The sequence below is a fragment of the Squalius cephalus genome, assembly GCF_949319135.1.
Source record: "Squalius cephalus genome assembly, chromosome: 14".
Classification (NCBI taxonomy): Eukaryota; Metazoa; Chordata; class Actinopteri; order Cypriniformes; family Leuciscidae; genus Squalius; species Squalius cephalus.
In genome coordinates, this window is record NC_137135.1 from 16,310,841 (window position 1) to 16,416,756 (window position 105,916).

The 105,916-nt window shown below is 37.4% G+C and overlaps 3 protein-coding genes across 6 annotated transcripts; 1 reads left to right on the forward strand and 2 right to left on the reverse strand.

Moving 5' to 3' along the window:
- The first annotated feature begins 5,114 nt into the window (after positions 1 to 5,114).
- glra1 (glycine receptor, alpha 1) lies at positions 5,115 to 62,260 on the forward strand. Of its 2 annotated transcripts, XM_079891944.1 has the most exons (10): positions 5,115 to 5,900; positions 12,498 to 12,622; positions 23,112 to 23,150; positions 31,687 to 31,754; positions 34,421 to 34,644; positions 37,021 to 37,103; positions 38,188 to 38,325; positions 44,094 to 44,308; positions 46,917 to 47,063; positions 58,382 to 62,260. In XM_079891944.1, the coding sequence occupies exons 1-10, from the start codon at positions 5,854 to 5,856 to the stop codon at positions 58,670 to 58,672; spliced, it is 1,377 nt and encodes a 458-aa protein (XP_079748070.1). In that variant the 5' UTR covers positions 5,115 to 5,853; the 3' UTR covers positions 58,673 to 62,260. The 2 variants fall into 2 exon arrangements, with proteins under 2 accessions (XP_079748070.1, XP_079748071.1); XM_079891945.1 differs by lacking the exon at positions 23,112 to 23,150.
- Positions 62,261 to 70,498: 8,238 nt separating this feature from the next.
- g3bp1 (GTPase activating protein (SH3 domain) binding protein 1) lies at positions 70,499 to 77,713 on the reverse strand. Of its 2 annotated transcripts, none has more exons than XM_079891942.1 (12): positions 77,327 to 77,713; positions 76,143 to 76,259; positions 75,915 to 75,996; positions 75,658 to 75,831; positions 73,272 to 73,362; positions 73,074 to 73,164; positions 72,614 to 72,824; positions 72,389 to 72,490; positions 71,843 to 71,984; positions 71,491 to 71,619; positions 71,304 to 71,413; positions 70,499 to 71,216 (listed from the first exon to the last, which is right to left on the reverse strand). In XM_079891942.1, exons 2-12 carry the CDS (start codon positions 76,235 to 76,237, stop codon positions 70,986 to 70,988), a joined length of 1,458 nt encoding a protein of 485 aa, XP_079748068.1. In that variant the 5' UTR covers positions 76,238 to 76,259; positions 77,327 to 77,713; the 3' UTR covers positions 70,499 to 70,985. The 2 variants fall into 2 exon arrangements, with proteins under 2 accessions (XP_079748068.1, XP_079748069.1); XM_079891943.1 differs by having other exon boundaries at positions 71,867 to 71,984; positions 77,327 to 77,469.
- Positions 77,714 to 86,639: 8,926 nt separating this feature from the next.
- Positions 86,640 to 96,562, reverse strand: sparc (secreted protein, acidic, cysteine-rich (osteonectin)). 2 transcript variants are annotated; one of them, XM_079891956.1, is made up of 10 exons: positions 96,425 to 96,562; positions 91,451 to 91,520; positions 91,212 to 91,238; positions 90,671 to 90,758; positions 89,700 to 89,821; positions 89,354 to 89,474; positions 88,684 to 88,817; positions 87,342 to 87,490; positions 86,798 to 86,946; positions 86,640 to 86,710 (listed from the first exon to the last, which is right to left on the reverse strand). In XM_079891956.1, the coding sequence occupies exons 2-10, from the start codon at positions 91,505 to 91,507 to the stop codon at positions 86,682 to 86,684; spliced, it is 876 nt and encodes a 291-aa protein (XP_079748082.1). In that variant the 5' UTR covers positions 91,508 to 91,520; positions 96,425 to 96,562; the 3' UTR covers positions 86,640 to 86,681. The 2 variants fall into 2 exon arrangements, with proteins under 2 accessions (XP_079748082.1, XP_079748083.1); XM_079891957.1 differs by having other exon boundaries at positions 91,451 to 91,541; positions 96,425 to 96,525.
- Between the last annotated feature and the right edge of the window lie 9,354 nt (positions 96,563 to 105,916).

Here is a 105,916-nt window from a genome sequence, read left to right on the forward strand (position 1 = left end):
GGCTAGTTGTCACATGGGATACTTCTCAGTAACTGTACGGTTTTGACTCATAAGTCAAATTACACCAATGTGTGTTTTCTCTAGCAAAGGGTTTGTGATTTATTTACAATTGCCAAGTCCGAAACAATTTGAAATTAGACAGATTTTTTTTTTTTTTTAAATCTGTCTTATAAACAACTTATAATAACATCATACTGATTTTTAGCTTTAGCTGTTGAGTTAACAAGTGAACAATAAAAACACAAGTAGCATACATTCAGATAACAGTATGGTAACACTTTATTTCAATAGTCCACTTTAGACATTCTACTCACTATAAGTAACTTTGCAGCTACATGTCAACTAACTGTCATTAGACTATTAGTAGACTTAATATCTGCTACCACTTTATTTTGTTGGTCCCCCAAAAGACATTCTACTGACTATAAGTAACTTGGCAACCACAAGTCAACTTGTTCTCCTAACCCGAACCCTAACACCTAACCCTAACCTAACAGTCTACTGACAGTCTACTAGCCTAATACCTAATAATCTAACGAGAGTTAGTTGACATGTAGTTGAAAAGTTACTTATAGTTAGTAGAATGTCTAAAGTAGACTATCGAAATAATTCGATAAAGGTCAATTTGAACATAAAAAGGTTCAGTGCATTCAGGGCAAGTTGTGTTTAAAATACTTTTAAAGGGGTGGTTCGGGATTTTTGACATCGGACCTCATTTTTAAGTCAGCCTGGTTGTTATTCATCAGTGGAGACATTTTTTTTTTTTAATTATCCAGTCCTTATATTTGGATAGTTAGCTGATGCTAGGCTAGCGCGAGTCAATGGTAGATGTTAGCCCACCATTAAAAACCGTTTTACCCACTCCACAGTGCACCAAACGCAAATCAATTATAACACTAGACTATCGATGCAAATGTCCGTTGAGAGAATAATGTTAGAAATCAAACTTACCTTTCATCACATTGCATTAGTTATAATTTGTTCCCTGTAATCATAAGCCTTGTCTACAGCAGCAGCGGAGTGATATTGATTACCTAGGCAACCGAGTGAGCCGGTACACACATGTACTACACACACTGTAGAGCGCTTCTGTTCTGTTTACTTTTTGCCGCATTACTAACCGGAGCAAAGTAAAATTCCGCAGCTGCTGAGAAACTAGTTCCTTTGGGATCATTGAGATGAAAGGTAAGTTTGATTTCTAACATTATTCTCTCAACGGACATTTGCATCGATAGTCTAGTGTTATAATTGATTTGCGTTTGGTGCACTGTGGAGTGGGTAAAACGGTTTTTAATGGCAGGCTAACGCATCTACCGTTGACTCGCGCTAGCCTAGCATCGGCTAACTATCCAAATATAAGGACTGGATCATTTTTTTTAAAAAATGTCTCCACTGATGAATAACAACCAGGCTGACTTAAAAATGAGGTCCGATGTCAAAAATCCCGAACCACCCCTTTAAGTTGGTCAAAACTATATTTTTGTGTATTCATAGGCTGCCACATTTCTTCACATTTTTTTTATTTTTCTGAAAAATCTATAATATGCTATTTAATTGATGATTTCATAGTGACAACTTATATTGTCTGACAAAATGCCATACACAAGGTGAATTAACTACATCTTTTTTTATGGGTAACAATGGTTAAAGCTGCAGTCTGTAGTTTTTCCTCTTTGTCGCCATCTCTGTTCGAAATCTGCAATTGCAGTTATTCGCGGAATTATCAGCTTTACGTGGGTTGTGCCTCGGCATGGCACAGCGCGGATGAATCCAATGTTTTGAGGAGAATGTGTGGCTGTCAGTCGCCGCGCCGGTGTGGAAACTGTCATTCGGAATCACAGATTCTACTTTTTGGAAGTATGTCCAACATAAGAATTTTCACCGGAAAATGTCATCTGAACAAGTAACCTCCACTTTTGTTCTGACCAAAAAAATTATCGTGATTTTAACGGTAAAAAACGGTAAAAATTCTACAGTGAAAAACTGTTAATTGGTTAACAGAAAGTTTCCGTACTATATACTGTAAATAACTGTGATAGATCTAATGGTTTTATTTACAGTTTTTGAAAGTGAAAAAGAACAACTCATTGTATAATTTACAGTGAAAAAACGTAAATTGACATTCCCACAATTCCCTGCGTGACACTTCACATTTGATCTATTTTTGTTAAAATAACTATGTTTCTTCATAGTTTTCTTAGTTTGTTCTAATCAGTTATGTACATTAGGGTTTTATGTTACATTTAATGTTGTTAAATTAATGTTTATTGCATTTTTAAAATTTCATGTGTGTTACCATGATGGTGTTTAATGTTTGTGTGAATGACACTGTGCAGCTTCTATTATATTAGTATTACATTTCTTGTGTAAGAGTTGCTTGTGTTGTGATGAGCTTTGATTGATCATGTGACTCTCATCACTGCTGTGATTGTTGGTTATCAGTGTATTGCAATGGTACAAAACAGATATTAATACTTCAATTGGATGTTAAATTCACAATATATCAGATAATGAATTACAGTTTATTACTGTAAATTTTAAGTTAAGTCTGTAAAACCAATAACGTTGCTACCGTATTTTTGACGGTAAAGTACTGGCAACCACAGCTGCCGTTTTTTTACCGTAAAAATCACGGTTTAATTTTTTACAGTGTAAGGGGAAAAAAAGCATTGCAGTACATTGCGCTGATTAAATCTGATCGCTAATCATATCACGTGAAACCGTGCTAATTATACTTTCTCAAATTGTTAAAGGGGACATATCATGCTAAATCCACTTTTTTAGCCCTTAAATGCATTTTGTTGTATATTTGGAGTGTTTAGAAGTACAGAAAAGTTGAAATTATTTTCTTCAGGTGCTTCGTTGATATCTTTGTATTCTGGTTTGGTCCTATTTTTCAACCTGTTCCGATTTTTCTGTTTTCTATGACGTTTTTTGAACTATTACGTCACAGTATTTGCAGCGGAACTGCCAAATAAGGACATCGACTACCGGCTCAACACTTCGAGCAATCCGCCATTTTTATTTCTCGCTGCAATTTTGTAGTCCAAGCTAAAGGATGAAGAAGTTACGAGAGGGTAAGTTAAAATGTTCGGTTGTTGGATGTAGTAACCCACACGCTTGTGACAGGGCGCATGTTTAACTGAAAGAACGAGCAGAGAGAGAGACCCGGTCGCGCGCACTCTCTCTCTCTCTTCGGAGCCAGGCGAAAGTGTAAACAAGACATCACCGTCTCCAAACTAGGCGCTGTCTTGCTCTCTCTCCCTCGCACATATTAATCAAAATAAATCGACACGGTGGTAAAAGGTCGGAAGACCAAAGTTTCATGTGTAAATACAGTAACACACCATTGCGATACATCCATATGAAGACGTTGTTCTGCAGGTTCGTCGTCTTCATTTTCATCTCGCTCCGGCTCCAACTCTGGCTCGAACATGTAAGGCTGGCTGGACAAGTCTTCCGTTGTTGACATTTTGTTAATAACGTGTGAATAAAAAGTTTCTGTGCCGCTAGATAATCGTATCTCTGCTATCAAACTACAAAAATGGCCGAACGGGGTGGAGTTGAACCTCTGCAAGCTGGAGAGGGGGCGGGGTATGAAGTGTCTCAATTGTATTTAAAGAGACCGCACCAAAACGAGTTGCTCTCAGACGCACATCAGAAAAGGGGTAGAAAAGGGGCCTGTGGAGCTATAATAATGAGGAATTCAGACCCAAGCATTGCAGTTCCGCTTTATATAGACTACAAATGTATGATTTATATGTAAAAAGGAACGATTTAAAAGCATGATATGTCTCCTTTAATGTTTACAACATCAGCATTGCGTGACTACATTTAATGTGTATTAGGGATACCTGTAGTTCAGTCTCTGTGCAGTTTAATTTCGAATTGTCATACCAACAAATTAATGTTCCATAGAATGTTCCACAAGTGATTGTCGTTTGAACCTTTCTGGATACGCCATCGAATTGATAAGTTTAATTATATCAAGTGCTGTGAGAAAAGGCTATAAATCTCCACCTCCAACATCCTCACACACAACATAGCCTACTAGCCGAGACATCTTCTTCATGTGTACAGATGTGACGTAATGACGCAAAGACATGCTCGAATGTCCCGCGGAAATCCACCAGTACCACTGGAATGAAAAACATTATTATAAGCTTACCGTTTTGAATCGAGCTAAGGCAAGCAGATAGTTTTGAACACTGGCTGGTTATGCACTTGCTAAAAAAAATATTTTGGATAATTTTTAACCCAAAAAAGTTACGGACTGCAGCTTTAAGGAATGAATAATGATGTTAATAATGTTGTAAAAGTATTGCTTGTTCATGTTAAAGGGATGGTTCATAAAATTGTCATTTACTCACCCTCAAGTTGTTCCAAACCTGTACAGTATACGTTTTCTTTCTTTTTCTGCTGAGCACAAAAGAAGATATTTTTAAGAATGTTTGTAACCAAACGGTTGTGGGGCACCATTGACTTCCATTTTTTTTTTTCTATACCATGGAAGTCAGTGGGGGTGCCCCACAACTGTTTGGTTACAAACATTCTTCAAAATATCTTCTTTTGAGTTCAGCAGAAGAAAAAAGAAAAAAACGTGTACTGTACAGGTTTGAAACAACTTGAGAGTGAGTAAATGATGACAAAATCACATTTATTGGTGAGCTATCCCTTTAACTAGAGTCAATGTTAACAAATGAAAACCTATTGCAAAGTGTTACCTTTTAGGACAAAGTAGCAACTGTGTAAAAAAAAAAAAAAATTTATTTCTTTTTTGGATACAGTAGGCTATCTCCTCGACAATCTAATAAACAGTTATCAAAGCTGGTTGGTCGAAATACCCCAGTGGCTTGAACGGAGTTATAGGCACTGCAGCTCTCTGCCATATAATGTCTTTTTGTTGCATGTTTCTGAAAACTATGCCATACATTAAAAAAAAAATTAAAAAAAATGGCCCAAAACAGCGTAGCCCTCGAAGTCCAACATATGGCAATAGATGCCCATCTCCAATCCGTGGAGGAGGCATTTGTCTGTAGTGCCATTCAGACCAATGACAGCAGCATGTGGGCGTGTGTTGAGAGTGTGTGAGGTGCTTTTTGAGTTTAGTAAATGACTGCAGCAAGAAATACTGTGGGGCTGGGGGGCTTCTGAGCGATGGAACAGACCCTGTGTGCTGAAATATCAGCGTTTGGGCTTTTCTGACGAGGATTCAAGAAAAACACTGAAACAAAAAAAATGAGCAGCGTCTCCTAACTGGACCAGACAATGGAAGTAGCTTCATGCAGCACTAACAATTCACCCAAGGGAAACAAGTACGTACTAAATCAGACTACCTCAGCCAGAGGTAGCAGAAACTAACGTGTGGCTCGAAAGCGACACATTTCTTCACTGGGATGCATGCAAAAAGAAGCGTGGAGGAAAAGAGCAGACGCGTATGTATATTTTCCCAATGACTTTGGTGGCATTCCAGCACTGTGAGGAGATTTAGTGTGTAGTTTATTTTGTTTTAAATGTTTGCGATGGAGCGTCTTTAGATATCCTCGGCGACTACGCATCTAATGCTGCTATGGATCGTCCGGAATGAACATCTGAATTTATCTCATCGAGTTTTTTCCACAGCGCTGCTTCCACCTGAAATTCCGCAACCCGTATGAAACAGGAGCTCCGCTTCACCTACACAGCCGCTGTCGGGAAAATGACCAGCTCGTCTGTATGCTCTTGAGATTTGTTTGGCCTTTCTGGGAATCTGAAACAAGCAAAGGACGAATCGTGCACCTCAGAAGTGAGAGAAGAAGGAATTGTATGGTGCTCTGAGCTGTAACTACATCTACTCATCTCCAACCTGACACAATGTTCGCACTCGGGATTTATTTGTGGGAAACTATTGTATTTTTCAGGTACGTATCGCGCTGTTTTGATGCGAGAGTGCTTTTTGCTCAAACAGGCTATTTTCTTGTTTTCTATCGAGGTGGTTTCTTTACTTTTGCTGAGAATTGTGGTACCCTATAAAAATACAAAAAAAAAAAAAATACAAAATCGTCGTATCAATGATTGAGTCGTTGGCCTGTTAGTTCATCTGTTGTAATATTATGTCTGCTAATTTAAAAAAATAAATAAACTAAGTCATAATTCCGTGTCATTCAGTCATCCAAGTCAGAGATGGCAAGGATTCATTTTAAACCAGGCTAAATAGCGAACACTAGTGGTCATTCGATGAATAGAAAGTTATCAACAGGCACATATGAAGGCAACAAACTACCTAAAATCATTCAGTGTGTGAGTGTGAGATATATTTAGTAACTTTCTGGAGTGTTTTTATATGTATGTGTATATATATATATATATATATATATATATATATATATATATATATATATATATATATATATATATATATATATATATATATATATATATATATATATATTAGCAGTGTCATAATCCCTAAAGCTAATAATTCCCAAACTAGGGATATATCATGGCAGATGTGTTGTGATTGACAATGTAATTACATTATCCATCCATCTATCCATCCATCCATCCATCCATCCATCAGGTCTGTTGTTATACAGTGCAGTTCTATGACAAAGTATAGGCCTGTAAAAACTTACACCACCCTTATGCTGTCATGTTTATGCACATTTATTCAGTTTACTTTTTAATTACAAAATGAATATTTAATTTTACAGATGCAATCTATTTCAATCATAATCATATTTAATTTATATCATAACACTGATTATCTCAAACGTAAGAATCCTCTATTACAATATCATGAACATACTCACCTTATCTGGCTGGTGGTTTGCAGTAATTATTTTGCATTCTATGGGCAGTGTTTAGTTAATGAACTAGAATCAGGATATTGCAGTCTCAGCTCTTGCTGTTGAACTTTTGCAGAGGCTGTTAATTGATATCTTTCTCCTAGTTTCAGCCTACACTCCAACCTCGTTTCACATGCAGACTTATTACTAAACATTGATCGCTCTATCGATGCTAATGCCACTGACGAATACAAATTGTACACAAACATAATTCGCTCTATGAATTGCATCTCTCTAATTGATTTCCATATTAGCTTGCACATTTTCCAAGCTAGGATTGTCACGTGAGAGACTGCTGTGTGCATGTCACTGGAGAAGCAGAGGCATGGCTATTAAAATACATGTGTAAAGCAGTTATGATGTTATGTCATCACAATAAAATATGCAGGTAATGCTGTGTTAAGCCAGTCCAATTATTGCAGCTGTGTGCATCTCTACACTGTAAAAGATATGGCAACATCTAAATGAACAGAAACATTATTTATTACGACTGAATAAACAGTAATTTAGCCCAACGAAGCAACATATTACAAAATTAAATTTGACAAGATATTGGACATTTGAGGAAACGAACATTCTAATAATATGACTAAAATATAACCAATATTCTAAAATGACTTAAGAAACAATTGACAAAATAAACTTTTTGTTTTGGATTAAATAACTTTATTTTTGCATTACTTTTCTGTGTTGTTACTCATCAAAGATGTACTTCATGTCATCAAAACCCATTAATATTAAAAATAAACGCTTTCTTTGTAGGATTTGTTCAAGAAGAGTCAGAAAAAATCAAATGAAACAAAGCAAGGACTTATTTTTTGTAGTGCTGTGTCAATGTCAGTGTCCCTCTGTTCCATCAGCCCATTTTTTTTAATAGGCCTATATATATTTTTATTTTAAACAATGTAATCTCTGTGCTGGTTTGCATGAAGATCCTCTTTAAAGGTGTAGTTGCATTGCTGTTTGATATTAATGCATATCCCTATTTCTGTTAAATTGCTGCTTGGCTCAATGATGAAAACTATGAAAAAAAATTGCACTTGCCTCAATGCCTCAAGGGTTAATATCTACTAATAGAGATTTAGTTTCGGTCTCTCTGGTAATTGTATATGCACAGGTAGTGACTGCAGCGCCGGATACATATATGATCTCAATTTTGTGCTCTTAGAGCTTTTCAAATCTAATTTTTCCACTCAAAGTGGAGGAAAATGAGGGGAAGGACAGCTTGTTCATCATCTAAAGAAAAAAAAAGCTATAAATAGTATTCATTGTAACCATTATTTTTAGGAAGGATCATTCCTAACTCCTAATGCATCATTAATAATCAAAGACAGGATTGTACCACAAATAGCACTGACCCATCACTAGCAATACTCATTTTGATTTTGGATCCACCACCTTTCTTTCTATCTGAGAGGTTATTATTTATTGAGGTCTGTGCTAAAATGAAGATTTGAAGATCAAGTAATTTGGGGTTTATTCTGACATGTTCTCATCTGTCCTTCAGTAACCGCATTGACAAATTGAGAGCAGCTTGAAGAAATGCCATCTTGGTGCCAGAGAGGCCTTTGATTTCTTGAGTGTTACAAGATCAATAAGGATTGTGTTCATCAGTGGTCCTAAGAACATAATGAGCTACACTTAGGGCTAATGATTGGATCCTCACATTAAAGTATGCAGGTCTCTGGGTTGTTTGCATATATTTTCTGGCAGGAGGCTCTGGTTTGGTTCCTGCTGCATCAGCAGAAGGATCAGGCCCTCTCCACTGCCATGACCAGCATCAAGGTTCATTTGTTCAGTGCTGCCTTCATCAGTGAAACCATTAATTACTAAAGATGCAGTTTAAAGGTAGGGTAGGCAATTTCGGAGAGGCTAGCAATAGCAAGCTAGCTTTCCTTCAAACCTCCTTCAAAACACTGGAACGAACACAGCAACAGCAAAGTATGCAAAGCGTCGTGAGAGACGGCGTTAATTTACCTCATGTCTCAAAGCACATAACATTACAATAATAATCAATGTAAACAACTTCCAGAGCTCTTATTTGTACCACATGACTGCTGCAGATTTATTTCAGCGTTGATAGTGATGTCAGAGAAACGCATACATTTGAGTCTGAGGACGTGAACCGCTCTGAGTAGAACGTCACGGGGTTGCCATCTTGTAATTACAGTTGTGACATGGCGTGACCGCAGCATAAGCTCTTTGATTTGGTTCAGGAGGAACTGTAAAAGGCGACTGCTGTTTTGTTTTTGGCGCTCGGTGACTCTGCATAGCCTCATGAAACCCTCTAATGACGTGTGATGTTTGTGTGTGCGGAGGTATGGAAATACACACACTGATAGGCAGGTAGGACATCCTATTATTGCATTCGGACCGAGTGCAATGATTGGACGAATATTTTTCTGTCCTGAGACTTCCACAGAAGATATATGTAGATAAGTACATACCACTTCTATTATTGATTGCTATCAGGATGTGAAGAGAATTTCAACCAGTATAACAAAAAGAAAATTGCCTACCCTACTTTTAACTCACATTACGTTTCCAGTTTACTCCATCTTTTGTCAGCTACTGGTTACAATGAGATGGATATGCAGGGAACCAAAACTAATAGCGACTGTATCCTCAGATTTCACACTGTCACCAAGATTTTTTCGATGGTGTGTTCATGTAAAGAGCCTATAGTCACAGAGAATAGCTCTGGAAGAGACTCAATAATCTGGCATGCCATGACTAATCTCATTATGCTTGCATTGCAAAATTTTACATTAAACACAAATGAATGTGTTTCTCACAATGGGATGATTCACTCACACAGTCACACACACACACAGACTATATATATAATTAATTCCTGGGATTCTGTATTATTTCAGATTTCAGTCCCTTAGACTTTTTAATGTGGTGTTCACCAAAATAACAAAATAAAAAACTTTTCACAATATTTTGGTATGTCCATTATAATAAATAAAAATAATGATTGCATTTAAATCATTTTTATCTTAATATCTTATTTCTATCTTACTGTAAGCATTTTGTCATGTCCCTAAGGCACTTCACTGAATTTGTACTTATTTAACAAATATTTCCCTAAATATTTGATAAAATGCGCATATTATTTTCTTGTGAAAAAAAGAAAGAAAGCTATTTTATAAGAAAAACGATTATAGAGCCATGTCCCTGAACTCAACCCCGTCATGCCACCCATTCTCCACCACTCATCATTGAAATGACATCATTCAGGTCTCTTTAACAGTGGTGCAGAAGATGGTAAGTAGTTTCAGCATTTTTATTCATATTTTTGAGGCGTATTATAGGCAGGGAGGGTACTGTCAAGCTTAACAACTCAACCCCATCACATAAAATTAAGATGGATGTATTATTTCTCAATTTTATTTAATGACATGAGTAAATACAATGTACTTATTTCATTGCTGCCATGTATGGTCTACTTTAATTTTTTGGATCAATATTAGTTTAGGTACACTTCAGTGTCGCTGAATATTGATGGGGACGTGTCCCTAGCGTCCCTGCTAAATTCTGTGCCCTTGATACACACACGCATGTTGTTTTCATGTTGTATGGGGACTTTCAATTGGCATAATGATTTCTATACTGTACAAACTGTCTCTTCTCTCCCCATACACTAAACCTAGCCATCACAGAAATCTTTCTGCGTTTGTACATTAACATCAGTTTGAATGATTGATAAGCTGTTTTCCCATGAGGACCAAAAAATGTCCCCATAAGGACAATGATTTTGGATATTGCCGTCTTTGTGGAGATATTTTTTCCCCATAATATAGGGTTTACCAGGCCACACACACACGCACTAAGTCTGCATTTATTTGATCATAAATACAGTAATATTGTGAAATGTTACAACTTACAATTTTGTTTTCTGGTTTTATCATTTATTCCTGTAATGGTAAAGCTGAATTTTCAGCATCATTGCTGAAGAAACATTTATTATTTTCATCAATGTTGAAAACAGTTGTGCTAGCCACTTAATATTTTTCTGGAAACCATTATACCTTTTTTAAGGATTTTTTTCTCTAATGAAAAGAAAGTTCAAAAGAACAGCACTTATTTAAAATAGAAATCTTTAGTAACAATGTAAAAGTCTTTACTATCAATTTCTTTTTTATCTGAATTTATTCATTTATTTTCTACACCTGTATCTACAAAGTTGAGCTTTTGGGTCTTTACTGACACTTTTTTCTTATGCTGTTCATTTTGAACCATTCAGCGTGTGTTAAAATGAAAGAGTTTAATTAAAATGGATTAACAGTCTTTTGTTACGATGACCGATCACACATTATGTTTAGATTTAAAAGAGATATGTTGAGCTGCATTTCCCAGAATATTCTCTATGACGCATTCACATTTAAATGCCATACACTTCTCCAATTTAATAGTTGCCCAACACCAGTAAATGTTAATGAGCAGAAAGAATAATGATGTGCGGAATGGAAAAAGCCTGACTATTGCTTATTTCGAAAATAAAAAGGATAAGTGGTGACGCAAGAAAGTCAATGGACATGAAAGAATAATGGATATGCTGCCGAAATAGTTAGACAGGATTCAGTGGCTGGTTAAGAAAATAGAGCAATTCCCTTCAAAGAAAGACCCATGAAATTGGCAAGAACAGGACCATGTCTCAAGGACTTAGGTGAAATCAATATACCAAAGGCTCTTTTATGATTATCATCCTCCATTTTTGTCAGACACACTGGTGCTGTATATGAAAAAAAAAAAGTCCATTGTTCCTGTGAGTTTTCAGTAATCAGGTATGTGAGAGGACTTATATAAGTCAATAGATATTAAAGTCCATCATGTTGCACAGAGACGTGGTAATTAAATGTAGGGCAGATAAAGAGCCCTATGGAAGCAGTTAAAATGTGACTAATCAGCACTAAAAGTGGTCTTAGGCTAAAAATCCCGTGGGATAAGTTATCATGTGACTCGCAGGCCAGTTAGTGACCTGACTTTTAGTGTGAATTCAGCGGGCGGGTTACACTGAGGTTTCAAAGGGATGGACATGCACCCTGTTATCACTTATTAAGCTCTAATGGCTTTCAATGCTAATGAAGACACAGATACTCCTGTATGACGAGGTCTCGATTCATTACCATGTTCATTTAGCTTTTTCATAGATTCTCTTTTGGTCTAAAGTGAATAAGCTTCAGCTCTGGAGATTTAAACCCAAAGCTTGTCAATTGTTTAATATCACTTTTTGAAAACGACAGCATTTAATGTTATAGACATAGACCTTTGTAACGAGAATGAAAGCGAGGCCGTGAGGGATAGACGTGCATCTCCTCAGTGGGTTGTACTGATATTTAATGCGTTTTTGGATTGTTCGGCTGATGAAACGCTGCAAACATATATTTCCAAGAAATTTCAGTAGACAAAAAAACTCTGGGCAACGTGAGCTGTGGAAAATTATGTGATTTAAGAGTTTTATACTGCTTTTTACAGCAGATGCCATTGAAAACACGGGTAAGTCTATCCCTCACAGCCTCGCTTTCATGTTATGGCGCTGCTCCGAATAAGGTCTATTGGTTTGCCAAAGGGTAAAAAGTGTAATTGTAATTGAATATATATATCATAATGCAGTGCCTGTCCTCCTCTGTTCTTTAACGCACATGTCTTTCTCCCATTCCACAGCTTGGCAGCGTCCCAACAAGCAGCGGCTCGGAAAGCTGCCTCCCCCATGCCCCCGTCAGAATTCCTGGACAAGCTTATGGGAAAAGTGTCCGGTTATGATGCAAGAATCAGACCTAATTTCAAAGGTAGGTGTATCCACCAAGACACTGCTGGATATCGCAGGAATGTAGCCAAGCGGTACTTTAAAATGTTTAAATAGTTGGAACTATAATGCAAGAATATATGATAAATGTATATTGACTATTTGTCAGTAAATGGAAACAAGGGATGTATTGTTATAATAATCCAACATTTTTCCACAAACACGCATAGTTTTCCTGTACAAATTATTTTCAGATTCTGATTTCAAAGCATATTGCATCCAAACCTGATACCTAAAATTTAAATGATTCTCTTAAGATTTTTTAATAATAATAGAATAGCAGCCTGCTATATACCTCAGTGCATGACAGATATTGTTTAGGATATATTATATAGAGTGGATACTTTCTGAATGACCTGTACAGTAGTTATATTAAGAAAGCTTTTGGCTACATTGCTGTTCCTTTTCCATGATCTCGTATCATTATCCTGAGTGAATGTCTGTGGTGGGACTCGGTATCCTCTATATTATATTGTGACGTGTGCTGGCAATGTTAGTAATAGCCACTGCAAGATACATGTCAGAGGTTTCCTTATATTCAACAATATATTAATGTCAATCCCTGCAAATTACAGTCTGCCTGTTTCTTAGCTATTCTTGGAAATATACTTTTAAAAAAAATTTTTTTTTAGCTGTGTTAAAAGCAATACCTTGTCTTTTAATACATATATGAATTACAAAATACAAACTAAATAATATATTTGAAATATTTGTGACAATGTACACATAAACACAGATGCAAGATTAAAAGCTATGTTTCTTTCCCTTACAATTTTTTTCTGCATTTCTAGTGACTACTGCACTATTATGTAGTGTATATAATGTGCAGCAGTTGATTAAAGAAAGTGTATATATTCACTTCTTATGTATTGTGTTTGTGTGCATATATTTGGTATATATTCAATTCATTTCGAATATTGACCTGTTTGAATGCATATTATTTATAGAGCCAAATGTATCAGTTGTTTGACCAGTAACACTTTATAATAAATTTAGTAAACTATTAAATTATATAATGCTTAACAAATCATTATTGTACATTGGAATATGATCTGCTGATCTGTTAAGCTTTATGTAAAGTTTAATTATTGATTAATGAAAGATATTATAAAGTGTTCTCTTTTGACCAAGATATGTTTAATATAATGCAGGTTCTATGCTAAATGATATTTTAAAGAGTAAAAAATCTGTATATGTGCAATCTCACTCTTCCTTTGAAAATATAGGTAGGTAAAACCATTACTGAATGATAGGAACATTGCAGTAATGTATGCTGGGACTTTGTCCAGACTGTTAAACCTGCTTGAACGCTTAAATGGCAGAGGGTTACCATCTGATTTTGAGTGGCCTTGCATCTTAACCTTGCTTGTGGCAACGAATTTCTCTCTTTTATTTTTTTATTTATTTATTTTTGTTGACAGTCAGTGCTGTGATATGGTGAATGAAGTCTGACGTCTTCAATTTTTTGCTGTTTGCTGAGTTTTGCTGCAACCTGAATGGCGTCGGTTGATTGTTTTCTCACTTAAATTTACCCAGAAGAAGCAAATATTCTCAACATCATAAACTCTGCATTGCCTTTATGGTTTCAATGTGTAATTTAAACCCTATAATTGTCAGAAATTCTATATAATATAACAAAAGTTACAATGGCAGTTGATATACGCTGTCTGAATAAACACTGGCCCTCATTCGTGATTTCATTATGTAATTCATTCACTTCATTTTATAAGGGCACATGGGTCCCATGGTCACATGACCAGACCAGACATTATGAAATACAAAGGTTCGTCACAGCTGTCAGGTCAAGCATGTAACTACACTCTGAGCCGGAAGCTCGTGCGTCCTCAGACAGTTTTCTGTGCTCCACTGTAGAACGCATTCCCTAAAATTCATATAGCAGGCAGCCTGACAGCATATCCTGATACATTTCTGAAGGAAAAACCGAGAGAGAACGTTTCAAGGGTCCTAGGCTCCTACGTAAACAGCATCTGATGTGTGAAGACATTTTTTCCAGCTCATGGTGAGGAGGAGGAGTTCACCTCCTCTGATTACTGCCTCTCCTGCAAATTTGGTCGTACAGCAGTAGTGAAAAAGGGAGTGAAAAAGATAAGAATTGCCTGAAGCAACGAATGTGCTGGCATGAGAAGAAATTACACTGATCATGACTGGGACTCACAGTGGGAAATCCTTCCAACTGATTTAGCCGGGACCATTTGAAATGGAAAGATCATAGTCTGGCACATTTGGGGCACCCCATGCAGCTAGGACCAGGATTTATATATTTCCAGATCATAATCTTTCACATGTACCTTTTCAGTCAATGAATAATGTAAGATTTTATTTTAATAAGGCTGAAGTGTGTAATTTTTTGGTAACCCTTTCCAACAAGGTTCAGTTCATTATTAATGCATTAAATGTCATTAACTATCAATGCATTTATTAATTCAGGTACTTTTGTATTTTAACATAAAATTAAATATATAACTTAAAATTAACATATTACGACTGAATACGAATTTACAATGAATGAGTCCATTTACACTACTGTACAAAAAACAGAAAGGGGAAGAAAAATAAGTTATAAATTTATTATGACATCTTTAAGGAAGCGCTAAAAAATGTACTTTTATTTAACTATGTTTAAAAAATAGACTGTAATATCAGCCAAATCAAAGTATTTCGTTGAGCTAATAGAAAAAAACGCTAACAATCCTAGGTCGTTATTTAATATTATAAATACGGTTATAAACCCTCCTATATTAAATCTAGATCCGACCCCATTGATATGCGAGAACTTAATTAATTCATTTAAAACTAAGATTGAGAATCTTAGAGGAATTATCCCACAAATGAGCAGTGACTTTTTAGGCCTTGTTACACAGACTGCAGCTTTTAATCAATTTGAACTCATTACATGTCAGCGGCTGCGGGAAATTGTAAGCAGGCTGAAACCTACCGGGTCAGTTATGGATATGGTTCCTCCATGGTTTTTAAAAGAAAACATTGAGGTTATTGGACCTAGTATTCTTCAAATTGTGAATAAAAGCTTAGATACAGGTATTTTTCCTAGGCCTTTGTGCTACTAAAAAAACAATTTAGATTCAACTGACTTGTCTCATTTCAGACCGGTCTCTCATCTCTCATTTATGTCAAAATTTTGAGAAAAAGTGATGTTTAATCAACTACATGTTTACTTAGAACAGAATAAGATTGGTGAAGTTTACCAGTCTGGTTTTAAGAAGCATCATTTCACAGAGACTGCCCTTGTAAAAGTGTTCAATGATTTACTGATGACAGTGGATGCTGGTGATTCAGTAGTGTTAGTTTTATTAGACCTAACTGCAGCTTTTGATACAATAGATCACACGGTGCTGCTTTCGCGGCTAGAAGAGTATGTTGGGATTCAGGGGAAGGCCCTAAATTGGTTTAAGTCATACCTGACTGCATGGCTGTAAGATTTGGCTCATATACATCGAGATCGACATCACTAATATGTGGTGTGCCACAAGGCTCTATCCTGGCCCCAATGCTCTTTTCGCTTTATATGCTCCCGACTTATTTATCACATCTGTTAATGGAGTATCAGACAGGAAGAACTTTGATATCAACTCAAAATTTGCTGAAAATTCCAAGGACCAAGTTAAGCCAGAAAGGGGATCGTGCATTTGGGGTAGTAGCGCCAAGACTTTGGAATAGCTTACCATTACATGTTAGGGACGCTGACTCTGTACATGTTTTTAAAGTACAACTTAAGACATTTGTTTGCCATGGCCTATTCATCCTTTTGATGATGATTTTTATTCTTTTTATTCTATTACTATTGTACTATTTTGTCTATCTTACTGAGATGATGTAAAGCACATTGGTCAACATGTGTTGTTTTAATAGTGCTATACAAATAAAAGTGACATTAACATTGTGATAGACAAAAGTTTCGTTTTTTTAATGTTTTTGAAAGAAGTCTCTTATGCTCACCAAGGCTGCATTATCAATATTTCACAATATTACTGTTTTATATATTTAGTATTTTATTACAACTTAAAGTAACTGTCTACTATGTTAATGCATTTTAAAATGTAATTTGTTCCTGCGATGGCAAAAGCTGAATTTTCAGCATCATTATTCCAGTCTTCAGTGTCACATGATCCTTCAGAAATCGTTTCTTATTATCTTGAAAACAGTTGTGCTGCTTATTATTATTATTATTATTATTATTATTATTATTTAAACAAAATTTGGTGGAAACCATGAAACATTTTTCCGGATTCTTTGATTAATAGAACATTCAAAAGAACAGCATTTATTTGAAATAGAAAGATTTTACTGTCACTCAATTTAATGCATTACTTACTTTGAAAAAAAATCTTACTGAACCAAACTTTTGAACGGTTGGGTATTGTACAATAATTATTAGTTCGGCCTATTTTTTTCATATATATATATATATATATATATATATATATATATATATATATATATGTATATGTATATATATTAGTTCATGACACCTAATGTATTAACTGATGTTAACTAGTTTACCTTATTGGTACAGTGAGGAAAATAAGTATTTGAACACCCTGCTATTTTGCAAGTTCTCCCACTTGGAAATCATGGAGGGGTCTGAAATTGTCATCGTAGGTGCATGTCCACTGTGAGAGACATCATCTAAAAAAAAAAATCTAGAAATCACAATATATGATTTTTTTAACTATTTATTTGTATGATACAGCTGCAAATAAGTATTTGAACACCTGTCTATCAGCTAGAATTCTGACCCTCAAAGACCTGTTAGTCTGCCTTTAAAATGTCCACCTCCACTCCATTTATTATCCTAAATTAGATGCACCTGTTTGAGGTCGTTAGCTGCATAAAGACACCTGTCCACCCCATACAGTCAGTAAGAATCCAACTACTAACATGGCCAAGACCAAAGAGCTGTCCAAAGACACTAGAGACAAAATTGTACACCTCCACAAGGCTGGAAAGGGCTACGGGGAAATTGCCAAGCAGCTTGGTGAAAAAAGGTCCACTGTTGGAGCAATCATTAGAAAATGGAAGAAGCTAAACATGATTGTCGATCTCCCTCGGACTGGGGCTCCATGCAAGATCTCACCTCGTGGGGTCTCAATGATCCTAAGAAAGGTGAGAAATCAGCCCAGAACTACACGGGAGGAGCTGGTCAATGACCTGAAAAGAGCTGGGACCACCGTTTCCAAGGTTACTGTTGGTAATACACTAAGACGTCATGGTTTGAAATCATGCATGGCACGGAAGGTTCCCCTGCTTAAACCAGCACATGTCAAGGCCCGTCTTAAGTTTGCCAATGACCATTTGGATAATCCAGAGGAGTCATGGGAGAAAGTCATGTGGTCAGATGAGACCAAAATAGAACTTTTTGGTCATAATTGCACTAAACGTGTTTGGAGGAAGAAGAATGATGAGTACCATCCCAAGAACACCATCCCTACTGTGAACCATGGGGGTGGTAGCATCATGCTTTGGGGGTGTTTTTCTGCACATGGGACAGGGCGACTGCACTGTATTAAGGAGAGGATGACCGGGGCCATGTATTGCGAGATTTTGGGGAACAACCTCCTTCCCTCAGTTAGAGCATTGAAGATGGGTCGAGGCTGGGTCTTCCAACATGACAATGACTTGAAGCACACAGCCAGGATAACCAAGGAGTGGCTCTGTAAGAAGCATATCAAGGTTCTGGCGTGGCCTAGCCAGTCTCCAGACCTAAACCCAATAGAGAATCTTTGGAGGGAGCTCAAACTCCGTGTTTCTCAGCGACAGCCCAGAAACCTGACTGATCTAGAGAAGATCTGTGTGGAGGAGTGGGCCAAAATCCCTCCTGCAGTGTGTGCAAACCTGGTGAAAAACTACAGGAAACGTTTGACCTCTGTAATTGCAAACAAAGGCTACTGTACCAAATATTAACATTGATTTTCTCAGGTGTTCAAATACTTATTTGCAGCTGTATCATACAAATAAATAGTTAAAAAATCATACATTGTGATTTCTGGATTTTTTTTTTAGATTATGTCTCTCACAGTGGACATGCACCTACGATGATAATTTCAGACCCCTCCATGATTTCTTAGTGGGAGAACTTGCAAAATAGCAGGGTGTTCAAATACTTTCCTCACTGTAAGTGTTTCTTTGCCATTGCCATTGCCTATGCATTTTCATATGCATTTCCCCAAAATGTGTATCAAAAAGAGCATCCTGACCAGCTCAGCACAGCGGCATTGACTCAACCTTGAGGCGGTACTATCTGTCTAACTGACCAACAGTGAACAGGGGTGAAACCCGTTTGAAAACTACAAAAAAAAGAAAAAAAAAGAAAAATGTATTCTGTTTGGTACCACAGATATTACACACTTTAGCCTCAGTTTTTCTGGAATAGACAATATCTTAGCGCTCGCTGACAGATCAAAGTGCTGCGTTAAACAAATTGGGGACGTGTGAACCTGAGAGGAGCGGGGACAGTTGGTCCGCTAGCTTGAGCTGTAATCTGCGGCCGCTAGTGATGAATGCTTTGGAATGCAGCTGCGCCTCCCGTACCCACGTTAACCTTGTCCCTTCTCATCAGTCACAGCGAGGAGCTACGAGGCCGACAGCCACGAGGTGCTACAGATTCCGCCCAAATAGCACAATCATCGGCTGCTTGCGCCATGCCGTACACCAACAGTCTCCCTCCCGTCCCGTTTCAAACCAGCTGCCACGATGCATTATAGTCATGATCAGTGCAATACTTTCTGATTACTATTTCGCTTTGCTTCTGAATGGGTTCGATGAGACAAGTGTACATTTTGTAAATATACAGTCTGCTGCGGTATATTTACTGATTGCTTTTTTGTTTTTCTTTTTGGATGTCCTGTATTGTGTCTGTTACCTCTTTGCATCTCCTCCTCATTCATGTAAAGTGCAGAACTGAAGCTTTAGTAGCTGGTGGAGCTTGATGTTAATTTGGTGCTATCAGCACATGCTTAATGGGACTTTAATAGGATTAATGGGAATTCTCTAATGAGTCGGGGTGCAGCGTTCACATACAAACGGCAATGGTGAACCTACAGATGCTTTTCACTCGGTTTAAATGATGACAAATGAGTGAAATCCTGATCAAGACTGTTTCTTATGTGATGTTTGAAGCTAGCGGATAAGTTATCTGCAGAGAGCAGCAGCATCCCCAGCAGAATGTGTGTATCTGCTTTAAGAGGTGGCTATAAATGATTTTGTAACATCAAGCAAGCTTTCAGAGATGCTATGAACTGTATTTCCACCATGGGGGTAACGAAGCGTCTCAGGATCGCGCTAGATAATTGCGTTTTTATTTTGCGGGTAGAGAGAGAAGGCAATGCGTCTGTGAAGGGGGGCTGCGGGCCTCAAGAAACATCACAACAGAACAATCAAATGACACCGAGACAGAGCAAGGTTAGATGTGATTTTAATTTTTCATACACGTTTTAGCTCATCGCCTACAAATTGTTCCAGTTCTCACAGGGCTGCAGAGACAATCATCCATGGAAATGTAATTTTAAAACTTCTGTTACTCGCATTTGAGCTTGATCGTGCAACTCTAGAGCGATTTATCACTGTCTGCGGACTGGGGAAAAAAAATGGGTGTAGGGTTTACGTTGAAACAATTTTCACTCCGAAATTGCTAGTACTTTTCACAAATAATTGAAAACAGAGAAACGGCAAGTAACATTGACATTCAGAAATTTTGAAGTAGACATTTGCTTGTAGAACATACTCAATATCAATAAAAATCATTTTTACTGTGCAAGATGGTTAGATTGAGATTGGCCTTTGCAAAAGACCGTTTGGGTGTTTGCAAACAGAGATGACATGTTTTGTGGGGGGAGACTACACCAAAAATGTAAGCTTTTTTTAAGATTTATGCAATTTAATTAATAGTAAAATTCCATCAAATTGAATTTAATAATCCTTACGTAATTTTAATTGAATAATTGTTCAATTAATTGTTCAATTGCTGCTTGTTCTTTGATTAACATTAATGACAGGCAGCTTTAAGATCTGACGCTGCTGCACATGACGCGGATCTCACACGCGTCCCAGTTTCTCACAAGTCTTTACGTTCATTTAAGACTTTATTCAACTTATTTAAGACTGCTCTTATGAGAACACTAGTCAAAACGAAAATTTTTGCATAATTGTGTGTTATTGTTCATTCAAAGCAAAAGAGAACTCGATTATGGCTCGCCGTCTGTGCGCACGATACTGACGCGCGTCTTTCGCGTTCTCTTTTGTCTTGTTGCCCTTGAATTGTTGAGTTAAAAAAAATTTACACGTTAAAGGGATAGTTCACTTTGAAATTAAATTTTGGTATGTTTTAGCTTACCTCAAGGGCATCCAAGATGTAGGTGTCTTTGTTTCCGCAGTAGTTTCAATTTTAATATTTTCAGGTCAAACCGTTCTTGTCTGTCAGTTATATAATGCAGGTATATGGTCACTGTCTCAAAGAGCATGCACAGAGAAGTCCAAATTAAACAATTCCCCATCGTAAGTACACATTGATGGCCTAAGACACGAAACAAGCGGTTTGTGTGAGAAAACGAACAGTATTTATATAGTTTTTACCTCTTGTACACAACCACGTCCAATTGATATGAGGGCGCGCGCGCTTCCTGGTGTGTGACGTGTGCGCGCGTTCTGGTTTAGTCTGCGCCAGCGCCGGAAAGTGTACAAGAGGTAAAAACGATATAAATACTGTTCGTTTTCTCACACAAACCGCTCGTTTCGTGTCTTAGGCCATCAATGTGTACTTACAATGGGGAATTGTTTAATTTGGACTTCTCTGTGCATGCTCTTTGAGACAGTGACCATAGACCAGCATTATATGACTGACAGACAAGAACGGTTTGACCTAAAAATATCAAAATTGAAACTACTGAGGAAAAAAAGACACCTACATCTTGGATGCCCTTGAGGTAAGCTAAAACATACCAAAATTTAATTTCAAAGTGAACTATCCCTTTAAACTGTAAAAAATGTATCGCATGCTTTAACGTTAACAGCAATAGTTTAAATATTATCACATGCTTTAACTTTAGGGCTAATACGTCATGTCTGCTAAGAACTGCATATGCGATTATTATGTAGATCTATTGTTTTGTATCAAATTCATGCCCTAATAGTAGGTTAATCGTCGCTGGGTTCATTTTCAGAACTGTTTTCAATTAAAAGTATGAATAGAACATTTCTTCTTTTAATATACTTTTGTCTTCTCTGACCTCCTTAATATTAGCTCTGTACGATTGGTGATGGAAATGCACAGGGATCAGCTGTTCTCCACCCGATAAAGAAGTGGGCGTCTCTAAAAAATTTTGTCGCTAATATCATTTATCTAAGAGCTTTAGATGGGATAATCAATGCTAGGTCATGGGGACTGGGAATTGAATGGTTAACGTAGCTCTTTCACAAAGGATAAGCCTCTTGGGAAGTCCTGGATTATGTCGGCATCTGCGTTATTGGCGAACATGCTGTTGGGCTGAAGAAGTAAGGAAGGACATTGAAGTCCTTAAATCACCCGTCTACATTTCATGTTTTTGTATGTTAATTAGGATCCAGCGGATGAGTGATTTGTGTTTAGGGTAACGCACAAATGACGGCCACCCACGGTGCTGTTGCCTCAACTGAATAGATTGAACTGCATTCGCTGTGGCGCATTACTGTACACGATAACTGTGCATGGTAGTGTTTTATAAGGAGCATCTTTATCCTTGTGATTACCATACAGAACTGTACAAGAAAAAACACTATTGTAGTAGTTTCTGTATGGTTTTGAGGAAACTGACTGGAATACTGTGACCTGACGTATGTTTTCTAGGGTAAACATTTAGGGAAAATGCCCCAAATTGGTTCTCTTTGCAAAACAACAAAAAAGGGGGAGCTGTTTTGTGGTCCCAAAGTAAGTTCCCATTCCTTTTGTATTGCACAGCCCTGCAACCCAATGCCAGGCAAATCAATTTGATCTACCGGTCAAGACAAAATCTTGAAAACAATTATCCTTTTTTACAGTTTGTGTAAAACTCAAAGTGAAGCCAGTTTGACATGTAGTCTTTGCATTTTCCCTCCTAGTGTATTGCATCTATTCGTGCATTTTGCTAACCTCTGCCTCCCGTGACCAGATATGCATTGCAACCCCCATCCTTTCTTTCATTTCAGTGCTTTGCCTCTTGTCCTGCCCGCTCTGAAGTTTTGGACGAATAAGTGCATCCCTCCTTACCTGCTCTTGCCTTTAGTATGCCCTTAGCACCCAATATTCCCTGCCACACACTTCAACGCTCAAAGTGTTGGCGAGTGTAAAGTAGAATACGTGAGCCATGCTGCTTATGTTTTTTTTTTTTTTTTTTCTATTGTTGGTTCCGCAAAGAAAAAAAAAAAAAGAAAAAAATCTTGCTGTTAGAATATCATGTTATTAATCCTGATCTTTTTTTCATTAGACCCACAAGGCTCCAAATCGGATGGTACTCACAAAAAAGGTACTTCCTTTTTATTTATCCAGGATTATACAAGCTTATTGATTCATGCAATGAGCGGGCGATATCTCATCTGAGAAACAGCTAAATGATATAATGAGTTCAAGATATCTGTGTGTTTTGTTAATGGTTGAGAGTAACATAACTAAAGCATTTGCCCGCAATGCAACTGACATCAGACGGGCGTCTGATCTTTTTATAAATGGCTTGCTTACTGATAACACCAAATGACACATGGAGATATTAGTTTATATTTTCTGGTATAATTGGATATCATTTCTTGACCTTTATTCACTGGTAGGAGGATCAGAGTAATTGGGCTTCAGGCAAGACATTTGAAAATAGCTTACGTTTATTTATTAATTAGCTTCCTTTTACTCATGCTGTGGAAATGACTACTTATTTAATTCTGTGTGTAGCCTCCAGTTGTTGGTTTAGCATTGGAACTTTGTGACTGCCACTGTTTAGTACCGGTTTACCCCTAAGATAAGCTTTGTGTTGCCGGGCACGATTTTAATCTGTGCACCATGATTTTCCCTCTGATCTTGGCTTAAATTATAATTAAATTGGGAGAACAAATGCATTTCTAAATATGACTGAACAAAAAAAAACAACAACTGTTGACGCTCAGTTATTCGTCTAATCAAATTTTGTTGCTTTAGGTAACAAGCCATGGTTTCAGATATTGTATTCAAATAATATATTTGATTCTGATGTACGGTTGTCCCGGTGGTGCATGTAATATTGTTTTTGTGACTATTGAGGTTGCAGAGATGCAGCTCTAGTCCTGTGGGCCGAACGCTGCCGGTAGATTCTTATTAGAGCCCTGTTATTTAGCTTTATTACGGGCATTATATACACAGCTCACTCCCTTTATGTAGACTAATGTGAAGCCTTCTGGATGTTTGTCACGGCTCCAGTGTTCTCGAATGAATGATCATAGGAGGAGTATCCACAAATCACATTAGAGTATTATTCTGCATTTATCGCACAACGTTTAATCATCATTTATCCCAGCTGAGATTACTGCTAGCTATTGGTGTTTGCTCTAAAATATGTCTGCAGTACGTTTAATGTGTATCGTATGCATATATTAGCAGTGTGTTAAGAACTATAATGGTCGTTTGTATGTTAATTTATAGTTCTAGTTAGTTATTAGTCATGTTGTTTGAGTTTTTCATGCCTTGGTACCTTAAACGAAATTAATCATGACCATGTAAGGTTTCTACTTGAAGTAGCTGGTTTTAGATGTGTTTGAAAATTATATTTAATTTGTCAGGGATGCAGCGTTTTTTTTTTATCAGATGATGAATATTCAGTGTGTTTGTTTTTATATTGCACACATTTTATTTCTAAGAGTCCTTTACGCATCCAATATACAGCTCATTGTAGTGAAGAACGAGTTCATTAGGAAGTCACGAGGAAATTTCGTTTCCATGCAATATTTCCATTACTCATTTTTAAGTAATAACTCTGTTGGAGAAGTTATTTTAAAATTGTGTTTCTACAAGCTAATCAGAATTGGAAGTAGTTAAACTCTTACTTTATTCTAGCTATTCTTTAGAAAAAGTACTTAGATACACCACAAGTTGCTAACAAAAAAGCTGTATATATTAAGTTAAAAGGAGCAATATTAGCAAATGCCCTGACAGCTTCAAACTATATAATATAATAATAATAATAATAATAATAATAATAATAATAATAATATATAATATAAAAGCAACATATAACTGAAAACAGTTAAAAATGCATTGAGTATTTAAACCAGTATTTAGATAAATATTTAATTTGCTACAGAAAACAGGACATAAAATGACTGAAAACTGAATGATGATTCAAATAAATTGAGGAATTTTTTATAATGGGTTAATTAAAATGAATCATCCAAACAGACAGATTCGCTAAAATGTTTTAACACTATTTGAAAGCAAAAGACATTCTAGTAGAGCATTTTGATTATTACCTTTGATTTGCTCAACAGGATATGTAGAATTTTAAACACAGTTTAAAAAGTGCTTGTTAATGTAAAAGCAACTGAATTATTTTCACACTATTAAAAAAAAAAAGTGCTCAAGTTAGTAGCGTTAACGTAATACTTTTACCTAGTTTCTCCCCAACACTGGTAGGACTGTATGTTACTGAAATATGTAGATAACTCTAACAGCATTTCAATATAATGGCCAGTGAAATCTGGATTGGACGGTAAGGAAGCTCAGTGCCATCGCTAGTCCAGCCGAGATGTCGGCCAGTTTGATAGAGATTCATCATATTAATCTAATTTCCTTCTCATCTCTATTCTCTAATCTAATTATTTCATACGCATAGCCACAGAGTACAAGGAAACACAGTCTCTCATATCATTAAAACCATCAGTTAACCTCGGTGTGAATCAATTTCGCTGTAATATTGACCATTTTATCTCATGAGTTCTGTAGCTGAAGCTACCCATGCAATCCAGTGTAATCAAACTGTAGTCGACTCATTCTCCATTCCGGACTCAGTGCCACAGCCCTCCTATTGATTTATGTCTCTCTCCAGCCTCCCTCCTCCAAGGCTGTCATGTTTCCCCTATCAGTGATGCTAGCCTCAGGGGCAGGAAGAGATCCTGGTAATTTAGCAGTGTGTCATTACTTATAGGCATGTGACAATGCTAACTCAGACACTCTCTCTGAAACTAGCTGTCACTGCACAGGCATCTTTCCCCGTCCGAGCCGTCGCTGTCCGTCTCTTATGAATTTTAATACAATCCCCTTAATGGTTTGGGTCGCCTCTAGCTGAACCGAACCTGGAGTGATGGATGGCTGTGACTTCTGCCCAATCTGGATTTGGTTTTGTTGGAGTGGGTTGTTTCAAGTAGAAAATGCATAGAATGCAAAATGATGTTTGAGTCAGGGATCCACATAGCTGCTTTTTATGTGCATAAACCAGGTTGTTAATTGTCAAACGTTTTGTCGTAGTAATTTGCTAAGACATTGCAGGGCATGTTGTGCTAAATTGTATTTTTATGCTTAAAATGTTTTGTTGTTTTTGTGCTAATCTAGTATATAATGTTCTCTTTTTTTTAACCACTCTATATTCAGTTTTTTTTTATAGAATTCAAAGAAAAAATATTTGATTTTTGTACTATTTTATGCTATTATGTTTTAGTAGTATTCTAGTATAGTATTTTGTTTTTTACTACTCTATATTCTGTTTTTTTGTGGAACTCTAAAAAGTATTTTTTTTGTTCTATTGTGCTATTCTAGTATACTATTTTGTTGTTTTTTGTGTACTATTCTATACTATATTTTGTACTATACTAAATTCTGTTTGTGTATTCTTTTTTTATTCTATATTATGCTCTGTGTTTGTAGTACTCTAAAGAGTGTTTTGTTTTTTTGTAATTTTCTATATGTATGGGATAATCCACGGCTAGCTGTGCATTAAGCGCGACGTGGAGGCAAATAACCACCCGACGCGAAGCAGAGGTGCATTAAAATAGTTTAATGCACAGCTAGCCATGGATTATCACGCTTATACCATGGTCATTTGCCAGCATTGTCAACTTCAAGCTGTTATCGTCATTTACGGCTCGTTAGATCTAGCAATCTTTGAATCAGACACCGTGATCCACGGAGAGAGCAGTTGCTAATAATAATAATTATTCGTTACATTTATATAGCGCTTTTCTAGGTACTCAAAGCGCTTTACATATGGAAGGGGGGATCTCCTCAACCACCACCAATGTGCAGCATCCACCTGGATGATGCGACGGCAGCCATATTGCACCAGAACGGCCACCACACGCCATCTTATTGGTGGACAAAATTATGAAGTCAATCATTATATATGGGGGTGATTAGTAGGCCGTGATGGACAGAGGCCACTGGGCAAATTTGGCCAGGATGCCGGGGTTATACCACTACTCTTTTTCCGAAGGACATCCTGGGGTTTTTAATGACCACAGAGAGTCAGGACCTCGGTTTAACGTCTCATCCGAAGGACGGGACTAGCAAGCGACAAGTTCCAACTAGACGGACATTTAAGGGATACGGTACAGTCATACCACTTATTACACAGCATTTCGCCACATTAATAATTATGGGGATAAGTGATATTGATCTGAGATGAAACCATTTTAAAATCATACCTGTTTGTTATCTAATAATCCATTACAGCAGGGATGGGCAACTTCGGTCCTGGAGGGCCAATGTCCTACAGAGTTTAGCTCCAACCCTGAAAAATTCACCTGCCTGTAACTTTCTAGTAATCCTGAGGACCTTGATTAGCTTGTTCAGGTGTGTTTGATTAGGGTTGGAGCTAAACTCTGTAGGACATTGGCCCTCCTGGACCGAAGTTGCCCATCCCTGCATTACAGTATACAAAACATTTGTCGCAAAATGGCAGCAGCTGCGTTTGTATGAAATGAGAAAGCGAGTCTGCGATACCGGATGACAGAATTAAAAAAAAACTGTACACAAAATATTGATTTTTAAGTAGCCTAATATAGTTTTCTGTTTGTGTATTATTCTTTACCATATTCTTTTTGTAGCCTATTTTTGTACTATTCTGTACCGCAGTGTGTTTTTATATAATATTCTAGTGTATATAATAATTCTAGTGTAAAATAATTTTTGTAATTGTTTTATACTTTGTTTTATAATCTTAGATTGTATGTAAAGCACTTTGGCCAACGTGTGTTGTTTTTAAATGTGCTATATAATTAAATGTGATTGATTGATTGATTGATAGTATTATTTTTTTCGTACTATTCTATACTGTTTTTTTGTAGTATTCTATTAGTATTGGTCCATAATATAGTATGGTTTTTGTACTATTTTCTACTATATTCTGTAGTATGGTAATACAGCATTCTGTTTTTTGATATTCAAAAACTTTTATTTGAGGTACTTCTATAGTCGTTTTTGTTGTCATCTGTACTATATTCTTTTTTGTAGTATTCTATACTTTATTTTATATGTTTCTATACTATATTTTTTTGTATTATTTTGATTTTGTTGTACTCTAAATCTCTTCACATCAGAAGAAATCACATTAAACAACAAAATCTCAACAGAAATGGATTTTGGATTATGTAGCTACATGATTTATTTGTTTTTTTTTTCCCCATTTCACTCTTCATAAAGAAGCTCAGCTCCTTCGCTGGTGCTTAACACCTTTTTTTTTTTTTTACCCTATCATCGTAACTAGAGCAGCGCAAATTGAAAATTGCCCCATGCCAATAGATTTACTCAGCATCAGCCCATATGTCAGTGTACGAGGAGTAAGAGGAAGCCCTTGACATTTGCCCCGGTGTTGATTCAGCGAGGTGTGCTAACATGGAAAGGCTGGTAGGGCACGTTGCTGTCCCTTTGTTACCAGTGGATCTCACTTCAGTTGAAAACTGCCTTGCCAAAACCTTATCGGTATAGCCATAGCCATATAAATATTTAATGTCTCTGTGCCATTGTATTTCTGCTGAGAGCAGCTCGATTTTTAACATGAGCAATATCATTAAGCTTTCTTTATTTATATCAGACACTTTCATTTGTGGTGGTCCACTTCCCTGGGAGGCATCTTAAGTGCCCGTTGTTTGTAATAAATCTGTTTTGCTCCCTTATTGAGAGTGTCCTCTGGGGGATAACATCTTGTGCGCCATTTTCCCTCCAGCTGACCAGTGTAAAACAGAATAATGGCTTTTGAGGCTGTATCATTCTCCGGTTGCTGCTAGGTAAAGAGATGGACTCACTCTGGTATTGATCAGTTTAGACATGAACCTTGTTAATGAATGACTATAAACTGCTAACTGTAAAGATGAGTAGTGGTTGTTGGTTTATGAAGAAGTAATTGGTCCCTTGGATAACTGATTTTTTTTTCTTCTTCTGGTTCGGTGGCAAGCACGTAATTTATGGACTTTCTAAGGAGGTTATACTTGCCCAAGGGACATTTGATTAATGATTGTTCTGTTTATGCATGAAATTAATCACAGTAATGACTTTCTGAATGTCTTGATTTTTCTTCGTAAATACTTAACTGTGCAACGTCAATACAGTACGGGAAAACGCTCTTCCCTCACTTTCTCCTTCTCTGTCTCTGATGAGCTCATTTCTAGGAAAGACGAGGCTGATCTTTGCGACTCGCTTGTCCTGTTTGTGTCTGTGTAATAAAGAGAAGCGCAGTGAAACGTGTGAGGCTTCTAAACTACCGTTACCTCTACGAGATGAGAGTGGAGGCACGGCTCAGAAATTAAGGTTTGATTTGCTGGGAAGGACAGCTGAGTGAAAAATGTATAAATAACCTGAACGTCCCTTCGCTGGTGGTGGCTTCCCTCTGCAGTGAGCTTCTCTAAGGAGAGCAGGGCGCAGATTGTTTGGGCAAAAACATGGCAAAGCAAATCATTCTTCACGATGACTCACCCTTTCCTGACAGTTAATGAGCTCTGTCTTTCTCTTTCTCCTCTCCTTATTGGAGGCTGGGCTCACAAATGAACTGCAGTGGGGGTTGAGGACATTAGATTTCCTCTGCGCTGCGTCACATACGGCAAGGAAAGCCAAGAACAGACAAATGATTACAGCCAGTATAATACCCAGTGGAAGGAATAAGCCAATAGCAACTATGGGGCTTGACACTGTATAGAGGCTCAAACAGGAACTGCCTGATAATATGATACAATTTGAGCCAGTTCCAAAACTAGTGAACCGCATACGAAGGCCAAGTCTGGTTCAAAAGGTTGGCAAGTGAATTCTGCTAAGATACTTGTTTAAGCCAAATTCTGAGGCAACATTGCGTGGCCTTCACAAAGAACGATAATGTACTACAACGAATGAAAAACAAGATGGCGGACAAAGCTATGCTGACTTATACATAATGCTATATTTCGATTAAAATTAAATATTACGTTGCGCACAAAAATGAATTGCGCTCAACTACTTATTGTTATGCTTGTTAGAGAATTGTGCTGTTAGCTTAGCAACATGCTAATGTCAAACTATTGAAATCAATTGTGAGTTGAGTCTTTCATGCAGAATGCTTACTATTGCGTCTGGAATGTTACAAATCCGTTTGATTATGGTTAGGATGCTGCCTTTGTAGGCAGGCAGTGAGGCTGCTCACTAGGTTTTGAAACACAGGTGTTGTGCACATTTAAGATATAGACTAGGGCTGGAACAACGTTTCGCCGTAACGATTACGTCGATTACGCACGGTTTATGTTCATCCATATTAATCCCCTGTCATGTTTCACACAAAATAAAACTCTAGAGCAGATGCTAATGGCTAGTTAGAATGAGTTTTGTGTGAAGCGTGACAGGGGATTAGGGATGAGCATAAACAGTGCGTAATGAACATAATCGATTACATTGACATGTTGTTCCTGCCCTAATATAGGCCTTAGTCAGGTTTGACGCCATATTGCATTTAACACGGATGAAAATGAGGCTGTGACTTAGTCTTCTCTACAATGGCACATACAGTATTGTAAAGATACCAGATCCAGTAATATTTCCAGTAACTTTTTGTCTACAGAAAGTTTTTTGTTGTTAAAAAGTACAATAAATGCACTGTATTTCTATTCCTCACAGCTTCGTATTAATTTCTGTCTAAAATGAAATATGGCACTACCCTGACCATCTAAGATCTGTTCGTCAATTAAGACATTTCTGATGGCGCAACACTATACAATCGTGTGTAAAATGTTGTCAAATCATACATGAGGTAATTTATTTCCAGGTAATAGTTTTCTTGGGGATTGCACTTCGCAGCCTTATAGAATGCCTAATAAATTGTGCAAGACTGTGCAGATTGCAATATGTTTCTTTCCAGTAATCTACTCATTCAGCACCTTAGGATGCTGCGTGTGGCTCGTCAGCAGGCAGAGAAATTGGGTTCAGGGTTTCTCCATTCTGTTCAGCAGCTCTGTATCTAACCGAATCAGAAGTCTGGAGCCGCCTGACAGGGTCTTTACGAGGCCATGAGCGCCGTGTCACTCCAAATATCCCCCTCTCTGTGTTTACAGAGCCATATGTGATGGATCGCTTGTTTTTTGTTCGTTTTTTAACAGCAGAAGTATGGTTTCTGTTCAGACGTATACATCTGTCTCTTTGACTGCAGGTTTTCAGTTGTGCACCAGCATAAGATATTTACTTCCAATATTTCTAAAACAGAAATGGGAGGAACCATGGCTTCCCTTTGAGGGTTTGTTCTGTCCTAATAATAATACTGTTGGCTCTTGTCTTCACAGAAGACTCACCTCAACATCCTTTCTCTTTGAGATGATTAGTCTAATAACCATATCACTCCTTATTTTAAGAGCATCTTTGTTTTGTAAGCTAAGGCAATGTATGTATCTTAAAAAGATTTACATGCTTGAAGTCAATTAAAATGTGCTAATTTAGCAGTTAGCAGGTAAGTTTTGGTTTTTGTAGTTGATTCTTAATAAGGAATAGGTTTCAATTTTGGTAAGATTAAAATTTGGAGGATAACCTGTTTTTTTATCAGTATCATTTGACTTATTTGTTGTTGTTGTTTTGTTGTTTTTCTCTTTTCTTTTTTTCCACAGGTCCACCTGTGAACGTAACATGCAACATTTTTATTAACAGTTTTGGATCTATTGCTGAAACAACAATGGTGAGTATATTGATAAAACTTCCGAACATGTGTAACCTTATAACGGTTTGGTGAAGAAAAAAATTCAGATGAGCGGTCTCCAAAACTTTGCATTTTTCTAATTTAATACATTTTTGTTAGTACTTATGATTAACATAAAAAAAGTGAAAGAGAAGCTGAACTGAAAAATTAACATAAATTTAAATATGCTTCTTTAGCTTATTTTTTTTTCTGTTTATTTCAAGGTTTTAATTAAAATCCAGAGTTTGGATGTGGTCTAAGACGTTTGGACCCCGCTACAAAGGCCCATTCACACCAAGGATGATCACGATAACTATTAAGTATATAATAATAATAATAATAATAATTGAATGATAATCTTTCTAATTCTGTAAGAATAGTGGGTCACACTTTTATTTCAATGGTCCACTTCAGACATTCTACTAACCATAAGTAACTTTGCAACTGCCAGTCATTAGAGTTTAAGTAGACTGTTAGTAGTCTGTTACTTATAGTCAATAGAGTCTCTGTTGTGGACCATCAAAATAAAGCGTTTTTAAGATATTAAGCAGAAAGTCTACCAATAATCCAATGACTAGTAGTTGACATATAGCTGCAAATTTACTTAGAATGTCTAAAGTGGACCATTAAAATCAAGTGTGACCGAATAGTAAAGTCCACACCACAACTATAACAAAAACGATTCAGAAAACACTTTCAGAATTATTTTTTGCGATTAAAAACACTGACAGCCAATCAGCATCCATCCGACTTGAAAGAGCTCAGAATTTTACTGCCATTGGTGTAAATGCTAATATATTTATTGTTATAGTTATCATTCTTGGGGTCAATGGGACTTAATGGTCACTCTTTGTATGATAATGAAAGACAGTGAATTTAATATGTGCACCCAAAGCCAGACTTTCACATTTATATAGTTTTATTGATCAGATGCCAAATACCTCTGGGGCAATGTAGTTTTTAATGTGTTTTCAATGTATTGATACATGGAGGCAAATGCAATCGAAAGACATTTTCAACTGTTGACCAGGTGAAGGTTACACTTTTTTTTTTTTTTTCTTCGAAATAATATCTTGTAATGCCAAGATTTCCTGTTTGGCACCAGCTGAGCAGGTCCAAAACTTCAACAGCTTGCAAAACCCCCTCAAGCAGAACAAATGCAGTGCTTTCCACTCTTTCTTTCTTCCATAACCAGAGGAATTGATCCGAGTTGCTCATGCTCGTGTTCACACTGAGCAAGCGGCGGCGAGGTGGAGGGGCAGGAGCAGGTAACGCGAGCGATATCGATAAATCTTTATTGCTTATAGGGCAGTCAAGAACAATGTTTCAGCCAGTAATGATCTGACCGACTCCGGCCACTACTGAGACTGTCGTTCCCCCCGGCCTTTCGCCGTCCTAATTGTTTACCCTTTTTATAAGGCAAGGGGCCCACGGGAGAGGCGAGTGGCTATTTAATTATCTCGGCAGCTCTTTCATTTTCTTGAGGAAGCAAGTGAGAGCGAATGTGTAAATTTCAACGTCCGTCATTTGTTAGCAGAGTTGGGCGCGCGAGAGTCATGCAAACTTTTTCTAATATGTCACCGTCAGGATAGGATCTGGCCTTGGGCTTGAATCGCATTATGAGTGGGTTGTTGCCATAAATCACTCTCCTTAGCCTAGAGAAATCAAATCAGAAAGGGGAAAAAAAAGTTGTGTGTGCGCTGATGAATGTGCGCCCACTCCTCGCTTGTTTGCAAAATCATTCTGTCGGAAACTAGCTGTACGTTTGAAGGGGAGCGTTTGACTGCAGGCGCCCTGTTTTGTTGTTGCAATGGATGTCTGAAAATCACTGTAGACAAGAGCAAAAAGTTTTACTAATTTTGCCATATATATGCTTGGTTTCTGTGACGTTAAATGTGTGTAATAGGCGTTTGCCGAAGAGAACAGATGTGTTTACATAACGCCTGAGTAATTGGGAGATAATGCTACTGGTAATGAAGCCGCTATGCATCGCTCTGTTGTTTTCGCAGGGTTCATTTTGTGTCTACAATGACCGTGGGCTGTTTATCATAAAGGAGAAATATTGACAAAGTAAAATCGATGGGACTAGTTCTTTTCCTGTGCTCTCCGAGAGGCAAATCTAATAACCTGGGACAGATGATTCTCCTCCATCAAAATATTTCGAAATCCTTGGGATGAACCGGTCACCATACATTAGGATAATTGCCCTGAAATGTCCTTGCATGTTGTAGCTGATTGCCATTGCAAAGGTCATCCACTTTATTCCGTGCCATGCGGATCATCCCAAGTCATCCCAAGGTACATTACTGCCCAGACAGTTTAATGGTCTCCCTGAAATGATATAACTGCATGCCTGTTTTGGAGAAGAATTGACAATTATGGCAGTGTGTTGGGGCGAAATGCCACTGCTTTACGGTGTCTGCTTTTACGCATCGGCCATGTCACCGGGCGGTCTGCCTTCACGAATAACAATTATCTCAACCTAAATATATAGTGAGACGATGCCAAATTTACCTGGACTAAGTTTAGACATACTAGCAAAAAAAAAATGAAGCATGTCCTTGTGAAATTTCACTGGGTCCTGAACCTGATGTTAGCTTATAAAATGTGCTGGCGTCTCTTGCTCACCTCTGATCTGTTGGCATGGCTGTCTTTGTGTGCCACAGGATTACAGAGTGAACATTTTCCTGAGACAGCAGTGGAATGACCCTCGGCTGGCCTACAGCGAATATCCCGATGACTCCCTTGACCTTGATCCCTCCATGTTGGACTCCATTTGGAAACCTGATCTGTTCTTTGCCAATGAAAAAGGAGCTAATTTCCATGAGGTTACCACTGACAACAAGCTTTTGCGGATCTCCAAAAATGGGAATGTTTTGTACAGTATAAGGTGAGAGTGCAATATATAATCTAATGCTGTCAATAATACATTATACGGTGTTTTTGTACACTTAAACCGGGGCTAGTTGTCACACCAGCTTTATTGCCGTCCGTGTTTCTCAGGGTGGATTGATTTCTTTGCGCCCTTTAAAAAAAGACATACAGTTCATTAAACACACTTTGACCTTTTGTGATAACATGGCTCAGTAGTGGGCCATGTTGTCACACTATATGGGGTAAGTTGTTGCAATGGAACCTGTCATTAAACAGCATTTTATAGAATTGTCAGCAAAATGTAAAAAAAAAAACAACAACAACATTATTTAGAAAAATGTAATGGGTAACAAAAAATTATCAATAAATATATTTTGGCCAACAAATATTGTAGTTAGTAAGTGTTATAAAACATATGCAACATAAGAATGCAACAAATTGACAATAAAAACATTTATAATGTTACAAAAGATTTCTATTTTTTAAATAATGCTGTTCTTTTGAACTTTCTGTTCATCAAAGAGTCCTAAAATAAATCATCAGTATCACGGTTTCCACAAAAATATTAAGCAGCACACCTGTTTATAACATTGATAATAATAAGAAATGTTTCTTGAGCATCAAATAATCATATTAGAATGATTTCTGAAGGATCATATGACACTGAAGACTGGAGTAATGATGCTGAAAACTAAGTTTTGCGTTACAGGAATAAATTACATTATAAGATATAAAACAGAAAAGATATAATATCAGATAAGATATTAAAATAGAAAACAGCTACTTTAAATTGTAATAATATTTCACAATATTACTGATTCTACTGTATTTTTGATCAAATAAATGCAGATTTGGTCTGCATAAAGAGACACATTTTTAAAAAACAGACCCCAAACCTTTGAACAGTAGTGTATCTTGATGAAATTATACACTGTTTAGACTGCACAGCATGTTTGCTTAATTGTGTGTGGTACTTTATTATTAAAAAATGAAATAGCTTAAAGCGAAAAAAAATATAATATATCCTTCTTGGCACATTTCCAATTTCCAAATTCACTTTATGTCTTATCATTGTAGCATTAAAGAGGACTGGGGTTGTGGTGAGAATAGCTGTGTGGATTGGGAAGCCTCGTCTCTTAACTTGACACCATCAAATGAACCTTTCAGATCAGTTCAGTCTTAGCTGTGAACTCTCTCTAAATTGCACCAACCACAGTGCACAGTTAAATTGAACATTTCGGGTAAATAACCACTATCTTTTGATAGTGACGTAAATACGGCCTCGAATCAGTGCTCTGCACTGGGCTGCTTCTTTATCTAGCTTTAGGATCATATGAGGCAGTGCTAATAATCATAGATTTAATAGAGTTTGGTTGCATTTCTTAAAGGGATAGCCACCTAAAAATGAAAAATCTCTCTTTTTTTTTCTCATCCTTATGTCATTCCAATTCTGTATATTGACCACAAGCTTTAAAAGGCACTATAGAAATGGTCTGTAATACAACCCCTGCACTATATTTTAAGTCGTCTGAAGTGAGGAACAGAATGAAATTTAAGTTATTCACTGATAATCGTCACCCCTGATGCAGCTCTCAAATCAAATTTTGGCACCTGTGCTTCAGGTTGGACATCAATAACATCAAACGTTATTGGTTCTCCAGTGTCTCATAACCAGGCGTCTCGTAAAACCAAAACGAACTGCGACATATTTCATTTGAGAGCTGCAGTGGCGGTGGACATTATTGGTGAAAAGCAACTGATGACAGTGAGCGAATAATGACGGAATTGTAATTATTGGGTGCTGTGTTATTGTTAACTGAAAATAAACCCTTAAAATTAGTTTGCATCATTTAAATCTAATAAAATATAAATGTTAGATGTAAAATCAAAAACTTGAAAATTCTGTCATTTTTTTGCTCTCTCTCACAAAGTTGTTCGAAACCTGTATGGATTTCTTTCTTCTGCTGTACACAAAAGATGATATTTTGAAGAATGTCGGCAAACGAACAGTTGATGGACCCCATTCACTTCCATAGTATGGAAAATACAATGGAAGTCAATTGTTGAAGTCATCATCATTTAAATGAAAATCAGAAATGTTGCCTTGACACCTAACTGAAATAAGTTTAAATACTAAAATGACTAAAACTAAATCAATAAAAACTACTAAAACAAGTCAAATGAAAACGGAAAATCCAAAAAATCTAAGCTAATTCAGAGTATTAATAAATGCAATAAAAAATATAATAATATTAAAAATAATAATACTGATGTGGGTGAACTGTTCCTTTAAATTTGACCGGTTTGACCAGTGGAAAAGGAAGAAAATAAGAGTTGTCTAATTGGATCTGTTGTGGAGTTTGTTGCTGATCCCGGGTGTTGTTGTTCTCAGAATAACACTGATTCTGGCCTGCCCCATGGACCTGAAGAATTTCCCTATGGATGTGCAGACCTGTATAATGCAGCTGGAGAGCTGTAAGTATGCCCTGATCCTTTCAGCCAGATGGCGAGGATTTATTCAGTGGTGCAGAGATGGATGTTGTACTGGCTGGCACCAGCAGATGAAGAGCGTAGTGATTTAAGGCCGCCTTCAAGTAGATTCAGCAGTCAGCAGAGAGACGCTTCAAGCACAAGCCAACTCCGGCCCTTCCTGCCATTACAGATTTCTGTTATTTACTATTGATTCTCAGATTTGCCAAATTATAGCGCATTTCTGCAGGGGAAACTTTGTTTGACTGAAGCATTTTGAAAATTATGAGCAAATTATTTGTGGGTGACGGATGGTGAAGCAGGTTTGGTGGTTATGTAACGTTTTAACATATATCTCTCCCGTTAAAATCAATGCAGACAATTGCACTAGCTTTGATTTTAGTGGGTGCTTTTTGCTTCACATTTTGATGTTATATATTAGGGGTGTAACAATATATTGTGTTTTCTTTAAGTTTTCAGAGTTTTAGTGTCAGTACTACATTAAACTTCTATAATGTTGAATATAATGTATAATAATGATATGGGGGAATATTTGTGAGTCCTGATAATGCCAAATTCTTATGCTACCAGTAGAAAGTGGCCTACATTATTTTAAATATATCTAGTCAGTGACAGAGTGCATGCATATTTGTCTAAAATAATTCTGTATTTTAAGCTTGAATATTGAATATTTTTATTCTGGTGTCACCATTGTTCGTTGCATTGGGTTACCAGCACTAAGTCCAAGCCTATTCATTTATTCATTCAATGTAATACCAAATTTAGCATTTAAAGAAAGTATCGTTTCATGGGAGTATCGCAATAATATCGTATTGTGAGTCCAGTATCGTGATATATATCGAATTGTGACATGAGGGTATCGTTATACCCCTATTATATACTATATATTATTGTTTTTTCAAGAAATGCATGTTTAGATCGTTTCTTTAGAGGTGTGAAATTAAATAGGTGTTTAGAGGTGTGAAATTAAATTTAGCGATTCGCTAAAATAGGTGCCAATTTCAGACCAAATGAAGCTCTTTTTTTCGCTGTCATGGACAACACTATTGTTTCATCTTTCCTCCACTAGTTGGCTACACGATGAATGATCTTATATTTGAGTGGGACGAGAAAGGAGCCGTGCAGGTAGCAGACGGACTGACGTTACCTCAGTTTATACTGAAGGAAGAGAAGGATCTGCGCTACTGCACCAAGCACTATAATACAGGTAAGTGTGATTCATCGTGTGATATTCATCTGCATGTGAAGCTGTAGTGTTTGTTCAGAGCTGACAGTGGTCTAAATGTTACACAATCGCCAACTATTGTTGGATCCGTTGTTATGAAGCACTTTGCACTAAAATGGGTTCAGTGAAAGGTTGTGGACCACAGCTTGGAACACATGTTTTGAATCTTCTTCATGAACTTTTGATTGGGTTAAATACCATCTGTTCAGTCAACGTTGACGGTCAGGATTTGTTACACTCCAGATAAACTGGAAAATCGCTGAAGGCCAGACTAGTTCAAATCGAAAATAGAGGCAAGCCAAAACAGCAGGGACAGTCAGAGCAGATTTCAGCCTTTTTCTTGAATTATTATCATTGAGCTAATGAGAGTTTGCGTTTTTGTTTTGTTCGAAACAGTCTTATTTTCTTTATTTTTTCTTTAGCATTAGGTTTTATTAAAGGTCACATTTATCTGATATCATAATAGGTTTGAGGACTAAGAGAACTTTAAAAAGGGTATTATATATTGTTACAGTTATGTTAAAGGGGTCATGAACTGCATTTTTTATATATTTTTTTTATAATGTTTATATAAAATAAAGTTTAAGGACTTGAAGTTACCAGTTATAGTTGACAGGATAACGATAACGGTGGATCATCCGAATGCATCCAGTGTTTCTTGTAAACGAATTATGAATGAATGTACCATCATTTGTCACACAGTCGTTCTTATAGACTATTTATCGTTCATCATTTTCGATAAAGTGAAAAATATAGGCTATGCATTGTCATTTGCAGTCGCGTTTTAAATAAAATGAAACGTGTTGTGATGTCTTACTAATGACAAAACATGTTTCTCACTGAAGCTTTTATTTAGCATTACAGTGAATGTGATCAAAACAATAGCAAAAGCAGCGTTCTCTGTGTGCTGATAATCCAGCGCTATAACCCCATAAATGCTGAAGCAAAGGAAAGAACAGCAAATCACAACTATTCGGTTTGACTGCGGCACCACAGTATAAATACTCTGTAACTGACAAAGCAATAGTTACACATTGTAAAAACACTGTTACTCACATTTGTGTTGCGACATTACTGTCGTAATCAATATAGTTGTCACTGCGTCATCTTTTATTTTCAGTCTCTCTAAAAAAGTTTGCGTCGAACGGTGTCTTGTGTAAAAACGAATCCACAGTAAAATGAAGTGGAATAAACGAGTGTCTTACTGACACGATCTTTCAGTAAGACAGAAAGCATCTTGTAATCCTCAGAGCATCTCTATGGTTTTGTTGCTGCGGTAATCCTGTGTTTGCGTCTCTCGCATTTACTACTACGTGAAACACGTGGATTGGTAGACGGGGTTAAAGAGGCAATGATGTAGAAGTATGCTTTGAGAGTTGGTCTTTCATCGAACTATGACGTTATAATGTGACAAAATCCAAAACGGCTTGTTTGTGCAGCTTGGTGTCAATAAATTGGATTAACGAGGAAGTCTTGAGTTCTGAAACTTACTGGATATGTTTATAGTACAATGACCAATGACAATTTTTCTCAATTCATGACCCCTTTAAATGTTATTAGATTAACATTACATTTTATTTCAAAATAAATGTTAACTTTTTTCCACACCGTTTTCCGAGGCTTCCGAGCACCTCGTGCTGATCTCACCTAGAGCACATTTCCATTATTATCTCGTTCTGTTATAAAACACTGGCCAAATACTCATAGCATTGAGCCTCATTCATGAAACACAAGCGGAAAGTGTACAATTTTATGAAGCTATTCAAACACAATTTATTGCTTTAAATTAAATTTATTAAAGAACAAGACAATGGGCCCTATTTTAACGATCTGAAACGCAAGTATCAAACGCGAAACACAAATAACTTTATGGGCGGATCTCGCCGCAAATCTAAAATGGGTTGGTCTGAAGTAGCTTCATTACTCATAGGTGTGGTTTGGGCGTAACGTGAAAAAAAAACAATCAGAGCGACATCTCACATTCCCTTTAAGAGCAGGCGCGCTTGTTCCATGGCGGATTGCTATTATAACGGCGGATTTGCCAGGCGCACGCCAGGAGCGGTTCACAGCCGAGGAGACCAACGTTCTCATCAGGGCCATAAAAGGCAGAGAAGTGACATAGTATAGGGATGGAGAAACCCACCCAAATTAGCTTCGGTTAAACAGGCGTATAATAATTTGGGTAAATGTGTAAGCTAGATTTATGCCTATTTTTTCACATCTTCATGGACACAACAATGATTTCCCTCGTGTGTTAATATTTTTCCTTGTAATAATGTATGATTTGCAAAAATGAAAACTGCTGCTTCTGTGTAGATGAGAGAATCAAAGTTTATGCACGTTGTGCACACGCTACATTATGGCCAAGCATGCACCTTTAAAATAGCATCTGAATAACATGCGCAACGCGCCACTGACTTTAGACTAGGTTTTTCCTGGTCAGTGGCGGAATTGTTTTCTAAACCTGCAAAATAGCACCAGGGAACATTTGCGCCGGAACACGCCTCCTCTTTGCGCTGAACCGCCCCCGGGAGCGCAAGTTCATTCCCTAGTTTAGCGACGTGAGTCTGTGGAGGGAAAAGTCCGCTGTGCGTGGGTGCAAAATAGGAATGATACATGCGTCGGTGTACAAAGTCAATTGCGCTGGGTGCAAGATAGGGCCCAATTACTTTATTTACGTTGTGTATAACAAGTCATTATAGACTCTACACAGCCTGAGATATCAATTCTGCAAGAATTTTCATGTCATGAAAGAGATTTCAAAATGGTGGGGAAAAGTATATATAAATATATAGAGAGCTTTTAATTTATGCATTCTTTTAGATTTTTGTTTCTTTGAAAATATGTATTGAAGAAATGTAAAATATGTATTTTCCCTTTTTTGTGTATATGTATTGTATTTATTTATGTGAAAATATTCAAATTTGGGTCTATAAAATTGAGTTTATAATGAAATTTTTAAAACAATTTATATACAAAAGTTTTCACAGACATTTGTGCTCATGCAAGCCCATCAAATTGATTTTGTGTTAAGTATAATTCATCTAGATGATTCTCTTATCTGTGTTTGCATATTTTACCATAAGGTAATCCAGAACTAACTAATATCAGTCAGATTTAAATACTTTAAAAAGGTTCAATATTTGCCCCTCTCTCTCTCTCTCTCTCTCTCTCTCTCTCTCTCTCTCTCTCTCTCTCTCTCTCTCTCTCTCTCTCTCTCTCTCTCTCTCTCTCTCTCTCTCTCTCTCTCTCTCTCTCTCTCTCTCTCTGTTTTTTTTTCTTTTTTCAATTGTTCATTTTCGGGCCAAAGTATTAATTTCAAAAGGAAAATGTGACTTAAAAAAAAGAAAAAGTTTTAATAAAAATTTTATCTGGCACTGCAAAATTGGCTATTTGGAAGACAAGGAAAAACAGACGGTTGAGGCAAAGGTCAATAAGCGTTGTGCCTATGTGCCTATGAAAAACAGGGAAAAAGAAAAAGAAGACAAAAGTGTATGTTTGCATATGTGTATACAACAGTTTCTCTCTCTCTCTCTCTCTCTCTCTCTCTCTCTCTCTCTCTGTCTCTCTCTCTGCATAGTCGTGTTCCTCCAGCGCGAGCACTGGACATTCAGTACATGAGCTCTGCTGCTCCCCAGTCAAGCATTAACCGAAAATTAAAGTGTCGTTTTTCTCAGATTTATTAGTGGCAATCTATTTTGATTTGCAGAGCAGGCCTAAGCTCTGCAGTCCAGCCTGTCTTCCTCATCCGAACGCATCCTCCAAGTCCCTTGGGAAAAATAGGCACTTGTATAGTTTCAATTTTAGTGCTGGTCAGTTGCATCCCTACTGTTTTTCGCTTGGCTGTTTACGATCAACAAAGATTGCAGTCCAAAGAAAGCGTTTGCTCTCTCTGTTTGAGCTTCTGTTTGAGTCAATACCTCTGTTTGCTTTTAGTACTAGACTTTCTCTTTATGTCTTTACACTGTTGCATTTATGAATATAGATAGTCAATACACAATATTCCCAAGAGTAAGGGAATAAACTAGAGGTTTATGCTGCATCAACTCCGTAACAACTACAAAAGCTTGGCTATTCCAGTTCAGCTGAGTAAATGGTGGAAGTTAAATGAACCTTGACCCTGACATTTTCAGCTCTGCTGTCTAGTTATAGTGTGGGAACACACATGGAATTGTTATGGGGCTATAAACTAGGAATGGGATTTTACTTTTCTGGTTCCCAGATTCCTTTTAGCAGTTACGGATACTTAATGATATTTGAAAAAAAAAAAAATGCTATTGTTCAATGATTAATCATTTTAATAATAATAATTGAATAACTATTACAATTAAATTTGATCATTTAAAACAATTCTTCCAAAATGTGTTTACATAGACTTTTTTTTTTTTAGGATTTTAGGGCCAAACTAACTACTAAACAAACCAAAATGTTATAACATATTTCATTTATGTATTTATTTATTTAAAGTACTATTGACAAAATGCATATTGTGTATCTGTTATATGGGAAAAAGCAGTCAGTATATACACTGATTGAAGTCTGTAAGCTGCATACGTTTTATTCGCTAAAAAGAACCATCTCGTCAGAGTCATTTGTTCGGGAATCAGATTCACTGAAAGGAACAGGTTCATAAGAGTCATTCATTCTGTAATTAGACTACATTGGTCATGCTCTCCGTTTTGTTCTGATTCAGTGTCTGTATTTTAGTTTGGTAAACTGTTAATTGAATCAAACATCATCTGTTTCTGGTATTTTTTTATTTTTATGGAGCTGTTTCTTTTTTTTTCTTTTTTTTCCTTACTTTATTTACATTTTTCCATATAAACAAAATATGACATACAATTACAAAACATATACATATACTTATATAACATATATAACAAAAGAATAATATTAATAACAACAAGAAGAAGATAGTAAGAAAAGAAAATAGTAAAAAAAAAAAAAAAAAAACTAAAGCTTGGTCATCCAAACCGATAAATAAATGAATAAAATAATAATAATAATAAAAGAAAATGAATAATTCTTTACAAAATAAAATCACAGGTACAAAAAGGTGCTAAACATACTGAGCACAGCCGACATATCCCTAAAGTAGGGTACCAATCCATATACCGGGGGAGGAAAATAATTACTACCAGAGGAGACGTGTAGTCAGGTGAATGAAGGCCTTTCATTTTCCTACAAATCCTAGGAAAGGTCCCCAAATTCTATTGAAATTATCAGAGGATCTCTTCATTGTGTGTCTGATTTTTTCTAGTTGAATAAAATGGAAAATATCTTTAATCCATAAAGAATGAGTGGGAGGTTTAGGCGATTTCCAGTTGAATAAAATTAAACGCCTTGCCAGCAATGTGACAAAGGCTACGAAGTCAGACTTGTATTTGGGCATAACAAGAGAAGGGGGAAGAGTACCGAATAAAGCAGTGAAAACCAGAGGTTCAATATGATTTGTAAGAACTTCAGATAATGTTTTAAAAATTTGGGACCAATCATTTTGTAGAGAGGGACAGGACCAAAACGTGTGCAGTAGTTGCGTGGGCCTGGTGACAACGGTCACATGTGGGATCCACTTCAGGATATATTTTTGAAAGTCTAACTTTGGTCCATTGGGCACGGTGGAGATGGAGCTGTTTCTAAATAAGAACCAACCCTATTTAAAAGGGCTGTCTTAAACCTGCAAAGACAAAACACTGGAGAATCACACAGAACATGAAGACAATGAAAGCCACATACTATTTGTGTTTCAGGGAAGTTTACCTGCATAGAGGCTCGTTTCCACCTGGAGAGACAGATGGGCTATTATCTGATCCAGATGTACATTCCCAGTCTCCTGATTGTCATTTTGTCTTGGGTGTCCTTCTGGATCAACATGGATGCTGCTCCTGCCCGTGTAGGCTTGGGCATCACAACTGTGCTGACCATGACCACCCAGAGCTCAGGATCTAGAGCTTCTCTTCCCAAGGTCAGTTGGGTCTCCAGCATAATCATCTCAACAATACAGTGCCCTGATGGTGTAGAGTATACTCTGTTCACAAACATATTTGAATCTATTTAATTTATACCACTGCAATGTGTCATGAGCTGTAGTATGCTCAATCCCTGTCCACTGCTTGTCTACATAAACATCATCCTGATCAAACTCAAAGCTCATAGAAAATTATTTTAAGACTTAAAGGCCTGGTCCCACAGACAGGTCTTAGATTAAGCCAGGATTAGGCTTTAGTTCAATTAGGATATTTAAGTAGCTTTTATAAACATGCCTTGGAAGAAAACATTACTGGTGTGCATCTTGAGACAAAACAATGGCTCTGATATATTTTTAAGATATGTCAGTTAGTCTACTTTTAGTCAAAACAGCTAAAACTTGCATTTTAGTCTGGGATAGGCTCAAGCCTGGTCTGTGGAACTGGGGGGAAAATTATAAAAATGCCAGTGTCATATGGATCTTTGTATCTGGCCACACTGAGATAAATAAGAAAGTAAGACTGCACGATTAATCGAAATAAAGCCAAAACAAGGCTGCGATTTTTTTTAAATTATATAAATAAAAACAGTTTGCAGTGGCTCAAAGCGGGTCAGTTCGCAAAGGCTACTCCACACGAGCTCCATCTCTGCATCTGCTCTGTGTTTGGATCGCCTTAATGTGCATTTGGGAACACAACATGTGCCAACCATCTTCCCATACTGGTAATGAGAAGCAAAAAGGGCCAGTCAAATTTAAAAGTTTGATGTTAGAATTTGAAAATTAAGAAATTAAGACAGCCATAAATATTATTGTTATTAGTATTGTAATTTTACTTTTGCAAAGTAAACTTATTATTATTATTTTCATTATTATTATTAAATACAGTGAAATATTACAATAGTAATTTTATTTTTGTAATAATAATACTTATAAGAAAGTCTGAGACAAGCTTGACATCAGGAGCGTTTCTTTGATCCCCAAATATTATATCTAGGTTGACTTGGTTCTGAGACACAGCCATGTATGTCTTGCCTACACTTTGTATAAGTTAATTTTACAATTTATAAACATATATGTTTGTAATATTTTTACAAGGCAAAATTTCAACTGCAGGAGTGCATTTATTGTAATTAATGTTCAGTACAAGATGTTTATTGCCAAAGTGCTGTTTGTCAGAGACATCCCAAATAGACATACAGAGTCATACCAAAATAACACATCCAGGCTATTCATGAAGAGTAATCAAGTTTAGCAACCTATTTATTTTATTGCATTGGTACGGCCAGCTGTACATGTGATTCATTATTTATTAATGCTTTGCATTGATAGGCATTTGTGGTAATGATTTTTCAATGACCTGCTATTATTACTAATTTATATATAAAAACTGAAATATCTTATTTCAGTTGTAATTCCGATGTCCTTTTTTTCTGTGTGTGTGGTTTTTGGGGATTGTTGACATAATTACCTTATAACAGGACAGAAATTGTACCCATCATTTCTCTGTACCTGTTTTACTTTACTGTTTTGTAGTACTTCATAGATTTTCAGATCCTACATGCAGTATCAAGATGAGACAGGATATTGCTGTAGTTTGAGATGCTGATCATCATTTACATGCACCATGACTTGGCACACATACCGTTCAGGTTTAAATAGGTTGCCATGCTTGACATGAAAACCTCTAGCTGGATTTATGAAATGAATAAATCCAGTTTACTGAGATTATTCCTAGTTTTGACATTTGGCAGATGATTTTGAGTCTTCTCACCGCTATACTGATCATGCAGGTGTTGAAAAACGCCATGTTTTTTTAATGTCAGTGCTCAAGCCATGTCCTTGGATGGCTGTACCTCCCCTGTGTCCAGCTGCGTTTATCTAAAAAACACAGCTTTGTCTCTTGGCTTAAGCTCTAAAGACTATTCGGTTTTGATAGTAGTAGGTGTTACTGATGGAAGTAATTGTAAAGGTTTCAATTAACGAAAGAGAACCGTTCCAATAAAGCCATATGAGATTAGCGGTGAAGATCAGAGCGGAGTATTTCATCAGCGCTGTCTCACCCCAGCGCGCTCCCGTCATTTCAACAATGCTTTGTGAACCGTGCACTCTGTAATGCCACCTAAACTCCACAACCACTTTGGTCACTGGCTTGTCAAATAAAGTGAGTCTCAGCCAAGCCGTCGGGCCGGCAGCCCAGCTCTTTTCCAGGCCAAAGAAGCAGCTCTCAGCGTGCCTCCCAAAGCGCACTTCAGTCGTCTCTTTGCGTAGAGACCGGGCCACTGTCTAACAGCCATCATGCTCTGAGAAAGAAAAAAAAAACGCATAAAGACTCACTGCTAAGCCTAAATTCTTAAAATTGACATATTTTATTCATTAACACTTTGATCCCCTATCTCAGGCTTGGTAGAACAGTCCCTTTAGCGCTCCAGATTTCAGATGAAAGGTATTCTTACCTATAATGGGCATATTTTACGACTTTCTCTACCAAAAAGTTCTGAGCACTTGAGCCAAGAGTGACTCAGTGAGTGAACTTTGAGCCAGGCGGTGACTCAGAGTTGTTCTTCGTTGCTCGTTGCAAATCCTGTTGATTTCTGTCTTGCTGCAGGTCTCGTATGTGAAAGCCATTGACATTTGGATGGCAGTGTGCCTTCTCTTTGTGTTCTCTGCTCTGCTGGAGTATGCGGCCGTCAACTTCATTGCACGCCAACACAAGGAGCTGCTGCGCTTTCATAGGAGGAGAAGGCATCTTAAGGTAAACCCTACAGTACAAGCACACTCTATCTACAAGCCCTGCAGATGCAATATTACACATTTATTTGATCAAAATTTGAATACATTTTATTTTGTAACTTATTCCTGTGATGCAAAGCTGAATATTCAGCATCATTACTCCAGTCTTTTGTGTCACATGATCCTTCAGAAATCATTCCTATATGCTGATTTGCTTATTATCATTAATGTTGAAAACAGTTGTGCTGCTTAATATTTTTGTGGGAACCGTGATACATTCTTTTCAGGATTCTTTTAATTGAAAGTTCGAAAGAACAGCATTTATTTGAAATGGAAATCTTTTGTAACATTATAAAAAAATGTAAATAAGTGGGTCTTTCAGAAGGGAGTCGTCATATTTGGGGGAACCGGATTGAGGTTTTCTCCTGATTTTAGCATGCTGAGACTGAAACCAACATAATGTGAGTTGAAGTTGAAACATTAATGCTCCTTCCATTCATAGAGTAATGTGAGTTGGCATGGTGAAATCTTTCAAGTAGCTCAGAAAGCTCTGAATAAATCCTGAATCCCTCCGTTGTAATCCTCAGTTTGCCTCTGGGCTGCATGTAATGGGTGCAGTGAGATTAGTCTCTGGTTCCCTTAGCCCTATACAGGTAAATCCACAGAGACAGACTACACAGCCCTCGCTGATAGCAGTCCTTCCACCATTCAGGCGCCAAGAGCAAATGATGCAAACTGCAAATCCAACTGTTTGGTATAAATGCTACAGATTTCCATCTAATAAGTTCACAACCCAAGCAGTAAGGGTTTGGCTGGTTAGCATGGACCAGTAAGCCAATGCTGGTAGATAACTACACCAGTCTGGGGAGGGAAATCATCTTTGTCCATTGACTTAAAGGGATAATTCACCCAAAAATGAAAATTCTGTCATCATTTACTCACCCTCAAGTTGTTCCAAACCTGTATGAGTTTCTTTGTTCTGCTGAACACAAAGGAAGATATTTGGAAGAATGTTTGTAATCAGACAGATCTCGGTCTCCATTGACTTCCATAGTAGGAAAAAAATATACTATGGTAGTCAATGGGGACCGAGATCTGTTTGGTTACAAACATTCTTCCAAATATCTTCCTTTGTGTTCAGCAGAACAAAGAAACTCATACAGGTTTGGAACAACTTGAGGGTGAGTAAATGATGACAGAATTTTCATTTTTGGGTGAACTATCCCTTTAATTGAAAAATAGCTCTTTATTTGAACAAATACATTTTTATAAAACTGTCATTCAAAAGTTGGTTAGACTTTTTAATGTTTTTGAAAGAAGTCTCTTATGCTCAGCAATGCTGCATTTACTTGATTAATTTTACAGCACAAACCGTAATATTGTGAATAACTTTTCAGTATGAATATATTTTAAAGGGGACCTATTTTGCCCTTTTTCAAAGTCTTGATTGTGTCACTAGAATAGGTTTTCGTGGTTGAATGTTAAAAAAAAAAAAAAAAAAAATTTCACATATTGTACACTGTTGCAGCACTTCTCTTCCTAGTCTGTCAGTAACGCTCTGTTTAGTTCCGGTCTCTATTAAGCCCATCCTTCCGAAAAGCGCAATGTACTCTGATTGGTCGCCTGAAACAGTGGGTTGTGATTGATCAACCACTTCGAGTATGTTTGGAAAATGTCACTCTTCTTAACATAACTGTTAGTTTAAACCATTAAACGCACTACTAACGCAACTAAACCAGGCCACACCCCTTTTTTTCTCTCTTTTTTTGGGGGGTATACCTTGGGCGGGAATTATTTAAATGAGAAATATAGTGACGTGTTCGTTCCCGTGTACGTTCACTAGTCTTCAGTGTCACATGATCCTTCAGAGATCATGCTAATATGCTGATTTGCTGCTCAAGAAACATTTTCTATTATTATCCATGTTAAAAACATTTGTGCCTCTTAAAAGTATTGACTGTCTTTTTTGATCAATTTAATGCATCCTTGCTGAATAAAAGTATTAATTTCTTTAAAAAAAAAAAAAAAAAAAAAAAAAATTTGAACTGCAGTGTATATCGAAATATTTCATTGGTATAGTATGTTTCCCAGTCATCATTTTTGTTCTCAAAAGCATGAAATGGAAAATATTTTTCAGTCTGTTTTGGCCGTCACGGCTTTGAATAGCCATTAACTTGAACGCTCTCAGATAGCTCTCCAAGCATGAGACTCCATGTAATGGCACGTGACCATGGTTGTATGATTAAATGTTTGTGTGTATATGGAGCGTTTTTCATTTCAGGAGGTGCAGCACAGCAGTAGGTTTGCTGCATTATCATTATCACCCCCTGGTTAATGAAACTCCCCAGCCACAGTGATCCACGGCTGGGGTTCAGCCCTTCATTCTGCCTCACTGGAGCTATCAGTCAGTGCCTGCTCTCTGCACTGCAGCCCGGAGCTGTCACCTCCCTGCACTACACAATAAAACAACTCCCCGGCATTACCATGGGCGCTTATCGACCTCCTCCTCCTCCTGCATATGTCTCGGAGAGGCGTCGGGTATAGAAAGAGGATTCCCCCTGCTGGACAGCGCTGAGATATGTGCTCAGCAGTGGTGGAAATGACACCAGAGCAAACTTGTTTCAGAGACTGCTGTCCTGTAAACACTTGAATATTTATTGATATATAAATCATGACACGGTTTAAAAAAAGTGGGCAACCTGAATCTTACATGTCACTCACAATCAGACTTAAGTCTCACTTGGCTAACATAAGGTAACTACTGAGTGGCTCAAAAATAAAAATAAACTCTTAGGCTGCATCTAAAATCACATTAGTTGGTACTTATTTTGAATGAGTACTTTCCAACTGTTAAAAAAGAATGTTCTGCCCGGCCAAACAAAAGAAAAGTCACTCTTCGGATTTAAATAGGCAAATGCTAGCATGTTATGTGTTTGGCTACAGTTCTTTTAACTCTAATTGATGGGGTGTGTAGTTTTCATTTCTTAAACAACCATGTAGGAAGACACGTGATGGCCATATTCCAGGATGACTATGTCAAGATTCATCAGGCTCAAATTGTGAAAGAATAGTTGGAGGGAGCATGACGAATCATTTTCACACATGAATTGGTACCTCTGAGTCCAGACCTTAAATTCAGTGAAAGTTTTTGGGATGTGCTGGAGGAGACTTTACAGAGTGATTGACTCTTGCATTGTCAATACAAGATTCCAATCAGAGACTCTTAAGCATTTGCCTTTTTAAATCCAAACAGCGACTTTTATTTGGCTGGGCAGTGTAGTATGAATCAAATCTGGACGTACTGCATTCAGTTGTTTTGCTTAACTGCCCTCCACAAATCCTCTTCCCTGGTCTCATGGGACAGTAAAGTGTCTATAGAGTGCACCTGTCAGGTTCCGGAAGTAAAAATCCCATTCATTTTCTCTATAGGGGAATAGGGGTTATGCGCATCATTCTTCCGGGTTCTACAAAACAGGTTTAACTACTTCCGGCCGTCAGCTACTGAGGTAAACACAGAGTAGTAATGGCGACCTTCTATAGCCGGTGTTTACAGGAGCCACCCCTAATATCAATTTCCGATGTACACCGTATTGCCAAACGGACGTCCAGAGCCCCGAGTACTCTGTGTCCTCTGCCACACGCTTGGCCGAGCGACCGGCAGGCTGAAGTTGTTCCAGGCGAACAACACCGGAATCACCCCGGGTTTCAAACGGCGTCGGCCCCCTTCAATTATATCTTCAGGCATAAAATACCGACTGCAGACAGTGGTGTCTCCTTATAACGAAATTATCACGCCTAATGTTTCGGACCCATATCGCCCTGACTGACTCATCCTTTGGGAACTGGTGGAAACTTACCCTAGAGTTAATTTTCCCCGACACAGAGCAGATCGGCACACAACAAAAAATGCTGTTCGAATGTTCCTGTTTCTGATATTTCAACATTCGTGACATTTTAATTAAAACAAATACACTAAAGTTTGATCAGAAATAAGAATTTTATTATAATAAGCGAAAATTAAGTTACCTCAGAGATCACCTACGGCTGCAGATGTGTACGGAAGTGAAAAGCGGAAATGATTAGACCTGTTTTCCGAACGCTGGGCATAACCCCTATTGATTTTAACGATCACTTAACAATAAACCATTAAAGACAGACCCACTGTGAGTTAAAAGGTTATTAATTGATGGTATATGTTCAAATTATTTCAACACATTTTTTTAAATACTCAATTTCAACAGCGGAATTCCTGGTGAAAAACTATATGAAGCACTTTGTGTGACGTAATAGAAATACTACTATTCTACTCTTACTATTTCTTGCATATAAACATATGACAGAAATAGTAGTATTGCAAGTATGTTACTAAGAATTCAGCCGATGTTCGAGTTGTGTGTGCGTTATGCATCAGACAGTTTTCAGACAAAACTAAATTAAAAATGTTAATATAATTGAATATTGCTTACAGATTCTTAATATTTAAAATGAAGATGCAAGTTCATTTGCATAAACAGACTGTAATTTAGCTCTCATCCTTTAATACAATGTACTTTTATAGCATTTTTACTAATAGCTAGATTATTTACTGGAACCAGTCCAGTTTATTGCTACACGACCTGGGTATAACAGAGTACAACAGACTGCCAGACTGCACGGCCTGACAGTGCTGTATTAATAACTGGGTGAAGCAGTGCGACCTCTGGACTGCAGATGTCTTTGCTTTTCCTAACAATGACAAGTGTATATTAGTGAGTAGCCTATTGATGGAGAGTAATCACCTTGTTAGGGCTGATTGTGATGCAAGGCGGAACTCTGAACGCTGCAGATGCCGTTCGTACGAGTGGGGATTGTCTATACAAATAAGCATGAGGAGATAAGCAAGTCAGTTCCACGCTCTTCCTGGCCATCTTGAGTTAGGGTGGCAAAGGTGCATAGTGAGGCTGATTCGTGTCATTTTATTTGGTTTGGTGCAGCCTGAATTATAGTGCAGTGTTTAATAGTGCCAGAGGTGTTGAGTGGACTTGGCACTGGACTGTTAGTGTGCTGCAAAGTACTGCAGTCTTTTGTTGTTGCTTATTACGCAACTCTCTTGAACACTTGATTCTTATTTGTCAGTCAGTTTCAATCAGCAGTCAAATATTTTTGAATAATGTCCGCTGACCAGGGCAACTTTGTATAACTGACCGCACATCCAGCCTCCTACGAATAATAGAATAAATGAATAAACATTAAATATTGATTGACTTATTTTAAGAAGTCATGTAAAAGTGGAATAATGCACAGATGGTCAATATTACCAAATAAACCCCTATAGCAGGACACAAGCTTGCGTCAGGGTCCTGATCACTTTTTCAGGGTTTATTAGTGGTGTTCATCTAGTAATAGTGATTCTTGGTGTAACAAACCTCTAACCACAAGTATTGAACTTCAGCATGTAGCATGTCTTGTACCGCTTGTTCTGCAGACATGAATGATAACTCAAATCATGTGAGTTGTTTAGGAGAGGATTCCATTTCTAATTTATATCAATAATTAAGTTACATTGAAGGAGAGACCTGAGACACATGTAGGGACCAAAATATGACATTTGGATGATTTCTTTTGACTTGAGTCAGTAAGCAACCACCCATAAGACCCCTAGGAACCTTATAGCAACATGCTAAAAACCACTCGGAACACCTTTACATAAGCCATTTTCCCAACCGTTCTCATTGCTTACTGTAACTGTTCCATTCCATGCCGATCCATCCCAGCCGGTATGGATGTGGGTTCATTTTCCACTGTGGGGTTGATAACAGTGCTCTTTTGAATGTAATACATATGCGTTAGTTGTTGCCTTTGTAATGCAAGAGTTTACATGCGATATGAGATATAAGTAGCGGCAATGTTATGAAAGATTATCAGATATTTTTATTATTAACTTGTTTACTTTGTTAAAATAATGTGCCTGGTCATCTACAGAGAAACTAGTAGCCAGGCAACAGACAAGTGACCAATCCTGAGTGGCGATGTCACTACACACATTCAGCATAGTTAGCCAACCGTGCTGAGAATTCTGGGCTGAGAACTGCAGGGATGACATACTTTTGTTGGCCAATCTGGAAGTTGGTATCACTCTGGTTCCCTCAACAAAAAGCCAATAAGATTTTTACATTGGCATTTGGATTATTGCAGAAAATAAGCTCTAGGACCAACCAAAAATTCTTACACTTTTTGTTCATCAAAATAATCTTTACAAATTAATGCAACTTTAATGAATTTTGAAGAAAAAAACTGAAGGTAGACTATAAATGAAGTGCACAACTTAAACGTCACCACCATTAAGCTTCCGACAAATCAATCTTCATTAAAAATCGACAAGTAAGAACATTTGAGATGGATTGGTGAGACTAGTGAGTAGATGAGTTTTCCTGCTTGACATAATGCTTCATGTCCCTGACAGCATCTGTAGTCCCACTTAGCCAATTAGCAAATATTTTTTAGAAAACACGTAAACACTTGAAAAAAACTTTGGGCCTCATTCATGAAACTTTCGTAAATATGTGAGAAAATTGAGTAATTTCCACGTATAATGGACATTTCTGAAAACTCTCAATTCACAAAATTCACGAACGCTTCGTAAACATCAGATTTGAATTCCAATCATTCATGCACGCTCATTCACAATTTGCATAATCCCCACCTATGAATTACAACTACGTAAATTACGTGTCCAGGAATGCTGTGGAATCAGGATTGGCTCCAGTATATTGCGTAAATGCTAATAGGCCGTTATACCTAACAATAAATAATCAATTAACGTGTCCACCAAACCCAGCTTTTTAGCCATCTGAAAAAAAAATGTCTGTTAATTGCTCTTCTAAAAACGACCAACTGGTGGTGCTTAAGGAGGCGCAGCGTTTTTCCAGCTGAGTTGCTTTGGTTGCTATGATTTGGAATATCCATAGCAGTAAAGTCTTACGATCTCATTTTGAAGAATATTACCAAATATAAAAATGCAGTAATGAGCAATATTAACTGACAGTGACGAGCGCTGCGTTTTACCCAAAGTTGAACAGTTTTCAACTCTCAACTACAAAAAAAAAAGAATGTGTATATAGTATTATGGTACATAGTGCATTTGCACTATGCAAGCATTTGCATTTTCACCAGAAAAATGTTTTTTGGCAAATGCTTTGTTATAAGAAAATGCACAAGGCTAGAAAACGTAGTACAAAAGGCAAGCGTTTTGTTTAATTAGTAAGCATATTTAGAATCAATGGTTCGCCTGAAATGTCGCTATTGAGCCATCCATTCTCATTATACTCTGGAGGTCACTGCACACGACAGGAATAGAGAGGTTTTTAGATGTGGTTGGACCGAGACAGGGTTGAAAAATATTTGGGCCATTAGGGAAACCTGAAAGGCATAATATGCTTGCATGAAATACACCAAACAAATGCTGTTTGTCGGCTTCTCATTTGAATTCCCAGCATTTACATGGGCGCAGATGTTTATTGGAGAAAAATCATATTTTTGTAAACATGTATTCATTCAAGACTCATAAGCATTGGGCACATCAGCATAATGCCTGAATCTGTTTCATATGCAGCTCGTAAAATATTCATTCCAAGTCACCCATAGGTGATAAAACAACAGACGCATGTAAATGCAATGCATTGTAATGGCCTACACAGATAAATGTAGGACATCATCCCGGTCTCAACGTGTATGATAGAGGTGACTTTCACTTTAATATATGCTTTTATATAAAATCATCCCCATCCCGGACATCTGATGCAAAACATTTTAAATGTATATAGATATATACGATAAAAGCATGAGGCTGCTATTTTACAGCCGTTTCGGTTTCTGTCGTTTATCACAACGTCCCAGTAAAAGACATCCAAATCATCAGTCACATCTACGAGCTTTGATTGATGAAGGAGCTGAGAGGTCCTGTATATAGTGGCGGACACCACACCCCTGATTTGCAAACGCTGCCGTGAGCAGCATTCTGACGTTCGGTGGTAATATTGCACTTGGAGGTTTAAAGCGGAGGCTTGGGTTCTGCTTATTGTTTTTTCCCTCCCCTCTAACAGTTGGACTGGGAACGCAGCTGGCACGCCTAATGCAGTAATGGCGGAGGTTTAATTAGGAAGGGAGGGTAATGAATCTGGCAGGGGCCGGGCCGGGAGGGAAAGTGACGCAGGACGCAGCGGTGCTGCAGCCCGACTCCTCTTTACAGCTCCACGTCACGTCTCGGAGCCACCACATTAATCATATGGCAGCAGAAATAAAGCCGAGCATCCGTAATACTTACAAATGGCGAGCCAGTGCAACTGAAGGACAAGGAAAGGTCGTAGCACCCTGCCATCAAAGACAGTGTCGTATACAAAAACAAAGGGGCAGTGGAATAGCATCACCCCCTCACACACACTCGCATCCTAGTGTGATCTTCCGTTTACCCCTGCACACATTAACAGTTATAAATGGGATGGCTGAAAGACAAGGACAGAAGGAGGACAAAGTGTCTAAAAATGGAGTCCTGTGTAGAAAATGGCTGATCTTTCACTAAAAGCGAGCGGGATATTTCCCAGCGCTAGATGTTTGCACCTGCAAATTGAAAACATGCATTACGAACATAATGATCCCATTTCACTTCTGCGGTTTGTGTTTAAGCAGGCACAATCATGGAGAAATATCTACCCTTGCTGAAATGTAATTAACCGAGGTGGTTATTTTGGGGACTGTTTTCATTAACGTGTAAGATCAAGTCCATCTGCTGAATCTCAAATAAGAGCGTGTGGAGGTGGGGAGCAAGGCAAGGTCAGTCCATTAACTGATATGTGAAATATTGTGACCTCTCACAGCGCCCTGTGGAATCTAGCTGACACGTCAATAGTTAATACTCATAAAAACGTGTAATCCACCTCACAGGAATGGAGGACTTAAAGGGATACTCTTTAAAGGGATACATTTAAATTCTCTCATTTATGTACATGATTTTCTTTCTAAAGTTGACTGCAAATATTTTTCGAAAAATAATCATCCATCATCACATAATACAAGTGGACATTAACCCAAAAGTTGACGCCTCAAAAACCAAACAAAACAAACATGAAGGTAATCGATACATGCGACCTCAGTGGATGAAGCGAAACGAAGCAATTATAGCAACTTCTAATATAAACCATCACTTCCTTCCAACTGTCATATGTGCGTTTATGACTTCACGCTCGATGTAAACATGAGCGTGTTAAAGAAGCATGATGTAAGCACTTATGTCACGCTTCACAACGTAGCAATTCACGATGTTCTCATGAACCCACGTATGACAGTTGTCCGAAAGCGATGGTTTATTGTTTGAATATTAGTATTTTTCTTACACCTATCGTTTTGCTTCACTAAATATTGATTTATCAACTTTGGTTGTATGGATTACCATCACGATTGTGTTTTTTTTTTAACTCTTTCGGTTGCTGTCCAATGGCATTATATGAGGGCTTTTCACACCTGAACTAGTTAACACTGGGTCATTGTAAACCTTGGTAAACAGAATCCATCTTCCTTCACATTTCACTCTGCTGATACTTTAGGGATAATCCGGGGTATTTATAAATTTCATACTGTACATTCCTGAACCCTAGGTTAACGTTCTTATTTGCATATTTGCGTTGTCAGTGTCATTGATAGGACGAAGTCTCTAGCATTGAGCGTACTCATATTATACAGTGCTGACTGTGCAATCAAGATTTTCCTTGAATGGACGTGTCACCATTTGACCCCCCCCCCCCCCCCTCCCCTCCCCTCCAAAAAAACCCCACTGAAATGCTGTTTATATACAATACGTGGCCTTTCCTTGACTGTCCAAAGCCCCTGAATATGAAGCACACGATTGATTGTTTCTGTTTCGGTATTGTAACACCACATAATTTCACACTGCAAAAGTTTGGAAATGTGAGATTCACACCGCAAATGCAGTGCTAACCCTGCTTCTGAATTACAAGTGTGAAATGTTCCTCTATCAAGGGTTAAAAGCATCGTAACCACCTATTACGTGCAGCTTAAAAAGCACTCTGGACTCTCAGAGATGGATTATTTTTCTAAAAATCTTAATTTCTGTCTTAGAAAAAGTCAAACATTTGGAATGGCATGAGGGTGAGTAGTAGACGATGAGAGAATTAAAATCCCTCAAGCCCCTTTCACACAGAGCGTTGATCCCAGAAAACTGCCATAGAATTGGCAGAGTGCCTTCTATGTGAACGCAAACATGTCCCAGGATGGGGACCTAGTAACAAATAGGGGTTTTCGCACAGGAGAAACCTTACATAGTTCCTATAACTGTTGGCTACCCGAATTTTGGCGTGTTCGCACCGCAGGAACTAAGAACGATTTTAGTTCTAGGAACTCCTTTTGGAGGAACTAATTTAGCTCCCACTTCAGAGTAGGGTCTAAACCAGCACCATAGGAACTAACAGTGACGTTAGTGTAAGCTGATTGGCCAGACGCACGCGAAACACCAGCACCCGCCATTTTTAAAAAAGCAGTGTAACTCCAGAAACTAACTCTACGAATATGGAAGACAGTGATGGATGGGCCTCTTAACCCTTACGCTAAGGAGAAAATACAACGCAACTTTGAGGGGACCAAGCCAAACATTATAATGTATTTCTGCTCAGCTAGCGGCATTGGGCATCACCACACAGCAAACGCTAATCATTTTTCATATCCTGTCTACTTTCTCTGTATAACAGTTCTATCTAATAACGTATTGGACAGGACTGTTAAACAGGTCGTAAACTAATGAACATTGAGGCTCTGGCGTTCTCAGCACCGTCAAATAAATGTCTGCCGCACCATCAAAATAAAAGTCACAACAAGCACGGCTTACGTCACTTCAGAGTTCCTACTGGTGGTGCGAAGGCAACCAGGAAAATGTTCCTAAGGGAACCACCCTGGTGGCTTGTTCCTAGAACTAAGTTCCTAGAACTACCCGGTGCAAAAGCCCCTATTGCTAGGATCAGTCCCAACAAAAGTGACCAAAAGGCAGGACCAAGGCCGTAAGCGGTGTGTCATATTGATGGCGCACGTGTCGTCACAATGGCGTAGTTATCGTGCGACTCTTTGACCAGGGGTTTTAAATGCAGATCAATATTCACATTGTACAGTAACAAAGAAGAAAGTTTGTGTTCGTCATCCAGATTCCATAAAATCACTGGCAGTGTGAAGGAATCAAAATCAAACGATCCCGGGACACATTATCAGTGTATTTTCCGGAATCTCTGTGTGAAAGGAGTTCAATAAAAGCGCATTGAATAATGTGTTTCTTGACCGATCAACACCTGTGCTGTATTGCAGGAGGACGAGGCGGGAGACGGGAGATTCAGCTTCTCCGCCTACGGCATGGGTCCGGCGTGTCTCCAGGGCAAAGACGGCATGGCCATCAAGGGCAACAACAACAACGCACCCACCTCCACCAACCCCCCTGAGAAGACCGTCGAGGAGATGCGCAAGCTCTTCATTAGCCGCGCCAAACGGATCGACACGGTGTCGCGTGTGGCCTTTCCGCTGGTCTTCCTCATTTTTAACATTTTCTACTGGATCATTTACAAGATCATCCGCAGCGAGGATGTTCACAATATGAAGTAAATAACGCAGTAAAGAGATCCGAATACACCCGTCTCTACACCCCTCCCCACATCCCACCGTGCCCGCCTTTCTCTCACTGCAGTGCTCTCACTCGCTTTCGGTGATGACGAGTCCCCGGCAGAGGTATTTATTCCTCTTTTTTTTTTCGTCTCTTTCTCTCCTGTCCTTCTGAATAATCCGGACCTGTGCAATAGCAATGCAGTAAAATGCATGATATATGAATGTGGCAATATATTTACTAAAAAAATGAAAATGACTAAAAGTAAATATTCAACTTAAGAACTTCTGAACTGATGACTGGGAATCCAAGAGGAAAACTTGTACAACTTTTTTTGCAACTTGAAGACGCACTGCATTGCGAGAATATGGAGAAACATTACTGCTGTAATATATCATATATTTAAATGATAATACTTCCATAAGAAAGTGATTGAAAATTCAACTTTTTTTGGTGTCTCGAGGCAGTTTGGGGCTTCCATGATTATACGATGAAAACGTTGCAGAGACCGAGATTTGTTTTGGTACAGTACGTGTCCTGGATGTTTCATTCTGATGTCGATTATTAATGGATCTTGATGAGTGCCAGTGAAAAAAAATATATATTTATTCGAGCTGTGGTCAATGTGTTCCTCTATCTGTACTCATTTAAATTATTGTTTGTTTAAAACATCAGGTTATGTTCTGTTCATGTGCCAAAAGTCATCTTTTAGGTTGACCAAAAAAAATTTGAAAAATACAATTTCATTTATTTATTTATGTGTTCACCGTTTGATATATTAAAAGCCAAAACAACCCTGCTAAGGGTTGAGAGGGGGGAAATACAAATAATTTATTGGTAACACTTTACAATAAGGTTCATTAGTTAACATTAGTTAATGTATTAACTAACATGAAGTAACCATGAACAATACATTTGTTTCTGTATTTATTAATCTTTGTTAATGAATAAAAATACAGCTGTTCATTGTTTGTTCATGTTAGTTCACAGCGCATTAACTAATGTTAACAAGATTTTAATAAAGTATTAGTAAATGTTGAAATTAACAAAGATTAATAAATGCTGTATAAGTGCAGTTCATTATTAGTTCATGCTAACTAATGTTAACTAATTAACCTTATTGTAAAGTTACCATTAGATAGATACATGTAAAATGAATAAAATATACCTTTAAGCATTTTTTTTTTCTCTTTGCATTCTTTTGCTTTGCCATCGTTTTCATCATCTCAGAGTATGTCAGAAACGGACAGAAAGAAAAGCAAAGGGATCTTTCATATCTCATACTTCAACAGTGTTATTTTTATAAGCTTGGTTTAGCAGTACAGCCAGTGCCATGATACTAGATCTATATTTCCAACCAAATGTATATTACAGTGAATTTCTTTTTTCAGACTATATGTATAAACACTGCATTGTGCAACAGAATAAAAAAAGTGCACAAAGGTTTAGTTTGTGAAATTTAGGATGCATTTTCATCTGGCTTCTCTATGCAATAATCCTACAGTATATGCAATTATTTTTAGTGTTCATCATGTTGAATATGGCCGTTTTATTCCGAAGGCCCCAAAAGATGCTATTTCGTACGTGCTATTTAAATTTTCTCTTCCAGTCATGCTCATTTGCTGTCTATGCATGGCGAGGCTTTTTTTGTGTGTGTGGTGCAGATGATATAGATGTCATTTTTCACTTTTGTAATGTTTTGTTTGACTGCCGAACTGAAGAGAAACACCATTATACAAAGCGAGCATGTGTCCAGACTGTGTGATAGATGCTCTGTGTAGGATATGCAAGATTTTGCCATGCGTGACATCTTTTTTTATTTTATTTTTGTTTCAAACCAAAGAGCAGTTTTGTTACTCTGTAGTCAATTTGCCTTTCCGGTTTTCAAACTGAAGTTTGGCCAATTTTTGTCGTCTCCATTTCGTCCTGTTTGACATTGACCAATTTTGTAAGACCTGTAACATTTGTAATTTATTCAGTTTTTCAAACATTTATTCAAGAAAACCTACAAGCATATATCTTTATACACTGCGACTAGTCAGACATTTTGTGACAGAAAAATATTACCAAGAAATCCGAACTTGCGTCTTGGTCCAAATGGTATCATGATGTTTTGATGTACCTATATATTTTTGGTTGAGAGTGAAGCTAAATAAGTTCATAGGTAATTGATGGCACATTTTAATTTATTCTTTTTTTTATTCCACTTATTTAATAAATAATTTATTGGTTTCGTTTCTTTAAATGACCAGGCATCATGGTAAATTTGAAGGGCTATTTTTGATTCTTAACATCAAATCTTCTCCCTCAAATGAATCGGCTTGTGATAAAGTGCTCAAATGTGTGATCTGAAAACTGGTTTATACCTCACCGGTGAAGACACTGGGTTACACTATATATTAGACCTCGCTGTATGATACGTTGAGCAGAAGCTGAGTTCTACTCGAGAACATTGTAATGTGAAACGCTATCCACATGCAGCACAATGTAGCAAGAACACATTTCACACATCATTTGAATGTTCACACATGATGAATTGTGCTGAAAGGAGTGTTCACGACTGGATCTGTAACATTACAAACAATACAAATCATTGTTGTTTCAAATAGTCATTCCTCCGGCAGGTCCTGTGTGAGACTGATAGAGGCACACGATGTATGATACACATCACAGTGTACAGTGTGGAAAGTCATAAAGTTGCTTTATACACTTGATGTGCTCATTCTTGAAATGGGAAACGCAAATATGTAGTCAAAAACACATTTAGAGAACATTTGTAGAAATACGTTCAGCTTCATGTTGCTGTTAATGACCGATTTCTTTCTTGATGAACCCTGCTTAAGGCTATTGACGATGTTGCTGGACTGTCCCGTGTGTAAATGACAGCAGTGACGCCCCGGGCCCTCACACACGCAATATACACGACGAGTTCTAACAAATAATACTGGCTCGGGAACACAAGGACAATGTGAAGATGTGAAATATGTGCTATATGCAAATACGATTTGTTATTTGGCTTAATTATCATGAAAATATCAATTTAATGTCCTGATGATTTCTGACTCTTATTTTGAGGCATGTTTCGTTTGTGTGTGTTTATCATTTATTTATTGATTTGTCCTGTTTTGATTTAATGCCACCTTGGATTCGATCGCAACTGCCCAGGAAGTGGTGATCTCTGAGTGATGATTGGCATGGCCATCATATGTAACTTATGTACGCAAAACTGTGGGTAAAATTTTATTTTTGCACAAGTTGGTATGGCCTTAATTTTGGGGTTTCTTTGCTTCTATTGTGGATTGGCACCAAGTGCATCTCTTCATTTGCTTCTTGTCATACTCCGAGTGCACTTCCAAGCAGTGAAAAGAACAGCAAATTCTTATTTTTTATGTTCCAATACTAAAACATGGAATTTTTTGCATGAATAGAATTAAATGGCAGATATTTTTGGCTTGTACAGAAATGTGAGCAATTTGAAGAAAAACGGAATGTACCATTTCTGCTATATCTGTATATAACACAATATTTATTGAAATATGTCATAATGCTAAATCTAATTCTATTAAAGGTTTTCTGAACTAAAACACCTGAACAGTTTGTGAGAATTGTGAAATTTGTGTGAGCTAAACTAAGAATCACGTTGGGTATGAGCATATACATACATTTATTTATATATTTATATATATTTATATATATATATATATATATATATATATATATATATATATATATATATATATATAAAACACAACTTTCAGGCACAATTGATTGACAAATAAACTGCGCTCCTATTTCATTGTTGTTGTGGATATTTTCAGCAAACAGTTTGCTCCGTACATTCAGTTTAACAGCATTAAAAAGGGAAAATGTTATCATTCAAATGAACTGTGTATGTGCATTTTAAACACATTATGTTCTTCGTCCATGCACAGATGGCAATATCTGAAATCCTTGTCCTTGTGGGGACATTTTTTGGTAAATATGAGGAAAAGATTATAAATCATACTAGATTCTGTTTTTTAAAAATGCTGTGATGTGAAAATGTAAAAATGTTTTCTGTGATGGGTAGGTTTAGGGTTTGTGTTAGGGGAGATAATATACATTTTGTTCAGTATAAAAATCATTATGTCTTTGGAATGTTCCCATATAATCTGGAAACCGTGTGTGTGTGTGTGTGTGTGTGTGTGTGTGTGTGTGTGTGTGTGTGTGTGTGTGTGTGTGTGTGTGTGTGTGTGTGTGTGTGTGTGTGTGTGTGTGTGTGTGTGTGAGTTTGACTCTGTTTATTCCAAAAGAAAATGCATTCCACAATGACATCTATGTTGAGCATATATTCAATTTCTGAACTTCAATTCTTTTTTTAAATACTTTTGTGGCGCATATATTTAAAGAAAATACAGGATGCCTCAAAATCTTATTAAAGGGCTGACATCCTTACAAGTTTTTATATTTTTTTTTTTTATATTAACAATATTTTGTTATAATTTCTAAAAAGCAGTAAGTAAAGAAGTTATGTTACTGCTATGAGAAAAATGTGTCAAGTCAAAGTATGATACATATTTTAAATGCAGGAAGCCATTTCATAGTCGTAACGAAACCCAAAAAAATATATACAAAGGAAAATATCAGAAGATATTAGGTCTGTTTTGTTTATTGGTCATTGCAATTTTATATATTAAAAAATATATATAAAATATATAAAAAATGTATACTGTATCCCTTTATATGTGTAAAACATATACCATACAGGCCCTGTCCCAAATGGCGCACTTCATGAGGACTTTCGGTCTCGTGGACTTAAATTGCTCGTGCTCGCTGACGAGTCTACGAGTCCGTTAGGCCGTCCCATTCAGCATTTTAACGCTCTGAAGTGTGCTCAGCAGCGCCCCCTTTGTACCCTTGAAGCGCGCATAGATGCAGGCTCCACACACTTTAACGGATGGGAGGAGATTTCGCTCACGGACAATTGTTAACATGGCTGAGAAGAAAATATTATGGTTTTTATGACCTAGATGTACATTTTACCAGTTGTTACCTACAGTTTATACAAACATTATGGTTATCGAGCAGTGGTTGATGTCTCAAACATAATAATAGCGCGTTGAATAATACGATCGCATTATGATTCATTAAATAAATAGAACCGAATATCAGGGCTTTACTAAGTCATATCATATGTAAACATAGTATGAATATTGAACGATCGACGATCGAGTCTGTCCCAAAAATACCTCTCAATGCGCCCTCGTGGACTCGAGCCAAGGGCCCTAACGGTCATTGTCAGGTGACGTCACACTCGTGAAACACGAAATGCATTATGGGTGTAGTCGCCATTTGTAAGGTATCAATGCTAGTGTGTTCTATTGGGAGAATTGTGTTGTTCGTAAATGTGATAAAATGGTACGTTCTTGTGTAAAAAATGACAGAAAGGGTCACAAACAAAACAACGGGGAAAGGTTTTTTAGTTTTCCCACTTTGAAGAAAGGACTTGGACAGCATGTAGTGGACGTAACAAAGAGGCGTCGGATGGCCTGGGTTGGAGCTGTGCGAATCAAAAACATCACTTTTGCAAAAGTCTTCTCTCGACATTTTGTGTAATTAATACAATAAAGAAAAAAATGCATGAAAAGAGGGTAGTATAACAATTTATTTGACACGTTCAAACTAAACAAACCATCCTTAATCAGGCACTGATGATATACAGTTAACATGACATTATCATCTTCATCATTACATCAAACATACCTTTGCTGTTACTACTGTGTTGTCGCAGTCCTTCGGTCGGAATGTAAATAAATCCTGTACCCAGCCATTGGTGAAATGTCCATGGGCTTCCAGAGATTTATAGTTTTTAAATTGTTCACTGGTATATGCGTTGACACCATAAACAAGATAATTGACAATGTCTAAATATGAGGATCCTAAATATGAGTGTCAGCACTCCAACTTACTGCAGTCAGCTCATATGGATCTATGTTCTGAATGGATGACAATTTCTCCAAATAACGGTCCCTGGCATCTTTATCGAGTTTATCTCGGTACGGCCTTTTCTCAATTTTCTTTTTGCTTCTCCAGGTTTGCGAGTTATATTTACTTCTTATCTAGAAAGTTATCTTATTAGTTATCTTAGTTATTTTATTTACTTCTACTCCTGTAATCTCTTTCATTCTCAGTCAGTAGCATAGGGTCGGCAGCGATACCTCAAGAATGGCGCCGCGGTGACGTCACACACAACAAACCCACGTGTCTGACGTGCACTACATGACGTCACCAAAGTGTGGACTCTGAGGAAGTCGGATGGATGGATGGATGGATGGATGGATGGATGGATGGATGGATGGATGGATGGATGGATGGATGGATGGATGGATGGATGGATGGATGGATGGATGGATGGATGGATGGATGGATGGATGGATGGATGGATGGATGGATGGATGGATGGATGGATGGATGGATGGATGGATGGAATGATGGATGGAATAGTAACCAGTAAACTAAAATATATCCATAAAAAAAACATTTGATTAATGCAGGAGATAAATTGTTTGTCCCTTCATGCCCCGTTTCAACCATTTTAGGGGAATGACATTTTTTAAGATGGTGCTGTTGTCCTTATTTAAAATTTAAAAGTCAAAGTCACATTGGATATTGTTTTAATATTATTTCAAAGCATTTGTTTTTTTGGTTTTTAGATTTTTAGAGGAAAGTCAATTAAGCAGATTCAGGCACTGGAAAGTATACACTTTGCAAGAATTTCCCAGAGGCCCTGTATGGCTGCATTTGAATACATCCATACTCGGCCTTATGGCCATCCTTGCTCAGGCTTTTAAATTATGCAAGTGGATTATGAAGCACAAAGGCTCAGTCAATTTGTCCCCTCGCTTGAGTAGTCTGGAGGAGCCCCCGCCCCTCTGACTGCCCTGTGCTTTACAGTGGGACTGGAATTACATTACGGCTGACACTGAAAACCGCCGCGGGGCCCGAAGCCAGTGAAACATGAAGGCTTTGACAGAATGTTTTTTCCTTCAATATATGAGAAATATTTTCAGTCTTAGCTGAGAAATAGAACTGTTCATTTTGTTTTATTAACAACTTAGCAATAAAAAACTCTGGAGGTGAAATTTTTTAAAGGGCTGGTTCATCCATGGAACATTGAATGGATACGTTTTGAAAAATGTGCAAGCCACTCTTTTAGCCGTTAGGGATGTGCGAGACTAATCGATGACGATTATATGATACTGCCGCCGGGAATTAGCTAGGGGATCCGGGGCCTCAGTGCGGGTTGTTGCTGAAATCACGGGGGGCCCCGTTTGTTATCACAACAGTTTTTCTTTTGTCAAATCAGCTTAAAATGTTTATGTTAGCTGAACCCCATAAATATCTAAGTTCATTGAAATAAAAGGGAGGGGGGATTCTTTGGAAGTCAATGGAGCCCATCTACTATTTGGTTGCCGACATTGTTCAAAATATCTTCTTCTGAGTCGAAGGAAGAGTTTAAAAAAAAATACAGAATTGGAGGAGAGTAGACCACAACTAGTGTAGAGGGTTAAAAGATCAGACAAATATTGTGGCGCCAAACCATGCAAAGCCTTGTAGAATTTTGAAATCTATATGAAACCTGACTAGGAGTGATGTGCTCACTTGTCAGGATTATAGCAGCTGAGTTTTGCACATACAGCATAACTGCAATTTAGATGTAGATTTAGAGACCCCAGCAAGTAGAGCATTTCAATAATCAATGTGGGAAAATACTAATGTATTGATCAGTTTCTCAGCCACAGAGAAAGATAAACATGGGGCACAGTCTTGCAATGTTTCTGAGATAATAAAAAAAAAATCTAATTTTAAAATGAGGATCAAATGTAAAATTTGCACCAAAAATCACCCTCATTACATTTTGTTTGAAACTCCAGAGCAGAGCCATTCAAATTAAGTAGCTTTAAGTAGTTGTGGGGAGAACCAAAGAGCATAACCTCAGGCTAGTCATTGTTTAGACAAATTTTAGAGACATCCATATTTTTATCTCAGAAACAGTTAAACGTACACTATGTACTTTTTTTCGCCGCTAGGGGTCGCTAACCTCTTACACAAAGGCGTAGTTTGATGACGCAACATTTGCTAAGAATTATGGATCTTGTCGTTAACGTCAAGCCGACCGATCTAATAATGTTTAAGGATAAGTAAATACATCAATGCTTTTATCATGGCTGTGATATGAAGCAGGTCGGGATTGCTAAGAGACAGCTATCAGCTCCACACGCGACGCGAGTCCCGCGGATATAAAGGAATATGGACATTTCATTCTACCGAACTACAAGCAAGTGCAGAATTACAACTCACAGGTCAGTTTATTAGACAAATTAAACTTGTGAGGTAACGCAGCAGTGTTTCACTTGGTCTAACATTACACTATCACACTAAACTGCATTTAAATGTGTTGAAATGTAGGCCTATGTGTTAGTTTGTCTGTATGAGACTAGCAGTAAGTTAGATCAACATTAGAATAACATACAGATCATATTCTAACATTTTATCATTGTTGAACTATATAACATTGATTAGTTTTATGTAAATGTGCTCACCTGTTTAATAAAGTACATGTAGGAGCGGTCGAAGTCTCGGACGTGGAGATCTCGTTTATATACTGTCTATGGGAGCTCTAGGCATCTCGAAAACACCGCGCTGAATTGATTCTCGTTTTAGTTCTCCTTTTTTTATCCAAAGTCTGCTTGCCATGGTCCATAATGTTTGAAAGAAACAACAACAGCGTGCAAATAGACATTGCGAACTACATTGTCCACGTCAGTCGCTTTGGTTACTATCAGAGGGCTCTGGTTGCTATGGCAGTACAAGCAGAAACCAGGGACAACGCGGATATGACGCCATTGACGGCGACAAAACAGAAATAAAGAAACGTGCCGTGTCTTCGAATTAAATTAAAATTTCTCCTGGTTTGAAAGTTGTTGGAAACAGTCGGGATAATGTAAGTACACTACTAAAAAAAATATATATAACATAGATATAGTGATTTTTGCTATTTTTAAAGCAAAAAAGTTACATATTGTGCCTTTAAATAAAGGTGACAGCTGCATTATCACCAGGTTTTACCTGTAAACCTAGTTGTCATCTGTGTAAAAATGAAAATTAAGACCAAGAGATCTTAGTAGCTGATCAAGAGTAAAAATGTAAATGCTAAAAAGTAAGGGGCTCAAAATCGATCCCTGGGGAACACCTAATTGAACTGAACCAACTTTGAACTTGCATCCACCCAAGGAGACAAACTGCCTACGGCAGAGGTGCCCAATCCTGCTCCTGCCGATCGACACACACTGCTCCTGCACAGTTCATCTTCAACCCTAATCAAACACACCTGAAGCAACCAATTAAGGTCTTCAGGATCACTTGAAAATTAAAGGCAGGTGTGTTTGATTAGGGTTGGAGATGAACTGTGCAGGACGGTCGATCGGCAGGAGCAGGATTGGGCACCCCTGCCTACGGCCTGAGAGATATGACTTGAACCAGTTTAATTCAGTATTAGCAAAAGAGAATGATACAGTGTCAAAAGCTGTACTAAGATCAAGAAGGATCAGAATTGAAAGACAGCCAGAGTCCGAAGCTATTAACAAGTCATTGGTGACCTTAACTAATGATGTTTCAGTGCTGTGGAGTTTGCAGAAGCCAGCTTGAAGGGGCTCAAAAATATTGTTTAAAGTAAGATGAAGTGTATAATTAAGAAGCAGCAATTCAATAGAATTTTAGCAAAAAAGGGAAGATTAGAAATGGGAACGAATTTTTTTAAGGTTGTCCAAGTCCATATTAGTTAATATTCAAATGGATCACTAGCTTATACAGTCTAGACTGGTCTGTTGCAGAATTCCCATTTAAACGATAATGAAATTAGTCGTTGCCCACATCCCTAATGCAAATACAATGAATTAAGCTTCAAGAAGGTTGCAAAGGCATCTTGAAAGTACCATATACGATAGTTTTGTGTGACTATAGAGAAAATTTAAGTTGCTCATGTTTTGAATAGAGTGATTGATTCACTGATAAGCAGTCTGAATAATTCACTGACTCTGAATGATTTGGTTGCAGTGTGTCACAGCTTACTAGAGGGGAAGATTTCCATTGAATAATGACTTTAATTTCGGTCTGTTCCTCACACAGAATCTCAAACAGAGAAAAGTCATTCTGACCACTTTTATGGTGTTTTTTTGGGGGGGGGTTTAAGGCATAAAAGCCTCAATGGCCATGGTGACTAATTGCAAGGACAAAAGCAACCAATTCCAATTTTGGAACAAAATGAGGGTAAGTAATGACAGAATGTTGATTTGTGGCTGAACTAACCCTTTAAATAGCTGCGCCGGTGACTGTGGTGTTGCAGAGGGTCCAGCTGGGGGTCCGTATGTTTGGAGGGTTGTGGCCAGCTGTATGAGGACATCTTGAACTCATGTGGGTCATGAGGGTGTGGGGCTTCAAAATAAAGTAGCGGAGAGAAGCTGCACTTTCCCTCTCATGAATACTAATGCTGGGCCACCTGCTGGTCAACACCCCCCTACATCACTGCAACAGCTAATCACATCCACCGTTTATAATGAGCTACAGTTGTGATTGTGTTTTTTTTTTTTTTTTTTTTTTCAGTATGATGCAAGCACATGAATTCATAATTAGGCCCAGTAATCTCAGTAACTCAATCAGACTGAGAAAATGGGAAGATGATTGGCCGGCGTGTGCCTCGGGATAAGGTATCGGTAAAGAACGCTGCTATGGCAATATAACATATTGATATTTGTTGAGAGTGGCAGCACAATATTGCAAAATCTCATCATTTTGGTGGCTGGGTGATGGATGTCTATAAGTGCAAAATTGACTTTTCTGTTATGACCAGTTCTACCCCGGCAGTAATGGAAAAAAGATTGAGCCGATGCTATGAAGATCTTCAGGTGCTGCAGCCTTTAGAAATTAGATTTGCATATATATATATATATATAAAAAAACGATCAACACGCCAACGAACGTGAGGATTCTCTGTGACGTCATTTTAACATGGCGAAATACATTGGAAGGGGACAACCTGTACCATGTATAATTTAAGTTGACTTGAAACAGAAATTGCAATATCCTTTTCTTCCCTATTGTAACATATCTGTGTGAAACAGCTTCTCAAACAGGAAAAACTTGGGGAATTGTTTGGATGGTTGTGGTTTGATCGGTGATTTGCGGTGATCTAAAAAAAAATAGGGCAGTTAGCTTAAAGATTACAAGGGCACCTGACCAAAAAAATGTGCATGGATGAATCATTTATAATAAATAGTGCAGATCTCCATGTCAATTTTGATTTCATGGTGACTAACATCCATGATTTTACCTGTCACTTATTACTACCAGGTGTTTTACAGGCAACTTTAAAACTACTTCCAAAGAGCCATTTAAACCTAAGAATTATTTTGGATGTGAGCAGCAGTATATATATTTTTTAAAAAATTACTTTTTCCTACCGTGTATCATTTGACATGCACATTTCTATGTTTTCTATTGTATAATATGATCACATATGCAAAACTTTGTCTAAAAGGTTCAATGAACTACTCCAATTTTTTTTTTTTAAGTATCATTTTTCAGACTTTACACAAGTTAAAGAAATGTTTACATGTTTTCCCTTGTCAAATAGTAAATCCTTTATTTTTCTACATAATTGCCCCTTTTCTTAATTATGAAAATTTTAGTTGTAGTTCCAGGCCTAGAGGTCAATTAAAATTTGACCTGATTTATATTTTCCATTACCACATGATCCCTGTCGACATTTCTTAACCTAGACAAGACACACCCATGCTTCAAAATAGCACATAGAGTTTATTTTGTTCTCTCATCAGTGGAGTTGTTAAAATATGTTGTCATTCTTGATGAAGTGCAACAGTAGAAGGCAAACAGGATTCTTTACATGCTAGATAGTCACTCACACACAACCATGATTTGACATGGCAACAATTCCAAATAAAACCATACTTGCACTTGACCTGAAAGCGGGTGCTAGCAATACACAGGATTGCCCAAGCAGTAAAAACACGTTCCTTTAAGAAACAGGGAGAGAACTCTAAAACCAAATGCTAGGTTTCTCCTTTCCCCAATTCAAGTAGTTTTGTTTTTCTACAACAAATTCAAGTTCAATCTCAGAATTAAAAGGAAGTCCAGATAAAGAAACAAAAATAAATCTCACTCCAGGGTCCTGGAGTGAGGGATGGAGACAGGGAACAGAAAAGCCATCTGTGTTAACCAGGGTGACTTGCATCAGCAGTGAATGACGTGGGAGCTGCCTCACTGACGTGGTCCTGCGTAGCGGCCCTCGCTGGGTCCTGTGGCTCGACCGGCTCCGAAACTGGGTTTCTGAGCCATGCCTCCACGGGCGGGCGGTCCCCTTGACCCGCCAATCCTGTCACGCGGTCCCCCCGGGCCTCTAGGGCGGATGTCCCGCCTGTCACCTTCACGGGCCGAGCGGGTCTTCTTTTCCTCTACGTTCAGTCGGACATCTCCTCGCAGTTTAATGGGCTACAACACATAGAAAAAAGGTCATTCTGATGATCCTGCATTCGTCAAAATATCCCGTATCACACAGCATCTGAGAGTCACACGTACCCGATTGCTGAGGATCTTCTGCACGGGCTCAGAATCGTCAAATACCACAAATCCAAAGTTAGGCAGCTTTCCACCGCTGTTGATTCTCAGCTCAAGGACAGTGCCATACTCTGAAAAGAAACAAGCAGGTAAGCTCATGCAGGATGAGGATCTGATCTACATTTTAAAAAGTGCCATTTACACTTACGTTCAAAGAATTCCTTGAGCTCGTTCTTATCCACATCGTGAGGTACGTTTCCAACAAAGAGTTGGTGGCTGTCGGGATACCGGATCGTCCGCCGCACCTCTGACTCCCCGCTCTCACCCTCCCGGACCACTAAACCAGAGATTAAACGGATGATTCATGCCCTTTCAGGTTTTTAGTGGACCAGCCACACTTTTAAATTTAACTTTCAATTTCACTGGAGTATATGCCATTTATATGCAGACATGAAGTTCATTACAAAGCAGTTTTGCCAGAGCCAATAAGATTAAGAAACTGCAAATTCATCAAATCAACTCTTTCGTAAATGTTAAAAACAGTTATAATGGACCCATACTAGATTCAGTAGACTTTTGCACACCTCCTGGTCTCGATGTTCTGTGAGCAGGAGAGGGTCCTGGTCTCTGATCACGTGGTCTCTGGTCTCTCTGGGGTCTCTGTGCTGTGGTCTGTGTTTCTGCTTTCACCTCTACACGAGGCTATGGAGCACAAACCACAATTAATCAAGCATGGCAATAAAGCGGTGTATGAAATTAATGCAAAATTCCCTGAACTATTACAAAACTTCCTTGATTAGGATCTACAGTAAGTTACATTGTTGGACTTTAGAGTTGCACTAACACAGAAACATTACACTAAAATAGTGCAAGTACATATTTAACTAGTGAGCAATTAACATGTTTTTTACTATAGGGTTAGTTGCATGTGATTATGCACTTTTTATAGTAATTACTAAAGTAACTACTACATGTAACAAGGACACTGTAAAAAGGTTTTACTGACTTTGAAATTAACGTAAAAGCATTAATGGGATAGAGATAAGATTTCCTAGACCAATATCAAATATTATTTAAATGGAGTAAAAGAGTGTTGTGACATCTACCTGCGCAGATGGGACTCGGACAACATGTGGAGGGACTCCTGTGGCAGGGACCACTCCTCCTGGTGGGAGGTTCTTGCTAGTGACTGAAGCCCATGAAAATTGCTGAAAACAAGAAAGCATTTAAATCTCACCTATCCAGTTTGGGATGAAAGTACAGCTTCACAAATATAGGTCAGTTGACACGAGAGAGACTCAACAGACAGTGGTGAACGAGGGTGGTCTTACCCGGTTCTCCTCTGGCATGCTGGGTGCGGAGTCAGCAGGTGTGGGCGAAGGGGAAGATCTCTGAGTCTTTTCCTCAACATGAACCTCAGGCTGGCTGACGGGCTCTGGTTTCAGCTCTACAGCTGCTGGCTCAGGCTCCACCTCAGCTTCTGGCTCAGGCTGGGGCTCTGGAGTTATAGACACCTCTTCTTGCGGCCCCTCGGGCTCCACGCTGTAAACGGACAGACTTGCATTAAACCACAACTCTTTTGAAAAGCAACACTTTTTGGAGGGCATCATACCAAAAAGAGTCTTTTGATAACTTAAGGTTACTGAAGTATTCCTTACGTAACTGATCAAAATTGAAGTGTGTGTAGTTTGTTTTGACTTACAACACACCCACATGATTTGCATCCTGCCTTACTCAAGTGATTACCAAACTGAACTATATTAAATGAGCCGAAAACTGAAAACAAGTTACCAAGGTGTCTGATCGTAGTATCCAGCAGACTCATCCTGGACCACCTCAGGTGAGTGTACTCGCTCCAGCTCCTCCACGTCCTCCTCAGACTCTGTGAACAACAGGAGATGAATGAAGTCATCTGCTCACAGCTAGAGCAATGGGGAGACAGATTACTCTAAAGATGCCTGAAAAACACCAACAATATCAGCTGCTCACCCTCAGGAGGTTCTGAGTCGGAGTCCCCGAACACTTCATCCTGGTACCGGAAGATATCGTTGTGTACATAGAACTTATTTGCAACGGTTCCCTAAAAGATTACAACAATAAAATAAATTAATCTAAAAGAGAAAAAAGTTAATTTGTTGGCAAAAAGGCCAAATCTGCCTAAAGCCATTTTATTACTAAGAACACTATTGCTAATCAAACACTGAAGATCAGAACAAGTTGATGCTTCCAAGACAGTCTAATGTTGACACTTTTCAGCAGGTGAATTTCTATTTAATCATCTGTGATTACTGAACAAATAATTATTTTGATTCGAACAGATGCTAATGAATCAATGAATAGAGGAGACCAAACGTGAAATGGGGAGGGCACAGACTGGAGCAGAATGCAGAAAATGAAGTATGCCTGCGCATTAAACTTCACTCCACACACATGAAATATCTAGCCAATTATTTCTTAAAGTTAGGGGTACGACAAGATCTTGTGCCACATGATCTTGCAATATTAAAATGTGACATTTCTCGTCTTGGTGAAAAGCAGTCTCACGATATCAGAATGACTGAGTTGAGCTTGTGGCAAAGCCTTTTAAAGGGCTCACATTATATTGTTCTATATTGTCTTTTACTGAATATGATAATTCATTTAGAACTGAAGTGACATTCATTACAAGATGTTTAGTTTAGGGCTGTCACAATTCCTCGATTAAATTGAAGGCCTTCATTTAAAAATAAAATCCTCAATTGCAATTTACTCGTCAATTAATCAGCAAAACACCGAAATTGGCGCATTCAATTGACGTGATCCGCATTATTAGACCATTTTCTAAGGCTGCACTAGGGATGCTCATAATTAACTGGTTAACCATTAACCAACAGTACGAATTACCAACATTACCGATTAATACGATCAGTTAAACGGTTTCATTTTTTCAAGATATTTTAAGGTATTTGCTGCATGGTTAAATATGCTACACATACAAAAGTGCGTTTTTGAGAGAAAACAGGCAAGTCACGTATAAGTCAGATTTTATTAGGCTATTACATTCTGAAATAATGTAAAATACCAGTAAATAAAGCAAAATGTTTGCAAACATAGCTGTAGGCTTTAGTTTAGACTCCACAGCAAATCCTTTCATTTTAAAAATATTCAGAACAGAACAAGAACGAAAAATAAGAGTAGCTATACAAGCATCAAGACAAAAACAAATCAATTTAAAGCGAAACTGAAACTGGCGTTGAGTTCACGTAGCCTTCCGCTCTCATTAGGCACAAATCCAAATGTTTCCATATTTGCAATGTATTTGGATGCTAAACTATTACTTATTGGAAGGTGAGTGAAGTACAAAGCCTAGTTTACATTATATTGATATAAAAAAAATCCTTCACATGCTCAAATATGCTTGGCATAACACCACAGCGGGAAGGTGGTCACGCCAAATGCCATAGATTGTAATACAGACTATTTAAATTGAGCAGTGTAGCTTTTTATGTTTTGACTTTTATTTTGATAACGAATAGGCTGTGATGTCAGGTTAATGTTAGAAATAAGTCTATAACTTTGTTTTTCTCCATTCACAGAAGTGCTACAGTTGCATCATGTGTGAAGCCTCATGTTCTGTTGCTTATGCTGTTATTACACATGTAAAGCCAATGTCGGACCGTTTTTGAGGGTCGGCCGACTTGGAGAATCAGCATGTAGAAACTGAGTCGGGCCGTCGGTGAGAGAGAGAACTCTTATTGGCTTAACAGTTTAGTGAATTGAGTCAGTACACGAGAATAATAGCAAAACAGCGAGCAAAGTCATCAAGACGGTTCGGACAGAAGGCTTACATCATCTTACCTGAGTGTTCCTGGGCGAATATTTTAATATTAACATGAGCCAAGTGGAATAAAGAAAGTGACTAAAGTTTGGTGTGTCCCTACCTTAAAACTAAACCCTCGAAAAACTCATTTTGTTTATTAATTTAAATGGGTCACAGACACTTGTCCATTCTAATTTAACAATCTTGTTGGTTAACAAGCTTCAGTTGTCAGTTAGGGAAAAAACAAATAAAATGAACATTCACAATATATTAAAACAATTTTAAAAACTGTAACATATTTTGAAGTCACAAAAGCTGCGTTTCAAATAAATTAATATGCACTGCGAGTTTCAGAGTGAACCATCAAATGCCTGATATTTTCACGCCGATTTCGGCTATCGATTTACATATTCACTTTTTCCATTTCGCAGGTCATTCGAATTCAGTCTTTACACCACCTCACATTTTCCAATGGTTTACATCTGCATTGGCAGATGTTCAAAAACACAATAGCTTATTCACCCAATGTCTTTGTTAATTTCATCTGATAACACATTTGTGAAGAAACCTTCATACCTCAGGTGCCAGAACAAATGTCTGCATGAACTTCCTCATGGGCTGCATGTTATTGGAGAGCTCCCCCAAAACTTGCACCACCACTCCCTCGTTCAGGGTGGCATGGGCATCGACGTGCCTGATCTTAGTGTGACAATCACGGAAGCTGAGAGCCATCACCTTCTTATGGATTTCCTGTTCAAAAGGAAAAATTACATTGAGCTACTACAATGAACCATAACTAGTATCAAAAATCCATAACACTTGCATTAACTCACAGACTGCCCATAGACCGCTTCAGCCGGTTTGCCATTATTATCCAGACCACCATGTACATAAGATGAGTTCTTGCCATAAAACCTGAGAAGGATAAAAGCAACATGTTTAGCTATTGCAATATGTGCTAGCACATTTTAAACATGCATTTAACAGCGAGGGATTGTGATCAAGTTTCTGCAAACCTCATTTGCAAAGAAAATCTGATTATGAAGGAAACAAAACCTCACCTGTGCAGGTAGTCAGGAGCCTGGTTCAGCAGGGTGTAGTACTGTCGGACAAACTCTCGCCCGACCAGCTGGGCACTTGGCTTCTCCATCACCATTTCTTTGGTCAACTGGATTCAACTAAAAAATAAAATGACTCATTAAAATATATTTTTCATCCACATGTTGTTCCAAACCCATGACTTTCTCCTGGTGAACACAAAAGAGCTGTCAGTAACATCTTGTTCCTCCAGAGAAAGTCAAAGAACATGATGGGTGACTGAGAATTACTATTTCTTGTTGAGAAACTTCACCTCCTATAGAGGTAAACTACATCGGTTGATTGAAAACTAGGACAGACACTGAGGGGAAACCGAAACAAATTCCTTTGTTAAGCCCATCGAGAAGCAATAAGGCCGTTTCGTGTCGATCGTTTCTGTAAATTTCAAATGGAAGCAGCCACACCTTATATGAACATTACTTGTTTTAGCTGCTCATCATGTAGGGTGGAGCATTGTTACTTATTATTAATTAGATTAATCCATTGTGAAATGGACTGAAGTACGTTAGGCCCGAACAAGACACACCGCGTTGCCATCTTGAGCCCGGTTCCTTTGTGATCCGATTATGACATTTGATAGTATAAGAAAAAATATTTATCCAGTCAGATACACAATATAAGCCAAAACAATAATTTTATTAAATCGACGATGAATCAGGCACGTGCCCAGTACTTTGTCGCATAAGCTTAGACCAGATGATAATTATCAACAGCAAACGATAAAATCATACATGTGTGGAGAATAAGTTTGAAGAACATTTAATGTAAACATCGTATAAAACTTGTGTTAAAATAATGTAACAACTCAAACGCGGGATCGCTCTTTGAAGGAAATGTCGGCTGGTGGTGAGGTGAACAAGCTAAAGCTAATCCTCACAGCGTCGAGCTACAAAAACCCACCCAGCGGCCTAACCGTGAGACTTACCGCTTAGGTTCTCGATTAAAGAGTCATATTTTAACACCCGATATGTTTTAATATGAAAAATATTGGAATTGTAGATTTTTACCAAATAAATCCAGCACATGTCTATTAGCTGCGCACGAGTTATCGGATTCAGTACGCTAACCAGACTACAAAAAAATGCACAAAATAAATGCTTTTTTCTCTCTTTTTTTAATTCAACCATTTAATTCCAAAAACACTTACCAAGAGGGAATCAGTAATGTGTGTTTGGGTTGAGTCTGAAGTGATTTGAGTGAAGCGCCGATAGCTGTGAAGCTTTTAGCTCAGACACACTGGCAGCAGCGCGTGTGGCGAAGTGCCGGTTTCACACGAGCTCCTACTAAATCAACGGCTCCTCTGATCACAGAACCCAACAGCCAATCAGATTGGCGCAGTGGGGTTGCGCGTCCAATCAGCATTCGTCCTCTCGCAAAGCCCCCACGTTAACCCAATTAGCATAAACTATACAGACTGTTTGCAACCTATTGAAAACGAGAGTGAAACGAAGGATCAGAGCAAGGTTGTTAGGCCCGCACGGACATGAGTTACGCAGCAGCTGAACGTGTTGATGCTTTGCGCATTTTTGTTTGCGAAACTAACGAGTTGCCAGGTAATGTTATGCACATTAGATACTGTAAACCATAAACATTCAAGTGAGAAAAGATTACGGCTGTGATGTACAGTTGAAGAAGAAACTGTACAGTACAGGTCTCATTTCACTTCAGAAACCAAAATACATAAATAAGAAATATTTTACATGCAATTAAAACATTTTCATTATGATATTTATTTTATTACATTTAAAAATATTTACCCAATTTTTGTTATCAGAATATCAAAATAAACAAATAAATAACTATATTAATAAATAATTTGTGGTAGGCTAATTTAAATATATTTAAGTATATGCCTATATGGGTGTTTATACATCATATCAATATTTGTTTTACAAATGCTATGCTATATTAATTTAGCTAATTAAAAATCACAGTATGATAATATTGCTATAGCCTACTGTGATAGTTATAGTAGAAAATAGTGAGATGTCCAGGCTCAGTACTGTAATGACATTTGTGGGGTAATTCATCTCGTGAAAGTATTGTCACTCACAATGCAAAATATTTTTTGAGATTAATAACCCATTTGGATGCGGTCACAGTGGTTGAGCCTATATTTGGTATCAGTGTGGAGAAAATCTTTAGCACGGATTTTTCTAGTGTTATTTTTATATTTACAAATCTGACAGAACTGCATTAGAATTTAATATAAATTATGATTTATAAATATGAATATATTGAGATCGTATATTGTCCATTAGGGGGCGACACGCTTCCCATGCATGCAACAATGTGCGTTTGAAACGGTTTGAAAACGATATTGGGCTCCGTTTACCGAAAGCATCATGAGCTAAGAGGATCGTGGAGAACTATTAGCTTGGGCTCACGATGCTTGAAACGCATATTGGCTATCTGCCAACAATCATGATTAATAAATCCCATCAATCAACAGCTCTCATTAGTTGAGTGTTTAACTAAACATTTCTCAGTTCAAGATGGTTAAGAGATGAACCTCACTGTTTGTATTGGATCTAGATTGGACTGCAGGCACTGAGAGTGAGTTAATCTCTCAAACAAATAGTTTTTTACAATCAACTGGGATGAAAAAAGTTGATGCAAATAAATGATGTATTCATCTGTTCAACATGTTCAGAAGTATTCACCAATGTTGAGTGCTTCTTTCAGTATGCATCAACACTGACAGATAGAATAATGTATTAAATATTTATAGTAAACATTGACAAATCTAGGTGTAAAAATAAATTCAGAAATAGGCCATCTGATGTGAACACAGCTGTGAAATCGTATTTCATACTTTTTTATTAAACAAACCTCTTCATTCTGTTAGTAGAATTCCTTTAAAAGACATGCTTATATTTCAAGTTTACATCAATTATATATGTCATAATGTATTGGTCTGAGGACAGATTGTTTTAGGAGTATAGGCCTAGATAAACCTGGCATTGAAAATGAAGATCAAAATAGTACACCATTTGTTTTTTTAACTGAGAGGCCTATCTAACGTTTGAAATTGTTTATAAAACCTTATACCATGGTCTGTGACGTCTGTCTGAATATTCCATTCCGATTGGCTGGAAGGTGTGCATTCAGTTTAATGCACAGGTAGTTCCAGTCAGTTTAATCACCACTCTATATAAATGCGCTGCTTATATTGAAGCACAAACACACACACACACACACAAATACACATACATACTGTACATAACTCGCATTAGGAGATCGCGCTGCACACACACACACACATATATTCAGGAGCACAGAAAATTGTCAGCACTGCTATTAACAATAGCTTAGCTACTGAATCGCCACATTATATTTCTCAGCAACAAGGTAGTAGTAACATCGCTGTTTATGCAGATAATGTTTAAACCTCAATTCATTTTGGGTATCAAACTGGCAATCTCTGCTTTTGTTCTTTTGACTGAACTGATTGCTTTTTATTGTGTCCTACTATTGTACAAACTTTTTACAGTTTTATAATGGCTAATATTGTTTATTTAAATATTTTTAAATACATAATATTATATAAATAACTTCGTATTTGTTATTGAGAGAGTGATTTCGACTTCAGTGAAAGTTACATTATTACACCATTAGGTGGCAGCAAAGACTGTCTTTAAGTGAGTCAGTAGCAAATACTTTTTTATTGAAAGGGAAAACAAGGTTGTAAACAAGGACGTTGTTTTTACTTTAAACAACACCCTATAAGACACAACTTACAAATGCATTGACTATAGCGCCCCTTGACTGTTAAAAGGACATAGACAAAGATAGCAGTGGACATTCAAACTTATTTTGTGATTATGAATATAAGATTGACTTGAAGACAGTCATGCGTAGTCGATCTCTCTTTCATGATTCTCTACTCCCAGGGGTCGGCAACTGGCGGCCCGCGGGCCAAAACTGGCCCGCCAGTAATATTTTCTGGCCCGCCGGATTATTTTGGAAGTCCTAAATGCTGTACAAAACCTTTCCACTACTTGAGAAAAGCCGTAGCCGCGCGGCGATTTCCCCGCCGCATACTGTGTGAAATGCCCATATAGGGAAACATGCGGCGCGGGATTACATTTTAAAGTAGAACTGTGCGTTCACAGCGGACGCGAATAGCACGTCAAATTCGCGCCTGCCGCGTCTAGTTATACGCTTGACCACTTTGTGTGCATTCGCGCGTCAAAAGACGGTAGCGGTCAGAACTCTGGTGTAGCCTACTTTGGACGGAGCCAGCGGTCTGACTGACAATAGCCCACTCCCGACATCTTTTGACAGCGTATCCGCACTTAATTCTGACCATCTGTACACCTCTGAGGAGCTGTTTGGAAACCATTGTCAGTCAACAACATTCTTTTTTTGCAAGGATGTTTGAAATAGTTCGGCAGAAAATAGCCTACTTCATTTGTAGGGCAATATGATTTTCGTTTGTTGCTTAGAAATTTGAGTGATAGACTTTGTCCTATTTAATTTATGTTATTTATATTTCAAAAAAAATTTCTGTGCCATTTTTTTTTTCTCTGCTGACAGTAGGCTACACTGTTAAAATAGCCTAATATTTATGCTGACAGTAGCCTACAATGTTAAAATAGCCTAATATTTATATTGACACGAACACAATTTTTGTATAGCATTTATAATTATTATAGGCAACTTAATCTCCTTCTTTCCGTTAGAGACATTTGAATGTGAGATTCTGGAAACGAGATTTAAATTTTGCGGACCCGTCAGGTCGGGAAATAAAGCGGGTGAACAGAGTGTATTTTAAGCGGTTGCTGAATAGAACCTTGTGGGAGCGGGACGGGAAAAAAAACAGTCCCGCGCATACCTCCTTAAACCTTAGGTGTGTATGTGTGTGTCCCGAATAAATAATAATAATAAAAAAGGAATAAAGTTTAAAAGTCGGACTGTAAGCGAATGAGGCATATTGCTATTCACACCTAAAATGGCTGTAATCTGTTACCACAATAGTACTTGATCTGTTTAAAATGATTTCCTTGATATATGCAGGTGTTAAATTCAAAATTAAAATTTGTCTAATCCAGTAATTCATTTTTTCTATTTTTGATCTGAGCACAATCAGAAAATCAGAAAACCTGTCATTATTCGTTTTTTCATTTTAGTTCAGGAAATAAATAATGGAAAAACAAGTAGTTTTTCATCTTTTTTTTTTTTTTTTTTTTTTTGGTTTTAATTTGAAAAAAACGATTGAACGAATGATCCATGGACGGTGACGGACCCATCATATTCCGCGATCATAGGCCTATATAAGAGTATTTAATCCATAGGCCTACTCTGTGTAGCTGGCCCGCCATCTACTGGCTAAAAAAAATATTGGCCCTCGGCCAAAGTTACTTGCCGACCCCTGCTCTACATAATACAATAAGCTTCAATGGAGCAACTCAGTGTTCCTACGTTGCCATTTCTAAAGTGACGTTTTAGTATTAGTAAAGGATGCTTAGGCTCAACACTGTCAACTTGAGATTTGAAACCGTGGCGGAAGGAAGTAGTTCCGTTCAAAATAGTGTTTTAAAAGACACTCTGTTGTTGTTTCTTATTTAAACACTTGTGTCGTCGACCTGTTGTATACGGGCCATTCTACAGAATTGGTGCAAAGTCAGAGTTGGAAACATCTTGAAATTTTTTTGTTTTTTCCCACAAATTTTGCATGTATGCAAATTGTATAATATCCAAGGTATGCTTTTCTAGTAATTGTGCAGTTAATTCTCATATTGTATTTTCAGAAAATGCTGGAATATTTTCCTTCTCCCCAAATTTGTCACTACCGAAACACAATATTAAATAATTTATTAAGAAGGCTTATAATGACCTATTAAGATTTTGTTTACATCTACCTTATAAATATATATTTTTTCTATTTTTAAAAAATATTTTTACTGGTTAAATCAATAAAGATTATAATTTTAATAATATTTTAAGTGTGATTTATGAGATTTGTTGTATTTTGAACCCAATCTTTCTTTGTAGAAGGCATAAAGTTTATCGTACTGATTTCAAAGTTAAGGATTCATTAGTATTAATATGCATTGAACCAAACACTATCATAACATCTTAGTTGATAATTCAATATACTTTATTTTTGACAAAACATCCCATGTTACGGTAGTGACTGCACATTTTTGGTAGTGACAGTAATGTTTTGGTAGTGAAAATTAGTTTGCCATGGCTGAATCAGACTGTCCACATTTTATGTTAATATAAATAAATAACTATGATGCACATATGCAGTCAGTACATATAGCAGACACACATCTGACAGTAAATATCTTATAAGAACACCTAGAGCTATTCTATATTTTGGGTCTTGAGGTGCAAGTGAGAAGAGGTATGCTCATAGATTTTTCTTCCTAAAAAAACAACAACTTACAATGTAGACTCAGAACCACTTTGTTTTATTTTCACATTTTCAACATTTTGTTTATGAGTCATTCAGATAAATCTCCAGAACCACTGAACTCTCTGTCTGTGTGTGTGTGTGTGTGTGTGTGTGTGTGTGTGTGTGTGTGTGTGTGTGTGTACTGGTGTCTGATCACCCTCACTGGAAGTGCTAGGTGGTGTGGAAGCCCTGCAAAATGTCTCCATCTCTTTTTGTCTTTTCACCATCATCCTGTGTCTTTTCTGTCTTTTCCTCCATGCTTTTCTGACATGTCTTTGCTCCCTGTCAGATAATTCACTGATACTCTTCAACTTTCCTTCTTCCCTTCGTTTCTTATTTCTTTCATTTTCTTTCCTTAAGTATTCCTCGTACTTCACTGGGTCTTCCCTCAACCTTTGTTTGTATTCTCTCTGTCTCTCTGTTGTAGTTTTTCTATTTTTTTTAGGCATGTTGGTGTTTTATGTCATTCTCCTTGCCAAGTTAATCATAGAAATTAACATTACTGACAACAACCTTACACCTAAGCTAGTATCATGGACTGCAACCTTAAGTAATTGTAACCTCATCACATTACAGAATTTTAACAGAATATTGCATACTAAAACACTACTAAAACATACTACAGTAGTAATTATTTGCATAACTGTACTAAAATGTAGTTTATTCCTCCAAATAAAGGATTATGTGTTCCCTTTTGTCACTACCAAAACAATGTCACAACCGAAACTTCAAGAAAATGTTTCGGTTGTGACTGTTTTGGTAGTGACAATTTTAGATAACTTTTGAGCCTAGCTCGAAGATGCTAATCAGCACATGGTTAGCCATCACTGGTCAGAACAGTTGAACACATATAACAACTAAATTTTATGGAATAACATCCCAAAAAAATTTCTCAATAGCAGAAAAAATGAGTTTGGTAGTGACATTCCTTAAAGTTACACACAGATTTTTAGACTTTAGAACACATTTACCTCAAAATGATGGGATCAATCTACTCACCATATAGCACATGAGAGAGAGGGACACAGGAATATTTCCTGATCAAAAATGTAGGAGTGTGGTTAAAATCAGTCTCAGCCAATGGACTACAACATTCACTGTTTTGGTAGTGACATGAAAATGCGGGACATGTTTTTTTAGATAAAGTTTCATGATTTAAAAATAAAATATAAAATAAATATTTTTTTAACTTCATTTAAAAAAAAAAAATATATATATTTTTTTTTTAAAACAAGAATGGAAAAATTTGCAAAAAATTATTCAATATCATTTTCACAAGTTGAAATTTAGGGGTTAGGGTTTGGGACAGCCACCTCCTAATTGAAAGTAGCCCATAAATTATGATTTTATATATATAAAGCTTACTGATATCTTAAATATTATTGTGGGTTTCAATAGATAATTGAAGGATCTTAGTAAACATCTAAGATTTTAATAATTAAATGCTTTTCAAATGTGTTTTTTGGATGAGGGACAGCAGTTTGCACCAATTCTGTAGAATGGCCCATACAAGCAATATCACACTCGTGGCTCTATATCATTGCCTACGGCCGAATCACAGCCATGCTGAAATGTAAGCAATAAGGTACGAGAGGCCGTGTTGTATTGTGAATATTCACAATACAGCACGTCTCAAGTACCTTATTACTTTTAAAAAAATAAAAAAATAAAAAAAAGACCGTTACCACACAATGCAATATTAAAATAAAAAATGTAGGCCTATATGTTAATATGGTAGGCTACTTTGAAGTAAATTCATTATATGCTTCCGCTAAAAATAATTCCTGACAGTGACACTAAATGGCAAGAGAAAGTTCCTAGGTGTAACACGCCTCATCTTGTGGTGTGATATCGCACGGCTACACGTGTGATATTGCTCATTTAATGCACAGCTAGCCGTGGATTATCCCTTATTCATGGTCTTTGGCATTAGCTGTCAGAATTCTGTATTTTTATTGTTTGTCTGTCTGTCTGTCTGTTTTTTATTTTTATGCAAACACTAAAATTATCACTAAAACATAAAACAGAGAGTGATAGTGTACCGTTTAAAAGTTTTAGATCTGTACGATTTTTTTTTAAATGTTTTTACAAGAAGTCTCTTCTGCTCACCAAAGCTGCATTTATATGATCCACAATACAGCAAAAACAGTACTGTTGTGAAATATTATTACAATTTAAAATAATTGTTTTCTATTTGAATACACTTCAAAATAGCACAAAAAAAAAAAAAAAAAAAAAAAAAAACACCTTTACAAATCATACCGATCTAAACCTTTTGAAAGGCAGTGTGTATGCTATTTGTGTCTAGTGATTCATGTTGGGACTTTAAGGCTTGTGTTAGTCATGTTGTGATCTGCAGCATTCTGTTTTTAGGGTTAAGAAGGAGTGGAGAAGAGTGTTTCACCCCTCCCCGGTGCAGAAGTGGGCTGGACTGAGCAGCACAGTGTTCTGGCTGGAGCTCTGCCATTGTTTGAGATTCCTGACGTGAGTGTCTGGCTGGAAGGGTGAGCCTGGTGACTGGGTAAATCCAGCTCTTTCTCTCTAGCTCTGCTTGATCCCCACTGAGACCATCAACTCTTTTTCCCACTGCTTGTGCAATATATGCAACATGCTTGAAACATGGTTCTGTTTGAGTTTGAACTATAGAGCCTTAATTATTGGTTGTTTCGAAATATGAACATACCTTATGTTTAAATAGTGTGGAAAAACTACAGATTACGACTTTAAGCAAAAACAAACTATAAGAATTGCCTTCTGGAATAATCCAAGATGTTTAAGAAAATTCTCTCCACATGAGTCCTCTGATATCTTCTTAGCCTAAATTATTATAAAATAATACGTGCTTGTTGAGAGGGCTGTTAAAGTTTGATTTGTGGATGTTTTTCAGCATTTAACTGTCCAGTGCAACCAGTTAAACACTGAGGTAGCCACATCGCCTCGGAGGCTTAAAAATAATCCTGTAAATACAGGCTCCTAAAATATATATTTTAAAATGCAAAGGCATAAAGGAAATTACGTAAACATCCACTCCACCCTCGAGGAAACTACTAACATATGTGTTCCAGATTTTTAGCCCCACAGTATACAGAGATCCCGCTGACCATGCACCATTGTTTTCTTTGCACATTTACAGTGATTATGGAGTCATAATCATATTTACTTCAATCTTGGGTATAGTGGAATGAAACAAATGATCTGTAAACATCATGTTTGTCAAAGTTTTTCATTCTTTCCATAGCAAACATTAAAGTATAAATGGGTTATGCAGTTATGAACCTGGGGGAAACAGATCAAGACAAATGGATAAATGCATGCAAAGATTGGGTTTGAAAATTTCAGTAGCTTTTATTTCTGTAAAGAGATTCATAGTGCTCACATTGTGGCAAATACTGCAAATGTATGTGAACATGCTAGAGGGAGAAAAAAAATATCTCATCCGGCGAGATTCTGTCCTCTTGAATTCAATTAATATTTCCTTTTATTATTCAACTTTTAAAACACTCAACATTTGGCCCTGATGTCTGACAGGAAACAATATGCAAATAAAAACATCCGCCTGTAGATATTCAGGGCTCAAATTAAAAGACGTTTTCAGATTTAATAAAGAAATCAAAACAAATAATCCACCACCGCAAAGAGTGCAACAAATTAAACTAAAAGTTTATAAAGCAAGCAGAAATAACATTTATTTGGAAACTTTATTTTGATTTGTACATTTCCACCATCCAAACTCCAAACTTACAATTCAAGCCCTGATTCTGAGTTAAAAAAACAAAAAACATTTGTGGATCCATTTCCAAAGCGAAAAAAAAAGTGTTTTTGCAACATACATAGTTCATCATATTTAACTCTCTCTTTAATACAGCCTGTCCAACATTGTCTTACCAACTTCAACTAACTTTAAAAAAATGGGCAGTGTTCAATCACTTATTGTGATAGTTACCATGTGGATTGTGCACTTTCTTTTAAACATTATGAATGTTTAGTGGTATATGCAGGTTGTTAGAAATCGCAATTAGCACCTTTAATTTGATTTTAACTTAAGGGTTAGCACCTCGCCCCAATAGTATCTAGGAAGCGTCAATGGGAGACGTGCTCAGATGACAAGATCAGTGTCGACGTCCTCTGAAAGCAGAAAACAGCCAAAGTTAGCAAATAAAATGAACTGAACATTAAAGAAATACAGTATGAATTGCATGGTCAAAAACTCACGCTCTTTGATTCCAAAGCAGTTGGCCCACTCCTCTAGAGCGATGTACTTGTCTTTGTCAGCATCGCACTGCTCAAAGAAGCTGGTGGTGCAGTGCTCCATTGGGACGAGAGGAGCACGCAGAGGGGACAGCTCGGTGTGGGACAGGAACCTTATATAGCACAAAATAACACGTGCTTTTAGATTAATAAAAAAATTTACTGATATATTACACAGTAAAAACAATTGTTGTTTCAACTTAAAAAGTAAGCGTTTGTTCTGGATAATTTTTTTTACGTTTTGTCAACTCAAATATCCAAGTTGTCACTTAGTCGAATTTCACATTTCAAGTTGACTAAACTTAAAAGTTTTAAGTTGAAACAATATATATATATATTTAATTTTTTTTGGCTATTGAAGGCTACTGTTAGCTTCTGCTACCAAAACACTTAGCTGAACCATCAAGGTAATAGTTATTATAAAATATTTATTTTTTAGAGTCATTTTCTCTGAAGTATGTTAGGTTTGGGTCTAGCTGGAATGGCTGTGAAAATGAGTTAAACATACCCGTCAATAGGGTGCTGGTCAAGCTGGCCAAACTGCCAGTGAACGGGGAAGATGTACATGTTGTAGTTCTTCTCAAAGTCCAGGGCCAGAAGGTCCAGAGAATGCTCACCGGCCTGCAGCCTCTTCTCATTCTCATAAATCTTCTTCACCTAAAAACACAGCATAAGGTTTGGCATTTCAGTAGTTTCGCCAACTGGCTTTGACTATTGTTAAATGATGCACTCAAAAAATCTTTAGGCTTACATTTAAGATTCATGCATTTGAATTGTATGCAAAATTTCTATCCATTTGGATGATACAGTTTTAACATAAACTAATAAACCTAACGGGATGCATATTTGCAGTCGCACATAAATGAAACGGATAGAAACCGGTAAGATTTTTTTTCATCTATTTGCATATTTGATTTTACATTAATGCCTTATTCTGCATGACCATATTCTACATCCCTTAATCCTACCCAATACCTAAACTTAACAACAACATTAACAACGGGTTAATGCCCGACGAGGTGTCCATTGTCAGGTATTAATGAATGACGGCGAGGCGTGAACCGTCCATTAATACCTGACAATGGACACCTCGAAGGGCATTAACCCGCTTATACCATGGTCACTTGCCAAATAACATTTTTTTAAACAGTTTATATTTTAATTAGTTTTACAATCGAAATCTAAAGTTTTTACAAACAATAACTTGGTTTCCCTGGTTACGCCTGATGGTTTATTTACTAGGTGTCCTCTATCACTTTTTAATGGACACCCTGCAGCCAATCAGAATCAAGTATTCACCCAGATCATGGTATAATAAGCAGTAATAATTAGGAGTTTATTGAGGCAAAAGTCATAGTTAATAGTTAGTTAATAGAGAGAAATGGACCCTAAACTAAAGTGTGACCTCATGTTTTTAGTATCAAATAGCTTAGTATCCGCAAAAATCCTTTATTCAATTAACTACATTTATTCAATTAAAATGAACATGGTTAAAATATGGCTAGCTGTGGAACAAGCAATATTAAGTTGGTTAAAGAGATTGAAAAATAATTGGATTTATTGATGAGAAACATATAAACCTGGTTATTGCGTATTTAAAACACATTCAATTTATTAATATTACATAATTCTTACCTGTTTTTTTATCAATGATCTGCATCACATTAGTTTATGTTCAAATGGATGGAAATTTGATATGAAATGGTCTGTTTGAGGCCAAAATGAATGTTTGTGCACTATTTCATTACTGGTCTAATCTTTTGTTAAAATTCTTTTTACATTGCTATGTAGAGGATAATGGAAATCTAAGCTGGTTAAACAGTATTTTAAAGGCAAACAGTTGAACTGACTCTGAGTTTCTGCTTCTCGGTGAGCAGGTTATTGTCCTCATCGCGCTCGTACAGGGTCACCAGCACGTTCTTCAGCCAGTCCCTCATGCGCAGGGGGAACTCGCTCAGCTCGTTGTCCATGCAGGGGGCGATGACTGAGGGGAAATCCAAACATTAAAACAATCGATTTGTAATAAATAATAAACACAAACAGCATGCTAACACACCTCTTAGCACATAATGCAGCATGATAGTCTAAAAGGAGGCAAATTACAGCCCTCTGGCTAATATTAATGTTAAAGATGTTAGGATCTAATTCGTTAATGCCAAAAACACTTTTTCTGAGTCTCTTACTGAGACACCCTGCTTAGCAATGAGACTAGACCACAGCGGGAGCTCCATCTGAGCCCTTCAGTCCCGACTCATCCCATCAGGCGTACAACGACAGTGGATGAGGCAGATTTAGGGGGATTCGTCCTGCTTTGTGGAGCAGCACTGGCAAGCTCAGGCTTGCCCTGTACTCAGTGTTTGGAGGGGGCAACAGGGACGCCTCAAAGCTACAAGCCATCAATCACTTCAAAGCACTCACTTCCACTTGCTTTCATGGCTGAGTTTGTGAGTGGTCTAAATTTTACACTCAGAGTCTGTTTGAATGTTTGTGCCTTGTTTTCCTTCACAGTTGTGCGCTCACATTTGCAGGGTCCGATGTAGTCCAGGTGCAGCTTGTGGCCCTTCTTTGTGCCCTCCAGTGCGCATTTGGTGGCAAAGAAGTGGCAGGAGGACTCGTAGGTCTTGTTGTCAGTGCCACAGACCTGTGACAGAAATATGAGCAATCATAAATGCCACGGTTGTCAACTTGACAGGTTTGGATTTCCCCAAGGTATCCTACTAATGTTTACTGACATGCCTAAATACATAAACTAGCATTTCAATCAAACTGCTAAAATGGTGTACATGTGTTTCTAGGCATTGCTGTCACTGCACGTGTGGAGACTTGAGACAGATGTGAAATGAAGGAAATGACTAAAGACACGCACATGCTCGAAATCTCCAACTGGGGCGGGGCAGGTCAAGGGGTCCTGGCACACACACATGGGCTGGTTGCTGTCATCAACCTCGCACACCTTGCCTTTCTTGCAGTGATGGTTTAGGCAGGGGTCTGTAAGGAAAAATCATTGATGATTCATTTATTTTACATTCATTTATCTTCGGACCAAAAATGAAGATATTTTTGAAATCTGAGAACTTTCTGTTCCTCCATTAACAGCCTACGCAACTACCACTTTCAAGCCCCTGAAATGTAGTAAAGACATCATTTAAGTAGTCCATGTGTCTCCTGTGGTTTAACCTCAGTTTTATGAAGCGACGCGAGGGCTTTGTTTGTGAATTTTTGAAATATAATTTACCACTTTATTCAGAACTTCAGAAAACTGAGGCACTGGAGTTGGATGGATTACTTTAATGATGTCTTTACCTTTCTGGGGCTTGAAAGTGGTAGTTGCGTAGGCTGTTAATGGAGGGACAGAAAGTCCTCAGATTTCATTAAAAAGATCTTCATTTGTGTTCCGAAGACGAATGAAAGTCTTACGGGTTTAGAACAACATGAGTAATTAATGACAGAATATTAACTTTTTGGATGAACTAACCCTATAATGTTTTGTCATTTTTAATATAAAGGGCATATATTCAAAAAAAAAATCTTCTCCAATGGATTTACATTTCTTTCCCCTTTCTAAATATTTTGTGGTTGGCAAAAACACCATGTGGCTAGATGACTGGCACTGGCATCAACTTTGTCCTGTAACTTAGTCTGTCTGAAAACATAATTATAGCTGTCTACATCTGACTTATCTGCAGCCTGTTATTACCCATGGTCTTATGTACATCTACACACGTTATCACAACTTCACTCATATGCAGGGACAGAAGACATGATGCAAACAGCAGAAACATCTCTGTACTGTACAAAACTTTGGTGGTGGTGGTGTGGAAAAGACATCAAACTCACTCTCTGCAATAACATCCTCCTCAACTTCAATGGCCTCATCAAATTCTCCGGTCTCCACCTGGACTGGGTTAGCTCCCACTTCCAGCTCCTGAATTATCAGACAGAAAAGAAGTATTATGGGTATGGCCTGTAGAACCAAGCCCAGTTTTAAACACAGCTTTCCTCTTTTATGTGAGGAAAATATGTAAAACTGCACTGGGAGCGAATGACCCACATTACTGCACAGCCACAACAAGAGTTTTGCTTTTGTGTCCAACACAACTGGCATCTGTGTGCACATGTGGTGAAGCAATGAATTGTAATTAGTCCATTTTAGATATATTTTCAAACTTTTATGGATTTCAGTCCCCCCGGGGAATTTTAACAGGAAGTTGAACATGTGCATATATAAACACATCTGGTCCCATAATGGGGTTGAGGTGTCTATTTTTGGCCAATGACTGGCTTGACAAGGCTTCTTAAAAATGCAGTTTGGCCTTATTAAACATTTTTTGAGATTTTTTAAAAGATTTAAATGTCAGTTTAAATAAATATAACATACCTCTTCAACAACTGGCTCCTCTTCGGTCTGTAAAGTAAATTTGTATGGAGTTTAGTCAAAGTTTAGTCACAAAGCAACATTATTGAAGGAGCAACGGACATTAAAAAAATGCTCTTTGGTTTTTAAAACGAAGCTTGTTTTATATTATTTCATTTACTTATTATAAAATCAGTTTCTATAATATAATAGTCAATATAAATAATATATTTATTTAATGTATCTCTTTCAGATTTACTTACTGGAGCAGCCAGAGTCTTGCCAGCGAGGCAGAACAGGAAGAAGATCCAAACCCTCATCTTGAGTTTCAGCCTAAGCAAAAACACCCAAAACCTGAGTATTTACAGAGCATCACATTATCATGTTAGTATTATGCATGTTTTGTAGGAGTATGAGACAACAAAATCACACAGTAACATTCCAGTTGGCCCTATATATTCCTTTTATATAAATCCACCCGTAACACGAGATCAATACACCTCAGATGCTGAACCACACGCGTTCGGGCCACCAGACCTGCTCTGTATGCTCGACGACGGATAAGTAGCCTACAGAAGTCAGTCTCTCCAGACACAGAAGCTGATTGAGATAAGAGCTCTGTCTGTATTTGTTCTGCTAGCTCGACCGCTTTCCTCTCGCTCAAAGAGCCCCTGGAAGACGGACTGATGCGATATGTTCTCCTTGAGAAACGACACTTTCCTGCAGGAAGATAGAGGCTGTTTGTCTGAAAGCACTCACTCTCACGTCCATTTTCTTTGTACCAAAGATCTCTCTTGCTTTCCCCTTGTCTCTCTGAATCAATAGAGATATACTTTGTTTATGGCTGGAAAGTTCAAAGCAGACATCGGTAGACCATCACTGGGGAGATTCTACCAACGGCATTTTTGGTGCACTTAAGATCACAGATCAAAGCCAGACACTATTGTTTTTCTATAAAAACACAGACGCAGTAATGAAACTAGCTGCGAAACAAAAGATACCCTGCCATTTCTGAACATGAAAGGCTTGATGCTGACGTTGACTGTGTTTGATTATTAAAGTTATTGGTTATTGAGGGAGGATCCATCAGCCAACGAGCATGATGAAAATGTGTCCCGACATACTTGGTTTTTGACTTACAAAGCTAATTCCTCACCCCTCAAGCTGTGGTGGGCCTGTTTGTGCATGAGTGGATAATGGGTGGGATTAGTGCATACAATCTGTGCAGTAATTGGCCGAGTTATAAAATTCTTGTGGGAATTAAGGAGTCTTCTTGAAAGCACTGACCTGAGAATAATTTGCCCAGCAACTGCTGAGAATCTCCTTGGCTTGTTGCTCAAGGTTGACAAATTCCTAGTTTATTCATGAAAAACTGCATGAGGTTAGTTAAAATCGGCATGAAGTTCTATTTTCTAATTGCATCTTATTGATCTCATTGTGAAAGATTCATACGTGCATGTTTCATTATTTTTACTTTTGAGCCCTTATTTTTAATCAAAATGTCATATGCGTGCTTAATGCGTACTTTCAACTAAAAGTCACGATGAAGTCAATATTGAAAATTCTTGTTTTTATGGAATATTGCAGTATTTATTACAATTTTTTATCTGTGCACATCATTTATTTTTTTCATTCATGTGCCTTCATAATTTTTAAACAAAATAACTTCCCCTCCGTCTTGCAGCGTCTTCTCTTCTCGTGTTTATTGGCACGAGGGCGGGGCAACTTGTCAATCACATGGGTAGCAAACCACAAACATCCGATCAATTTCCATTGGCAAATTCAAGACCCTATATGTTCTTGTTTGACAAGCCGTTTCACTCAGATATACGCCACAATAGGGAAGAGAAGATTATCACAACTTCTGATTATCACAACTTTAAATCCTTGGAGGCTTATTCTGACCCTGATTGACCAGTTGGTTGTGTTGTCAAATATTTCATAACAAAATGTGGTTTTAGATTTCAAATAGCCTTCGGATATGTCATGGAAATCCATGGATCCTCCATTAGATTTGATTTTTGAGTAATATTGTTGGTCAGTTCACCCAAGAACTCTTGTAGTTGAGTGCATGACGCATGATCTCTTGATTTCAGCACATGAAAGCCGTGTAAGGAGTTTTGTGAACCTTTCAATGGCCCTGTTTTCTTTGGCAAAGGAAAAGAAGGTGGTTGCTCGAATCAAGGTCAGACACCCCACATCTCTAATAGACTTAGACATGGAAAACTACAGAGACTCTGTCACCCTCCTCAAATACTGACGTCTTGAAACATGGCAGACGAGGAATCTTTTCGCTTCCCGTCAACAAAAACTTTCTATTTTAACAGGTCGTGTGAGTCATAGGACGAAGGAAATGACCCGACATCATGTCCTGTATTTAATTTGGATGTCTGCTCTGTTCCTTTCAGGAGACGACTTGGCACATTTATGTAATTCACTTTTTTGGCTGAAGTAAAAGTCCACTACTCTAGTGGAGTCACTTTAGAGCAAAACAACTTATTTTGTTTGGAAGGTCGCATTGAAAATCAAACATGCCTGAAGTGAAGGAAAGTCAGCGGTATAAAGGATGCCATTTTTACCCAATATTTAAGTTAGAGTTAAGTAAGGTAAGCAGCAGGTTGTTGGGTGTAAACCGTGAGGAAAACAGCGGCTCAGTACTCTGCGTTTTTTTTCCCCCAAAGAGTCATTTTCCAGAAGCTCCGCAGACGGAGTTCTCTTCCTCTCCGAAGCGGAAAAACAGGTGGTTCAATCTCTAGATAAACAAATAAGCTGCAAAACTGTATCCACTATATTTGATTTGCTGCCAACGCATCTCTGGCAAATTTAAATACTAAACAATATCTGAGAAAATATGTTTGTTATGCTTACACTAATATCATCCAAGGTAGTTTTAGAATATTAAACACAAATATCATCATCAATGCCCAGCACTGGGATAGAGTTTGGCATGGTGGGCATGCTTGATTTATAGAGCAGGAAGTCACTTGGCATGAACAGTAAACCTCTGCACAAGCCACCTGTCCATTACGGCACAATTACTTGCTTGCATCTGTGCGGCGTTTAGCGCTAAGCAGAAAAACAGACTCCTTACTGAAAGCTCCCTTGAAACAAACTGAACCTGCCAGTCACATAAAAAAAAAAAAAAAGATTTAATGTGACAAAAAGTGGGGTTTCAAACAAATCAGCGTTGACATGCTAACTTTGAAATGTGCTACGGCACCAAATCAACACGTTTGTTTTACTCCTGGGGTTTTGTTTCTCGGGAAATGAAAACTCATCTCTTTGTAACCTTATCTTGATTTCTGTGCCGACGAATAGCTCCTACAAAGCTAAACCTTGTGCAGAAAAACAAGGTGGGGGAAGAGGAAATTTCATCCTCTGCTGAAAAGGAGTACAGGGAGCTCTGAGTTAGACAAAAGACAGTTAAAAGAGAGTGACTGAGCAAATCAGATCCGTGTAACCTGAGTTAACAATCACCTGACCTTTTTAAGTCATCAGCCCATCCCCCACTGCTGTTTGTAAGTTAAACCGCACTGTTATTACTGCCTAGCGGTCTCCTTTATCCAGTGCAAAGAACAGAGCAACTGTCTGTGGGAAAGGAAATGAATTTCACTCTAAATTAAAGCATATCACCTTGAAAAGACCTTATCTGTGGCCATGAAATATGACTTATTCATTTATATTCCTATCTGATCCTCAAGATGATCGCAAGCCACGAACCATCGGGTTAAAAATGCGGTCAAAACCTGATTTGTGCTAATCCTCATTCTTAACCTGATTTGTTGCCCTTTTCAATTTCTACAACTTTATTTTATTTTCATTTTAGAAAGCATAAGTCTTCATTTTTTGGGGGGGATTCACCAACAAACATTATATGATCAATAAGACATGACAACATTACATTGCTTTAACTCATCAAAATAAGTTAAGCAATTTCAGATTTTTTAAATAGGTATAAGATCCAACTCAATTTATTTAAGTTTAATGTAATTTAAGTTGAAATAAACATCCAAGGTGATTGTAAGAAGGCAGCAACTTTTTGTGTGTGTGTGTGTGTGTGTGTGTGTGTGTTTTAGCCTACAGTAAATCTTATGCATTTGTAAATATAAGCCATAAGACAAACATATCTGTTTTTTTGGGAGGGGTTTCTTTCTTCACAAACCCCCTGCATGCAAAATTGATAGAAAAAAAAAAAAAAAAACACATTTAACCTTTTCTGTTTCACCCAAAGGCACATATTTTTTTCCACCAATCTCTCATGAAAATCTTTGCTGCACCACAGGGGGAATATTATTCATGCCATACCACACATTTCTCGTGAAATCTTGCAAAATACACTCTTAAAAATAAAGGTTCTTTATTGGCATCTATGGTTCCATGAAGAGCCTTTATCATCCATGGAACCTTTTAATTGCATAGAAGGTTCATTTAAGAACTGTTTACCTAAAGGTTCTTTGGGGAACCAAAAATGGCATCGCTGCAAAAATCCACTTTTGGAATCTTTACCATAATCAATTGATATGCACATTTTTATGAAAAAATAAATAAATAAATAATGCTTGAAAAAAACCGTTTTCAAACTTTTTTAAGGAAAACTCGGCCCCTCCGGCAGCTGTAGACTGACAGTTTGTCTTCACACGATTCTTGTTTTTCTACAGCAGCGACATCTGCCTCGTTTGACATGGTCTCAAACAGCTGGTGAAAAATCACCATGGAAACACGCATTCCTTTTGATGGGAGTAATTGTAAGGGGAGGGGTCTATTGGGCGGAATCTCTCTCCCCTCCCCCTCCATCCCTGACTCTGTCTTCACCCCTCCTGCTGCATATGTGGCACACAATACCTCAATATGTGCACGTTTTAGGCTCACACTTTGAGTAAACAGCACAGTAAGAATTTTAGCTTGGTAAATAATCTGCTCATTTTAATTTTACAAAGATTTCATAATTAATAAATAAGCAACTCAAAGTTTAAATAAAACAACAGACACCTGTTTCCAGTGGAAGGTTTACAGAGAGGTCAGTAAATCTGTGCTTTCAGACATGGGAAAGTAATGTTTAAAACCCTCACATTCTTTTAGCATGCAAGTAAGACAAAAACAAAAACCAAGCTAGTATTATTAAGAGTTGTTTTGGCAATGGTTTTGAAAGTATTAATAAATCAACACTTGACCATAGACTGTATGTTTTCTTTATGCAGGACATAAGAATGGAAGAGGACCCAAATGAATGCTCTTACCTTCTGTCCGTCTAACAGAGAAGCCTGAGGAGAAGTCAGCTGCTGGAAGGGTCTGAAACTATCTAACAGCAATACAAGTTCACACAGAAGACATTTGCTGTGGGCAGGTCCGGTCAACCCCTTTCACTCAGTTAGGGTGGGACGTCCCACAGTTAACTCTCTGTATCCAACTCACGTGGATCTTTATACTCAATGTATGCTTTTAACTAAGTTCATGTTTGAACTTTAAAAACAGTAAAGTTCATGTTTGAACTTTACTGTAGGTATGTGACCATTAACTTTATCATTAGTGTTAAATACTTTATTTTGATGGTCCACTTTAGACATTCTACTAATAGGTGACTTTGCAACTTCATGTCAACTATTAGTCTTTAGAGTATTAGTAGACTGTCTGCTTAATATCTGCTAACACTATATTTTGATGCTTAACTTTAGACATTCTAACTAAGTGACTTTGCAAGTACATGTCGACTTACTCTACTGACCCGAACCCCTAACCTAACAATCTAGTACTACAGTCCACTAATATTATAATGAGATTTAGATGACATGTAGTTGTACAGTTATAGTAGAGTGTCTAAAGTGGACCATTGAAATAAAATGTAACTTACTTGGCTCAATAGTTTTAGAAAACGGACAGGTATGCATTACAGTCTGTAACTTTTTTTTTTTAAAGAACATTTTTAGTAAACTTAACTGCCAGTTTTAGGGAACACAGACCAACATAACAAGCCAGCTCATAATGTGTGTCTGATAACTTCCAGCTAAGAATAGTTTAATTAAGCTTGATGTCAGATCATGCAGGTCAATGTTGAAGCAAAGAAAGACTTGTGCCGAGAATGAGCAACAGAAACTGAATAACAGTGCAAACTCTTTTGGATTGTCTGCTTGGATGTACCCTTTATTCTTTTGTTAAAACTAAAAATATACCCCCCATTCTATTATTAGTATGTTTTCTGAAGGATCATGTGACACTGAAGACTGGAGTAATGATGCTAAAAATTCAGCTTTGCATCACAGGAATAAATTACATTAAAAAATATATTAAAATAGAAAAAAGTTATTTTCAATTTTCATATTTTTTACATTTTTACTGTATTTTTGATCAAATTTAAATGCAGCCTTGTTGAGCATAAGAGACTTCTTTCAAAAACATGAAAAAATCATATTATCTTACAAACTTTGGACCACCCATGTAAATTTCCATAATAAAATACATGCATAAAAAAAAAAAAACATAACATATAAAATACCTATATATAATGAACCAATATAATTTCAATCAACAACATAAAATGACCCAGTATACTGTACATAGCCCTATAGAACATTTTACTTGTTTTATGTGATGGAAAGATAAAATTAATTAATCATTTTTTTAATCTGTTGATTCTTTGACACAATATTTGATGTAAGATTCTTATGTATAATGCTTCATCCACCCAGAGACACCTGGTCTATAGAAACTTCTCTCAGAAGTGATTTTTACAGACACATCCCATTATGTAATTCACTCCTACTAATGATCCTAAAAGCATTTATGATCAGATAATGGTGCGCAGATCACCTTTAGTGGCTGATTGTAGCATGTATTTCAGATTGGCATCACAGAATTTTTTTTAGAGAGAGTGTCAAATGTTTGAATCGTTTAAAAAAAAAAAAATCCAGTCTGAAATTCCAGGGGCCCATCCCACTGTACTGTCTCTTAGTTTTGTGTGTCCTGACCACCAGACTAAACTAATCACGCCTACCGTTTCATCCCACCCATCAGACATCTGCCGTAAATTCACAGTCAAAGAGGTTCACTCTGCTATAGATTGCTAATGTCTGTACTTTCTGAGTGTACAGAGCAGTTAGGAGAGAAACATCTGGATGAGACAACGCTGGAAAAAAATAGTTTCCCTGCAACGTGGCATTTTCCATTCTGGCCTCTGCAGACACTGAAAGCAGGCCACGGAGGAGGTGTAATTATTCTATCCACTGCAGACGTGGCGCTGTCTGTGAGATGATCTAACAAGATCGCAAAGGGTCACAGACTCTCTGAGATTTAGAACAGCAACTGACACATTTCTATTATAAAGAGGGAGGTGGGGGTGGGGGGTCAGTAAAAATGAACCCCCCCCCCCCCCCACACACACACACACACACACATACTGTATATATACAAAATTATAATGTACTATCAAGTAATAATATGTGTTGTCAAAATGTTGCATCACAAATGCTGGCCCTTGATTTATTTGGAAAGTGTCTGTCTTTTGGATCATTTACGGGAAATACCTCTCTTGGGGCCGGACTGAAAATAGCTCGATTCCGAATTACACACCAGGCGGTGGGATTTCGACCACCATTTCCTCAATAAAGTTCCACAGGCTCTTCAAAGATTCCCATCCTTTAAGGAATAAGGTCCCTTTTCATCCTAGTTCCTGTTTAGACTTTAGGTAAACTCTGGCCAACGGGACCAGCGAATAATATCAACACTGGACGGGAATATATCATCACACATTAGTTTACTGTACATATAACAGGATGTGTGAATAAATCATGATTTATAGAGCAGGTTCAGGTGGCATTATGCTGATAAATCTGAAATGCTATTTAGAGATTGACATATTATATAACAGTCAGTAAAGCAATTCATTTTCATCCTCCAAAAACAGTTGCGATGGGAAATACAATGACAGAATGTGTTTGGCAAGAGAAACCTCTCCTTGTCATTACGTCAACTGAAAGGAGGCCACACAAATCGAACGTGTCTTTTCACAGCGAACCGTCTCATTGTCTCAAGAGCTGCTCTGTAATTTGGAAATAGACCCCATCATCTTTGCTAGTGTGGCTACTGTGCAAACTACTACCACATGCCACACACTCTTTTATTTATGTGATTCAGGTGCATAATATCATAGTGCAGGCTCTGAATCCAGCTTGAATAGTTGTAGACTTTGAGTACAGGTCCAGTGCTCAAGGACACAATGGTAATTGCTAATTTATTGCTAAGCTTATTTGTTTGTTTGTTTAAAATTGTCATGACGTGAGAAATCAAATTTGCCTCGTTTTGATATTGGGTGACCTGTGACGTCACACGGGCAAATATATTTGCATATGACTGCCTCCATAGCAAGACATCGACCAATAGTTATACGTCCTCGCACCATAGGCCCCGCCCACTGGAGTTCAGTAGCTTAATGGCTGACATTTGCCTGCACTGCATGTGAGCATCGCGTTGGATTTAGCGGGTGGACGTTACTGGGTGCCTTTCATTTCTTATTTGTGCATCCTGGTTTCATTTCCTCACTTCCTTTCTTCGCGTCTCAGCTCCGGCCCATTAGGATGCGAGGGAAGGATACACCTGTGTATCCTCGCTCATGAATCCTCGAGAAGCTTCCTCACTCCTCATTCCTCGACTTCTTGTGGTGCATTTAGAAAATTGAGATGTCCTTCAAGATGGCTGACTACGATCAGTTTCCGGGTCACGGGCTGGAGGACGTAGGAGTGAGGAAACGAGGAAGCATCAATTTGAGGATTGAGAAGCACCCATAGTTTCCTATGCAGGGATGTTTACTGATAAGCCTTAAAGGAGCCGCCCCTTAAAAACTGATCATTTCAGACAGAGGGTCAGAATGAAGGTTGAAAATTATTGTTTTTCTGCATTTATATTTGTTTTGTTGTACAAAAACCCCTCAAGGAACATATTAAAATAATAATAAAAAATTTAAAAAAACATGTCATGACCCCTTTAAAATATTAATGGATGACTGTCAATACTGCAATATAAAGTATTTATTTATTGAATGTGTTTTATTATTTCTTTTAGAACATCAATGGGCAACGATCAATATTGTGAATTGATTTATTTATTGTCATGTTTTTTTTATTTTATTTTTTTATTTAAAACATCAAAGGATGATGGTCAATATTGTGAAATCAAGTATTTTTTTAAAATCATTTTTATGTTTTTATAACATTTAATTTAAAACATTAATAAAATGATTGCGGCAATTCTAATTTCTTTGTGCTGCAAAGACGTATTAATCTCCATAAACTGTGAGGTATGCTAGATGCAGATTAAGCCATGGATCTAACAACACTGTCAATGATGCTGCAAATCCTCTTCAGTGTAGGATTAGATGTAATCTGTGGCCGTAAAGTGGCCATCTCATCTGACAGTAAAACTATGCTGAGGTATTAAAGAAAGCCGTGTTATGGTGAGAACTCTGAAAGCGTGGAGAAACAGATGGGAGCAATGTATACTAGACAAAATACAATGGAGCTTCCTCTGTATTCCTTATTTCCTAAAGATGACTTGGACAGATAGACATGGAGAGAAAACATCTGGTTGTCGATTCAGGAAGACAATAATGGTAAACTGACAGATGGAGCAAATGGACAGAATAGTTAGAATGTTATGATTCAGAGTGTCTGACTAGACCAGAATGCAGCGTTGTGGGATGTGGGATTGTTCCAGAATCCTGATCTGCTGGAGGTGACCTGCTGACGTGTACAATCAAGACTAAATGAAGCCCAGTGATTATGTTCAGGTTGTACTTAAACTGAGTTTGGGTGATTTTTATATGCAGATGTCTTCATTTTTCATAATATAGTGAGACTCAAAGAGAAATTTAAGCAAGTTTAGTAGCTACAGTAGGGTCTAATAGGATTCTATTTTAAACTTGAAAGAAAAAAGTTGTTTGAACCTTTTGAAAAATGTAAAACTCAAACATTTTGAACCCCACGGTAAATTTAAAATAGAAATGTTGTAAAATCTTACACTGTTTGATTTAGATCAAAGGGGTCATGACATGGAATTTTTTATTTTACTTTAATTTGTTCCTTGAGGTTCACTTATAACGTTAATAAAGTTTGCTCAACAAAACAAATATATACTGTATATGCAGAAAAACAATAATTTGTAACCCTCTGTCTGAAATGATCAGGTTTTAAGGGGCAGCTCCTTTAAGGCTTGTCAGTAAATGGCCATTGATTGGCTAACATCACTGCATAGGAAACAGTATCAATGTCCACCCACTATTGCACTTGAGTAAGTGTTTTGAAAAAATGATCCATATAAAACCCTAAAGTCAAAGCATTATGAAATCATTTACTTGCGGTTTGTGATGCAGCTGCTGTCAGATACAGTTGGCTACTTCATCTGTCGCCAAAAGTTTCTTTACCAACTTTCCATTACACTGTGCCTCATTTACAAAACAAAATGCTCCGAACAAACATTTAATCCTCCAAAACGATTCAGGAATCAGGACGCCACTAAAATAAACCATCCTCTTGTTTCTGATGCTGGAAGTCTGTATAGAGACACAAATTAGGTGATTATGGATGCGTCAAAGCGTTCACTCTTGTCCTGTTGTCGACGGATTTAAGAGTGTGGAGTATGTCAGAAACTGAACAGCTCATTTATCTACTGTAAATATACTGTATCCAGTGTAGCAGCGTCAATGATTAAAATGGGTTATATTTGCTTTTGACGCGATGCTCACATCCAGTGCAGGCAAATGTCAGACATTAAGTGACTGAATGGGCGGGGCCTATTTTTGCAAAGACGTATATCTATTGGTCAATGTCTTGATCTGGAGGCTGTCATATGCAAAGTATTTGCCCGTGTGACGTCACAAGTCACCGAATATCAAAACGAGCTGTTTTTCGAGCTTGATTATTAAATGCTTTGTTTATAATGAGGAGGGTGTTTAAGCTATGAAACTTGCAGGATGATTTATTGGTACAGAAACCTCTTATATGTCAAAAGATTAAGGCAAATTTGATTTCTCATGTCATAACCCATTTAACACCTTCAAGAGAACTGAGTCCCAGCCTCCTCCTTTTCATTTCTCTTCCCTTTTTTCCATTTCCTCGCCAACTTTGTGAACAACACTTCTATCATCTCACTGCAGCTCATTTTTGATCAATTCATTTTATAATTACATTCCTACAGTCCGTTATTCCGTTATAATCCCCACAAGGAGCATTCAATACCAAAGACATTTAAAACATTTGACAGCGCCGATGACAAGAACATTAAGAGTAGAAATATGATCTCATAAAAATGTCCTTTTGTTGCCACATCAGCAGCTTTCTTCTGAAATCTGAATCATATCAATAATCCATAGAGTCTATGCAGCATGGGCAGCTGCAAACCTGTTCTAATTTACTCGTGGACTATATCAATGAAGTTAATAGTTTTTTTTTTTTTTTTTTTTTTTTTGCACAAAGAATCTTATTGTTTTGTTGTTCTGTAAAAATACCAAACAGCCTTATAATATTCACTGAAACTCTTGCCTCCACCAGCTCTTAAATTATTTGGAATAATAAATAAATATTAATTAATATAATTTAATTAATTAATTAATTAATAATAATAAAAATAATAACTTGACAGGCTCACTATGGGAACAACATGAGGGTGAATAAATATGTTTTCATTTTATTATGGAAGCTTGTTTTCGCTATGGAAAAAAAAAAAAAGGTAATTGTGACTTTTCCTTACAAGTGTGAGTTGATATCTCTCAATTCTGATTTTATAACTCGCAAGATTTAAGACTCGCAAGATTCCAAAATATAAAAACTCACAGTTCCCCCAAAAAAAGTCAGAATTGCAAGTTTATATCTCATAATTCTGACGTTTTTGTAAATAGTCTGAATTGTGACCAATTAAAACACGCTTCCCTATTTTCGAGTAGGCTACTGGCGCTTTAAGAAATCTTACAATGATCATTTTGTCATGTTTCATTGATATTTTTTTTTTCTGTCGGTTTAGGCATAAACCTAATTTCTTATTTTCTGTCTTCTTTTATCATTCTTTTTTTTTCTTGAAAAGCTGTATTTCTTCTATTATATGTAAGTTTGTTGAGATGGAGAAGTCTGCACACTGATTGAGGGTGTGCTTTTGTTACCTTGATCAGAGTACATGATTACACTTGTCTCATCCTGCATGGCATCTCACGATAGTCATATCCTGTAGGCTCAATATTTTGAAAAAAGGAAGGAATTCTTTTCAGTGTCATGCGACATTTATCAGTAGAATTTATCCTTTGCACATATTTTACTGTCTTTTAAAAAGTACCAATGGGGAAAAATGTAAATATTCTAGATTGTAGTTATTTGACACTGGATTTGGCCAGGACTCAGTCAGTCCTGAACTGCATCTTGTGATACAGTAGTTGTTAATTTTTGCAGGGAAAGCCCTGTTCGAGCCTGTAACCAAGCAGCTGTGTCTGACACTTGATACACACTTGTGTGTGTACATGTGTGCGTGCGTGTTTAACAAAATCACACAATTAATTTCACTATTCATGAAAAAAACAAATGAAAAAAGCCCTTATATTGTGTCTGGTGATTTCTATTTGCAAAAAAAACTTTTGATGGCAAAAAGAAACTTGAGGTACATCTGACTTTAATCCATCATTTAAGGCTGTCTGTGAACTGTCACTTCATTTGTCGAGCAAAGAAAAAAAAGTGAAGAAACTAAGTCATTGATGCATAAGCTGCTTGTATACCTATGGGTTTCTTTGCCATTCCCTGCTTTATCCAGCCGGCGGGAAACATGCAGATCTTTTTGGCATGTTACAGTTGTGAAGAAGGCTTCTGGCCTGGATGGTTGAGCATTCCTTGCATTTTCTCTTTTCAATCCAGCCAGTCCACACAACAAAAGATCAATTGTGTGGACAACACAGTAGTGTGAGCGGGTTTCCATCTCTATTCCCATCACTTAAAACCAGGGAAGCTTGGCATGGCTGAAGACAGTCTTACTCTTGTCTTTTGGTGTGATGTATAACAACACTGCTGCATTCTGTCCAGACTGGGATCTATGTCTGGAGTTACATGGTATTGTTTCATCAGTAAATAAATATATATTCATAGATATACAGTATACAGTTGTTTGCCCCTGCTGACAGCCCTGGTTTAGTACAGCTGCAATGCCTGTCAACATCTCCTCTGCTTTCATAGGCTACACCCTTATAAACCAGCTTGAACAATGGATAAAAGCAAGTCGCTGATTCACTCTTTCAGATTCTTTTCGGGTAAGAACATGTTCTACATCAATGAGAACAATGCTACACTCACTTATATTTTGTGGATCTGTATTCCACACACCTGACACGGCTGATAATACACACAAATGTGCTATAGACATATTGGTATCCAGCAAACACCCAATTCTAAAGTACAAAAATGTGCTATAGACTTATTGGTATTCAGCAAACACCCATTTCTAAAGTACAAAAATGTGCTATAGACATATTGGTATCCAGCAAACACCCATTTCTAAAGTACAAAAATGTGCTATAGACTTATTGGTATCCAGCAAACACCCATTTCTAAAGTACATGCACAGTCATTTGTATTAAAATGAGACTTTGTCCCTTGAGCTGCTGATTGTAATACATTCCTACAGCAGCAGCTTGATGACTCTGTTTAACTGCATTTTGTGAAACAGCTTGTATGGCATTTCTTTGTTACTCTCTTGTGATTGTGACCCTTGTACTTCTGAATACCTCCCTAGTGGAGCCATCCGTGTGGTTTCCTGGGAACATCTCCTTAAGCAGTGTCCCTAAAACACAAGCTTTATTTATTTCAAATTAGTTGTACCACCTTTTCAGTGATGGTAGGACATGTATATAGTTGACTTGCCAACATCAACTAAAACGAATGGCTTTGGGTCTTTTTGCATTCAAAAACTGCATAACGTTTTCTTTGTTCGTGGGCTTTTGCCTTCATCAATAGGGCAGTGGAGCTCTAATGTATCACGAGAATGAGAACAAAACTGCATTCCAACAGTAAATGTTTAACTTATGTGATGTAGATTCAGTTTACATTTAACAGAGATCTTTAACAGGGGGTCTGCAACCGATCTTAAACAAATTTTTGTAACTTCAACCAATCCTCAAAAAGCAAGAATTCAGAGTTTAAATTTCTCTTCACAATAACATGTATTATGTAAACTAACCCAACGAACCATTCATAATAAATAATGTAAATACATTAATGTATACATCTCTCAGTCCACCAAAGGAGTCATTGAGCTGAAAATACATTGAGACACTCAATTTAAAAAATGCTGCCTGGAAAATGGATTTGTTTTATTGAAAGGGTAACATTGCCCCCTACTGGTGCCGAGGCCAGTTAAAAATGTTAGCATACTGACAGAAGTCCATTTGCTTCACAAATATAAAGATGTGATTTTGTACTGTAACCAATAAATATATTACTTCATTAGGTGCCTTAAAGGGATAGTTCACTCCAAAATGTTGTCATACTTACTCACCCTCAAGTGGTTCCAAACATCTATGAGTTTCTCTCTTCTGTTGGACACAAAATAAGATATTTTGAAAAATGTTGGTAACCAGTTGACGGTAACCACTGACTTCCATAATGGGGAAAAAAATACTGTGGAAGTCAATGGGTTCCAATAACTGTTTGATTACCAATATTCTTTAAAACATGTTCTTCTGTGCTCAACAAACATGTTTGGAACAACATGAG

Bases quoted from the DNA above. Each gene is read 5' to 3' on its own strand.
- g3bp1 (XM_079891942.1), bottom strand. From the start codon at position 76,237: ATGGTGATGGAGAAGCCAAGTGCCCAGCTGGTCGGGCGAGAGTTTGTC. The intron at 73,363-75,657 runs GTATGAAGGTTT...GTAATCTTTTAG, and splicing joins CATTTGTTCTGGCACCTGAG to GGAACCGTTGCAAATAAGTT. The intron at 71,414-71,490 runs GTAAGTGTAAAT...GTTTCTTTTCAG, and splicing joins GCTCAAGGAATTCTTTGAAC to AGTATGGCACTGTCCTTGAG.
- sparc (XM_079891956.1), bottom strand. From the start codon at position 91,507: ATGAGGGTTTGGATCTTCTTCCTGTTCTGCCTCGCTGGCAAGACTCTG. The intron at 86,947-87,341 runs GTATGTTTAACT...GTGCTATATAAG, and splicing joins GACCAGCACCCTATTGACGG to GTTCCTGTCCCACACCGAGC. The intron at 86,711-86,797 runs GTGAGTTTTTGA...TTCTGCTTTCAG, and splicing joins CTGCTTTGGAATCAAAGAGC to AGGACGTCGACACTGATCTT.
- glra1 (XM_079891944.1), top strand. From the start codon at position 5,854: ATGTTCGCACTCGGGATTTATTTGTGGGAAACTATTGTATTTTTCAG. The intron at 34,645-37,020 runs GTGAGAGTGCAA...TGTTGTTCTCAG, and splicing joins AATGTTTTGTACAGTATAAG to AATAACACTGATTCTGGCCT. The intron at 44,309-46,916 runs GTCAGTTGGGTC...GTCTTGCTGCAG, and splicing joins CTAGAGCTTCTCTTCCCAAG to GTCTCGTATGTGAAAGCCAT.